The sequence below is a fragment of the Calypte anna genome, chromosome 1, assembly GCF_003957555.1.
Source record: "Calypte anna isolate BGI_N300 chromosome 1, bCalAnn1_v1.p, whole genome shotgun sequence".
In the NCBI taxonomy this organism is placed as follows: domain Eukaryota; kingdom Metazoa; phylum Chordata; class Aves; order Apodiformes; family Trochilidae; genus Calypte; species Calypte anna.
In genome coordinates, this window is record NC_044244.1 from 176,354,237 (window position 1) to 176,498,415 (window position 144,179).

General features: G+C 40.0%; 2 protein-coding genes across 4 annotated transcripts; one reads left to right on the top strand and one right to left on the bottom strand.

Annotated features, from left to right (window-relative positions):
• Positions 1 to 22,506: 22,506 nt before the first annotated feature.
• B3GLCT (beta 3-glucosyltransferase) lies at positions 22,507 to 72,692 on the bottom strand. Of its 2 annotated transcripts, none has more exons than XM_030452802.1 (15): positions 72,472 to 72,692; positions 67,071 to 67,132; positions 64,130 to 64,166; positions 55,672 to 55,781; positions 50,870 to 50,946; positions 49,701 to 49,812; positions 44,940 to 45,076; positions 43,545 to 43,608; positions 38,977 to 39,108; positions 37,968 to 38,037; positions 33,230 to 33,343; positions 31,184 to 31,283; positions 30,088 to 30,207; positions 27,686 to 27,830; positions 22,507 to 24,070 (listed from the first exon to the last, which is right to left on the bottom strand). In XM_030452802.1, exons 1-15 carry the CDS (start codon positions 72,557 to 72,559, stop codon positions 23,903 to 23,905), a joined length of 1,536 nt encoding a protein of 511 aa, XP_030308662.1. In that variant the 5' UTR covers positions 72,560 to 72,692; the 3' UTR covers positions 22,507 to 23,902. The 2 variants fall into 2 exon arrangements, with proteins under 2 accessions (XP_030308662.1, XP_030308653.1); XM_030452793.1 differs by having other exon boundaries at positions 64,130 to 64,169.
• A 14,125-nt stretch (positions 72,693 to 86,817) lies between these two features.
• On the top strand, positions 86,818 to 108,742 carry HSPH1 (heat shock protein family H (Hsp110) member 1). Of its 2 annotated transcripts, XM_030455453.1 has the most exons (18): positions 86,818 to 87,152; positions 87,976 to 88,033; positions 91,077 to 91,217; positions 92,596 to 92,718; positions 93,884 to 93,983; positions 96,215 to 96,348; positions 96,821 to 97,065; positions 97,885 to 98,113; positions 99,024 to 99,130; positions 100,465 to 100,598; positions 102,587 to 102,792; positions 103,598 to 103,729; positions 104,480 to 104,617; positions 105,027 to 105,152; positions 105,674 to 105,781; positions 105,870 to 105,989; positions 107,169 to 107,330; positions 107,872 to 108,742. In XM_030455453.1, the coding sequence occupies exons 1-18, from the start codon at positions 87,046 to 87,048 to the stop codon at positions 108,070 to 108,072; spliced, it is 2,571 nt and encodes an 856-aa protein (XP_030311313.1). In that variant the 5' UTR covers positions 86,818 to 87,045; the 3' UTR covers positions 108,073 to 108,742. The 2 variants fall into 2 exon arrangements, with proteins under 2 accessions (XP_030311313.1, XP_030311319.1); XM_030455459.1 differs by lacking the exon at positions 103,598 to 103,729 and having other exon boundaries at positions 86,876 to 87,152.
• Positions 108,743 to 144,179: the final 35,437 nt, after the last annotated feature.

The window sequence follows — 144,179 nt, forward strand, 5'->3', positions numbered from 1 at the left end:
TTGAAACATAGAGTCAGTGTTTTTAACAACCTTTACGTTATGTCTCACAATGAGACAGTGACAAAGGCCGCAGCCCATCTGTAGGGAGGGTAGGCAGAGGCTTGCCCACCCTTTAACATCTTTAGAAGATGTTAAAGGTCTTTAGAAGATCTTTAGAAGACCCATTTTAACATCTCTAGAAGTAGTGCCTGGGGAAGGTATTTTTGGGAGTTCTCTGTCCATTCCTCATCTAAATTTGTTATTGATTTTTTGCCAGTAACACAGCTACAACCACTAACACATTTGCAACCCAAGTCTTTAACACCAAGCATGCACAGCAGGTTTCTCTGAGAAGCATTTCCAGGGAAACCATGGATGCCTGGCATGAGCAACAAGTCACCAACAGGGACAAAACAACAAGTGATCTATGAGCAGGGTCCAAAAGCACTCTCAGTTTGCTAAAGTCACAAAACTGGGTGGTGAGGCAGACATGTCTGGAGTGAGAGCCATCTCACAGAGACCTGGAAGGGCTGGAAGAGTGGGCTAATGATGTGGACACATTGAAAATATGAAATAATACGAAATGGTCTCTTGATTCAGCAGAACCAAAGCTATTTCCAAATTAACAGACTTTCTCCCAACTCCGATGGTCCCAGCTAAACTGTAGCAAAGCTTATTTCCCTTGGCTACCCACCCTAGTTTTCTCTTTTGAAATGTATCAGTCAACAAGAACCCTGGCTCCCCTACTTCTGTTTACACTGTTTATTATGTATCATGACTGGCTCCTCGATCTCATCAGAACTAAGATTAAAAAAGTGCTAATCAGAAGGACTCCTCATAAGCTTCTAGACAGGTGATGCAAACTGGTATCAGATACAAGGACTAAAGAATTCCCGAATATCAAAAGCAAGTCACCAAATGGCAACCCTTTTGACAGTAATTAGAGGAAAGAAAGAAGCCTTTTACTGTATAAAAAGCCTGAGGGAAAAGGAGAAAATACCACAGCTGGAATCAGACTAATTTATGTAAAAACCTCTCCTCTTGCAAGCCTGTCTCCCTTTACAGATCTCTCTTTCAAAAGTGGTGTCATTTTTTCCCTGAAATAAAACATTGGTAATTTCCTTAAGCCTTAAAACCTGTTACTTTTGTGATTTGTGCAACGTATGTGAGTAGTGGCTCATGTATATCCTTGCAAACAAAATACAAAAGAAAAGTTAGGGGCCATAACAGTTAGCAAGATTAAGTATGAATTTTAACAAAGAGAGGTGCAAGGTCCTGCACCTTGAACAACATAAACAAAGATCCCAGTACAGGTTCTGATGTGTGTGGCTGGAAGGGATGTGAGGGTCCTGATGGACAACCTGAGTCAGGGGTCAGCTGCTGCTGCAGCAAAGGAGGAAAATCTCCTCCTGGGCTGCATCTGCAGGCCCATTGCTAGCAGAGATAGAGAAGTGGCCATCCCGCTGCACTCAGTACTTATCAGGCTGGGCCAGGAATATCATCTCCAGTTCTGGTCCCCACAATGCAAGAGCAACACAGACAGACTGGACAGAGTCCAAAAGAGGTCTGTGAGGATGATCAGAGGGCTGGAGAACCTGCCCTGAGAGGAAAGACTGAAGGGGAAGGCGCAGGGGGGACCACATCATGGCGTTCCTGTGCTAAAAAGGCAGATACAAAAGGGACAGAGTCTCTCTCTTCACAAGGAGACTGATGGAGAGGATAAGGGGCAACAGGGACAAGTTGCAGTGGAGGAGGTTTCCTCTCAACAGAAGAAGAGAAGTTTCTTCTCAACGGAAGAAAGAAATCTTTTACAGTGAGAAAAACCAATCACTGAAACAACTTCCCCAGGAATGTGGTAGAGTCCCCATCACTGGAGGTTTACAAGATGCAATGGGACAGGCTGCTAGTTAATCTCATCTAGGCTACTTTTCACCATGAAAGGCAGGACCAGATGATCATTCATGGTCCTCTGCCTCCTGGGCTGTTGTGTGAGTCTATGGTCTGTACATATCAGGTAGGGCTGTAATTCCTACAAAGAGGAACTGGAGCTATTGCCACCGAAATCGGGATGGGCAGTGAATCTGTTTGTGAACTGATTAATCTCAAGTGACAACAGTAAGAAATGAACAATGAAACCTTAAAATATAATTGGGATAAACTGTAAAGAATGGGCAAATGAAAGAATAAAAACCAGATAAGGAGAAAGTGAGAAGAAGTTTAATTATTATCTTAGGTTTTGTTAGTCAGCTAACCAGTATCCAAAACGAGTCAGAACCATAGAATCACAGAATGGTTTGGGTTGGAAGACACCTCAAAGATCATCCAGTTCCAACCCCCTGCAGGGTCACCTTTCACTACATCAGGTTGCTCAAAGCCCCATCCAGCATGGCCTTGAACACTTCCAGGGAGGGGGCAGCCGCAACTTCCCTGGGGAACCTGTGCCAGTGTCTCCCACCCTCACAGGAAGGAATTTGCCCCTAATAACTAACCTAAATCTTCCCTCTTTAAGTTTTAAACTGTTGCCCTCTGTTCTCTTGCACATTTGTGCAAACAGCCCTACCCCAGCTATCTTGTAGTCCCTCTTCAGATACTGAAAAGGTCACCTTGATATTGAAAAGGTCACCTTGGAGCCTTCTCTTCTCCAGGTTGAACAACCCCAGCTTCCTCATCCTGTCTTCACAGAGGAGAGTTATGGTTAACCACTAGAGAGTAGAGAAAGAAGAATCTGTAATTCTTTTATGAGATTTATGACAGGTGGGAGTATAATGCAAATTACAGTAATTCCTGAACACACAGTCTCCTAAGGAACAGTTTCAGCTGGTAAAGCAGAGATCAACATCAGTCAAGGATCATTTAATGTTTACTCTCCTGAGTGCAATGTCCATGCTGTTCACAGAAACAGCGAGACTAGCAAACAGTAACCAAAGAGAATAAAAATAATTCTCAATCAGATGATTAACTTCATCACATCGCATCTCCAGAGAGCCACTAATCCCATCACAGCAAAACTAATGTTACAAATTTATGGACTGAACTTCTTCACTGCAGAGGGAACTTCATTAACATGATGCCAGGTCCCACCTGAATGGGTATCAGTTATTTCCACTGCATGTGGTAGGCTGTGTAGATTGCCAGATGATTATTTCTGAAGGCAGATGTTGGAGCAAACCATGGGAGTCATTAGAACATAATAGAGAAGCATGGCTGGGAGAAAGCTTTCTAGTTATGAAATTCTTCCACTGAAGAATTTTTAATGCATTAAAGTCTCCACACATTTTGACAAAATATTATGATAATTAAAGCTGAGAAACAGAAGACATAAAGTGTACAGCTGAAGAAAACTGTATGCTTTGCTAAAAAGGCCAGTTTTAAAATTGATGGGGCCAAATAGTTATCCTCTGGGTTTTGGTAGGTTTTCCCATCTCTTCCTGAGTATGCCATACAATAACATGCTTTGTAATCCCAGATTGAATTACTACAGAGTATTATTTAAAGGCCATACAGCCTGCTTCAAATTGCATTGCAGATGAAAGTCTAATTTTAACAGAGGTAAACTCCATAATGGGAATGTCATACCTAAAAAGGAGGGGCAAAGCTATTTATTCTCAGAATTTTTATTGCAGAATATGTTTTGAAAATCTTAATTCTCCCTGAGTAAGACTGAACACCAGGTATTGGGATTAGCAGCCTCAGAAACTTAAATTTGGATTGCAGCTGAGGAGAGTGGAGGGCTTCTAGTCCTACAAATATCTCAAGCCAGTCCCTCCTGTTAGCAGCTGTTGCACCAAATTATCTTTTTAATACATAGCATTGGGGGACAGGAAAGTTTAAACTGTAGACTGCATGGGAAATCTTGTTTGCATCATTTTCTGCTTGCAGAGGTACCAATATTTTTTATTTTATGGTCAACAGTGTCTGAGGTTAGCTAAGGCAGATCCAGACTTTCCAAAATCAAATCTAAACTAAGTGGTTACTAAGAGTGTTTTCTTCATCTTCTCCATGTATTTTTTCTCTGTGCCTCCTTGATGGTGCTTCATAAAATTACTGCCTGCTCATATTCTTTATCTGAACATCAACTTTGACCATTTCTGGTAAATGCATGGGGACAGGGAAATAAAATGTCAATAAATAAGATACACACAAGATCTACCTACTTGTGTGAACAGAAGACTTGGGGCAGGTGGGGAAAGTAGGGAGTGGTGTCTGTGTTGTATTTTTTTGTTGGTTGGTTGTTGTTGGTTTGTTTTTTTTTAACACTGCCTCAATGTGCTATTTCCATCTTCTGACCTGTTCCACTCATTCTTCAACAGGGAAGGAAGAAAATGAACTGGAGAGGAAAGAGCATCAGCTCTGTTACCCTCAGAGTATCAACAGAACTTAAAAAAATAATAAATGCTTTCCTATGATAAACTCTCAAGTAGAGACAGTCTGCAGAAGACTCCAGTTATTGCAGATCTCGACTTCTTGCCTCCAGAGGCCAGTTTTCCAAGGTTAAAACTAAGACAGCAGGGGAGCATAAGGAATTTGTTCCCAAGTTAAGTCCATGGCTCTCTGGGGGCTCAGAACATTTTTTCAGTCTGTGTGGCACTACTTTTTCCAAAAGTGCACATGAAAGATGGTGCCTTTTTTTCCATAGGTTCCACAAAAATCCTTGGATGTATGTGATGACTTACAAAGGAAGACAGCATCCCATGGAAGAAACAACAAAGCAAGTTCATGCAGTTTATTAATGTACATGTACAGGTCATGTGAACTGAAGCCATTTTAAATACTGTGAGGCAGATATTTAATAATCTGATTTCAGGCTTGATGTTCACCCTGCTTTTATTAAATATACTTTAACAGAAAGAAGAGATTCTGTGTGCAATTTGAGAGGTTCTTTTCTTTCCTTGTTAGGCATATTACACTTTAGGCAGATGTTTATACATGGCCTAAACACAAGCCTGCAGACCAAGAAGCTTACAACACAAATTTAGAGAGTACTTAATTAAAATAAAAAGAAAGTCAAATCAGACTTCATCTGCCTTTTCTATATTTGTCCTTTCCTTCCTCAGACAAGCTAATAACAGAACCCAAGGGAGAAATAAAAACAAAGAAAGTTTTTCAGGGACTTTAAGGCTGAACACAGTCCACATTGCTGTGGGGTAGTCATATCTTCCCCAGAACTTATGGCTGATTATAGAATCATAGAAAGGTTTTGATTGGAAAGGACATTTAAAGGTCATCTGGTCCAACCCCAAGGAGGTTTATACCTATTATATATTGCTCATGAATTAAAGAGAAGGAAGTTCTAGAGCAATCAAGTAGCTATGAGAGTCCTTTTGTTACAGGCTGCAGATTTGACTGTGAAGTACAGACAATCATTTATAGCAGAAAAAGGATACTGAGCCATTCCCAACCCCCTCACTAAGAAAAGCCGTTCTCACCTACCACTCAACTTCTTCTCATCCTTGGATGGCCAGAAATCAGAAGGATTATTTGAATGCATCAGCTATATTAGGATTTGAATACCTGAACTTCTTTTTGAAAATATTATCAACAGAAAGCTGTATAAACAAGTTCTCCATCCCTATGCACAGCTGAGGCTGCCAGAAGTTGAGGTCAACATTGGCATTTTTACTACCAAGATTCAACAGTCCATGGCATCACTGGGCCATTTGAAATTTGGCTCCCTGTCTTGCTTATAACTGTGCTTCTTGAAGAGCCAAGATAAGCACTTCTCAAATGCTGCAGGCCTTCCAAGTTGGAGCAGGAACACAGAACCAGATTCCTTCTGTCCTCAAACCAATATAACACTCAGGTATGAGCCAATTCCTCATTGCTCAGACACTTTATGAACACAACCATCTGGACTAGCAGAAATATGGCACTCAAGAACTTTTTACACAGATGATTGCTTCTTCCTTTCAACTTCTTTCCCACATGTTGTCTTCTCAGAGCAGATGATCCTCAGGGCTAGGGACTCAGCCCTTTGTACAGCAAAGGAAGAAGAGCTCTGACCCCAGCTGGTGCTTCAGGACACTGTGACAGCACATGCCAAGGGGGGTTCTGCCATGGTAAGATACAGAATCACAGGACAGGTCTTCAATGCCCTCATGATTTGCTTCAATTCTTTTACTCCAGACACTGCTCACTCCTTTCCCCTTTGTATTTAACCACTGACACCAGGGTAGGGTAGGAGACCTTCACACATCAACTCAGACTGAGATCACTGCAGAAGTAGATGGGTTCCCAGGCCTCTCAACTGTGTCAGACTATTTACCTGCTTGTTGGACTCTGATCTGCCACCAACTAACATCACAGAAGTGGAATAGAGACAGAAGTATGGCTCTAGACCATTCTTATTCAGTATCACCCAATCTGTAATATCAGAGATCAGGGGAGTAGATTATGTATGCAATTTTAATTGGAAGAAACAAGTTTTTCAGTGTCATTAAACCACTTCAGGAGGTTCAAATGGTCACTTTAAATCAAACCTGTTTTACAAGTATCTTGAACAAGGTGGCCATGAAAATATATTCCTTTCCAATATGACAGCTCACACCCTACAAAACAGAATTAAATGTTATTTGAATGATAAATTTGAAAAGTGCATTTTAAATTGTCCTTTAGGTCAGCAGAACAATTGGGAAGGGAAAAATCCAAAAACCCAAACAAACCCCCCAAATAAATCAAGAACACATTAAATTAATTTAAAGTTAAAAACAAATAAACAAACAAACAATGGGTAGTCACAAGTATTGGTATTACATTCAAGAGCACAAAAGAAATCTGTGCTGTGGCTATCATCTAGACTGGCCAAGAGCCAGATATCTCAGAAGGCAAATCCACTGCTGCTTTCATCCTGGGTTCACAGCAAAGCAGTGGACACAGTGAACATATTTCTAGAACACCATTTTGGACAAGTCACCAACCAGACAGAGCAAAAGAACCACCCCATTAGAACAACCCATTGAAATTTTGGACCCTATTCCACTCCTGCTGGAGGAGAACAACAGAGGAGAAAGCCTGTGTGGGATAGAGGAGTGTTGTGAATTCCCTGGTTACTGCCTGACCCTGAAGAAGAACAGAAACCTGTATATAACTTAAGGAATTTGCCATCTGGACGATGTTATGTCCTGGTAGCAGGTGCCTCCAGTGGGAATAGTTAGATAAGGTTTTATGTTAGTAGAAAGATAACTTTGAGGTGCACATTGTAGATCAATCAATAGATATTGGGATATCTATTATATAGACAAGTGCAGCAAACCACACAATAAATGATTCTGATTGTACACAGCAACTGGGATTTGTGCTTTCATGTCTTCCATCACCCTACTAAATGATGTGCCTGTCCTCCACATCTTTCTTGCCATGCCAGGTCCTTCAAGGCTTCTTTTCCCTCTCAGGAGGTCAGAAAGGCAGCAGTCATCACAAGCTCTGGAAGAAAACCCTGGACAAAGCCATCAGAACTCTGCAAAATGTAGCATGCAGCAGTGAGGCTGGAAGAGGCTGGGAATTCCTTAGGGAAATTTGTATGCTCCAGGTACAGATGTGGGGAGAGTCTTCTCCAATTGATACAATACCTCTTTCTGCAGAATTTTGTCTTCTATTTTTAATAGAAATATCTATTGCTCATAAAAGCTTCTCACATGGTACTCAGAATCCAATGCAACAGGTTTAAGAAACTATTTCCTCATCATCCCCTCAAATGGGAATTCTGGAAGAGACTTATGACTGAAATACAAAACACTCCTCAGCAAGAGGCCAGGGACCAGGCTTGCAAAGTCAAGTTTCTTACAGTAAACCTTTTAAACTTTCTAGAAGCTGCTGTTAGCTGCTGGATGGAGTCAGAACTATGTTGTTCTGACTAGTTACCTTGAGGTCAAGAGGAAGGGTTCCCTTTGAGTCATTTCCCTTTCCTTTGTACCACCTCCTGCTTTGGGAAGGAAAGTCAGGGTATCTAGGGCTGCCATAGGCTCCAATTTCATTTACAAGATATAAATGTAACTTCTACTCACAGTATTTTAGCACTAACAATGTAGATTTATGTCAGGAATATGATCCCCTGTAGGCCCAATCACTGTCTAACTGAACACATGGAATAAATGTGAAATAATTTCTGCATGAACATCCTGACTATGTGGTATTAGAAGCCAAGCAGTAACATGAATCCCACTTCTTTATCTAAACCAAACTGCATTTACAAGCAGTAAGTTATGCCATAATAGTATGTACATTTAACATACTGTTTTTCCTCTGGTTTATAGGTCATGGTTCCAAAAGACAAATCACTTACAAGGCAAACCCAACTGCAAAAGACAAAAAACTCCGCTTCAGAAAAACCTCATAGGGAATAAAATGGGGAGTGAGGGGTCAGCTGTCTCTAGAGCAGAGCCTTTTACTGCCTCAGGGCTAAGGGCACTGACACCATTACTTGAAGAAATATTGTATTTACTATGTTCTTAACAAACAGTCCCATTAGTAGAATGAATTTAATTGACTGTTTTACTTAAAAAGAGTAATAGACATTAACTGCAAGTGTTAAATGCAGAGAGTTTATCTGGGGGCTTAAAGTAATTTCTAAGAGCCTGGTGCAGGTTTATGTTTGTTTTGATTTATGTGCATAAATGGGGAGTCTTGACACTGGCATATGTCACTGCAGCTGAGATGGCATCATCATACCCAAAGGTTGCACAGGATGTAAAAGAGAACAATTTCAACTCAAGACAAAGGCAATGCAAACAAAGGGCTTTACACACTTGTACAGGATCAGAAAAATTATTTGGATAAAGAAAGAAATTGGGCTAGCAGAATATGAGCAATCCCTTAGGAATGCTGTACTGCATATTTCCTGGATGTTTATATTATATACAGGAGATGCACCAAGGAGCAGGGCATGAGTCAGCTGCTTCTCCATGGAGTATGCCAGGGTGTAGGGGGCGGAAATTAATTTTGTTTCTGTGATGTGTTTTAAGATCATTACCAGAAAACACCGCTAAGAAGAGGTAGAAATTTCAAAAGGAAAGAGAGAGGTGAAAATGGAGAGAAGAAAAATAACCTAAATGCCCAAATATCCCAAATTGCAGTATGAGAGGTTTAAGAAAACAAGGTAAGAACCTGTTCTCCTTGTGATGAGGGACTGCACTGGTGGGATCCCAGGTTGAGAGGCTTCCTCAGGCTTTGGGGGATGGAAAATCACAACTCTGTGGGACACTTACAGACAAACCAGCATGAGTTTGATTAACAAGATCATTAGGAAACATTAAGGTGTGGTTTTTTTTCACGGAATGTTTGTTATTATTAACTTTATGTGAAATCAGCAACTGAGCTACTGGGAAAGAGTTTGGAGGCTTGAGCTGAGCTTTGTCTCATCCAAGAGTGAAAACAAATGGCAGTGGTTATCCTGCCCTGCTTTGTTTTATGCTCAGTAAAAAAAGGTGGGAAAAGGTGATAGTTTAACATCCTAAATATATAGCTGATTACATTTACCTGCAAGAATATTGTGATGTCCTAAAACAGGATTATCCAAGACTTCTCTTATGGGTTATGATTGTGTTGAATTCAGTTGGTCTCAGCTGTTAGAATAATTTTCACAATTTTCAGCAGTTCTCTAGCTGCTGACTTGTGAAATCCCTGTGCACAAAGTCCAGTGAGACTCTCCCATGTAATTTTACTCTACATATTTTACTGCTCCTCTGGGGAAGAGGGTTGGGAAATGTGGGCACAGAGGTACAGCAGCTGGACACTGAAGCCAGTCAATGAACACCAGGTAGGATCCTTTCCAAATCAGGTCTCACTTTGCAACAGGACCATGCAATGATGATCTGTCTCTTCTCAAACGACACCTTTGTATCTGATTTTTGTAGTGACCACCTCTAGCTGGCTCTATAGCCCACATGTCCTGGGCTATATATTTTGCTGCTGGGAGCCAGGCTGGCTCATGATATTTGGAACAGCTCTATTTTCTAGGTGCCTGAGAAAACTGCTAACATATTCACTGAGTCCCAGTCAGTAGACAAAGACAATTTTGAATATATTTGGACTAACTATGTACAAAATGCAGAATCAGCGATGACCTGAACTAAATAAACCTCCATCCCTAGAATACTGCCATATGTGATAATGATTCATTCAGCCACAGGGTTTCCTGCTGAGGATGTAATGTTAATGATGTCCCAGTGGCACATCGAAGTAATATACACAACAGACACCCTAAAAGTCATAAAACAGAAAAAAAAGCTCTGGAGAAAGCCCTGGAAGTACCACTTCCATGATCCTGATGAAAGCTTCAGCTTTTTGAATGCTGCTTTAAAAAAGGAAAGGCTCAACTCTGTAAAGTTTTCCATGCCCAAGGCAATGCAATTTGGGTAACTGCTCACTGAAAACCAGTGGCTATTTCTGTTCCATTTTCTGGATGAACACTGAGGCCAAACAGTGTCACTCAAGTTATCAGAAGTGTTCATTGCTGCAGAGATCTTGGGAGAGACAGTTCCTTGCTTGACCATGGTGCCTCTCTCCCCAGGCACAGACATTTATCACCCTGCCAGGTGCAGAGCATCATTAGCTCAGTTCTCACTATGAAACCACAGAAATTCTTTGATAATTGAGAGCTGAGAAAAGCTCAGTGACCTTTAGAGTTTGGATTTTCTCTGGTCTGCACTGCAAAGGTGAGAGAAGATGTTGCAGTGATGCTCTCCCATGGGCTGCTCTGATGAGCCAAGCCCAGCAAGCTGAGCTGAGCCCAGAAGATCCAGTCTGCAGCAAACACTGGCCTTAAACCTGTGGTTTTTATCTTACACCAGGGCAAAATTGGAGACATATCACTGTGATGGTAAAAAAAAATAAAAAAAAAAAAAAAAAGCCAAATCAATTCAGCATTTCCAGAGTCAGGATACTTTATTCTGACGCACTGAAATGATCTTATTACTAAGTTAATTTGGTGGTTTTTTGCACTGCTTCATAGGAAGTTCAGCTCAGGGCTGATGATTTCCTAATCAAGCTCAGTGAGAATTTGAAACAAATTCAGGGTTGTGTGACCTCCACAGCACACTGTGTGTCACATCCACAAGGAAGCATCTGTTGTCTAAAGTATGTTACCTGACATGCTGTTTTCTGAAGGATTGTGCCATGAGAGGAAAGGAAAGCAAAAAGAAGCCAGGCCTCCTGAAGCCTTGCAGACTTAAGACAATTCATGACAGTTCACAAAACACTGTGAATCACTTCAAATCTATGCAAAAAAGAAATTTTCCCCAGGAAAACACTGCTTTTTTTACCAGAACCAAACAAAACAACCAACCAACCCACATTTTTGTCCTAGATGCCCCTCTAATCAAAGTCTTCTGGTCAACTCCAATTTTGAATTTAAAAAGTCTGATCTTCCTAGGCTGACCAGCTGAGGCTTCTTAATAAGGCAGGAAATTTTTTCCTGGCAGTAAATTTAGCATCTCTTGCTCTTGTTCAGATTTATTGAAACAAAGAGAAAACCCAAGGAACTTTTTTGAGACCTACTTCTTTCCCATGAAAGACTATCCCAGGCTGAGCATCAGAAGAGGGACTGCATAAAAAACTGTAGATCTTGAATGTCATTCAGAGAAAAAAAGTGCTCCAAAACCACCAGGTCATTTGTGTGCTGCTCTCTATTACCTGATAAAAGGTTCCTTTCAAAATAACTCCAAGGAGTTTAAATAAAGCCAGCTCATGGAATTACCCACAGGCAGGAAGGAGGTTTCAGGAGGGCTTCCTCTAGAGGTTCTGGTCCTGCCCTTGTTCCTGGTACCTCACTAGGAGCTGGAGGTGGTTTTTCAAATCCTGTAGTCACATAAATTTCCCTGTGGGCAAAAGCTTATTTTGCACAGCCTGGAAGAGGTGGATCAGACAGACAGTCCCTCTCCTTTTGATCACAAATGTCAGCACTGTTTGTTTGAACTTCTGATGTTTGTGGTGGAACCTTACCCACCACATCCCCCAAGCAGAGCCAGGCTCTGAGTCTGCTTTTAGTATTTCATCAGCCCCAAGGCAGCCATAGTGCTCACTGTGGCAAACAGCCTTCCATGAATCATGTGAAATAAAACTCTTACACAGCCCTTCCTTCTACCCAAAGCTGATATTGCAATTTCCAGCCACCTTTTTACTTTGAAACCAGACAATTCACCTTGGCTTGGAATCTGGACTTTAAATCTTCTTTTTAATTTAGTTTATTTTAATTTATTCTTTTCCAAGAGCCTGGTATAGCTGATACACCACTAATGGGTTTCAATACATTAAGTTTTATGACTTGGTGGCTGACACTGTTTCTATGCCATAGGTTTTCATTTACATACATTGTTTGTCCCAGTTCCCAAACCTCAAATTTATTGTCAAAGAAAAGCTGGCAGAGCTGATGTAAGGAGCAATATTTAAAATATATCTGTCAGCCAAGATTAATCTGTGATATAAAGTGCTTCTCTGTGGGTTTCATAAAAAAGCCTTTTTGAAAAGCTTTTCTTGCAGTTGTGCAATTACCCTGCTCCTGTATATATACAGAAACATATACATGTACCAAACAACTACTGAGAACTTGTCTATCATGTATAATACACGGTTGGAGATAAAATTTACTATAACCATATAGTTTTCTAAAGCTACAGATTATTCCACTGGGTAGAAAACAGGAAAAATAAACCGAGACCCACATTTCACTAAAGTTTTTTTATTTCAGGTGTTGAGTTTTAGATATCTCTGGCTTTGTTTTCAATAGTGTTGCAATCTACAATTTCCCATGGACCTTCCTATACTGACTGGTGGTAGTGGTTGTCATCTGAAGCTCTTACAGTTCACCAGGCACAAAGTAACTTCCCTGAGGTCTCATAGGGTTTTGCAAAAAACCCAGAACTTTGTTTTCCTGTCCTGTTCTACCCACTTTAAACAGTATGTGACTGACATCCATTACCATGCTGATACACTGCTGCCACTTCAGCAACACCACTGCTCCAGCTTCTTCTGTGTGTACCCTTCTGATGCTGCCCTTGATGAAAGAAGGGCTCAGGAGCCAGCAAAGGGAGGTGACATTTCTAGCAGTCCCATAGAGGCTCCACACAGAAGTCATGGAGCCCAAAGTAACCCTCAGTGTTGATTTCTTTGCTCTCCATTTCTGTGGAGTTTCACCAGCTTTGCCATGATGGCAGCACAGAGCAGTGCTCTGGAAGGAGGAGCTGAAGCATCCCTGAGCATAGGTACAAGCAGAAAGAATTGTCACAGGTCCTGAAAATCAGCTGGGAAGGCATTCTGTGGGATGACCCAAAGTGAACAAGAAGATAAGGGATAGGAAATCTGCAAGTGGGAAGGAGAAAACTCTATGGCTGACCAATATTTATAAAACTTGACCACAGATAAATCATGCCTGGGGCCTGGTTTTGAATAAAATATTGCTTAGAGCCATAATTAACTCATCACAAAGGATGTCAGTGTAAACTGCCATGATAAAATCTAACAGAGATATCATCAGTCTTTGAATACTTGAGTTTATAAAAATTCCATATTTTGACTTTCTTTAAAATTAAATACATCAATGCCTTCACTGCTGTATTTTTAACATGTTAACCCTTAAGCACTTATTACCATAACAACAGAGCAGTTGGTCCCTCAGGTCAAGAGGGACAGGGAGATGCTTGAGGGAGTCCAGTGCAGAGCCACAAAGATGATGAAAGGAGTGGAACATCTCCCTTACGAGGAAAGGGTGAGGGAGCTGGGGCTCTTCAGCCTAGAGGAGAGTGAGGGGTGACCTCATTAATGTTTATAAATGTGTAAAGGGTGAGTGCCAGGAGGATGGACCCAGGCTCTTCTCAGTGATGTCTAATGAGAGGACAAAGGGCAGCAAGTGCAAGCTGGAGCATAGGTGTTTCCACATAAACATAAGGAATAACTTTTTCACTGTGAGAGTGACAGAGCACTGGCACAGGCTGCCCAGGGAGGTTGTGGAGTCTCCTTCTCTGGAGACATTCAAAACCCATCTGGACACATCCCTGTGTGACCTACACTGGGTAACCCTGCTCTAGCAGGGGGGTTGGACTTGATGATCTTTTGAGGTCCCTCCCAACCCCTAAGATTCTGTGGTTCCTGGGTCTTATATTATTTGCCTGAGTCTCCTTTCTTTTTTATCTCCTCACACCCATACCACATACATCAGCTCTGCTGCCTGCTCTCCTTGTCTGCCTAGCCCCCTGTGCCCCTCTGTGCCATTTGCACGATGCTGCCACACCACCCTCCAATGAGGTCCTGCCTTGCCCACCTCACACTTCCCCCAACATGTGTGCCCAGCCTCCAGTGGGGAACATGGCTTTTGTTCTGCATCCCATCAGACTGGAGAGTAACTAATCCATCCCAACCATTGTAATGTGGATACACTGAAAATAGAAAAAATTGCCTCTATAGCCTGTGGCTGAATAGAGTGATATCCACAGTGAGAAGGGAATTGGACCCAGTAATTTCAACTGTGTTTGAGTACCTGTGTTCCTTCTCAGGAGACCTGCTCTAGTAGCAGTGAGAAGGTCCCAAACACATCAGTTTACAGTGGGTACGTGTCCCATAGAAATCTGCAGCCTTACCTTTATGCCTTTATTGTTTAGGTAGCTAATTGCAAGTGAAGTAATGGAAATGAAATTCTTCCCATGGCCAAAATATGAATCTTCCCTCAGGGGAATTGTAGAGTTCCAGTTAAACTTGAAAGCACAAACACACAGAGCTTAAAAGCAAATTTGATGCAGAAAAGAAAATATCTCTGGAAAGGTCTATTGAACTATTTGCATTCAACAGCAAAGATGAAGCAGCCTTTTATCTCTTATTGTGGAGAAAGAGGCTATTGATGTCCAGGCAAATGGGCCCTCTGCCTGCTGGGATCCTGAGGCTGCTTTGGCATCACTTGCTGATGTGAAATTATGCAGAGCTACCACTACACTTAGTGCTTCAGCTGATCAGGACTGCCTTGATAAGCAGGACGTGAGGCTCATGAAGATTTTGTGAGTAATGAGTAATTTCATTTCATCTGTAGGTAGTGGTACACATGAGTGCAGGACTGGTCCCTGGAAGTTGTTTGTCTCAGCACCAGTGTGAGCTGCAGGGGTTGTTGTTTTGATGCAGTCCCTGAGGATGAAAAGAAGCAGCAACCAGAAAGCTTTTCTCATGGTGAACATCTCTAGGAAGCACTTTGAAGCTGTCTGAGTACTGCCTTAATATAACACTGCCTCTCACAAAGCACAGCTTGAAATCCCACTGTAATGTCTTCTAAGAGCTCCCTGACATGTTCAAGGACCACTTCCAGCTCTTTGCTGACCTACATGACAACTACTGAAGGTCATGGGGCTTCAACCACTGCAGCCAAGAACAGAGTGTAAAGCATAATGCTGGAAGGTAAATTTAGAAGTGACAAAATTAAGTTAAAAAAAAAGTCAATTAAAAAAAGGATGTCTAAAATCCCCCTGATGTTGCTTGGGGTGTGCAGTAACAGGGGAGATCTGAACTGGGGGTGTGAAATATCTGTCCATCAATGAATGGTCATACTTCAGACACATCATGGCTGGTGATGTCACTGTGAGCACAGGAGAGGGAGTGGGTGAAACCTGAATATTCTCCCAGAACTAGCTTTGTGGAGCTCAGGGGAAATAGGGATCCTGCAGCTGAATGTCCTATGGGCATACAGAGCCCCAGCTGTGTCTGTGTCCCACCTGCCCTGGAGCTTCTCTGCCTGGACTCTGCCCTGGCAGCTGCAGATGCTGGAGGCTGTTGGTGCCTGGTTTGCCCATGCAGGGCAGGCTGGGGAATCAAGGAAAAGATGGACAAGCCCCAGCTTTGTTACTGTTGTGCCCCAAAGCTGCTGCTGTGGGCACCAGGTAAAGCCAGGCTGGTGCCAGGCTTGAGCCTGAGCTGAATGACCATGGGGTTGTTCAGTCCTTTTGGCACTTCTGGGTTAGGACACTCACTTGGTGCAATTAGCTGGAGACTCTTAGACACAGCAGAAAGTAAAACAGACTGGCTTCCTGAGAAAAGGATGGGAAAAGGAATCCCACTGGCTATGGAGAATTTTCTTCCATTTTGTAGAAAAAGGATCCCACTGCAGTATTAACAGGTACTGGGTGCAGGGGAGTTGGTTAAAGACAAAACAATAACTGTGCATTGGTCCTTACAGGCTGCAAACCTCCCTGCTTTTCACGGTCTTTTTATAGCTCTGAGGTGTGCTCTCCTATAAAGCTAATTCTGCTTTGAGTGTGTTCCCCAGCTGTTCACAGTTCCTCCCTCACAGTAACACTTGAGCACAATCCTAAATGCATTCAGCATCTACACACAAGGACCTTGACATCAGGTAAGGGACTGCCTGCTAAACACACCGAATGCAGATCTGCAAAGGGGCTGAAAAGCATCTAGGGTGAGTGCTCTCAAGCAAGAAAATACCATGTTTTGGGTTTTTTTTTCCAGATTATTCCTTGCAGCAAGGACCAATGGAAGTGCTGACTCTCAGCGGACCTGGGGTGTTACTTTGCATCATCCCTGTCAGTTGATGGTACAATTGTCTCCTTCAGTGGAACATAAATGTATTAAAATTTGCTGGTGTGTGAGCACATAGAAAAGAGTGGCAATAAATGGCAACCAGGAGGAGCAAGAGAACAAATTTGGGATGCTCTAGGCATTTTCTGCTTCACAGGTAGCCTTGGTTTAAAAAAAGGTGGCTGTGCTGATGTCAAGGGCACAGGCCACACCAGCCTACCTGTGATGGGGGATGATGAGGTTCCTTCAGCCTCCTGGATAGATCTCTGTTAGGGTGGTAGGTTCACCAAGAAAAAAAAAAAAAAAGGATTTTTTTTTTGGGAAGAAGTGCATTGAGAATGAAAGAAAGAACTGGAGAAGGCTGCTTGGGCAGGGAAGTAAATTTAAGACTGCATGAAAAAGAGTTCCTAAGAGTCTTATATGCCATGGGATTTGTTAAACAATACCAGCTCTGAAACACAAGTGGTGTAAGAGTTTAAAGTGGTTTAGGGGGAACCGACAGACTTGCAATTATCCCAGCAGGACGGATGGAATGACTAGAGCCTTGCAGCACACCTGTGAAGATCCCCTACCAGTTTAATCCAGCTCTGTTGCTTTTGTAGAGCATTCCCATGCCTGTCAGACAGAGCTGACCTGCAACCTTTCACAAATAATTAGACAACTGAAAACTTAAGTTCTTCAGCCTGGGTGCAAATCTCCTTTTTTATCTTCCTTATTCATAAAGAGAACAATGAGAGACACTTGCCCAGCAAGGATGATAATGTTTGTTATTCAATAGCTTATTTTTTAAAATTGTGTCTTCCTGCTGCTAGGAAAAACAAACTCTCATAATTTTCTATTCAGTCACATCTTCTAGTAAGTTATTTAAACCTGAGCTTTACGCTGATGCCGTCTGAAGTCAGATCATGGTTTTAGAGCATCTGTGGATTAGATCTGCCTGGGAATGATGCTGCCACTGGAGATGGAGGCAGTAAAAGGTTTGCTCTGTAGAGAGGTGCTGTGGGCAGGGTGCTCCAAGGACTCCACAATGTCCTTGCTGTGACCATCACTGACCTCAGGGGACAGTTTATCCCCCAGAGAAGTCAAAAAACATGAGCTCTGCAAGGGCAGTGGTACAGTGTTGAATAATAAAGGATTCATGGACTATGGTGTGATTTTGTCTGGGGGCTCTACCTGCCCATGAGCACATAGCGTGTAGCAGCATGCTGAGTTACGCATGGAAGTTTTATACTGGCTTTGACCATTTTTGAAAATAATTAAAAGTTCAGAAAGGCATTTTAAGCTATTTTCCTCCTCCTTAATAAATTCTTAATCATGTTTGATAATTTCAGTAGGAAGAGAGCTTTTACACAACATTTGGATGTATATTTCTTGAATAATTAATTGTACCCTGGAGTAGATGACTCAAGTCAACTCAAACGTGATTTGTGTTTGTCCAGTGCAGGCTATTTCTGCTTCAGCAATAGTTATTACAAGAGATGCATTACAAAGAGCACATTCAAAAATAAATTCCAAAAAGACAGAATTAAGCAGCCTTGTAACATTACTCACAGTGCCTGAGGTAGGAGCCCAAAACCCACTAATGAACACTGCATTTATTTCTTTAACTTTGGTCTCACAATGAGTGCAACAGGGGATGTATATGAACCTCTGCTGCAGAGAAGTGTTCTGTGTCCACAGCAAGCCACCCAGAACTTTGCTAAACATTTCTGAGAACCTGGGCAACTGCAGCCTTGTCATCTGTGTGTGGGTCTCATGTATTTCTCTGTCTCAACAGATCCAGCAGCTACTCAACCACTGGAGAGGCAGACCTGGGATCTGTGTACTGCTCCTCTGGGTGTATAAGTGCTCTATGCAAAGTGGAACATCTTTGACAGAAACTTCCATCACTGCTGCTCCACGTAGTCCACTGGCTCCAGGTAGCACAGAAGGTTTCTGCTTGAAGCTTAGAGGGAGGCAGTCAGACTCTCAGATGACTTCACATCTTACAGATGATGCTGCCACCACCTCGTGCTTGGGTAATGCAAAGCTTTGTGTCTTGGCTGGGATAAGTATATCTTACCAGCACCAATAGATGCAGAAACATCTTGTCTGTAAACCTGAGGTTTTGTCTGAGCACTGCCACACCATCCTGACGGAGGATGTTCTGGCTGTTCTACCCCAAAGCAGAGGCACGTGGTTGTCTGAAGAGGTTTGACAGAAATAGCTGCAGTTGTGCCAGCTAAGCCTTGAACTTTAATGCCTCTTTGGGGCATTTCAGCCCAGGTGAAGAGGGAAATCACTTCAGAAAGGGATTTGTCCAACGAAGGCATTAGGAATACCTGAAAAATTATATAAGATAGTATAAATCTTTAACTGTATGTTCCCCTGTATTGTACTATTGTTTCACAGTTCCAGTGATAGAGAGATGTAAATACAGGATCTTCAGTGGTGGCTGTGTAAAACCAGGTCCTCAGGGCTACTGAGCACTGAAGTCTGATGGGATCATGGGTCTTTGAAATAGGTCATAAATGTACATGCTGCACAGATTGCTAATGATTTTTTTTTTCAATTTGTGGATGGGAGAGGAGAATATATCATGGTTATTCAGAAATCTGCATTTAGTAACTATTTTTCTACTGTCCAGTAGGACTTAATGGATAGGAAGACACTTCTTTTGAAGGCCAGAGCCACTACAGAAAACAATATTAATATCTCACAAGTTTAAGCAGCTTACAATTGGTTTCTCCAAGCTAACAGCCATAGGTCAGATCCCTGAGATCGGACTCAAAATCATGGTTAAATTGCCTCTTTAAGTGATGCCAGTGAAAAACTTTGCTCTGCTCAGTCCAGCCCTTGCATCCAGCTACCAGTAATTCCTCTGAAGAGGAATGACAACAGAGCCATGGGAAGCCAACACCAGTGAGGGCAGCAACTCAGAACTGTTTTGCTGGTCCCAGTGTTCTCTGCAGCTTGCAGTGGGGCTGCACTGAGCCAGTGGGCTGCTCCTGAACTGCCTGAGGTATGAACTGGTTCTTCAGTCCTGCTGGGGCAATTGATGAAGAAATATATTAATTTTTTTCTTGCCGTGAAACTGATTTCATGTTAACATTAATGGAGATATCTGCCTGCACCTTAGATGCTTTGAGTTCTCTGCTCAGCCTCAGCAGCAAATTCTTTTCTTACATTTTTGGCACCAGAAGAGAGGCTCTGCCATGGAAAAAACTGAGCTGCAAGTAGCCAAGACAATGAAACATACACTTTTATGAGCAGATCATCAGTGTGCTGGCAAGAACAGGCACTTGTGTTTCTGACTCATGTCAGGGAAGCCACAGAGCAAGTGGGGAGTTGGAGGGAATCCCCAATCCCTTCCCTGGCACCTCCAGAGTGACTGCCCAAGCAGTGCAACCCTGGGAAGGCTGCAATAAACCCCTTCCTTGTGCCAGACACTGGTAATGAGCCCTGTGAGGGAGCAAGGTGTTAATTGAAAATAGATTCTCCTTCACAAGTAAAAGATTTAAAACTCGCAGCTCACAGTGGTAACTGCCCAATTAATTTCCAGTGGGATGAGGGCAGCAGGAGGAACATGCTGCATAACTCTGGGGTCTGATGTACAGATCTGGAGAGAGAGGTATGATGGTGACTGAGTGCCTGGAGGCAAAACCAAGCAGACAGGGAAACAAGAGGAGAGCTGGGCTGAGCAGGGATGTGGGGTAATTGATGCAGGCAGCCTGAGCTGCTTCCTCCAGGGCTGTGAGCTGTGGATAACCTTTCCTGCAGAAAGGTGCCATGTGCAGGATGCTGGGGCATCCAGGAGCTCATGTGGGTCCTCAGCTCCCAGCACTGCCAGCAGCAGCCTTGCAAGGGAGGAGAAGTGGAGATCTGCTCTGCATAGCTGTGTTGGTGTGATGTACCCCAGAGCTGGGGATTGCAGAAGTTTCATGCTGCAGGAACTTTAAAAAAGCAATAGCATTTTGTACAGATGTTACATTTGAATTTATTTGATGTTCTCCCCCTGGTGCTAATTATTCCCAGCAGCTTGTCACCATGCAGCAAAGGCCCTGCCTCTGTGACAGTTATTAAAAACCTGTAAACAGGCTCTGGAGGAAAGTGCCTGAAGTCACCTTGCCAGGTTGAAGAAAACTTGTCATATAAGTAAAAATAAATTGGATCTGAACCCATAGTAGGCAGCTACAGTGAATTCTCAGAGGCAGAAGCTCAGGGAGGAATCTTATTCATAAGTATCTGAGGAGAGGGAATAGATGAGACAAAGCCAAAGTCTTCTCAGTGGTGTTCAGTGGCAGAAGAGGCAATGGACACACATAAAAACACAGGAAATGTGAGAAAACCCTTCTAATACTGAACAGATGATCAAACTCTGGCACAGGCTGTCCAGAGAGGTGGTGGGGTCTTCATCCTTGGAGGTACTGAGAAGGGCTGTGGACATGGTCCTGGGCAACCTGCTGCTGGTGGCCCTGCTTGAGTAAGGGGCCTGGACCAGATTCTGAGTGCAAATGTGCTATTATTTTGAGAAACAGCTCTGACAAGAAATCCCAGAGGGAAGCAAAATGCCAGGGACCTGCTCACCGAGGAACAGGCAGTATAGAATTGGCACTGATCCCCTCAGGGATTGGGTGTGATTAATACTGACTGAAGTCAATGTAATACTCATCTGGAGTGAGCATTTCAGCCCAGCTAGAGCTGGGCTCCATCTTCTTCCTCTTCTCAAGCCAGTAGAAATTGTAAGGCTCTGCTCACAGGTCCAGTCTTAACGGGGCTTTGCATGATGCACAAAGCCAGAGCTTCTGCCATGCACAAAAGAAAATCATAGAACCAAGAAGTGTCCCTGCTTGGAACTTCAGTTTTCAAGCAGCACATCCCTGAGAGCAGGGTTTGGACAGTGGAGGTAACTGCACTCGCTCAAGGCTGTGTCTCCACAAAGTTACTTCCCTCATCTCTCTGCTGCTTTGCTATGGTTTTGGGAATAAGTTACTAATAATTTAGAGCCAAGTTGCAGCAGGAATTGCAGAGTGTCAGAGAACACAACAAACCCTGGGGGAAGATATAATTTCTGTATTTCCAGTGTCTGAGTGATAATTTACATATACATTCAGGTCTCCTGGGCCTGTGTGCTGTCCAGAGCAGGAGCTGGTGGAAATACTGCTCCATGGGTAGTAGGTAGTATTGCTCCATCTGCAGTAGGGGCACAGGTCCCCTAACATCTTATTTGCCAGAGCTTTGCTGAGGTTGCTGTTTGCATATAGGTGTTCAAGAATATCTGGTCTTGACAGGATATGTAGCTTGAAAAAAAATCTCAAATTTATGGGCTTCATAATATTTTAATTTCTAATATTTTAAGAATAAAATGTCACTTCTGTCATGCTGCTGCAAGGGTTGAATATTATTAGTTATGTATCAAGAGTCAGAGTTCTGGGGATAGAATAGTTCAGTAAATTAGTACTTCACTGCTTTCAAAACTATCAAGTCAGGAACCAGAAGTCTAATACCTCCAGAATACCTGCAGTAAAACCCAGAGCTAGCAGCAAGAGAAAAGGCAGCTACTATTTCCAGAGGTGAAAGTCCAAGTAAGCAAGCAATGAATGAGTCCATGGCTCCCAACTTCTAAATAATACTGAAGCCAACAAGTGCAACACAGCCCAGACCCAAAGCTAATTGTCTTTGCTTATTCTTCCTCCATAGGGCTCAAGAAGCAGTGAAGTTTGAAGTTAGATGCAACTGGACTACATTGTAAGACCTTTGATACTGATATTTGATACTGATATCTGTTTTGTGATAGCAACAAGATTCCCAGTCACAAGATGCCCATTGCAAAAGTATTTTCTGTCTGCACAAAGCTAGACTTGAAAACTAATCTAACTGGGGAAGCATGTCAGGACAGAATATGGAAAAATATTTAAAAAAAAAAATATTTACGATGCCTTTCAGTACAAGTGACCATACAATACTATCCAGGTGATAAGATTATGACAAGTGCTTAAATAATCCTGGAGTCAGTTTGCAAAGAGGAAGAAGGCACAAAAGGTTAGAGAAGAATGTTTTTATTCAGCTCTCAGCTCTCACAGTTTCTAAACAGCAAACATAATTAACAATCCACCAACTGTACCAGAGAACTAGTCCTGGTATCAGTAAAATGTCTACTGTTTAAGGCACTGATAGTGAGAAGAAAAAAAGATGTAACATGGATTGCTCCCATTTAATCAGAATTTGAATCTATTATGAATATGTGCTTGCTATACAAGTGCTTAAAATTCCACAAGCTATATTCACAAACAAATATTTATACAACCTCAGTAATTACTGAAACAGCAATCAGTGGCTCCCCTACCTTGACTCAAGAGGAAATATTGCATTACCTTGTAGTGGAATCAGTTTTTAACCTACTAAAGGAAAACAAAATAAAAAATTACTGCAGCAGTATGGCTTTAAGACCCTGTATTTGGTTACAATCTAGCAAGCCAAGTCAAATAACAGCATACAATTGCCATATAGTGTCATCGTAAAAGGAGCCATTTTACAGTATAAAAATTAGTTTAAAACACACTAAAGCCAGTTTTTGTACAAACATTTTTACAAATCTGAATTACTCAAAGAAAAAAACATCAAGATCTTTTAAAATATGAATCTGCCTTTACATGTTGTATGCATAAAATCACTTATCTTGATGATATAAATTAGGAATACTACAGAATATTAAAGCTAGCATCCATATACTATTGAAATGCACACATCAGAAATACTGAAGTGTTAGTTCTGCAGAACACCTTAAGAGTCACGTTTATACTTGCCAAATAGATACACGGTGACTTAGGTTTCTAAAGGAGCCACAGTGACCTCCCGTGGCCACTAAGGAAATCCCTGTCCTTAACCTCCCATTTTGAGCACAACATTTCTCAAAAATGCTAAAAAATGTGAAGGTACAACAGTGGTTTATGCTTGGTCCATTTATCCCAGGAAACTACAATATTTCTGTCTGAAATGAGTGGAAATGCACATAGCCTCCACACCATTTTGCTCTCTGATTTATCAAGAACCTTTAGAGAATGTTTTTCTGTAGGTCAATGAGAGATGATTTTCAACAGCTGTTTGAAACATGCTCAATATTAGGTTCTCAAATAAATCACTTGAGTTTTAGAGAGAACAAAGGAAGGATGATTGAAGAGGTGTGACTCAAAGTCCAAACCAGAACACAGACCAAGTTACACAAGACATTTAAAATGTGTGTCAGATTCAATGGTACACAAAGCCCAAAAACTTTTTAGAAAGAAACCACGTGTAACAAAGAATCCAAAAGTCAATTAAGTGTCACCTTCCATTGCTCTGAAGGAACAAAAGATTGTCTTACATGTCATGAAAAGATGAACACAAAAATCACAGTAGTGACCGTCTCTCATCTGGAGTACATTAATCAACACTTCCATTCTTGTCTTTATAAATCCTCTCTGTTATATCCAACTTTCTTTCCTTTCAATGACTCTTCTGTGTTTGGTGCAAGCCACGTGAAATATACTTTCACTGGATCAATATTCCAATGCTTGTGAAATGACACTGGAATTTGGTGAGACAGGTAGTCCTTCGGGTAGTCCATCGGCCGTGCCTAAGATCAAGAATAAACCAAAATCAATAGTACTCAGTGATGAAGTAACTTTAGAACAAAATAACTTCAGAACAAAAAACTTCTGGTGTTCAATGGCCTCTGTATCATAACCAAGCAAGGTGGCATCAACAAAATATACAAGGTGGTAACAGGAGGTTTTAACATTGTTCTGTATGATCAACTGATAAGCATTAGTAGTCACCATGCAACCAAGTACAGTGACATTGAACACACCCCATTCCTGAGGATGAAATGGTCACCATCTGTGAAAGCAACTGCTGAACAGGGTGTTGGACCAGATGAACTTCAAGGTCCTTTCCAACTCCTAACTTCCTATGACTCTGTTTTGCATTTTCTTAAATACACCATTTCGATAAATGATTTTTTTGATAAATGAGAAGATTTCTGGGGGTACCTTATAGCTGCCTTCCAGTACCTGAAGGGAACCTACAGGAAGGCTGGAAAGGGACTTTTTGTAAGAGTGTCCAGAGACAGAACAAGGGGAAATGGATTTAAATGGAAGGAGAATAGGTTTAGATTGGAAATTAGGAAGAAATTCTTTAGCCTGTGGGTGGTGAGACTCTGGAATGGACTACCCAGGGAAGTCCCCTGAAGTGTTCAAAGCCAGGCTGGATGAGGCCTTCAGCAACCTTGTCTAGGTAAGAGGCACCCAAGGCCATGGCAGGGAGCTTGGAGTAGATGATAATGAAGGTCCCTTCCAACCTAAGCCATTCTATGACTTAAGTAATATTGTCCTGCTCCTCCTCTTAATGAGAATTACCAGCACTGACAGTGAGGTTGCAGGATTCCTTAATAAGGCTATAAGCAGCCAAAATATATGAAGCTTTATGATGGGGAAAAGTTATCAAGCACAGCAAATACTGTAGTGCCAGAAAGCCACATTGCCATTCTTTATCAGGTTACATCAAAAGAGACAGAATTATGATGCAGCCACATGATGCAGCTGCCTTCTTAATGCACCTAGCATCTTTCATTTCCTCTGACAGCTTAATGGCATGTAAGTGCATCATTATATAAAAAACCCCGACCTCTACTGTTCTCTGGTAAAATAACTAGCTTTTTGCCATTTTAAATAGGGTTTATGTAAAAGGAAATAAATTAAAGGGTCACATTTGCTTTTTTTTTCTAGATGTAAAATACAAGAAGAAAACTGAGTGACTTGGATACTGAATCACTGAGACTTGATACCTAAGCTAGTAACTGGTTTAATACTGAAGATGTCATCTACTTATGGCAGTAGCAATCAATTCTACATGCTGCAGTCTTCGTGCACTCCAGGCATGAAATTAGGCAACAGAATTTGACATTAAGAAGCCTGAACATAGATTTTTTTTTAAATTTGATATTTAAAAACCAGGATGCTTAGACTCAAAAATTCCATTGGACAAATCAAGAGGGAATCTCTCTCACTAAAGGCTTTTGAGAAAATGTTGATGGATATTTTCGTTCCAAAAACCTGAAGAATTTACTATAATTTACTTTAATTAGAGGCTATTTTTAGATAACTGAGATCAAAGTGTTTTGCTGTTTGAAAATCTATCAGCTTTTTATTGAACTGCAGAAAAAATGTTTCTGTTTTAATGATCCTGAAAGAATGAGATCTGCTCTAATAAGTGCCATATTTATTGCATTGCTCTCTGAGAACTGTTCTGCTTTATAGCAGGCTGACCTTAAGATATCAATTCCAGAATTTATTCTTCCTACTCTTTTGTGGAATCAATGATTATAACCTTTGAGTTTGGTGGGGTTTTTTAGCTAGGTGTTTTACAAAAGCAAAATATATTGCCGTAGTCCAGACTTTATATTTTTAAGACCACAATCCTGACTGCTACTCAATATGGGAAGATTCCCATTCTCTAAAAAGCCTGATCATGTCAGAAGCCTCTGGAATGTGCTAGGTGCCCACCTCAGAATGCAGCAAACAGAAAGCAATCAAGAAAGAGTAAGCACTGCTACCTTGTAGACACTCCAAAGATGAGGATATCCTTGTTTCTTTCTCATAATATATACTCAGTCCAATTTTTTATTCATGTACTTCAAGGAAGACTGTACATCATAATATTTCAGTCAAATCTTTAAAAAATAATTTTCTGGTTGACAGAAAATCCAACTTTGGTTTTCTTAAAACTATTTGTTGCATAATGTTGGAATTTGTAGAATAAGCACACTCAGTTTTTATTCAATACTCTTTCCCTCAGGATTAATTTCTGTTCAAGGTATGTTCAAGAATTTGGTATAAGTGACAGTACAGATGAATAACAATTCAAGTGTAATTTTCTATGTGAAAAATCAAACTGCTAGGATTTCACTTGATTCAGTAGCAAGTGCACAAGGGAGGGCTCTGTCTTCTTGTTGAAGGGCTATTCCTACAAATCTGTAAAATGTGTTCTGTTCTTCTTGACTCTCCTTTAATTAGGTGGGTTTTATTTTTAAAAAACACAGCAAGCACATATTAGTCAATAATTGTGTTGATTTTTAGAGATGCCTTACTTGCTTTTTTTTCTATACAGAAAGGAATAAATGATGAGAATAAAGCCAGGAAAATAAACACATGGGATTTTCTTATATTGACAAGGAATTAAAATATTGAATAGTGTATTCTCAATCCTCACATTCCTTTAAACAGTACATGTAACCCAGGAGAAAAATCTTAATACAGGAAAAACTGATACTATCAAACTTTCTCTCCACCCAAGACCTGCTTTAAATTACAGGGTAATTTACTAATTTTGAAATAGCTTATTATCTTCATCTCAGTTCCTATCAGCTACACAGGTCTTCCCACTTTTTAAAATAGATTAACACCTGAAAAACATCAAACACTTCACTAATTTAAATGCTGATTGTGGTGCACTGCTTGAGAAAAATCCTAAGTGCTTCTTCTCTTTAATACCAGAGGAAGAAGGTAAAGTGTTTATTTGGTTTACAAGGCAACAAATCTCTCTGGGACTCAATGCACTGTTTTTATCCCTGACACTATGGTTAGGTTGTTTAACATTCTGGAAGACAGAAACAAGATTCAATCTACTCCAACTCACTTCTCCCTTGTGCTAGCATAGGGCAATTTATCATATTTACCCCATTCTTCAGAATCCATCACAAAACCAACAGTTCTGGGAATAATTTTACATCTTACTAATGTTTCAGAATAGTAAACACTGCATCAATTGAAAACTTGGATAAACAGAGAAGACAAATTACTGAAAAATTTCACAGTTGGCTCACTATCACCTGAAAAAAAATGTTCTGTGGTATGTTTTGGGGTTTTTTTAGTTTTCTTAGAGATCATATGATCATACCACAAGTAATCAAAGCACGTGACTTCTAATTTTTTTTTTCAATGTTCCCACCTCTGATTGCATTTTTTATAAATGTATTTACAAGGTAACAGAACTATGAACTATTGAAACACTGTAGTAATTCAAAGTTTGATAATATTCTTATTTGCTTGGCCAAACTTGTTCTGGAGAGAAATAAGTCAGAATTATTGTTACTACACATTAACGGAGTTGGCAATATTTATGAGATCTGTTTTATGGGTATACTTAAAAGAATGAAATATATTTTAAATATAAGTAAAAATAACTCTCTGACCTGATGGAAAAGTGGACTATGTGTTATAGGGATTCCCAAGCCACTGAAACACATCCCAAGGACCATATCATCAGGTGCATCCATGCTGTAACACCGGCACTTACTAGTAAGTAGTTTCTGAACAGCTACTCTGCTGAAAACCATCCTGGATAAAAAAAAGCAAACAAAATCTGCAAGACAATATCTACTAGAGAACACAAATGACTGCAATTAATAAATACTGCTAAATGACATAAAACTGGAAGACAAAAAGTAGCTCTCCAGTGCAATATATCTGAAATTTCAAAACTTGAGAAGCCAGTACTGACAAGTAATGCAGGAGGCATTTTCTGAAATAGAATTATGTAATGAAAATTAATTATGCTATAACAACTGTTGTTATTCCAACCATTACTTAGCTAGCCATCATTTTTACTGAAGCTGGTAATTCCTACAGAATTTGGCCAGGACTTTAAAGAGATATCATCCTCTATCTCACACACATGTATTATCCAGTTATTATCATGTAGCAATTAAATAAAAAGAACTCTAAACCTGACCTGTCATTCCTTGAACCTTCAGTTATACAGAGTTCATTCCATTAGTGAAAAATGATCCTTGAGGCCATTGCAGGGCTTTTCTGTTCATCCTGACTTTCTTGCTCATCTAAATTTCAACCAGAGCTTGGAGCTGTTAGAGTTATCAGTAAAACAAGCCTTCAGTAGACCAGAAACACAATGATAGCTTAAATTCAACAGCTGAGAGAATACACTCTTGTGTAGCATTGTGTAGCTGCCTTTTCTTAAGTTACATCATCCACCCAGTCTGATTAGAATATAGGGTGCTCCAGCTACTCAATTTATACTAAAAAGATGGAATTGCTGCATGGCTTCATGAGTTCAGTTGCTATATGACAATCCTTGATGCTGGCACATGGCAAAACTTCTACAAAAAATGAATGCTAAGGCAAAGACTGACTTGAGAATATTGTCAGAATAAAGTTGTAGCACTACGGTTGCAACTTTGAAGACTGTATGTATCACAAAAAACAAAGAAAAAAAAAAGAGAGCACAATAGGAAACCTCGGATCAAAGAGAGACAGAGTAGTAAGCTACAGCCTTAAGAAAAAAAAAAAAAAGTTGGGACTTGTGATCAGCATGTGTTGCTACACAGAAGGTGTGATGGAAATTGCAGACATTTGGGGAATATACTTGCTAATCTGGACTGTGTCCCTTCAGTTATAAAGAACTCTTCACTTAAAATCAACATTCTCAAAATCAGAGTATGAATCAAGATCAATGATCTGTACTTCCATCTGCTCAAATGGCAGAAAAGAAGCCCCAGACTTTCACATCCAGATGACAGAATAGAAACTAAGAGATAAATGCTAAAAACTTATAGAAGTATGGGACTGGTAACCAACAAACTGGTAACAACCAGCACCAGTAGAAGGTTTGCCTCTTAACTCTGTAACTCTGGCATAAACCCTGCTTAAGTAAAACCTTATGCAATTGTGCAAAACAAAAAGAAGCCAGTCAATTGGTTTTTACTTACTTATGCATGGGTAAGTATCTAGGAATTTATTACAGCCACTACTTTTCACAAAGACCCTAATATTCTGATGTCCACACTATTTGCTTTATACACCCAAGATGGACAGATGAATCTTAAGAGTATTCTTATTGCAATATGAGCCAACCTGAAAGTCCATATGCATGTTAATTTAAGCCAATTTTTGCACATAATCAAAAGGACTTGCTTCTCATGCAAGAGATCAACCCACAATGATTTCTTTCCATGAGAAATCATTTTCCCAGACATCAACATGAAACTTTCTTCAGCCACTTCTCCATAAATCATCTCATGGAGTACAAAACCAGAAGGAGAATCACTCTCACTTTTCTCCACGCTTGGACAAAGAGAACAGGAATGAATATTCTCACTGAGGCATTCTGTAGGTGTGCTGCTTTTGGTTCTGCTGCAAATTCCACAACAGTTCAGATCAGAAGTGTATATTTTTAAGCAACAGTTATGATTGTCTCTACTTACTACACTTTGAATCACTTTTTAAGGTGGTGTCTGGGGCTGCAGAGTGAATTCTAGCAGATGAAACAAGGCTACATGATGTGCATCAGAACATGTGGTGCAGACAAACTGATGATAGTCACTCAGTTCCCAGGACCAGTCAAGCTGAAACAACCCCTCCTGAAACATGCATGGTTCCCAGCACCAACTGTTTCACTCTGCAAACCTGTTCCCAATGGGCAGCACAGCTCCTTATTAGTTAGGACATCTGGGCCTTTGAGCATCATTACATTTTAACTGAACTAGGAAGCATCACTGCTTCTGTTGCAACTGATTTGTGCTGTAATTCAGAATAGTAGATGTAGATGTAGATGTCAGTATGAGTTTAAATAAATTACCCTCCACCACCAGTGATGTAACTGTATCCTCCTGTTCCCAAGCCGTAGCCATAACGCTCTCCTAGAAACACTGGTTCCTGTGGGTCATAGCAGCTGAGCAGTTTTCGGAGCCTGGAGATACTGTAATATGAAAATCCAGTAAAAAACCACAAGCAAACAAATCATGTAGACATTTATTTTTAAACAGACATTGTTGGTCTAAACCACATTCTACTAAGTTGCACAAAAACAACAGGAGAAATTCAGAAATCCTACAAAAAACAGAAATACAAACTTTTAAACAGACATTTATGATGGGTTATTCACTATGAGATATGACTGCTGAATTTAGTCAAATGATGAATCAATTAGCTTAAAAATATTTTTCTGAAGAAGGAAGCAAAGTTTCTCAACAAACCCAAGTGCCACCTCAGAGAACACATTAAATTACAAATTATCTTTTCTTCCCAGGTATTGAAAAACAAAAAGGTAGACTTAGTTTTATGAATATTGCTTTATCTACAGTTATAGCATCTTTCAACTTCTTCTGTTACATCATTTAATATAAACTATTATCTTGAGGCCCTTACTCTCATGTTCATGACCATGTGATCCTGCTGGTTGATCACCTTGATCATTATACCTTGCTTATACCACAGTGTTTATTGTCATGTGAATGGCATCCAGTTTTCTAACAAAGGCAAGTCCCTGGACACCATTCTGGGTGGCTTTGACAGCTGACCCTGGCTTACAGAACCTTTCTTCTAGTACACTCATGTGAGAATGCATCTGAAGAAAGTGTATCAGCAAATGAGTAAAACCAATCAGCTCAGACGTGCCTACTCTGAAGGGTGACAACATGTAATAGTCTGTAAGGATACTTCTCTGATTGCATAACACTAACATGCACAGTTTTTATCAAGTTACAAGATTACCTTGTTTTTAATATCAGCCAAGGAATGCTGAAGAAAAGAGACCATTCTTTTTCCTTGAAGGAATATAAATCTACATTAATAAAATCGCTGTGTCTCTCAGACACAGAAGAAGAGACAAATATTGCAAATATTGTCCTATTGACATGAAAAATGTCAACTCCTGAAATAATTGCAGTGTATACCTTATCAGTGTGTCATCATCCACTATGACTAACCAAGGAGTTCTGGCAGAGCTATTATTCAAAAACCTTTCCAAAATGGCAAAAGTTTTCCCACAGTGACCTAAAGGAAGAAAAATAACAGAATGTGTAAATTTAAATAAAATGAGATTTTCATAATAAACAATTATTCATTAATTAAATAAATATTCTACAGCACTATGCAAAATGTTTTGGAAATGACTGGTAAAATATTTGAGATGCAGATTCCTCCACTGCATGAGCATTTGGTGTTTGTACAAGTTACTCCAACATGATTATTGCTTTCTATGCAGGAACTGACTTTTGAAGGATGTTCAAGTATAGAAATTCTTTGAATTAATGAAACCTGAAATATAGGATATATTCCAGCTATCCTATTAAGGTCTTGGACAATACCTGACAAACTGCTACTCTTAATATCTAATACTGTAAAAACGAGGTGACTATGACAGAAACATGTTCTGCAAAATACAAGATATCTTCACAGTATTTCATGATCCATCTGGCAGGCCTGTTGCTTGCCTGAAAATATTTAACTCTACATAAAGCTACGGTGCTTCAAAACCTGCAGCTTGGGTCCTGATGGCTTCCTCTAAGGAAAAGGTCTTAATACTTATCACAAGACTGTAAGTTGAGAATTGAAACTCCTATTACCAGGAGTTGAGAAGTGAAATGCCCTTGTTGAGGACAAGGAAAACAGGAACTTTCAGACTTGTAATGAATCTTTTAGATCCTAGAAAAATCCAACTGCAAACAGGCTTTATTCAACCAGATTACATTTGATTGTCTAAAGCAATTAGTGCTATTGTTATTAAAATTACTATAAAAGTATTAAAAAATAAGGGTGGAATACTGTATTTGAAGCTACTTTCAGTAAAAATATTCTTTTGAGAAAATACAGTAACTGTCAGCTTAAGAAATGAAGTTAAGTCCTGGCCTTGCTCATTTTGTGAAACCATTAAGTTTTGTGAACTTAATGCAGACTGATATATAAATATTTACAAAATTAAAACCAAGCTTTCTTTATCATATTCCACCACAAAAGATGTAAAAAAAAAAAAGTAGTATTAGAGTAAACTCAGCACAATGTGTTTAGATCAGAATGCCATTAGCTCAGAGGTCTTGCTGCCATCCCCAGCAATGCTCAAAGGCCAAGTGTGCAAGGACCCTTCCCCCTGGTGTGACCCCTGGGCTTGGCTTCTTCAGATGATCCACAGGTTCCCAGTTGCATCTCTGCAATGGAAATCCCTTCCCCTTCTCTCTCTGCCTCTAACAGACCTCGTGAATTTAAAAAAAGGGCAGCTGGAAATAAGCCAGAGATCAGAACAACTGACCTAGTGGGCCAGATAAGGCCACAGCTTGGACACCTAATTCAGAAGGTAGCAGAGCCTGTAGCAAAGACTACAAGCCTAAGAATAACAGATTGAATGAAAGAAAAAAGCCCTAAAACTAAAACTAATGGAAGACATCATATCCATACCCTTTTTTTTTATCCAACAGCAAACTAAATTACTTTAAACCCACATTATTTGTCATCGAAAGTCTTTCCAATCTTAACATTTAGATTTTATGCTTTAATCAAGACATACTAGGCACAAGTATATAATATTTCAGTACCATATGGCAAGTAGTTTAAGCCCAGTAAGGAGCTGGCACTGTCTGAGGTCTTTTGACATGAATCTATGACTTCTGCTTCAGTGATGATTTTTCTCAAGAAAGTCAGTAACTCAAGAGTTATTACTCTCACTCAGGTTCTTAAAAATTTTTAGTCTCTCATAGTATATGAGCATACCATGCTCACATAGTCCCAATATTTAGCTTTCTACTAAAAAGATTGCTCTACCTACATAGGTGAGCTGTGCTGCCCATTTCCTGGGTGGGAATAGCATTCTTCTAGTTTAGGCTGCACAAATGTGCTACGGAAATACAGGTTTTCTTAATTATAAGCTATGAAATGTACACATCATCCATAAAACTTACTTTAGACAGTTATTTGCACAAAACTGACACCACGGCTCAGTAGCTCACCTCTGTCAGTATTAGGTATGCCTAAATCTATAGTAGGAATGGAGATGTCTGCATAATCACTGTAGTATTCAATAAGGGCAGCTTCTTTTTCCCAAGTCTGCTTTACAACTGGTACTGCAAAACAATCATTGACATTGAAAAGTAAATAACCTGATTAAAATGAGCACTTGAGGAAAATATTTATGGCACCTTGTTAACTGACATATTTTTTGTCACACTCTAATGAAAATGCTGTTTCAAATACAGCATTATCCTTTTAAATATTCATTGTTTTTTCTTTCCTACAATATTTACAGAGAAGCCATTTTACATTTTTATCAAGGACAGCCAGGGCAGTTTAATTTATATAGTCATAAATTTTCTTTCATAAGATATGGCTATAGTTTCATTCATAGAATACTGAAAACTACAATGTTTACATTTTTGCTAATCCAAGTACAGGATTCATTACTTTTACACTTGCAGTGGTAGACTTCATAGCATACACCTGCATGAACACTATCAGAGATCAATCATTCTTTGTACACTGAAACTGTCACATTTTAAAAACAGCACATCCAACTGTACAGCAGGTAAAATATTCTGAATCAGAAACAGACCAAATATACCTTTGAAATATTACACTCGTGTATATAAATCATATCTGACACCAACACCATGTTAATGCTCAAAAGCACCTGTCTCTGGAGACATACTAACAGAAGCACATTTTAAAATATCATACAGCCAATTTCTATCCCATAGAGATTCTTTTCAAAGGACAACTGCTTCCTGCTTCTTTAGAAGAGCAAACCTTTTCTTATTAAATTTGCCATGTGTCATAAACATTTAAAACAGATCATATGAATTCTAATAATGATACTAAAAAGGTTTTAATTATGTCCAGAAGTGAATAAATCATGGATAACACAAACAAAGCCAAACACCTGCAGGGTGTTTGGAAGATAATGATCAGATTAAAATTAATGTTTGTTCTTCCATTTTAAAATTAAATGGTCAGGACTTGGATGAGCAGCTACTCTGAAACATTGTGCTTTCAGCTGTCATTGTTTGTCCACTTCATGTTCTTTGACATCACCTTGTATGTCTCTGGAGTAACTATTTATACAACTTCCCATTTTTGCTATACAACTCTGATACTTGAGGAAAACTCATTTTAGCTCCTTGCTGGACTAATCCACCACCTAATTTGATGCTTGCTGCCAACCAACTTGCTCACCTTCCTCTATTCTGATCACAGAGACTTGTACGATTTATTATTCTTGACTGACCAATAGTCAGTTTGATAAGACTAAAATGAAATTGAAATGTGACTGTTAGGATAAAGATAACTCAATACACTAATGAAAAGATTTTAATACTTGAAATAAATACAATTCCACTTCTGTAGGACAATACTGCTTTTTAAAGAAGTTTTAGACACTTCAAACTGCTCTCAAAATTTTGCATTTAAAAATACAGAGGGAGTTGTGTATAAAAAAGATACTTATAGAACATAACAGTGGAGTTTTGAAATGCAAAGCTAGGAATTTTATGATACATTAACTCTACCTCCTACGTTCTAAGAAGTCACAGTACATCATATAACATGTACATCTGCATAATCATGCATTAATAGATGGAGAATCCCATGTTAAGCTGGCCAATTAAAAAACAAAGTAGATAGGAAATAATTTTCTTACTTTGTGGAAATGTTCTATTTTAAAAGTGTTACCTGGAAAAAGAGAACCAGAAAGCTTCCAGAAAGGCCCCAATACAGAAAGGTCACAGATCTACAAAATGCTTCCATCTTTCACCTGGCAGAAGAGCAGCACCCATAAAGGCTATTTCACCTTTCTACATCCAAAGACCTCAATCTCTGTAGGGTGCTTTAACATACAAAACTATTTGCTATAACAGACTGAACCTCTTAAGTTACTTCAGTGGGGTATAAATGAACAAAATTCACCAAAGCAAGGACCCAGGTCTCACTTCAGTTAAGTGGTCTAACAAGGAGCCTCTCTCTCTTTTCCTTGCTTGTTTTGATGCAAGTGTCACTATCCAGACTGTCTGTTGTGAACTGAATCTCACCATACTTCATAATTTCTAACTACTCCTATGTTCCAAAGAAAAAACAGCTATTTAAAATTCCTTGGTAGTTCTTGATGCAAATATTTATCAGTAGTTATTAATACTTGTGATCACACTGAACTTTTAACAGTGCACTACAGAGATACTTACAGAAGGTCAGCTCTTTGCTCATAATATTTCATTTGTGCTACTTCTAGAACCTTCACGTTTGCAGTCCCAGAAAGTTTCTTAAACAACCATTCACAGTGTTTTTAAGGAGAGTAGTACCTGACATAAATTCTGAATTAAAATTTAGCTACTTTTGCACATAAAATTCCAAGCCTTAGGGTTGCACTAATGTAGTTTTTGGCATACAATAAAAAATGACTTACCAGGTAAAAGGAGCTCTCTGAAGCTGGCATCCATTAATCTTTCAAAATCTTGAGTAAGATTATCCTTTATTGCATTATACTGGAAGCTGTGAGGAAAGTTCAAGAATTTTCCTCAGTCTTCAACAGGTGTTTCTTGAGTGATGTTTATATGAGCTTTTTAAAGCCTTGTGTTCTTTTCTGACTTTCTGGGTTTGTTGGCTTTTTTTGTTTGGTTCGGTTTATTTTGATATAAGAAAATAAACATGGATCCAGAAAGGAGAACTCTTCAGTGAACTCCAGTTACAAGACAGTCAATTTTGTTTTGTCAAAAGCTACTTTAAAGAGAGCCTAATAATTACATGATTAAAATACTAGAAATGGGCCTTCAAGTACAGTAACATTGAAAAAAACCATAAATCTTATTTTGAAGACAAAACCCCAGCAACTGGTAGATTGTCTAAATGCACCGGTTACAGAATCTACAGGTTTTATGTATAAGCAAAGGGGAACTCAGTTAAAAAAGGAGATTTTATCTTCACCCTGTCCTCTAACAATAGGAGTGGCAAAACTGCCAAAATCTGGTACAACTACTACTCACTACTTAAGCTTCCATTTTTTTTTTTTTTTTTTGCCAGTAATAATCACTTTATATTAAGTTTATGAAAAAACTAGCCTAATTAGAGATGTGTAATGAATGGTGTTCCTCAAGGGTCAGTACTCAGATGGGTGCTGTTTAACATCTTTGATGGTGATATGGACAGTGGAATCAAGGGCACTCTCAGCAAGTTTGCTGACAACACCAACTGTGTGGTGAAGTCAACACACTGGAGGGAAGAGAAGCCATCAAGAGGGACCCTGACAGGGTCAAGAAGTGGCCTCAGGAAAACTACATGAACTTCAACAAGGTCAAGTGCAAAGTTCTGCATGTGCTCAAGGCAATCTCACTGAGGGCAGCCCTGAGGAGAAGGACTTGGGGGTAGTGGTTGACCAGAAGCTTATTGTGAGCTGCCAATGTGTGCTTGCAGCCCAGAAAGCCAAGGGGGTCATGAGCTGCATCCAAAGAACAGCCAGTCATGGGAGGTGATTCTCCACCTCTACTCTGCTCTTGTGAGACCCCACCTGGAGTACTGTCCAGTTCTGGAGTCCCCAGCATAAGAAGGACACAGAGCTCCTGGAAAGTGTCCAGAGGAGAGCCACAAAAATGCTCAGAGGGCTGGAGCACCTCCCCTATGCAGACAGGGTGAGGAAGTTGGGGTTGTTCAGCCTGGAGAAGAGGAGACTCCGAGGTGACCTTATAGCAACCTTCCAATATCTGAAGAGGACCTACAAGAAAGCTGGGGTAGGGCTTTTTACACGAATGTGCAGTGAGAGGACAAGGGGAAATTGGTTCAAACTTGGAGAGGGGAGATTTAGGTTAGGCATTAGAAAGTGATGAGACACTGGGACAGTGGCTGCCCCCTCCCTGGAAGTGTTCAGGGCCAGGTTGGATGGGGCCTTGAACAACCTGGTCTAGTGGAAAGTGTCCCTACCCATGCAGAGGGACTGGAACTAAATGACCTTTAAGGTCCCTTCCTACTCAAACCATTCTTTGACCTATGATCAATGGTGACAGTACTGCCTACCTGGAGTATTCACAGGCACTCAAAATTCAAGTAAATTCCTGGAAATAAGTCCATTCTTGAATTTCTTCAAAACACCTGTGCATGTCCAGTTGCACAGGGTGACACTAGACTGAAACACCATGACAGCATAAGCTGCCCTCTCTTCTGCTGGAGGAGAGGGCAAGAAAAAAGGATGGAGGAGGGGAGAAAGCTTTCAGCTTTTTTGCATTTCTATATCAGCCACCATACAGCTGCATGATTGCCACTGTTAGTACAAGGAATAAAATGGAACCAATTATCTGGGGAAAACACATGGAAGGATATTAATAGCTGCTGTATTAATTAATATTGCAAGAACTCAATTTTACAATATTATAAGCTAATGTTATGCATATTTTTAATTTAGATATTAAATTTCAAGTTTTTTGCTGACCAATCACTAATGATGAAAACATCAAATGGCCACAATTTTTTGTCTTAAATATTTCACACCACACCTAAAGAACTCTGAATAGCAAAAAATATTGTACCTAAAGAATAAGCTGTTTAAAATTCATAAGCTTTCATGTTTCCCAGTGGATTTTGCAAATATTTGGTCCTAAGAGCTCCAAAAATAGTATATACCAGCTTATATTTTAAATATATATAATATTATAGTATATAATATATATAAACTATAATGCATGGAACTACTACCTCAACTAAGAAACAACTTACTTCTGTCTCCATGAAATTTCTGACATGTTTTTACAGCAACAAAAACATCTTCCTTTTTCACTGGCTCTCCCTACATGAACAGAACAAAAATAAATTTTGTAATTGCAGGCTCAGCCTGTAACATTTTTTAGGATACATATGTCCAAACATATAAAAAACCCAGAAAATATCTGTTCATTTTGCAGCACATCAAGTACAATAGAGCAATGCAGTAGAAAATATGTTTTTTTCTCTTGAAAAAAGGCCACTAGTGGTTTGAAATTAATGAAATAACATTATTAAAATACTTTTTCTATTGATGTAGCATTCTAACATGAACTAAACCACATATCATTAGGAAACACGACTGAATAGTAGAACTTGTTGAGCTAAGAATGTTTCATCTGGAAAATAATGTTTTCTTAATTTCTCTGAAATTGGTCACTATGAGAACATGTTGAACTGTATCATACCTGGAAAAAGAAGCCTAAATACTACACACAAAAATTCTTCTCATTTTCTCAACTGTAACAACATCATTTAACCTGTTTTACTTGTCTTCTTTTTTGACACCTAGAATTTTGCTCTCCTGGAAGTATGGAACACTTTTTGGCCTCTAGACACAGTTAACCCATAATATCATAAACCTATTCTCCTAAAGGCAGAAGAAATGGGCTGTAGTTTAATGCACTAAAAACTGTATTACATTTTATCCTCAACAAACTTTAGATTCTGACCTGTGAAAAAAAATTACCTATGTTTCAGTATCTCACAGAAGTGTAAGAAGAAACACTTCCTAGATCACAAGCTGCTCAAACATTAAAGCATGTGCAATATTTGTTTGCCAGGAAATATCCTGTGCCATGGAAATCTGAAAGCATATCCAAAAATAGATAAATGCCAGAAAAAACTATTACTTATAAACTTATTTTAAAATATTTTTTTTAAGTTTGATATTTTTAAAGTCAAGTCTTACACATTTAGTATGAGTTTTGCCTTTATTAAGTGGTATTTAAAATATGGTACTTACACAAAGTGGCAAAAAATTACTGAATGTTGTTGCACAATGGTCAGCCCTCTGTGAGCTCACATCATCTGTGCAAAACTCAGGCACTGGAGTAAGATGTGGTCCTTCCCCTTTCTGCCAAATATAGAGGGCAATCTATCAAACCAAAAAACATTTGTATCAGTAATGATGTGGGATAAAAACTCTCAGGGTACACAAAGAAATCCCATTAAAGGACAAAAACTTAATAGGAAAACTGAATAATCTGGGATGCTGTAAAAGATTCATCTCTTAGTTCATTAACTAGTTGTCTCTCTTCTTGATCATGTTTGAAGACCCAACATCCCCATTTTTGCTTTTTTGATTGTTTTTTTCTTCTTTTGTTTCATATAATTAAAATTAGGTTCATATATTCCAGCACGTCAAAACAACTCATGTTTAACTTTTATATGAAATGCTAAAGTGAATATTTACACCTTCTTTTAAGTAAACAAAATCCTTATTGTGTCACTCTTTTTCTATTATTTTGATACTTTGGAATAGTTAGTCCTCTTCCATCCTATGTGGCAATTTTCAGGTTTTCAAAACAGACCCATTCTTTGGTGACAATTTAAAATGCTAGAAGCCAGTAATGAAAATCTGAAAAAACATAAACACATGAAAGACAATGAAAATGAAATGAAAATGAAAGACAATGTAATAGATATGCTATCAGCCATTCCAAATGCAAAAAAACAAACAGCGTAAAAAACCCAGAACAAAGAACACACACAAAAGAAAACCCAAAACCAACCAAAACAACAAAAATCCAAAACCAACCAACCAACCAAAAAAAGAAACCCAAAAAAGCCCAGCCAAAATTTGCAGGAAAAATAAGCAAACTAGTGATATCTGAAGAAGATAAAAAACCCCAGCACTTTGCATTTACTTTCAAGTTGTAATAAAAATAATAATATTTCAATCTGTACTTCATGAAACATCATGAAAATTTATACTTGCCTGACATTTTTATTGCAGTCATTCTAAACTTCTTACAACTTTGCTAGACTAAATATTCAGGGGAAGGGGAATGGGATGCCTTCAAGGGAGGAAATCAGTCTTGAGTTCTAGTTCCTGCTTCCCACATTATTTAAACATATACCCAATGACTCTTGCATTGAAAACAAGTTAAATGCTTCACTGGAAGATGTGACCAGACCCAGCACACACCAAGGGCAATGAAAAGTTTCCTTATCACTGTTTTATGCCTACTTAGAACTGCTAGCTTCAAACACCCCACCAGGCCAGAGTTCAGCTCCTCTTTTAGCAAATAATGTGATAATTAAGATATTATTAAGAGGACAAAGTATTTCCTCCTCTCAAGTGTTCAGGAATAACTGCACAAAGCAGGTTCATTAAGTATGGTCTGGGCAAACCCAAGTTACCAAACCAGTTACAGACCTCTAAATTACAGATGATTATTTTCCTGTCCATCTCATCCCGGCCCATCCCAACATACCTGGAAAATCCCAACTAGCTGCACATGGCCATTTATAGAATTTGGAGGGAACAAAATAAAATGGCCAGCTTGTTACAGGCCCTATTAAAGACTAGGGACAGGCCTGAGTATAAAATAATATTTTTGAAACTTAAGCTTCCACATTTGAAAGATTTTTGATCCCAAACAGCTGGGGTACAGTCGCATACTAGAAGACAATTAATTGATGATTTTTTGGCAAGTTGCTGATTACAATGAGCCTGTCATAATTCTACGTGCATTTTTACACCACCTCAACTGCAAAAGAAAAAACATTTACTTTACTTGCACTGAAAACTGTTTAAATTTCTGTATTTTTCCTTGTAATAGAGTGGATGCAGATGACTCAGAGCTGTGAGTACTGCTCATCTGACTTCAGTAAATCAGCTGTAGGTTCTTTTAAATGCAGCAAATTTTGTAGTTTGTAAGTTCCAATTTCTCTTAGCCTTACTACTATAAAGTGGTTTGTTTCTTCACTGTTTCAGCAATGCTTCTGAAAACACAGAGCACCTCAGCATTACAGACAAGTCCAACAAAGAACTAAAAGGAAAGGCCCCTCTATAGGGGAGAAGATGCATAATCATGACTGGCTGATAGGACAAATCCTGTTTACAGTGTTTGGAGTAGAAGATGAGTATGGAATTGACTTGTAACATACATGTTCATGGTAAGGAGCAGCCAATAAACACTTCTGCATCCCAAAGGTCATCTTTTTGCCTTGTCACAACATTCAGAATATGGGGTGTAAGTTGTTCTTGACCCTGTTTTGTAGATGGAAGACTACACAGGAGCAAGAAATAGGATTTCTAAAGAGCTTCCAGTACATTTGTTCAAAAATTCATTACATTTGTTCAAAATTCAGCTATTCAAAATTAATATCTATCACATGAACCAACAAAGAACCAATGCTCCTGCAGCATAAAGAATATTTAAAAATTGTAATTTAACATGAATTATTTATGAAAGTTCATAAAGCACTAAGATTTCTAAGTGAATAATGACATTTTCAATAGTCCGAGAATGGTGTGAAGCTATTGCATTTCAGAGATGAGGTTAGAGTGCCATTTTGGGTTATGGAACAGGACAGAATGTTCATGGAATAATGGAAATGGATTTACATTAAAAAGACAAAAAATATTCTTAGTTTAAGTCCTAGTTCAAAACTGATGTTAGATACACAAAAAATTCCATTATTCACTTCCAGTTTTCAATAAGCATTAGGGAATATGCTATATATTGTCAAGTTTAAAATTTTAAACAATCTGCAAATGAGCAGCATCATGACAAAATCCCTTTACCAGACCTGCTGCGTAGGCTTTCCAATTGGAAAGTGATACAAATGTTATAGGCACAGGAAACAGGAACTTGGAAAGTAATATGGTGAAAAAAAAACCCGATTCAGAGCACAATAAAATACCAAGGACTGGAGCCACATGTTATTAGACAAACTAAAAAATTTCCTAAAACTTTTATCATCCTTCATAAATTTAAACATCATAAATAATCATTAAAGATCCCACTGTATCCTTTGATTTGCTGTCCAACTTGATTCACGTAAGAAGGATGTAGAGATAAAAATGATTTAGGAAGGAGAAGATGGCAATTTATAATAATAAATGAGGGGGAATGGAACTGTCTCTCTAGAGAGACACAAGACTGTGCAGAAAGAATAACTACAGGGCTGAAGCAGGTTATCTGTGGCAATAAATCTGAAATGAAACACACGCAAAGAACTGCTAACAGAATAAGAAGTGGATGGAAATAATTGTGCCAGTGAAGTGACCAATTGTTTTTCATTAAGTAATATGTGGCTCATAAAAAAAAAAAAGCCTGCTAATGAATTTTTTTTTTTTTTATGATACTATGTGTAGAGCTTTTGCCAGCTCTGAGATAGACTGGAATACTGGGATTGTACAAAAGCCTTTGAGGTAATTTACAAAAAGAAGATTAACAGTGTGAAGCCCAAGGTCTTGCATTTAGAAAACTTATCAAAAGGAAAGAAACAGCTTGCTGGCTTGATTCATGAAGCAGAATGAAAGCTGAGAGGAGTCCAAGTGCTTTTCAGAAAAACATCAGTCAAGGAGGGGAAACCATATGAAAGAATAGTATTGGTACAAAAGCAAATTCATTTAAATATGGTTCCAGTTTATACTCTATTAATACATTGTAGATTTATGCTGGAAATGAGGAGGTTTACAAATGTTACAGAATTAAGATCTGGAAGAGCAGCAGCACTTTTAAGTAAGGTGGTTTTTTCTGGACTGAAATCTGAATTTATAGCTGACTTTCAGGACAGTTTTTAAAAGGAATTCAATATCACTCCAATTAAGGTCCAATTCAGTAAGTTTATTACAGAGTCATTCTCCCTTTCTCCGCTGATTCAGGAGCTCATTTTGGTGACAGTAGAAAACCTTGGGTTGCACAAATATTTTGAAGGAAGGAAAAAAACCAAAAGGCTTCACAGAAAAGGTACCACACATCATCTTTCAGATAGATCCCCTCAGATGTTCCTCTTCAGTCAACACACTTATTTCTCTGGAAGACCTAGTAGCTACCTTTTAAAACTGTTGCAAAAGAGAGGCAAAAAAAAAACATTTCCAGATTTCTATGCTACAAGTTGCAGAGTAGATTGTTCACACAATAGTTAGGTTCCTCACAATTTAATCTAACTCCAGATATTTATGATGCTATGATATTTAAATAAGCCTCTCAAGAGTCTGATTCAGAAAGTGAGTGAGGCTGGACGGTATCTGAGGTGCTATTCATGCCAGCCTATGCTTCATCATTTGGAAGGACCTCTCCTGGTTTATAGAGCAAGCCTTAGAAGATGTTGTATTGTATACAGCTATGTATGCATTCATATATGAATGCAATTTTATTCATTAATTCTTCTATGTTTGAAATACATTTTTAAAGTATTAAGTTATAATATCCTAAAGGAAGGGAAAGAAATTAAATATAACATTGTATTAAAACTTTTTAGTAACCTTTAAGAAAATCTGTTATTTCCATTATCATCACCATTCAGATGTATACAGTTCAACAACTATTTTTCTTTCATCACAGCACTGCTTACCTCATGCTTTAAATCTATGGTAAAGTCTGATTTGAGTGGTTCACTTTTCAACTTCTTTGCAAGCCTATATAATTAAAGATTAAGAAATTTACTAAAAAAAGCACAGTAAAAAATGAAATCAACTACTAGTTACACAGCAAAGTGTGTCTGGTATTCTTGATCATCTTATAAGGGGAAAAAAAACCATAATCACACATCTGTATTCATTGACCCAAGAAGCAACTTATTTTTCTTTTTCAAATGATGCTTTTTTTTCAGCTGAGCATAGTGTGATGATGTTAATATTAGCTTTCAGCACACCCATTTTAACATATTCTTTCTGCCCAAGGAGCAGACAGAGAGTCTGGCATACATTTTCAACAGGTTAAAAGCAGCAATGCATCTGACACTCAATATTGATCAGCACCTCAAACTTTAGACAGCACTTTGTTTTTCTGAAGCACAGTAGTTAGGCACGTTCAATTTCTGAAAACATCAATCCTGGCTATAGTGAGCTGCATTCAATTCTGAAATCCATGAACTTCTCAAATTCCATTTAAAAACTAAGCATGTAATGTGAAACAAATGCCTAGGTTGTCACTGTAGCACAGGAGAAATACTTCCAGAGGGCAATGCAGCCACTCTTCAGATACAAGAATAAAGCTGCTGTCTGGGAGACAATATGTTTTATATTTACAAAAGATGGTATTGAACTAGTTGAATGACTAGTACTGGAAACTGCTAACCAGCTAACACAACATTAACTTTCAGATAGGCTGAGTGAAGCAAAATAAACAGCATGCACAGATACAAAAATCTTTTTCTGTATCTTTGTCTACTAATGAATTCTAAAGTGTTTATTTAAAATAATTATGCCTGGAATGTGCAGAACAAAGAAGAACTGGAATTTTATCAAAGGAGTATTTTCTGGTTAAGTTTACAGTATCAACAGAAGTCTATGCAGGCACAGCCTGAACTAGTTGTACCTTACTGTGTGTGGCTGCATGTCTGGCTATGCCAGACCAGATCCTCAAACTAAAGCAGACTTATATGTACTGGCACGGATGCTGACCACAGAGGTGGCAGAAGCAAAAGCTCAGGGTAAGCTCCAAAGTCAAATCTGCCTGCACTGGTTGATTGCATCCCAAGCTGTTTGCCATAGCTAAACTGCAATCAGCAGCTTCCATTCAAAGGCAGCTTCCATTCAAGATTAAAACTTGACTTTTCATACGTACATCCAGTAAAACCTTCAACTGCACTGCAGGGACACCTTCATCTTTTATAGAAAATATTAATCCATGTAAAATCGTAACTCACTAAAGTTATATTTATTAGCATCTAGGAGAAATTTATAAATACAACACCCTTAATTACAATCAATAAACAATTAAGAAGTGATTAAAATTAAATTCTTACTTGTTAACAAGGGGAATGCTAAGTGCCCAACCAGCAGCAAAATCTGGAAATTTAAAGACTGTAGGATTTTCAGCAAAGGCATAATGGTGAATTATTGTAGATTCTTCATCATATAATGCTTTACCTAAAAACCACTCCTGTAAAGGAATATAGGAAACAGTTTTGTTCATCTACAGCATCCTTTTAGTGAAGATGACGACTGTATTCATGCTGAATAAAGCAAACCTGAAAACAAAAACAAGGGAAGCAAACTGTTGACAATAATCCAGAAAAAAGTTGTACTTGGTAAAAAATGAAACTAAAAGTATTTCTCTTGAGGTCAAATGCATGCTGTATTTTCAAACTCCAGCACATGCCCTGGATTCCACCTGTTCAAAGAGCACTGCATCCCAAAAGTGTTGAGGTAAGAAGAGGCCTCTTAGGATTCTGTAGTCCAAACCTCCTCCTTCTCAAGCAGGGTCAGCCAGAGCAGGTTGCCCAATAGCTTAAAAAGGAAATAGATTTTAAAAACCTTGATCTTCAAAACAGTTAAATGAAGAAGGTTCCAAGAATGTATTACTAAAGTAAAAAATTTACTAGTAGTATTATTAGCTTTTAATAAGTGTTTAAGAATTTACTACTGACTCTGCTGTAACTGAAAATACTTAATTGCTACTTCTAGTAGCTACTGCTACTTTCAGTTGCTCTAATCTTTCTATTTAAGATGGATATAGAAGTATACCTCCAAGTTTTGCAAATAAGGACTATAGCAAAGGGAAAAAAGGAATGTATCTCGTGTATATATAAATATTAATTATATATAAATCTAACCCAAAAATATAACTTGCTTTTCATTCCTACGAGTACAAAAAATTGAATCAGTTTTTAATCACCTTAGTGGTTATATTAAATGTTTAAAGAGTGGAGGTCTCTCATTATGACTGTAACTCGGGATTTTCTTTTCCCTGAAAACCTCCAGGTTCATAAATAAATTACATTCAAAGTTAGGGGGGCTGTTTTTCCACATGAGTCTTTCTTCATCCTCCCTGACATATCAGATTTCTCTCCTTTAAAGGTGCAGCTGTCAGCAACACTGAAAAATTCCTTCGAGGCATTAGCACAGTTCACACACTTGACACAAAGTAAATACATAATTTATACAAAATTCAGGACAAAAGGGGAAACACTCAAGCAAAACACTGTAGAAGCAACTGGCCAAATAAAGTCTGGTGTAGCCCCAGGACTAACTTGCTTCTCAGAAGCCATCTTTCTAACTCCAAGAGATGTTGCTATATCAACTGAACTAAGTTCTATAACTGCCCAGAGCAGATGTGGAGAAATGAGTGAGATTTGGCATGGGTGCAGCAGTCAACAAACAGTGAAAAGTTCTGCATGCACCAGGAGACACCTCCTGCCAAAACCAACTTTCTGAGCCTGACAGGAGTCTGCAAGAGTCTCTGCCCCAGAGGACACAGCACCTCTGGCATCCAGCCAGGACTCAACCTGGTTGCCCAGAAGGTAATGAAAGGAAAACCCCCAGGAGCTATAGGGGATGCTTCAAGAACCCCACCTCTGCAAGGCTGGCCAGGACCCCTGTAAGTAACCACAAGTCAAAGCCATGGGATGCTACCCCTGCCAAGAACAGACTCTCTGAGGGACTGATGCAAATGTCCCATTAATGACCTGTGGGAGTGTAGGTGTGTGAGCCACTGAGTGCATTCCCCATGGATTCTGAACATCACTGTTAACTGATGCTACCCAATATATGGAGAAAGTAAGGGTGGAGGGGTTTTCCACCATTTTTTTAACCACCTTCATAGGAGTTGCTATCTAGTGCCTACTTAGCTTTTCATTTATAAGTTCAATCACAAGGGACCCTGTTTTCTCCTTCTTTTATTGGAAGGATCAATAGTGTTCAGTGGAAGGGTTAAAAACCAAGCAAAATATTGAGAAGTAGAACAGGAAAACACACTTTTTTTTTTTTAATACACAAAGATAATTACCTATCAAACTAATTATTTAGCATCTTTTCTGCACACCATTTTTTAACTCTTTTACAGCTGTCAAGGCTTCAAAATACTCACAACATAAGCACACTATTCTGCTTCAAAAATAGTTATTAAGTAGTATCATTTTAATGTGACAGTACTAGTTTTTTTCTGGACCTCCACTTTGTTATGGTACAGAGTGAACAGAAGTTTTCCCTTATCCTAATTTTACATGCTAAATTTTACATCAAAGCTCTCTATGGATTAAAAAAAACATCTTACTTTCCTCGGTCTATAAAAACAGAAAATTAAACCCATAAATACACCTTCCTCAGGCTTTTATATATTACTTCTGGCAATATTAAGCCACAAACCACATCAAAGGCATTCCAGATAACAGCCAATACTCTCCAAGCTTATTTGATCATAACATTGTTTACTTAGTATACTGATAGGGAGGACAGGTTAACCCTTGCAGGCTGGCTTTATAAGATGAAATTAGTTACATGAGAAGGAACTTATAAAGAAACTTAAGGAACTATGGTAACCAAATTGAATATAAGTAAAGAATGTCAATTAAAGAGAAGAATCTGATTTATTGCATTATCGATAACTGCCATCCATAGGATCAGTGAATAAATTGTACTTCAAAAATAGCAAAAAATTACTTACCTTCACTAAAGGCACTGCAAAAACTTTAGAGCACTTTAGACTAATACCTGAATTTGATGCAAGAAAACTCAGTACCAGACCAACATGGAGGACAAAGATAACTTTACCTAACTTGCTTATAGAGTTTGTTCCACTCACCACACACCCACTTACCAATACCAAGACAGAGATGCCAAATCCATCTGTTAAGAACTTGTGTCTGACAGAGAGGACAGGAGATTTCAGCTGTCCTGTCTTCACTGTGTCTCAGTACAACTTCTTATGAGTTCTTATGAATTATAAAGATGCTATTCTTTAGACAGATCTTTTATATCCTTTAAGTATCAACAGCTACTAAGACCCTACCAGTTCAGTTTATTCATACTGGATATCTCTGTCTGCCATCCTGTTAGGAGTGACACAATAGATTTGGTTTGACCTTAATGCTGCCTTCCATTATGAAAGCACAAGCTGAACAAATCTGCTGTTGCAACACAGTCACAAAGGGGTTGAGGTTGGAAGGGACCTCTGAGGATTCTCTGGTTTAACTTTCCCTGCTCAAGCAAGGCCAGCTATGCAGTAGGTTGCCTAGGACTGTGTGCAGATGGCTTGTGGGCTACCACCAACGTTGGAGATTCTACAGCTTCTTTAGGGAACCTGTGCTAGTATTCAGTCACCCTAACAGTAAAAAAATGTTTCCTAGTGTTCAGATTTAATTCACCATCTGAAGGCTTGCCTTGAGGCCTTCATACATATCAGATGTTCCTCACTGTTCTTTAGTTTTACTGCAGTTAATAATGTGCTTATTTATCAATGCAGGTCATTCTCTTAATATTTCTCCAGTCTCTTATGATGCTTTCACACATCTATTTTGCCTCAATATTACATATCAGTCTCAGTAGTTCTGATGCTGTTTTCTACATATCCAGATTTAAAGGCTGCAGGTACATCAACTGTTCACATGCCCCCTGTAGACCATTTATTGTGATTAACATATACCAGCTTTTTATTATACAGACTGCAGACATTTGAAAATGAATAGTGAATGAGCTCATTCTGGTCTAACTCATCTTAAATTGTGACTGATGGATCAGTATGGTATATAAGGAATCAGCTCTGGACTGTTACACTAGGATGATTGCTATGTTCAAAAGCAAAACATTTTACTTTTCTTTTAATGCAAGTTGGAACATAACATATTATTGTAATAGAATTTACACATAACGCAAAGGAGAGATTGAAACTGTCATTGTGGCTACATCCAGGACAAAAAAAAATTGTTTCTATTCTGAGATCAGTTAGGAGTAGGTGTTTCTGAAGCAGAAACAAAATCAATATTATAAATGTCTGACTATATTCAGTCAGCCATTTTGAAGACAGAGTGTTTAAAAATGTAAGATCCCTGAATTATTACTATCATTTTAGAAAAAAACTGTGAAAAAAGATGACAAGGCCATGTGCCTGCAAAAGAAGTACATATGCTGAAGTGAGAACTGAAGCAGAATTCAGTACTCAGTTAAGGTAACAGTAAGGAGGCAAAATGTATTTCGCACAGGAGATTTTTGACTTCTTTTATTCCAGACAAAAGATGGACATCAAGCTGAATTTTTTTCTGAACACTGAGAATTCTGACCATTGAAAATTTAATTTCATTGCCAAATTTAACTTGCTCCTTGCTAACTGCATTTTTCTTTTCTTTTGCAAGTTTTTTGGGGTTGTTTTTCTTCCAGCAGGTAAAGAAAACTGTCTTAGCACAACAGAGCTCAGAAACAGATTGCAAATAAAATACTCTACTATATCAGATCAGAGACAGGTAGTCAAACATTACTCATTCTGTCTGATGATAACCAGACCTGACAGACAGGAAAATGGGGAGACTATATTAATCTTTTTCCTTGTGCTATGTCATTTTTCAGGCTATCCACAGAAGGCATCTTTTCTCCACACAATTTTAAGTTCCTCAACAGCTGAGCCATCCAGGTCATTTTATAAAGTTAAATTCTGAACCAGAGAAACTGTTCTATCACTAGGAATTCACAAATTTTAGATTTATAATTTTGTACTTAAAATGATTCCAGGTTTCATCTAAAACTCCACTTAAGCACATGCAAAATAAAGTTAAATATCTAAATTTGTATTTCACCTTAGAGCAGTCATATCTTCCAAGTGTTTCAAGGAGCTTTACAACTCGTATTCTCGTATCTTCTTCACAGAAGAAAATCCATGAGGAGTTCTTACCATAGGTAACAGAGAAGCTAGCAAAACAAAAGAAATGAACTTTTTAATAAGTTGGCTTATGAACAGAATGATATTCAACCTACATTCCCCAAATATAAGTACTCTTTAATCAATTATTAATTTATTATGAAACTGAAACTTTTACTGCAAAGAATTACATTTTAAAGGCCCACACTGAATGGATAAAGGTATTGCCTCTGCTGCTATATCATCACTCTGATACAAAAACCTCAAAAGAAAACAAAAACATCCTTCTGAGCAGCTGTAAAAAATAATATTCATGAAATTAATTCCCAAAAAGCTGCAGAGCTGTTGACAACAATTTCAAATGCAAGTTTTAGGGAAAGGATAGCCTTCAGCACCCACCAGAGAGCTTTAGGACTTTCTGAAATAAGAACCATTGCTTCCTGACAGTTTGCAACATACTACCCTGTAAATGCAGTTTGTCTTCCTTGGAGCCATCTGGATACATTAAGATGAAAAGATGTTTGAGATTACCTGTCTGCTCTGACCATGCCAAGATGAAAACTGGCCATGTAAGCTTCTAAAAAGATGCTGAAACCTACACCTTTTCACTGCAGAGGCATACCACCTCCTGAAAACACTGTGAGCAATAAAAGATAGAAACTCAAAACAAGTATTAATATCTATTTTTAAAGAACTATTTATTCATTTAATTCAGCTACGTAATAGGAAAGGTCAAAAGTTCTGAAATACCTTGCAAATTACACTGTGAGAAGTGGAGACCAAATAGGAAAATAGAGATTTGAAAATGGTATTGCTTTTGACTAACTTCCCTAATGATTTTAAAACCAACAATGAGTTAAAGAAGGCAGTTGTTCAGTTATAGTACATACTACTCTCTTTCTTTTACTTAAAATACCTTTCATTGATTTAATGCAGTTCAAAAGAAAGTTGATTGGGAAAACCAAAACAGGTGGAGTGAGAAAGTGAAAAGGTAAAGTTGCAAGTCTCACTCAGAAACTTTGATTCTGAAATAAGAGGCCTGAGTATTAAAATTTGTGTTCTTGGTTACGAAAAATTCTGAAAATAGCTGGCATTCATTATACTTACTCTCTCAATAATGGTAATATTGTCCATGCACCTTCATGCCTGTCCATCTGATGAATAAGCAGAACTACAGGCAATTCCTTTAAGAAAAATAAAAATATTCACATTCAACTATTCGCACTTCTTTTCCTAGACACCAATTAATCTCAGAGAAATTACTCTGGAATAACTAGTTAGTTCTCCGTTGTATTTTAGTGGCAAGCAGCCCTCTAGCCCTGGACAACTTCAGATGGTATGAAACAAGGTGATCTGCCTTTTCAGGAAAATGCTTCTTCCAATTCAAGGTTTCTTAATTCTCTTAGATATAAAGCTAATACACTTCAAGTTAAATGTTTTCTATAGGTCCCATATAATCAGTTAACCAATATATCATACTCATTTCTTGATGATATAATCAAATCCCATACTGTAAATAAAGACAGTGTAGGGTATTCTACAAAGGTTTCAATTTCACAATCATATGAAATAGACAGGAAAAAAAGCACGATAAGAGTTATCAATAAGTACTGGGTAATATGATACTTAAAACTTTTGGTCAAGGATTTCTGTAGTTTCAGGAGACCACTGGCAAAGGCTTTCTCCCTTTGTTTTGCTGCAGTTACCATGTTCCCTAATTACTCCAGTTTTGTGAGTCCACAAGAGAGGCCCTGCAGGAGAAAGTAAGAGTGCTGGATACTCCTGGTACTGCATCAGTGCATGTCTGCCCTCACCACAGAGAAATGCAGGACTTCAGAAAACACTAATTCACAGGGAAAAGGAATGCATGTCCCACTGGGAAATAAAGGGGGAAAAAAAAAAAAAGATGTAGTCTAGAATTCCCTGAAACCAGTCTGTCACAGATGGCCAAAACATGAGCAGGAACAATTTGCAGACAGATCATTTAAGATAGGAATACGGTGATGGCTTAACATATAGACATTAAAATTCAAGCAAACTAATTATACTTATTCCCCTCTCTCCAATATTTTAACCAAGAAATCTTGAAATCTATTGAAATAGTGCAGTGCTGCCATCAGTACAGGCTAGGCAATTAAAAATAACTGATTTTTAAAGCACATATGCCATGCTCAACAACAACTTGCACTTTGGCAACAGATATTGAGGCCATCACCCCAATGACATAAGGAAATAAATCTGACATAGGCACTGAGAGGCATTTAAACCTTACAGATGCAGCAGCTAGGATAAGGAGTTGGAGCCCATGTGCACTGGAAACAGAAAAGAGACCCTTCTGTCAACATGATCCTGTAAGACAAAGAGAGACTGAACTTCTGAGGCACAGGCCAGCTGGGTTTCTGGTCTTTTCTGCTGTACTTTAGGAAACAGGATTTTGCAAAATTGTTTTAAATAAACAAGGACTCAACTATAGGATGCTCCAAACATTTGTCACCTATTTCCACATTAGCCAAACTGGGAATTGGGAGATAGACAAACAAACAATTATGAAAAATTAATGAAGATAATAGCTAACCCAGTTATTTACTCAAGCAAAATAATATGGAGGTTTTCTATATAAATATATATATATTTTTGTATATACATATATACGACTTTTTCTTCTTTTAAACTGATTTTAATAATCATTAAAGTAATAATCGTTTAACTCAAAAATGAGCAATATTGTAAGGCTTGTAAGGATAGTTTAAACCTGAAAAAATTTCATTTCTATGAGATTATAAAAAATACAGGCTTTCACTCCAAACAAAGTAACCCTAATTGTAAAAATACTGCAAATTATAGTTACCATGCTTCTATGAAACACGGGTCATACTTCACATCACCTGTTATGTATATATGCTCATTTTCTAATATTCCTTGGAAGCAGTCTTAAAATCCTATTTCTATGTTCTTGATTTGGGGCTTTTTTGTGTTTAGTTTTGTTTTTTAAATCCATAATGAATATTACTCATTTGCTATATTTCTTCAGTTAATATACACAGGATATCATTTAATCTGGGCTTTACATCTGGGAACGTGTCCAGAGGAGAGCCACAAAAATGCTCAGAGGGCTGGAGCACCTCCCCTATGAGGACAGGGTGAGGAAGTTGGGGTTGTTCAGCCTGGAGGAGACCCCAAGGTGACCTTATAGCAACCTTCCAATATCTGAAGAGAGCTACAAGAAAGCTGGGGTAGGGCTTTGTACATGGGTGTGTAGTGAGAGGACAAGGGAAAATTATTTGAGACTTGAAGAGGAGAGATTTAGGTTAGACAGTAGGAAGAAAGTCTTTCCTGTGAGAGTGGAACTAAATAATCTATGAGGTCCCTTCCAACACAAATCATTTGATGATTCAAAACAATGCCATGGCCTCACTCAGGCAAATAGCATTAACTGCATCTAACCACTAGTTCAGACAGAATCAATCCTTTTCCTTTTTTAAAAAAAAAAAATTTACCTGTCTTCCAGTCTTAAATGTAATTGCCAAAAAAGTAATCCTGGTTTTCAATTTTTAAAGAAGACAGAAACAGAACAGTCCCAAATACTGTCATTTCATACTGTGATAGCTTTCTTATTCTTACCTGGTCTTTCTTAAACACAGAAATCTCAGAAATATAAGAAAATTGGTAAAAAAAAGTTTAAGGAATACGGCAAAAAGTTCAAGGAATTATCTTCATTACTATTCTAGACATTGTTTAATGTACTTAAAAGTTTTGCTTAGTAATTCAATATACAGACACAGAATATGCTTTTAAGCATGAACTGAATAATGACATCTCCTAGTGACCAGAATTACAGATTAGTTTCACACGAAAAAAAATGTTTTAGAACACACAGTGAAAGAAAATAAGTGCTCAAATTACTTGTAATGGTTACTGAAAAACAAATATGATTGTGAACAATTTAATCCATTTTAAAGCACCTTAGCAGCTGCTTTCCACTTCTCATTTTGAAACAGCAGAAAAGAAAAACTAATGAATCTTTGTGGACTAAATAGCTATTGTTGGGCCCTGTGACAACAGACAAGTGGACCTGATTATTAAGTTGATCAAGTCCTTTGTTTCTGTATAGCAGCTGTCCTTTAAAACACAAGGATGTAATTTCCTTGGTCTGAAAGTCATGATTTCACATGTATTCTTTTAATGAAAAACATGTACTTCAAATATTGATGTGCAGATTTTGAGATCTTCTGTCCCTTCTCCATGATCAGTATTAATGGGTCATGCCTCACAGTGGGCTACAGTGGAATTGTGAGTTGACAAAAAAAAAGCAAGACATGCCAAGTACATTCTGGCTATACTTATTTTTTTTCCTGTAAATTGATGGATTCCCCTTTTCCCAGGTTTGAGGTATGAGAATTTTGATCCAATGTATTTTCATTACGGGTTGTCTGAGATACCACAAATGCGACTTAACAGGTACCTCTTGATATTGGGAAAGCAGCGCCATTTCAGTATTTGCATAAAGAAATATCCTTAACTAGACAATAAAGCTTTTTAAATGCTAGTTCAATTTGCTCAAGGCAGAAGTACCCACAGGTGCAACTCCTTGATTAAAAAAAAAAAAAAGATTTACCTCACTCCCATAGAATATGCCTATATTCTTGCATCACTTAAAGTATTTATGATTCCACTTATTGATTGTTTCATCACTGGTATTCTGCAACATCAATTATTGAACTCAATCAAAATCCTTGTTTTTAACAGATGAAGGCACAATCCTCTCTGCACATTGTATCTCAACACGTGCCCCAGTCCCAAAGAGGACTCTGAAAGAGTTCTGCAGAACAAAGGCTGTTCACATGACTGACTTCATTAAGGGATTAAAAATTGCATTTAGAATGGATTTAGCTACAACAGTTTTGCTAAGTTTAGCCCAATGAAGCCTAAAACCTTCAAGGATTTAGGCACAAGTTACATACAACAATTTAAACAAGGTCTTACTTCTTTATAACAAAAACCTGGAACTGAAAAATGGGTCAAACAACCTCACAGCAAGATATTTCATATCATGATATATGCCTCTTACTTTGGTGGTGTTTTTTTGTTATTGTTGTTTTTTTTAATTAAAGACAACAAAATTGGGCATTATTTACATACACTTAATTTTCAATTTATGACTCTTAAAAACCTGTTCTCTCTAGGCTGAAGTAAAATCTCATGTTACAGTGTCAAGTCAAAACCAGACTTGTACAATGTGCATCTCCCAGGCCAGCCTGGTCCCCCAGCAAGTCCCCCAAAAGGTTGAGAGTGCTCAGGCTGCTGCAGAGTAGCAGAGGAACGAGGAGTAGTTACAGAAGGGACTGCACCAGGGAGGGAGCTTAGACCAGAGTGGGCAAGAGAGGTGTGGGAGACAACTGCTGTACAAAGCAGGGAATCTGTGTCAGGATTTTAAATGTCCACGTATGTTGCTGCTCTACTGCCACAATGTCACAGCTGTCCAGTAAAATTCTGATAAAATCTACATTATAGCATCTTCACTTGCTCAACTAAAAGTTAAAAAAGTACTCACCTAAAGTGATAAAGTACTCTGCTTAAATGATTATGCTTTCCACTTCATAAGGAAAGCATCTGACTTTTTGTTAGAGGCACACTACAAGTCTGTCTTGCTATCACTTTCACATCAAATGCCATCCAAACAAAAACAGGTATTAGACATAAAGGTATAGCTCAAATTAAAATAATGTGGTGATACATCACAGCCTACAGTCAATGAACATGCATTGAAATAGTTCTTTTATAAGCACACAGAAGACAATTAATAAAACCGATTTTTTTTATTTAAAAAAGGAACAATAGAAAATTGTATTTTTAGTAAAATGCAATAAAAACATATATAACAAGGTGCAAACCACATTATATAAATATACCTTTCCAAGATCTGCAGCCTGCTGTAAAATATCTCTCTTCAGATCTTCTGATCTCATGGAATGAAAAGAATTACTTTGACTCTGGATGATAAATACAATGTCTTTTAACTCTGTGAAACAGAAAATAAGATTTTAAAAAGGTTTTTTTTTGTTGTTGTTGTTCCTACATGCACATGGGTTCAGTAGCTTTGGAAATCTATTACATAGCAAGCTATTTCTTTAGTAATACAAACATTTCACAGTATAATAAAAGGCATAATTTTACAGACAAAAAATCCAAACTAGTCCTTTTAAGGTTTAACACATAAGAAGTATGACATGTCTAGGAGACCTGCAGCCACAAAGGAACTTATACCCACAGTTACCAGCAGTCATGGTCAGGAAGTTTCTTTTTCTCTAACACACCTTTTTTCTCTAGCACCCCTTATTCCCAGAGTTAAGAGGTGTTAGCCATAAGCCAGCATCTCCCCTCACCAGGCAATGGATGAACACAGAATGGAAAAGGTGCTTCCCCAATAAAGAGCTTCAAACCCTTCCCAGAAACAAACATCAGATGGAGGGAGACCCACATGATAACAAGAAGCTAATGCTTTTATCTGATAGGGCAGCATCAGCACCTTCAACATGTGCTCAGAGTGTTTAAAGGCACCACAGTTAGGAACTTCCAGTTAGGAGAGGAGATTGTGAGAAATTTAACAGAAAAAATGAAGTAACTTTGTAAGCATCTATGAGCAGGAAAAACCCAACTATTAAAAATTACAAGGTGATAAAGGTTGATACCATGGAAAAGCTGAAGATGGCAAAAATTTCTTGATGACTGTAGACAGAATAACCTCTCAGCACTTTGAAAGCTGAGCAAAACAAGCAGATGTGATCACGTTCAGAAGCAGAACACAGCAGAGGATGAAAGGGAGAGCACAGATGCCCTTTCTAAAATTCTTTAGAAGTTTGACCTATGTTGTACAACCCACTCAACAGCATAACTAAGTAGCAACATCTAAGAAAAGGAGACACTATACTGCACTTTCTGTTTGCTTTGCATGAAAAAGCTGAACTTTATAGATACTATGCAGAAAGTGCACAGACAAGGAAATTCAGGGTGTAACAACTTCAAAGTTACAAGTGACTGAGCAATTACTGCCTAAGGAACAAACCCCATTGTAATGACGTTCATTGTTCCAGGAGGTAAGGAGGCAGCTCATAGGGAGGGTGGGTGAGGGTGGAGAACAGCATTTAAATTCTGTTACCTCAAGGTGAAAGTCAGACCAGGCAAGAGATAACAGATTGTAGTTACTTCAGGGAGACAGCACTGAGAAGGCTCCTGGTTTAACATTTACTCACTCCAACACAAGAAAGTACCAAAAGGAAAAGATGAAAAATTAAGCCCCACGAGATCTGTATGGAATGACAAAGAATGTGGAAAAAGAATGAGGTGGTCACCATAAAAAACGTACAGGTAGCAAAAAAAAAGATGTAATAGACAAATTTTAGAAAAGCAAACTTCAAGACTGTTGTTACTAACAGCACTACTAAAGCTGGTAGATAAATTCAAGACATAGGAAAGTTTTCTGAGAATATAGAATCATGGAATCATAGAATTGGCTGGGTTGGAAGGGACCTCAGCGATCATCAAGTCCAGCCCTTGATCCACTACCGCTGCAGTTACCAGACCATGGCACTGAGTGTCACATCCAGTCTCTTTTTAAATATCTCCAGGGATGGAGAATCCACTACTTCCCTGGGCAGCCCATTCCAATGCTTGATCACTCTCTCGGTAAAGAAATTCTTTCTAATATCTAACCTAAACTTCCCCTGGCACAACTTAAGACCATGCCCTCTTGTCTTGTTGAAAGTCATCTGGGAAAAGAGACCAACCCCCCCCTGGCTACACCCTCCTTTCAGGGAGTTGTAGAGAGTGATGAGGTCTCCCCTGAGCCTCCTCTTCTCCAGGCTGAACACCCCCAGCTCCCTCAGCCTCTCCTCATAGGGTCTGTGATCAAGTCCTTTCACCAGCCTGGTTGCCCTCCTTTGGACCCGCTCCAGGACCTCGATATCCTTACTCAACTGAGGGGCCCAGAACTGGACATCACTGGCATTCCATTAAAACCAAACTTTTGATGGCATATAGGAGATGGCAAACAAAAGACAGTGCAGGATTTAAGTACAGTAGAGAAAATACTGAGTCATGGCTGACTGAAAGCTGCCTGATTTTACTATAACCAACATCTATGTGAAAACAAACATCCCAAGGTCAGAGCACCTTAGAGAAAGCATGTGAAGCTCCTTGTCAGACAGCAGAGTATTTCAGTGCTTTTGATCTGCAGTTTCACTGCAGTATAAATTCAAGTTTTACACATTTATTTACAAAATTCATTTTTACAATTTATATGCAAGTCAACCTGAAAGATTCTAGTTTCACATCAAGATCTTGACTTCTAGGTTAAAAATGCTAATTTGCCAAATAGAGTCAAATGAGTGAGCAAGAGTAGAACAAAGATGGAGAATTAATGTTTGAAGAAGGAAAGAAGTAGCCTTAAGGAAAAGTAAAACTGACCATATGAAGAAGCAGCAGCAACAAAAAGCATCAACAAAAGAGCAAAACCAGCAGCAACAAAAAGAGCATTAACATCAAGTATCTGCTAATATGAAAAGTTGCTATGTCCAAGACCTGACCATTAATTACCTTGCTTTGTTCCCCTGAACAGTTAATTTAGACCTATGACAGCTCAAAACTACAATTAAATGTTTTTCTACTTTACCCCAATATTTATTTCCCTTGTTTTATTAGCTTATTCATCAAGACAAACTCTGAAAATGTCGATTTGTGTGATTTTTCTAGTGATGAAGTTGTGGAGCCCTAACATAGGTATCAGTTCTCATTTCACATTTTTCCCCATGCTCTGCCTCACCCTGCCTGCTTAAAAAAAACTACACACAATAAAAACATCATCCAGCAAGAAAGTTGCTAGATTTTCTGTGGAAAAATTGAACATTGGTGCAAAAATTAAAATTACATTTCAGTGATTCTAGTGAGAGTCAAAGGGCTAAATCTACATACAGAAAACTGAACACATGCCCGGAGACAAAAAGCAAAAATTGTGCTGATTTATATAATTACAACTTTAGTATCAGTGCATTTATGATCTGCAAGCCTCTGAATTACACTCATTTTCACTTATGGTACATTTAACAACAGCTGCAATATCCCACACTAGAATACTTCCAAGGAGAAATCTAACACCTACTTTGGTGTTACTGCTTTAATCCAATGGAAATAGTTTCCTCTGATATAGACACTTTAAAATAGTTCATAAGAAAAAATATTCACTGTATTAAGATGTCAACAGAAAGTATGTGTAATTTTGAACACTTAAATTGCTTCTTTTTCCAGTTGAGAAGTGGGCAACCAAGCAAGACAAAGAATTGAGTCTTTCTGAAGAATAATATCCAAAAGAGCTGCAGATATATTGATATTTTATTTCTCTTGTTGCCTTCTTTCTCTTTTATTTTCCTAATACATGTCCACACCTGGAAAATATCTTCAGCAATCTCAAGTGCTCATTGATCAGAATACTGTAAATTCACAGAAAAAAATAATAATAACTGGGAAAATAGATAATGCTGAAACAGAATGCTGCAACTTCTTTATCCTTTTGTTTTCTTACCTCAGCTATGGCTCATTGATAAACAGAATGGAAACTTCTATTAAGAAACTTCCAACAAACAATCAACAGTAATGTGTATTTTAGCAAGTATAAATGAAAAACATATATCCTTAAAAATTACCACTAAGTAGGTCAAAAGATGGCAAATGGGAAACACTGCTATTTGGAATATAAGTCTAATAGAAGTATAGCACAATATAAGTTCAGGTTGGTTTTTTTGGTAAAGTTTATTCCCATGTCCTGGTTTGGGCCAGGATAAAGGTGGTTTTCTGTTTCTGTACTTTTGCTTTTAGCTAAGTCTCTTGTAAGTAGTTGCACTTGCTGAAATTAACAGCAAGTTTCTCAGACAGTGTGTGTGCTTTCAGGACTGATAACACTTGATGTTTATAGTTACTGCTAGAGACTGGTATGCAGAGCCAAGGACACAGAGGCCCCACCTGAACCCTCCTTTAGGGAGGAACGGACAAGATAGATGCCAGAATTGACCAAACAGAGTATTCCATCCCATATACGTCACACTCAGTATAAATTTGAGGCATCACGAGGGCCGAGCCAGATCTTTCCAGATCTTTTCCTGCTTCCCTTTCTTCACCCGGCATCCTGGAAGGATCCTGTCTGTTCATCTGCCTGTGGTCCTGATCCGTGCCAGCCCATATCTGTGTGTTCCTGCCTCCAGTTCCCGACTGCTGCCGACTCCAGGAGTCCAGCCTGGACTTTCCCAGGGCTGCCCTACAGCCTCGGTGGTGACGTGAGAGTTATTGGGGGAAAGGGGGGAGGAATGTGGTTTCCATTTTCCTGTATATTTGTATATATTCAGTAATTTTACCTATTTATCACTACTGTTTCATTAAAGTTGTGTAGTTTAGTTTCCAACCCATAAGTCTCTCTCCCTTATTCTCTCTCCTTTCTCTATCAAGGAGAGACAGATTAATAGAGAGCGTCTGTTATTCGGTTTAATTGCCGGGCCAGTGTTAAACCGTGACATCCCCACAATGGGCACTTCTTGTGCCAACTCAAAGCTACTGAAAAATTTAAAAAAACATTTCAGAGAAAAAAAAAACAAAACAACAAACCCCCCCCCACACACACACAAAACATACAAAGAGGAACAAAACTCCTAGAAGACCATAAGATGATGATGCTGTGTACTAGCCTTCCTCTGCTATCCAGGTTAAAGAATTCATTTAGGATGCAAGAAACACAAATTCTCATCTGTGAGACAGTCTCTGGGTCTAAATGTATCTTAATTTCCTGGATAAAATATGTTCTGAAGTGGGTTTTCCTCACTGTGTCCTAATGTTCTAGAAACAGAGAAGAGTTAAGGCTTCTGAGCTTTCTAATTACTTAACTAGAACCATGTCTCTGACTCACTGAAAGTTTAAACACATAATTAAAAAGGTAGAACAGGCATCAACAGAGAAGACTGGATTCCCATGATGATTCATATACTTCCCTGGAATATGTGTGCCATCATTCAAACCACCTTTGCAAAAATTACAGTTATAGCTATCACTTTAAAATAACCAGGATGGAGTTTAACCTCTGGCCTCTAGTAGGTAAAAGAATGGCAGTGGTATCTTTGCATGATATTTTTTTCTATATTTGACCTCTATCAATGATCAAAAGCTCATTTTTCTTTGTTTTTCATTCCTAAGTAATGCTGGAAATAAAATGTTTTAAGGCTGAATGGAATATTTGTACAGTAAAAACAAAGTGAAAAAGTACAAAAGATCTCATTACTAATTGAGACAAAAACTAAACTGCAGAAGCACTGGTGCTTTAACTCACAAACCACTGACTCTACCATATAGGTCAGAAAACTCAGCTTCCAATTCAAGTTCTAAAAAATTGAGCCACTTGCATATTGCAGACCTTCCTCTTCTTTTATGCCAACACTAAAATCAACCTGAAATTCCAAATCAGGATTTTTTTAGTCCTTATGTTTGGAGCAGATTATTGCAGCCTTCTTAAAAGCTTCCACAGTTAAAAGTAAAGGCAAGTCTTTTTTCATGCTGGGAACAATAATTTGTAAAGGTGGTACTATAAAATTATTGGGATTTCTCTGGATTAAAGGCAGTTTATGCATAGATAGATAGATAGATAGATAGATACAGAGACACACAAGCTTATCTGTGCGTGTGTGCTTATTTATCATGTATGCCATAAGCATTGTAATGACTGATTTATCCCTTTATGGCCTGTAGCATGAAAATTAAAGCCATCCTAGCTTTAAACAATATCTCTCGACAGTTTGAGGACTTCAAATATTTCTTTTTCTTGAATTTCACTAAGCTACTTGCCTTAGTAACCTCAAAAAAAAAAGCCTTTAAAATCAATTCCAAACACACTAGTGTTTAGTGCACCTGTTTACTTCTTGAAATAAGAGTAACAGTATCCAGTTGTTCTTCAGACCGTACATTCTTTCATAGTTTTGGAATATATAAAGTATTCTGCTTACCACTTCAGAACTCTTAACACATACTGAACAAAAGAAAGTTCATCACCTACACATGTGCTCTGATATTAAAGAAAAAAATTAGTTAAACCTTGCATATTGTTCTTGCCTTTCCACCCAAACTTCCCTCAATAATTCCTAGAGAGCTGAGATAAAATGCAAAAGTAAGCCAGGCACAATATTAAAAGGATGTAACTGCAGAAAATACTTCTGATCCTTTCAGAACACGCACGGACTTGCATATCAGACGTAACATCAACTATATTTGCAAGAATCAAATCAAAGAAGTGTCAAGAGTATTCTGTTCTTTTCTCATTAAATACACACTTTAAAAAAAACCAAACCAAACCAAAACTAAAACAAAAAAAACCCACACCAACGTCCCCCAAAACCCTAAATATCCTCTCACCCTAGAGCCAAAAGCTAGAAAATACTCTTGTAGTGAGAGAACGACTCAGCCTATGCTGGATCTCAGTCACCCTCTGGACCCTTTGGAACACATGTTCCCAAACTTGATGCTTCCCTGAGTTTCCAAAGAAGGTGAAATCATTGTACATCAGCCTGAAATAGCTCCTCACTTCAAGAAGATGTTTTATTTTCTTATTCAAATATTTTAAAACTTGAGATTCCTGTTGGTTGGCAATAGAGCCTACCATTTGGGGACAAACACACTCACTAATGGGGTATCTAGACATCCATGTGAAGAGCAAGAATGACCCAACATTGATAAGACCCATCACTGATCTTTTAGCTGGACTAAAACACATCCAGGGATGAAAATGTTTACACACCAACCCATCCAGAAATCTACATCACATTCTCAGTACATAAAGCAACCATGAGAAGATGAAGTTCAGTCTTCTCTGCATTCTACTCATCTTCCCAGTGCCTAGGATAGCACGATGTTGATGCCTGTCTACAAAGGCATGACTAAAGAGACTTAAAACAGATCTCTTAAAACTGAAAGGAAAACTGCAGATGGTAGCTTTGCTTTCCTAGTACAAAGGTACAGGTTATTTACAAAGGAGAAAGAACTTCCCTGTACAACAGTTTGAAAAAGAAGAATGAAAAAAATCAAAGAACCATCAAGAACTTCATTCTCCATTTCAAGTCCTTCCTTGATTTTTGCACACAAACGTGATAAAGGAGATATTTTTTTTAATTATTTTTTCTGAAGAAGAGGCAGAGTCTCATTTTAAGAAAAGACAGAGAACAAGAGAAATTATTATTACAGCAGACCAGTGGTCTATCTGGTCCTGTTTATTGCCTTTAGTAGCAGCAATAGCAAATTCTATTAGGGTTCACTTTCTCTCATATTCTAACAGCATCCACAGCTATTTTACTAGAAAATGCCAGAAGATACAGTGCTGCCTATTTATCTTACCTTACATTTACAGATTTACTAATTCTTGAAACTGTTTGTATGGCCTACTTCCACCACCTCCTGTGGCAGCAAGTTTTTACATTTTGCTGCTTGTTGCATGTTTGTCTGATTTAAAGTGATCTCCTATTGAACCAAACAATGGATCACAGATGGTAGTTCTATCAGTAATGCAACACTGCAATATTCCTAAATATATCTTTCCCAGGGGATGAGATTATCTTAAAATTTATGAGAACTGAGCACTGTCAAAAGCAAAACAAAAAATCTGTCACTGCCTCCCTGTGTGTTTTATGAAGTGAGATGAAGCACATCTGCTGGGAGTGACAAAAGCTAGGTTACAAGTCCTGTCTCAGAGGTCTGCAAACTTTTTGCTGAAAGGACATCAAAACTTGTTTTCAGAAAAGGCAGAAGCTTGAAGCATTTTTATTATCATAATTTCTCACATGTTGATAATTTATGTTACCACTCAGTATCTTATTAATGTTTGGCATGTTTCTTAAATGCTTGTTTCTAGAATTACAAAGTTATTGCAAGCTGTTACAAGTAATTTCTAATAACCCCAGTTATTAAAAATACCCAGAGAGCTTGGCAGAACTGTAAAATTCAGTTTCATGTTAAATTTTTACAGGAACTGCTATTAGGTAGCATAAAATGTGATTATAAAACAGCCTTCTACAAAAAGCAATCCATCAGTTTCATAGTGCAAGTGCACATTTTCAGGAAAACACTTCACTACAAGAATTGCAAATGCAAAGATAAGAAGCCTCTGTTTGATAAGACCAGGTAAGCAAAAAAAAAAAACCCCAAAACAAAGTATTTGGAAACAGGCAATCAACCAGCAATACTGCTGAGCACTTAGGACACTGTTTACACAAAAATTTTTGAAAGGACAACTCTATTTTATTTAAAAAGGCAGCAACAAGTGAAAACAAATACAAAGCACACAGTACTTACCTCTGCTTATTTTACTAATTTTTACACTTTTTTCAGACTTCTAGAAGAAAGGAGAAAAAGCAAAATAAAGATACAGGCAACAATTCAGATATTTCTATGTCACTGAGAATCAAAGAATTCATCAGATTGTAAATGCATATGTAGATGTTTTAACTCAAGAACTAAGAAAAAAATAAAGTAAAAAGTTTTTCAAAATTGAAACAGGTACTCTGCATATGTGAGGGCCCACTTATGGCTCATGGATAATTTACTGCCCACTAGGACCCCCAGATCCTTCACCTCCAACAGCATCACAGAATTATCAGAGTTGGATGGACCTCTAGAGATCACCTTATCCAGCTCTCTCACTAGAGCAAGATAACCCAGGGCACATTCCACAGGACTGGTGTTGGACCAGATGACCTTTAGAGGTCCCTTCCAAGCCACATTATTCTACTGTTCTATGTTTGTATACTATCACTTAAATAATACAGCAAAAGAGTAAAAGGGAAAAAAAAAAAAAGACAATGTTTTTTCATGACTCAGTTTGTACCAGAGCTCTTTAAATCAATGCTAACAATGTCTTCCTTTTGTCTTTTTTTTTTTTAATAGGTATCTCCTATGCCCAAAGTTTGGCATACTGAACTCTGTAATACAAATACACCTGTTCAGTGTGTAAAATCACCCCAACACACTCTTACTCATTTGATCTACTACCAAGCACCTATTGATCTACTGAGACACCCTTATTAAAGGAAAACAGAAAAGCAATTTATAGGGACACAAAGAAATACAAAAATGTTGTTGCATGAAACATGGCTTCACTGGGTTTAATGACTTACCACACACATTTGTGACAGAATTCTGACAGAATACAATAGTGAAGCCAACAGTGATATTGCATTTGCATCATTAACCAGGAAACCGAGATACACACACAAAAATATCTTAGGAGCATACTCAGTTGCTTCTAAATAACAGAGGCTGGGTAGAAAGGTGTTGTTTAGGAACTGCTGACTGGTAGATAGACAGGACTGGAGAAATAGCTCACCGCTTCCTACAAAAACTGTAGGAAGAAAAACAGAGCAGTGATACACTGCCCAACTTCATCCTGGTAACAGCACCTCAGTGCTCTGGTTTCTATACATGTAAAATCAAGATCACCTTTACTAATTTCATAAGGAGTAAATTTCACATTGCAGGATTTATCTTGGTTGAAATGTTTTGAGATCTGACAGAAATGCCATTCAAGGTACCTCTCAGTAATAAGCCTGTATGCAGTCTTCCTATTTATTAACTTACACACACACACACCTTTTTTAAAAACTCACATTTGCCTATCCTTTTTAGAACCACTTGCATCAGGTGATCTCTCTCTCTCTGTCTAGGTCAGACTTTTACACTGACATTCAGAAGCTCCAACTTCCTTGGTAGCATCTGTAAAACCTTTTCAAGAAAGACTGCATTGTATCCCTGCTCATGACCCCTTTCTGCTGACTGGGTCAATACAGTTTAAAAAAAAACCAACAAACTGTAAGACTAAGTTATTTTGATGACTATACACAAGACTGCCATCTTCCAGTGTATCATATGCCACATTCTACATTAACCTGTATCATAAACAATATCAGAAGATTAATTTTCTATGCAAGTAAAAAAAATTTCTGTGGTACACAGAGTGATGAACAAGCCATATTTTACAATTACATTATTTTATAATTACATCCACGCTTACATAAAATGGGGAAGGAAAAAAAAAGGAATTTGGCCCAAAGAGGAGGCACCTCCGTCTTCTAGAATCATAGGAAAACCTTCATGAATTATATCCTGTATAAGACTGCTAACATTAAACAGCTGGATTGAGACTAATAGAATTTGACACACAGCAATTCACAAGAAATGAAAACAGAATGACTTGGTTACCTAGTCTCTAGATATATTGCAGCAAATCAGCAGTCTGCCATAGGGATATTTTTCATTTATGAAAATTACTGTAGATACAGCAATCATCATCAGAACCAAAAATTATTTAGAAAAACATTATCTCTGACCATAATTCTACTGCATTTGATGCAAGATCACTAGATCTAAATGGCAGCTATAGATTCTAACTCTTGATTCATTCCAGTATTTTTATTTGATTTTCCTCCCTTAAATCTTTTATACAGCCACAAGTATCTGTTACAAATACAGACATATAAAAAAAATTGATAGGAGTCTATAAAGGACATATCTGCATAAATGCCTAACATCCATTATGCTGTTTAATGGTAGGGCTAGCTCTGACCATTAGAAGTTCTAATCTGTTAATTTGAAATTTAATACACAAGCTTTACTTCAGCCGTGACTTGGGTAGCAATATGGCATAAAGCTAATTTAGCAGAGAGGCAGCCATTTCCCTCTCCATGTATTATGTATTTAACACAATCAAGGAGAAAGGAAAACGTGTCTCTGGGCTAATAAAATCTATAGACTCAGAAACCATTCTTAGGAGAAATAATACTATCGACTTGCAGAAGTTATGCAAAATTGCCAAGTGTTTTTTTTTTACTCTCAATTTCTAATGCACTCTTTGGGTGATTGTGGAAAAAAGGAAAACAAACAAAAAATCCCCCAAAACCCCAAAACCCCTATTTTTCTTAATACAAATGTAAGCATAAGTCAGAAAAGCCAAAGAAAGGAAATAAAAGTACTAGACATAAGTTTATTCTAGTAATTCTAAGAATCCATAGGATAAATTAAGCTCTTAGTGATATCAGAATAGTGCTACATGCACCTTGTGTCCAGTTAAAGGTCTCTCATGCCCCACAGAACACAGAGACATCCCATGACATTCAGTACCACTGAAGTCAATGTTCAAAATAATCAATGCCACAGATGTTAGGCTTTCTGCTTTGGTGTCTTCTAGACAATTTTATAACATCTGTAAAATGTTACTGCTCTTGCAATTAAATTTTATTACCTGCAGCATTGGTGGCTCAGTCTCATCTTCTGCAGCTTCAGGAACTACACTTAGAGCAAAAGCTGAAAGAAAAAGCAGACTTTTTTCATATTATAATAGGCAATCATCTTCACACTTGACAAAGTTCTGCAGTAAAATAAAAAAAACATTTAGGTACAATTTCACATTAAATGGTACTATACCAGTAATAATCTTTATGAACAGATGACAGTCCATTATTGCAGAATTTATACATTTGCTGCCTGACAACTCTACTCTTGTACACTGCTGAAGAGATCACTCTTTCATGTGAAGCTAATTTATTTTAGCTTCAAGGAAAATAAATCCCATTTAAAAAAAAAAATAAAATTCTGTCCAGTTCAGTAGTTCACTTAACAACAAAATAATGTGATATCACATGGGAGACCTGCATTCCACTCCAGCTTTAGGTTAAAGTTTGGATTACCAAAGCTTCACTGGGAACAACAGAAACTGACAGCAGCTGATGGAAATTTGTATCAAACTTGAGGATGGCTGTCACATAATTTGAATGCCACCTCTGAACAACAAATTTCTTCATGTACAAGAAACCCAAAGTAAGGTTAACAAAAAGGAGACCCTAAGAACTAGTGTGCACAGACCTAGCATTATCTTAAAACTTGTGTACTGACAGCACCCTTTGCATACATTTCCCATTTGTGTTACAAAAATAATTATTAAGAAGGTTTCTGGTGAGGTTTTTTTCCTTGTTGATGTCTTCACCAATTTGTCTCAGCTTACTCATTTGTAAAATTACTACCATTGAACACAAAAGCTTTTCTAAGATATTTGGTAAGGAGTCTTAAAGGTACTAAGGATATGCAAATGAAAGTAAATTGCTATGATTTGGAAGGAACTCAAGATACTACTCATCATCATCAAACAAATGTTTTTCTGAAAAACTGGGTTGGAAAAAAAAAAATCATCAGATTCAACTGGACTGTCTCACTGCAATCTTAAACTTCTTATTGCTTGAAATTGATTTCAAAGTGAACTGCTAGCATCCATCATTTCCTTTAACTCACCAGAAACCTGGAGTGTAAGAAACCAAGAAGAGTGTCCAAAGTCTGTGGTGCTCATCTCTAATTATCTATATCCCCATTCTCATTCAGCAGGAGACCAAATTTCATCAAGTGTCTAGGAGTTGAGTTTCATAATGATATCTCAGGTCCTGATTGACTCACATCTGAAACCACACCACTAGGTGCAGACATCCCCAAACCACTCTAACACAATAGATTCATGTGTTAGCCATAGCCACATTTCAGCAAGGCATTTATCCAGGAAGAAAAAAAACCACTAAAGTAGGAGCGTCCTCCCCAGTGTTGTCCCCAGATAAATGTTTTGCACTTCATTTCACAAGAGCACAGAGAATTCATCAATCTGCCTATTATAGCTCTTGTTGACAGCATGTTCTGGCCATTTTCCTCCTTCTCTTTCAACATAACAGTACTTGAAGCTCCACATAGAAATATCTTCCCCTACGCAAACCAGATCCACATCTTACTTGACAAAACCTTAATTATAAGACCACGTTTATTTCAGGAAATGTATTAGTTTAGAGTATTAATCTGAAGAAGTATTGGCTCCTATACTAGGCTTATTTGCAAAACTGAATGCAAGCAGAATTTTCATGACCTTCAGTTTTTAATATGCTGCTGAGGAACAGTACACCAGACATGAAACAACAGATTATCAAGAGATGCTACTTCTCTCACCCTAATATTCAATAATGCACACCACGTTGCTTCTAACACTTATAAAATATTAATGCACATGATCCTTGAAACAAATCAAACGATACTCAAATAATCTGGGAAAAAGAGACCTATTTCATACCATGTCTTTGAGAGCACAAATAAAGCTCTTTGGGAAAATATTTTAACAACTTATTTAATCTTCGTATTACAGAATCACAGAGATACTGAGGTTGGAAAGGACCCCTGCAGACCATCTAATCAAACCCCCCCTAAAGCAGGATGCTCAGGATCTTGTCTAGTGAAATTTGCCAGTTTCTTAGGGCAGAGACTCCACAAATTCTCCGAGTAACCTCTTCCAGTGTTCAATCATTCTTACCCTAAATAAAAGTTATTTCCTATGTTTAAATGGAATGTCCTGTATTTCAGTTTGTGCCAACTACTTCATGTCCTGTTAGGCACTATAGGTTCTGTCTCCCGTAGTGATCCCCCACCAGGTATTTACACATTGGTAAGGTCCTCCCTGAACCTTGTCAACTCCAGTTACAGCTCCTTCAGCCTCTTCTCATATGTCAGGTGCTCCAATCTATTGCTAATCTTCATGGTCATTTGCTGGGATCACTCCAGTACATCCATGTCTCACTTATACTGGGGAGCCCAGACACAGCACCCTAGATGTGTCTTACCAGTACTGAGCAGACAGCTCACCTCATTGACCTGCTCTTCCTAATGCTTCCTCATGCTGCCCAGAGCTTGCTGACCATCTTTACCTTCACTGTCAGTTTATTGCCCACCAAGACCCTCAATGTGTACATTCAAGTTTATACATGTAGCTGTTCACATCTCTTGGCACAAGGGAACAGAAGGTGAACATGTCAACTCCCAGCCCGTCCTCCTTTTGCTACGTGCCAAGAAGTGAGGATAAGTAAGAGAAGAAAATTTAAAGTTCTTTGTTTTAACCAATCTTTAACTCTTGCAAAAACAGGAGTAAAATCCACTGAAAAAGCTAGACAACATTTCTGGATCCATTCAAAACCTGGAAATGTATTCACAGAATGTAATATAAACAGCTTCAATTCCTATTTATTTTTCTTAAGTGTTCCATGATTTCCATTAAAATCTTGGTGAGCACATGGACTTGCTTATAACACTGGAAAGTAAAACTCATTTATTTTCATTGTTCAGCAGCTGAACTGCAGGAGTATGTGCCAACAAACTGTTATGAAAATGAATGTAAATATTGTATTATTAAAATACAATATCCTGAATAAATATATATCATGACATAATACCACATTATAAATGTGGAAGTAATCCTTTCTTCAGTACTACCCTTTCAAGTGTAACAACTTGCAACAGTTTACCATTATCTGTCTTTTAAGTGCGAAGGATGTTAACTGAGAAGGTAATTCCTGGGCTTTCACAGACAAGATCCATTTGAGGCAGAAAGGTAACACTTCTTTTATCCTCCTCTTTTATGGCCTTATTCAATGCTGACCGACTCCAGTCAGTCCAATCACCTCACTGGGCTCTGGGTCAGTTTAAATGAGCTATGAAAAAGTTTACTATTCTATGATTTAAGTATGGACAAACCATGACAAATTATAAACAGTTCAACTAATTAAACCCATGGACTAAGTTGTACACAGTAGAAAAAACATTTAAAATAGATTTTCTTTATACTTCTAATTATAATTAAATGAAAGGCCTAATTTTGTTTTGGTTGGAGTTTGGTTGGGTTTCCTCCTCCTCCCAAGTTCTCAAAAAACATAAGATTCTATGGACTGACATGATTCCAGGGAAAATCTGCCCTGATGCTGTCAGTCAAAGAGACAGGATCTTCCATAATAAGACAGCCTGGGAGCACTAGCAAGCAAAATAAATTAGTTTCATGTATTTATATGCAAGTTTTTATAACACTTCTTCATTGTTCCTACATTGTCATTATCAAAGACCCTGGTCTAGCCAGGTAAGAATGAAGACATACAGGTCTATCAACCCAAAATGGGGAGGAGGGGGTGATGCAAGCTGATTTCCAGCATCCGAAGCTTCTCATGAAAGCAACTGTTTTTACTTCTTTACTAAATTTCTTTAAGCTAATGGCACATATGGGAAGAAGGCAGCTGAAATCACCACTTTGAACCACTGAAATGTCTAAATGAGTGCTGTGTACATCAGTATAAAAGGCAAGCAAAGAAAAACACTGTTAGAAAAAGCATCATAATTATCCCTTCTGATTGTCCGATTGTTAGACCAAACAAAATCATCTGAATACAACCCCATTCTGCAAGCTGCCACCTGCAAGCTGGAATTTATGAAATTATTTAACTACCAAAAGACAAGCTGTTTTCGTCTGTAAAATGCAATCCAAATAAATTCTATTTTCCAAGAACAAAGCTGATTGTTTTGCAAACTTGTTATCTTGGCCATCTCAAAAGCATACAGTATCTATGAAAGAAAGGACTTAAACATAAAATGGTATTTTAAAACTACAAGAAAGCCATGATACTGCAGTAAGCTTCAGGTGAACAATCTGCCCATGCAATACCAAGCCCTTCTAACAAAAGGTGACCGGGCAAGCAAAAACTCAAGTTTTTCCATCTCTGCCTTCTACCCATATGTATGTTTTTTATGATACATATACACACAGGGAAAACTGAAGCTGCTATTTTCTGGCTATCATAACCTCTTCGAGATTACCAGTGCTACAGCTGAAGCACTGGTGCAAAAGTACTCACATCCAGGAAAGAATGAAATACAGCTCTAGGAAAAGAAGTAGAGTATTGGGACTCCAAACCTCAAGCTGCATATGTCAAAGGAAAAGAGTTCTACAGGAGAAAAATCAAAATCAAGAATTCCCCTGCAGGATTTTCATCCACAAGCCATAGCAGTGGAAGAGAATCAAATCCAGAGGCTCAAATCAAAATGACAAGCCTATGCTGACAGAGATGGAAACAGTCAGGAACAGAAATACCGAGAAACAAAACAGATGTAAACATTTATTTCTGCTTCTTCCACTCACGGCAACAGCTCCAAACTCCAAGAGCCTGTAGCGACCCGACTGCGGGCATTCTACTAACCCTTCTCTTTTGACCTTCTCCCACCCGTCCCCACGCATTAAATTGAATAGAAATAAAGTAATTTTTGCTGACATTTTAACCTTGCCACCGTCCCCTCAGCAACACCCAGTCAGCAAGGCGCTCTTTCAAACACGGGTGGTTTCGTGGTGGGTTTTAGCAAGCTGATCTATGAAGGTTTTCACGACCCGAGCGATTTCCAGGACGAGGGCTTTCCCCTGCCCCGCACTGCCCCGGGGGAGAGTCCCGCTTCCTCTTCCTCACACACCGCCGAGGGACGGGAAACGTTCTCGGAGCTGGCCGGTACTGGTACCGGCTCCGGCCCCTCGGAGCCGAATCGCCGAGCGGAGCTGCGCTGCCCTGCCCGCTCTCCGTCCCAGCTCACTGACAAACTTCGGGGCGAGGGGCACCTCCTGCCTCCCCTCCCGCTGCCTTCTGCGGGGCGGGACAGAGCGGGAAGGAAGCGGCAGCGGCCCCGACGCGCCCCCGAAGCGCTCCCGCTCTGTCCCCTGCCCTCCTCCCCTCATCACCTCCGCGGGGGGGGGCGATCGTCCCGGGTCTCATCCCTTCACCTCGCCATGGCGTCCCGGCCCAGCCCCGGCCACTCACCCCGGGTTCGGAGCAGCAGCAGAAGGAAGAAGAGGTGGGCGCACGCAGTGAAAAGGAGCCAGGGGTTGCAGCCGAGCTTCCGAGACATCTTGGCAAAGGCTGCCGAGCTGCACGGAGGGCGGGGAGGAGGAGAGGGTATAGTGCGCCCGGCTGCCCTTTCCTGCCGCAGAAGCGCGGACGCCCGGCCTCCGGCTGGTGGCGGTGGCGGTGCCGCCAGCCACCCAGCCAGCCCAGCCCTCCCCTCCCCGCCCTCCGATCCCTCCTCTCCCCCTCCCGCCCTTCCCTTCCCCGCCGGGGCCCGGCAGGACCGGGCTGTGGGGCCGGGAAGAGGCGGAGGGGGAGGGGGAGGCGGAGCGGCCGCCGCGGCGCCCTCTGGCGGGCAGCAGCGGTAGAGGCGGCGGCCGCTCGGCCCCGCCAGCCCCGGGCTTCCGCGGGAGCTCTGCGGACCCGGAACACCCCGGCTGGCCCTCAGGTCCTCGGGCACCCGGAGCTCCTGCGGTTCTGTGTGTGGTTATGGAGTAAATACCCAACCCAGAAAATCCTCTTCAGATTAGCTCCCTGTAGCCACTGTTGATCATACAGCGTCTGTTACCAAAACCAAGTAATAGTATTCAAGTCTTAATGCTTAATTATTAACACTACAGGAAGTCCTGCAATTAGGTTTTTAGACTGACAAATTTATACAAAAGAGACTTTTCTTTTTGTTACTGGCTTCATCATCCTCTTCTCAGAAACAAATTTAAACAGCCAGCTGATACCCAGCACTCTAAGAGGAACCTGGTCCACGATAAGAAGCAAAGTAGTTCTTTAAAACAACCCCCAACCCATTACTCAAAAGAGCATACAAAACCTCCAGAGAGCCATTTCCCAATTACCCATGTAACTAGGAGTGAAGACACAGGGTGCAGCTCAGAGCACAAGCATGGGCCATGAGAGGGGCACAGCCCTGGCACCAGAACCAACAGCTACAGACAACAAACCTATAGTGGGCTTTAGAGAAATGCAGTCCTGCCTGGAGCTGCACAAAACTGTTTTTTTGTCTAACACAGGAACAAAGAAGTAGTACCTGGCATATGTAATTGTTTTTATATGGATAGTAAATTTTGATGTAAGGTAGTACAATAGGAAAAAGAAATTCTTAGCTTTACTTAGATATACAGCACGATTCCTTTTTGCCCTTGAGCGTAACATGTAGGTAGTGATTCCTCACACACTGAGTGTCCACTGATGTGCATTCCAGCCAGGTCTATATATGTACACATTATCCCATCAAATATTTACCACGCAGTCCCTCCCTGTTAGCCCATCCACACAGTACCACCCTCTAATCAGCCAGGAGACAGACGGTCCAACACCCAGTGTGCTTAATCCACTAAGGCCAACAGCATGGGGCCCAACTTGGACCCTTCCTCAAAACTGCAGCTATTAGATCTCCTGCCTTCTTTTCCTGACAGATCAAGTGGTTGCAATAAGGTACCTTAAGTGTGCCATAGAGGTGATTTGGAAGATGAAGGAAAATCTTTTCACAGAGAAAATCTTTTTTTTTCACATTGAATCTTTTCACATTTGCTCCCACTTCAAGCTCAGGCAAGCACATCCATATCACTGTAACCTGGTAGCAGACTTCACGCTCTCCTTTTAAACTGACTCAATAGAAATATATTAGCCAGACTTCCTTAGGCTATTAGATTTGCTCTGTGTATTTGCTACCCCCTTATATTGCAGGGGATGGAAGAGAGAAGGAAAATGGGACACAAGTGTGAGAACCACAGCTTGTTCATTCCCTCACAGGAGAAATGCTTATTGCTAGCATTCTGATTCTCTAAATAAATTACTGTCCTCAAGAATAATAATTCTGATAATAAATCTTCTTCTTGAATTCTACTCTACATTTATACTCAGACTGTGCGTGTTTGTTGTGCTTTCTACCCCACAGAGGCCTTCCATCTCAAGAAGGATGAAAATAATGAACTTTCTGGTAAGGAACACAGATGTTCAGAAAGCTTCCCTCCCTTGTAGCATGACATATATCTTACATTCATAAATAATACAAATGTAGCACTGTTTCTGTCCCACCTCTGAGATTAACCAGGAGGGCTACAAATACAAAGAAATTCTGTCAAATGTATATACATAAAGTTATACATATCAAATTTATTTTGTTCCGGTATATACAGAGATTAAATAATTAAACATTTTAAATTAATAATTCATCACAAGTGAGACTTTTTTTTAGAAGAACAAGGGCAAAAAATAAGCATTTTTCTTCCAGAATAGAAAGTAAACCTGGAGTTTCTGGAAAAACATTAATTGAAATAATAAAGTAAATTACTATGTTCTTTGGAATATTTATAATAGCATGTCTGTTGAAGCAATTTTGCATCCAAGTTACTACATTTTATTTAATAACATTTAGTATTAAATTATAAACTGGGAGATTATAAGGCCTGTAGAATTTCCAAGTCTGTTTTTTCTTACTGTTTTGTGGCAGCTTTGCTGCTTTACTTCAGTTTGGCTATTGGATGTGAGAGACAGAGATGTTTCATTGACTGAAAACTGTCAGTGATTCAAGTAAGGACAATTTTTACCTATTGTTTTGGTCCTGAGAACACTTTATATACATAATCAGTTAGAGAACAACAGGACCATTCATGTAGTAAATTTAAGTCCCTACACCTTTTCACTATTTTAACATTTTTCATTAATCAAATGGCTACAAGAAGAGAAATAATCCATCCCAGTGGAGAAATAAACTTGAAATTATGTCAGATGTTTGTATTTTACGAGGCATAAACTTCCACAGAACATACAAACTCTACTTGTATTCTAATCATACCATTTGGGATAACGTGTTATTCACCTATGCCTTTACATAAACCAAGGGACAGGCAACCTTTCTAGTCCAGAAGAAAATACTCAGATCACCATGTCAAAGAAAAAGGGATCAGTGGAACAAGTTCAGAGGCAGATGGCAACAGCATCCAGGTGAGACACTGGCCACGCTGGCATGTGCTTCAAGGGTGGTTTGCCCTTGTGTCCTGATAGCTCAGAAGTTGTTCTGGGTACTCAGATGGCTCTGTCATCTCTTCTACAGAAAGACTATAGTGTGGGAGAAGAAGGACAAAATTATGAACCAGACACAATGGCAAGCACTGAGCTAGAGAATTTGACTGGAACTGCTTTGTTACATTAGCCATCTAACAAATGTTGAACTAATCCAGGAATGACAGCGTATGGTGTCTTGCAATGGAGAGGGTATGAAGGCTTTACAGCAGAGACAGGTCCATAAATCACACAAGCTGAGTTTTGTTTCAGCTCTCCCTCAGGCTGCTGCAATTTCACCTCTCTGTCCTACTCGGCAAGTTACATCAGCAGGGGCATAGCTTGAAGCTACGAATAATCCTTGTGGAAGTCAGCAAAACCAGTCCAAATCACACAATTACTTTTTAATACACAACATGGATCTGGAAACTGGAGATTTTCAGCTTTCAGATACTCAAGACAATAATTCAATATTATAGACAATAATTCAATATATGGTTCCGTTCCATTAACATCACAATCACCAGTTAACATCCTGGGAGTATATCTACATTTGTCAAATGCAAAGCAGTGAGCCTGAGCTCTGATAGTCTGCATTGCTCAGCTCTTAACTACACTCCTGTGTCCCATTTGGACCACTTTAAATAGCTCTTCCCAAGAGAAACCTGCAGTAGCGGGGAAAGTCCTGAGCACTGTAGGTATGATTTGATCAGTGCCATTTCTCCTGGGACTTGTCCCATCTTGTTCAGATGAATTGATAAAGTTGCAGTATCAGAGCACACGGGTCCTGTCAGCCTGACAACCAAACCACTGAGGGAGCTCAGCATTCCAGCCAACCCCTGAGGTATCTATCCCACAGTGTAGTCTCTCTCCTTCCCAGGTTAATCCAGGGAACATTTTTAATTGAAATCTGAGAACTCCTTCTTATGGTAAATTCTTCTTAGGGCATTCAGTCAAAGCTTTATAGAAAATTGGTCTGGGGCTGTAGCAGAGTGCAGGGACCAAGGCTCAACCAAGTGATTTCTATGATTGAGACTGCTGTTACTAGGTGACACACTCCTTAGAAAAGACCAGGAAAAATGCTGAGCATAAAGTGATCAGTCACAGACTCTTAGAAGATTGTGAAAATGAATCAAAGACAATTCCTTTCCTATGGGGCAAGTAATGCTTAACAGCTCCTCTCTGTCATCTGGCACAGAAACACTTGAAAATACCTTATGTAGTGTACTTTCTGCAGCTTATGATAGGATTGTCTATGAGGCAGAGTATGTACACTTGAGGAAGGAAGCAGGTATTTCAGCATCTTTGAACCATTATAGACTAAGCCATGGATGAAAAACTGATCCATCAAACCGTGGAACTTCTCACAGATCCCCTGAGTGTCTTAAAACAGCCGCACAGATGTCAGTGCTTCAATCTCCTTTGCAGACCACACCTAGAAATTTCTGATTGAATCATTCTCATAAGCTAAAAATCTGTTACTTCCTGACTACCAGATTCCAGGCATGGCTTACCTTCTGAAATGCTTAATCTCAAAGAAACAACAGAAAGGAAAAAAAAATTGTTATTCCAGAAGCATAAAGAATATAACCTATAGCTGCAGTTTGTCAGGTTCATCTTTGGGAGAGATGCAGACTTGGAAGGTTAGCCTAGGAACTAAATTCCCTCCCTCCCCCTTACCCTTCCTGAAACCTTCTTTTCCACTTCTTTTCTCCACTTCACTCAGTAATTTAGCTATCCCTCCTTCCCAAAGGATCATAGCTTAGTTGCAGAATCTGATATTTCTTTCTTGCCATATTGGTTCAGACATTAAATCCTCAGTTGTTCTCTATTGTTCTTTATTTTCCCTGCAAAGTAATCCTGTTGGTTTTAGTCGTTCTGCACTCCTAAAATTCTACCTCCTCATTGGCTTTGTTCTAACTACAGTATATCTAATCTAAGAAACCTACTACAAGATCACTCCACCCAAAAACTACTGTACTAATCTATCATATCAGAGAATAAATTCAGACTGTTAAGAGTGCTGTGGAAAGGACCTTTTTATCATAGAAGCATAGGATGGTTTGGGTTGGAAGAGACCTTAAAGATCATCCAGTTCCAACCCCCCCTGCAAGGGGAGGGACACCTCCCACTAGATCAGGTTGCTCAAAGCCCCATCCAACCTGGCCTGGAACATTTCCAGGGAGGGGGCAGCCCCAACTTCCCTGGGCAACCTGTGCCAGTGTCTCACCACCCTCATAGGAAATAACTTCTTCCTAATGTATATCCTAAATCCCCCCTCTTCAAGTTTGAACCAATTTCCCCTTGTCCTCTCACTACACATTCATGTAAAAAGCCCTACCCCAGCTTTCTTGTAGGTCCCCATCAGATATTGCAAGGTTGCTATAAGGTCACTTTGGAGTCTCCTCCAGGCTGAACAACCCCAATTTCCTCACCCTCTCTTCATAGGGGAGGTGCTCCAGCCCAGTGAGCATTTTAGTGGCTCTCCTCTGGACACATTCCAGGAGCTCTGTGTCCTTCTTATGCTGGGGACTCCAGAACTGGGCACATTAAATCCCTATCCTATCCTATCCTATCCTATCCTATCCTATCCTATCCTATCCTATCCTATCTATCCCTAAATTGGTATTAATATTTTGTAACTTGTTCAATTACAAAGTTTTCCTTTTTATTTCTGGAAGCTCAGTGTTGTCCTCAAGTTTTGCTTTGAGCTTAGTTTTAAAATTAAATAATTTTATTAGAAATGTATCTAGGCTTAAAACAGACGGACTGAAATTATTGAATACTACATTATATTGAAGAGAAGATTAAGTCCTAAATTATTTTCAGTACATCATTCCTGAAAAGCTATAATACATGGTCTTTTCAGAATCAGAATATGCAGACAGATAGCTGTCAGGTTAAAGCCAGGAGGGAAATTAATTATTTTGATTTCTTGCAACTGCTGGGTGATGAGAAGAAGATTTACACTCCTGTCTTTGTACTGCACACAGTCAAGGAGAAACAAGGATAATAATTCTACAGGCAGATGTAGAGGATTTAAGCTTTTCAGGCTCAATTATTAGCCAAGGGCATCTTGCCCAATCCTTTGGACAAATGAACAGCTTGCCTAAAAGAACTGTCAGACTCAATACTCTTTCCTGTTTTGTCTCCTGCTGTTTCCATCTGACACAGAACTACCACTACCAAGCATATCTGAGCTCTTTGCATTTTCCCTGCTCAAGTGCAACTATTTGAAAATAAAAATAAATTAGACCTAAACTACTATGGTAGTGCTTTTTAATGAAAATTACCTGTCAACTACAAGTCAAAGTACAAATGAACAGCAAGGGATTTACTTGAGCAAAATCATACAGGAACAGAATGCTTCCATATATTTTAGTTTACTGGCTACTTTCCCCTGCTTCTATTCCTACGAGAAAAGAAATAGTGATATGAAGAATCACCTACCCTTCTCCACTAAGTAATAGTGGCAGGGAGGAAAGCAAGGTGAACTGCTCAATGAACACTGCAGTGTATGGACAGATAATTGCCTCTGACCTTGCCTTTAACTTTCCTGTTATTTCAATGGGCTGTAAATAAAGTGATCGCTCAGGCACTGAACAGCCTGCATCAGCTGTTAGGATTACTGCTTCAAGATGTCCCCATCTTGGCTTCCATATATTTTATCTCACTAGAGATGCACTGTAAACTATGACAGTTCAGGAATCAACTGAACAGTTGTTACGACTTCCCAATTTGTCTGAAAACAAAATTTAAAATATTTTAAAATCCTTAGAAGAGACAAGAAGTCACAGTAACCTATAGAGATGTTCAGTCAGGGTGCAACATCTGAGCTAGGTTTTAGACCCTGGAAAAATCCATCGCGTAAAATGGTGACACCAAAGACTTTGGGTTATCTCTGTCTTACAGCTTTAAATGCCAGTGATCCCAAGATGTGTGTGGGCTTCATACTTCGATAAGAAGGCTCTAAGCAATGGCAGAAACATGAGTTAGTTTCTTCAGCTGAAGCAGCTCTCTTGTGAACTAGCTTAAGTTCATGCCCCTGAGCAAGTAGAGCTCAAAAATCCTCACTAGTTGGTAGGCCTCTGCATTTTATTTTAATATAAGTAGATGATTACATATAGCTTTCTCATTTTGTCACCTGTGTCTCTGTAAATCTTTGTAGCTATGTTACATATCACAAATATTTTGTTCTTATATTAATGACACTTAAGAGAAATCTCACCTCTAGCTATTAGAAATGCCAGTGCTACAGGTGTAGCCTTCAAACATGGACACTCTCACAGCATTCCAGCACATAGGGGGTTAAAAAGCCAGTAAATTGCATGGATTGCCAGTATACTGAAGAATCATCTTCTCATGGTCATTATCAGCCAGGAACATTTTATGTTCTAGAGAAGGAAAAGAGGAGTGAGTCCAAACCTCACAGATACCTTCTGACAGTGTCATCATAATGTTACATTCTGCCTCAATATCTGAAGCTACTTGACACTGAGTGATAAACTACAGCAGTTGAACTTCACAGGCAGCAGTTGGCCTTTTTTATCACTGTCCCTAAAAAATCCTGGAGTGAACACCTTGCAGATGACACCAAGCTATTGGGCTGCCCTTGAAAAGGGCCCTGACAAGCCAAAAACCAAAATCAGTTAAGACTCTGGCCCAGTAGACTGCTTAACAGCAATAACAAACCTTTACATAACTTTACAGAAACCACCACCAATCCTCAGAAAATTGAGACACCCAGTGATCCTCAGTAACCAAAGCTTTGTGTAGATGATGTGGAGAACAACTAATATGCTGAATTTTCCCTAAGAAGCTGTAAAGACTCTGTGCTGGGTCTGGCCAGGATGGAGTTAACTTCCTTCACGGCAGCCCACATAGTGCTATCCTTTCTCCCAAGCTGAGCAAGAACATGGAATGGGACTTAGCTAGGACCCAAACTGGCCAAAGGCATATTCCATATCATATAAAGTTATGCTCAGCAACAAAAGCTGGGTTAGAAGAAGGCAGAGGGTTGGCTTCCTTGGTGGCTGTTTCTTAAAGACTGGCTGGACATTGCTCTGCTTTGGGAGGTGGTGAACAATTGCCTTGCCATCACGTGGGTCTTTCTTGATTTCTTTCCTTCAGTTATTAAACTGTTTTTATCTCAGCCCACATATTTTCTTGCTTTTCCTTTTTCCAGTGCCCTGCTGGGGGAGGGGAGGAAGCGGGCAAGCAGCTGTGTGGGTGCTCAGCTGTTGGCCAGGGTCAACCCTCAACAGTAACAATCTTCTCTAAATCAGTAATAATTTTGTCTTTTCATCACCATTATTAGGCAGTGAATTTACTGTAACAGATCAGGGATGTTGCTCTGAATAATAAGCTTGAAAGACAAATTATTGTTTCCAGCAGATTAATCTACCACAGCATGTACAATATTAAAATCAGGGAGTGGGATCAGACAGGACTTCGAAGAAACCTCAAAAGTTCATTTCAGTCATATCTGTTCACAGGACATGCTGCCTCTCAAAGGATGCAGACAACAGAACACAAAACCATCTTCCAGTTGTGCAAGGCATTGGCTCCCAGTTCCTGGTTGACATTGAGTTCCAAACCCTGTGGGAGCCAAAAGGCACAGTATGTGCTGAGTAGTTGCTACAGAAAGAAAATACAGTCCTGCACAGTGCTTCTTCAACCACAGTCTCTAGTCCTTCCCAGTCCCCTCACTCCCAGCTCCAGCCTGGAGGCACAATGAAGTGGGTCTAAACCATTTTGAAAATTGACTGAAATCCCTCTCATTAGAAGCTGTTATGCAAAATTACACCTCACTATTTACTGCTCACTATTAGAAAGCTTATTTCTGGTGGATGACTTAAATTTTTGTTTTAATTTTATGACATTACTTCTCATCATATTCTTTATGGGCCAAGAGAAAATCCTTACTTAGTTTTTCAGTACTTCAGAAATAGTATCACATTTCTTTTCAGTTTATTTTCTTAGTAAAAATAACTAAGAAGTAGAATTCTTCTAATGTTAGGTCACTGATCCTCACTAGTTCTCATAGCATACATTTCAAGCTTCTGTTCCCATTTTTCAGCTCTGAAACTGATTATGTGTTATTCCAAGTTTACTTGTGAAGCTCTAAATGAAGAATGAAGGATTTTGAATGTGGGGAGCTTCTCTGTGATCAGTTATAGAGCAGTATAAACAGAGCTGGTCAGATTATGCATTACAAAGAGATAATCCAACAAATGGATTTTAATTATCTATTCTTGCATTTTGTAATTGGTTCAAATTCTAGTGAACACATTCCTTACAAGGCTTAACAGTGCAAAATCCCACAGGTAGCAGGCTCATATGTGGTTTATACTACTGATACCTGTCAACAAGGATCTCAAGATCCAATTAAAAAGAGCTAAATACATCTTAAAAGTAAACTTAGAGACCTTGTACTTACAGAAACATATAATGGTACCAGATAAGTCAGCCATGTCACTGACATAAAAACAACTCTGAATTACAAAATCACTTTCACATTTAAGTTATATTAAAGAGTAATAAATCAAAAAGTAAACAACTCAGCTGCTATTCCTGCTTTTTATAGTAGTGCACAGTATCACCACAGCTGGCTGGGGCACAAGCACAAACATATATTGACTGTAAACAGAATCTTTTTATTCCAGCCAAGAGCTTCACAGAAGTTCTGTAGATCAGAACTTGAAATCAACCATTCCTCAAAATAAGCAACATCAGTTCTTGCTAAAAAAATCCATTACCATTGCAAGATGATTACTTAAAATCAATTTAAAAAAAGGCTACTAGTTCTGCCTTTTTACTTGCTTTATATAGTTATGCTAAAAGAAAAAAAAAAGAGCTCAGCTAACACTGTAAAACCTAAGTGAGAAGGCATTTATATGGTGGCTTACATGAGGCAATGGTGCCACCCAATGTCCACAAGTTATACATAAGCTTGTTTTGATCCAAGAGCAAGTAAAATAATAGTAATAATAATAATGATGATAAAATAAAAATATCAAAACCCAACAAACCAGTTTGTTAATTTGTATGTCATACTTATTAGTAATCATAGCTGTATGCCAAGGCTTGGTTCAGACATAAGTTTAACAGATGTGGTAAATTTCAAAACAGACTAATATTTCATATTTCTTTTGTTTCAGCTTGAATTATCTATAAAATGGGTATTAGCATAGCCCAGGTAAATCCAGACAAGCTGTCAAAATGCATTTACCAGCATCTTGCTAAGGTAATCATTATTTGAGTTTCTTACTTTTGGGGCACACTCAGTTCAACCTCTCATAGGCATCAATCTTCAGCATGTTCCAAGTAGTGCATGGACTCCACTGTGGCACTAATAAAATTAAATCACTTGCATGACAATCCAGTTTTCATCCACAGAGCCTTGAATCCAGACCATGTTCAAAGGACAGTAACTTTTCAGAAAGGCAACCATCCATAGCAATTCCAACATGATTATCATGCCAGAATAGTTTATCAGAAGATCATTTATGACAGTTACTTTTAAAAGCTTACATCTCATTTTTGTTTTGAATTTTGCTGCCATCCTTCTGTATAAAATAAAAAAAAAATGCTTGGGTAAGACATGTACCTCTTTCTTGTATAAGAAATTAAAATTTTTTAGAGTAAACCTAAGCAATGGATCATTTATACCACTTTGCAGAACATGGTTTGGTTTTTTTCCCTTGTTTTTTCTCTCTCTCTTTTTTTTTTTTTATTTTTAGAATATGCTACAAAGAATGCTGCCAGTTCATTGAACTATCCTCAGCTCTTCCAAATCATCTATAAATGTAAACTATGCACAGCAAGTCACACTTACTGTTAATAAGCAGCCACATCACAAGAGCTTTTTATTAAGATACACAACCCTGTAGTAGAATGTTGTTAGTTTTTCGAATATAAACATATACAACTTTATACAACTACAGGTTTGTCCCCATATTCATTACTGAATTTTATGGTCACCTAACAAATAAACATTCTCCCTTTGTAGGCCTTTAATTTTCAGAATGCACATAGGCTTTTTTTTTCAGGTATATTATTTTCTTAGTCAAGCATACTCATATGCTTTCATAGATTTGCATGTGCCACCTCCAAGAGATTTCTGGAAGAGAAGGGAACAATTAGTCCTGTTAGAATAATCACTCAGCCTGTCAATTTTAAACTTTCAGTATTTGATATTCTACCCAATAGATTTTTGTAGCTTTCATATGAAGACAGTTTGAAGTTTTAAATTCCCAGAATACATTATTAACAGAAAATCCATATATAACTATATAACTTATTTATTGTAAGTATAGCTATAGACATGCTATAAACACTCAAAGAAAGCATTTACAGTAGACTTCATTGGTGACAATTGTTGACTTTGTCACAATGCAAGCAGAGAAAAAACATACCTACATTTGTTTTTAGAAAAAAATACAAGTGTTGGTCTTGTGTATGCACAGACACAGTACCATGCACACAAACTTTAAAAAGATGTTTTCTTACACATTCTTTTAAAGCATGCTTACTGTAAGCTGCAGTGTACCTATAATATACATATATATATATATATATATATTGGCCATTAGTTATCTTTTCACACTATTCATGCCTAACTGCTTAGTCACAGTATTTTCAGTAAGTTCATGAAAAAAAGAAATTAATTTCTTATTGTCTGCACAGAAGATACTGATAGTATGTAAAACAACTAAACAAAACAAAGTAAGTCAAAATTTGAACAGTCTGAAGTGCTTGGGATACTTTTTAGCAAAAAAGTGGCTTGGATTACTGTCAGCAATTCGTAACAAGTACATGTCATACTAATACTGCAAGTGTTATTTTTAAAACATTCTGCAAATGTTGAAAGCAGAAGGAGTCTGCATAATCCATGCACATCTAACTAGCTGAGTCATATAAATGATACATAATGATTTGGCAGCATATTACCATATCATTTGCCTATCAGACCAAGTAGTAATAGCTTATGTTTCTCCATTCTCCCCTCCCCAATTTTTACTTATATGCATTTTAATTTCTCTACTTTAAAATAACATTCAATTATTTTGATTTTATATACACAAACTAGTCAAAACCTACTAATTTATTTTTTTTTTCAATCCAGAGCTCCACCTTGCTTTGCAATCTTTTGGGTTTTATAAGTGCATTTATTTTATTAATTGCACTTAGGCATCAGAGTTTAGGCAACCTAATTCCATATTTACTTAAAAAAAGGTTCAGCTCTTCACTGCTTCCAATCAGTGATGTGCAGCTAGTCACCTACATCAGATTTGTTTTGCACCATAATCCTGCTGTCTGGTTTTCTTATTCAAAACACTTCATGTCTAAGCAACGGGGAAAAAAAAAGATTATGAGGGAATAATAAACACAAATACATAACAACTTGATTTTAAGTATTTGAAATTAATGAATACTTAAGGTTTAGTATTATTTAAGTATTCCTGAACTCCATAATTTTCTATCTTAAAGCACGTGTGGTACATTTACCTTGTTGTACTAAGATTATTAAATGCAAAGTAAATTAAGTCTGTTAATTTCCCTAAAATTACATCTCCTTTTCAGCTCAGTGTGGGCACCTGGTAACATGACAGAAATCCTGCAAGTGCTCACTAGATTCTTATGATATGCTCTATGATGCCTGGCCTTGCACAGGGACATTAGCCAGTCCTCTCACGACCACACAGGTCATGTTTTATAGTTGTAATATTCCCTGAATAGAGACTAATGTCATTCTACCTCCACACCCCATGGCAGTGTACCAACACTAGAACTGGTTTAATGGAAGAGATAATTCCTGCTCCCATATGGAATTCAGTTTCTTAACAGCCTTAATTAATGCTCTGGTAGAGGCCACATACACCAAACAAATACCAGTACCAAAACCGAAACCAATTCTTTAAAGGCCTGACCAGGTAGCATTTAAAAGCATTGCTTGTACTGATGAAGGGCAGATTGCTCTTTTGTCCAAAGCAGATGTGGGTGTGTTTAAAGATGCCCTTAACTGGCACAGGCAGTAAGAGCTCCTGAAGAACTGAACTCCATGCACATGCTGAGGAAGGAAGGAAAATCCACAAGAGATACTTCGTGACCAAACTATCCCCATCATTTCCACAAGCTAAACATTTAAGTAGGTAGGTATCTGTGTGGCCTGAGCAAGACTGATCCTAACTGTGGAAGGCCATATGGAATGCAGGTTACAGCCTGTCCGTACCAGGGGATCAGGTCCTGAACAAACAGAGCAGAGCTTGCAACCAGAGGGGAACAGGACCTCTATATTACAATGGATCGTGACACGGGATACACTGATAAAAGTCCTCTTGACAAAGTGATCTGTAGTACTAATGTATTTTATCTGTTCTTTTTGTAGCCCTGAAAGCATCACAACAGCGCTGTGGGGAGGTAGCTGTAACATGAGTCGATACTGGTAGTTTCCCCATTTGTCAGGGTGAGGATATTGTCACCAATAGCTGCTCATCTTTCACTCTCCCACGCATTGCTCAGCAAAATTCCAAGTTCCCTGAGCAGCAGAGCTGAGCAGCACGCTCAGACCCCGCCGCACTTCACCTGCTCCCCGCATCTTCCCCACGTAGCCCCTGGCACCGCACTCGCCCCACGGCTGCCGGGCCCTGCGCTTCCCGAGCCGCTCCACCCCGGCCGCCATGGCTGGGGCCATTCCCCACGCCAGCCCCGGCTCGCTCCGTCCCGCCGCCGGCAAGAGCAGACGCCGCAGACGCCTATCGCCATCTGCAGCACTCCAAGGAGTCCTCAGCGATCAGTTAGCCCGCTCCCCTAATACTCTTCCTGTCAGAGAGCACCAGAAGCTCTCTTCACACTGTTCCCGCTGGCCGGCAGCCCGCGCCGACGCTCCCGGGTCGGTGGAAATCCCCACCGCCACCTCCGGAGCGCCACACGGAGGAGCGAAGGGGAGGCAGACAGCGAGGGGACCACAGGGACCTACGGAGGAGGCGGCACCAGACCCCCCGAAGACCTCTCCGCGCCCCGCGGAAAAGCCGCCCAACCGCCATCAACAGGCGGGCGGCAGACACCGCCCCAGCGGGCTGCCCGGCCCCGCCCCCGCCACCTCCCCTGCTCGGCCCCGCCCGTTCCCGCCCGGCCCCGCCCCGCCAGCTCTGGCACCGGCCGGCGCATCCCCGTCCCGCCCCTTCCCTGCCCGGAGTTGGCGGCGTCCGCCGTCGCCATGGCAACTGACTACATCACCGTGACCTGGGGCCGCTGATTGGTGGGAATTGTTCGAGAACGCCGCCGAAGGCGGAAGCGGAAGCCGCACGTGGAGCCGGTGAGTGGTTGCCGCAGTTTCTGGAAACTTCGTCTCATTGTCATATTTAAAGCGGCGGCGCCAGGCGCCTTTCCCTCCCCTCCGCCTGCGCACGGAGCAGCTGCGCGCGCGGTACCGGGGCCGGCAGCGGCGGCAACGCGGGAAGCGAACCAGGGCAGATCAGATCAGATTAGAGCAGGGCTGTGTGGGGGTCTCCCCCTGGCGGCGGGGCCATGGCCGTGGTGGGCTTTGACCTGGGCTACCAGAGCTGCTACATCGCTGTAGCGCGGGCCGGCGGCATCGAGACTGTCGCCAACGAGTTCAGCGACCGCTGCACGCCGTGAGTGAGCAGCGCGGGCTGGGGGCGGCGGGGTCTTATGGCCAGGAGGGGCTGGGAGGGAGAGGGGGCAGGCGGGTGGGGGACCCGCGCTGGAAGGTGCTGGAAACTTCCATGCGGGGGCTCAGGGGGTGTCCGCTGTGAGGGACCAGCGCGGCCCCCGACACTCGGCGTCTCCCGATGAGACCCCCGAGCGGCTGCGGCGGAGCCCTGAGCGGGCATGGGGCGCAGGTGCCCCGTATCAGGGAGGCGCGGGCGGCGGTCCGCTGCCTGATCGTGTCCCCTTCGAACCAGAACCGGGGCCGAAGCGTGTTCTGCGGGCAGCGGCCGCTGTCTGGGAATTGAAGATGGTCCCGTCCTACCTCGCGGTGCGGGGGGCTCCGCGGGTTGTGGTGCGGGGGGGATCCCCCTCGGGGCAGCCTGGGTTAAATGGTGCGGGGGCAAGGGACATGGAGTCACCCAGAGCCCTCGTTCTGCGGTCGGGGGGGGCTTTGGTACGTGCCCCTGGGCAGCTCTCCTGTGCTCTGAGGTCAGGAATAGCGAGGCTCAGGCTCCCAGCGGGAGTTAACTGTGAAGTTGTAGCCTGGGTGTGAGCTCTGAAGTGTGACCATCGCGTTCAGTTGTGCGGATAAAGCGTTGTCCTGGATTCAAGCCAGGTCTTTGCGCTAGATGAGAGCCTTGCCGTGGTGCTTTACTACGAGCTGGAAGAACGGCACTTCAACAGAAAGGCAGCGCTGTCTAATTTGCAATCCTAGAAAGTGTATCCAGCGTGTCTCAGTCTCGTTTATTGGCACTGCTGATTTAACCAGCCTGTTGTTCTTTTCAGATCGGTGGTTTCGTTTGGATCTAAAAACAGAGCTATTGGTGTCTCCGCTAAAAATCAGGTAGGTCGTTTCCTGGCATTTGCGCACAGAAATAAACGGGCCAACGCAAATTGTTCAAGTACCAGTGGCTGTAAAGAGTTTGCTTGCTGTGATTAAAACCAAACTTCGTTTTCCTTGTCAAACCTTTTATTTTAGAAATGCTGTGCTAGTTTTTCTAATGCTTGTATGTAGTATTTTGCTTGCACGTGAAGGAAAACATTTTAAATGCTGTGTATCATTAGATACAAAGGGGAAGTCTTGTCTCAGAATCTTAAAGTTATTTAGGTACTGTGCTACCTTTGGTTTCTCTGAAGGGTGGTAAACACTTGGTTTTTTTGAAGGTGTGAGTCCTTAGAGGTTTTTTTAAATGAGATGTTCTGAAAGATGAAATGTTTTCTTTATTAAAGCACTGTTCTTTGTTTAAAAGGCGAGCGTAATTCTGACAGCTAAATGTGGTGGTGAAATACATCCTCAGGTATAGTGCTGTGGGCTGTTACATAAATCCTGCCAGTGCAGCCTGCTCCTCTTCCTGTAGTGAGAGGACTGCAGTGGGTTTCCATGGAGAGAGCACTAAAAGAGACTTTTTTTCCCCCCACTGTAACAGCTCTCCTCTTAATTTTGAACAGCCATGGTGATACGAACAGCTTACATGTTCATAGCACACACACAACCTTTGAAGTAATGGAGTAAATGCCTATGCTTGTGCGTTTCTTCCATAAATCTAATTTTAATATTAGTCTTGGTTTTTTGACTGCTTCCATGGTTTCCAGCGTACAAGTAGGAAACTAGTATGATTCAATAGTGTGTAGAAATGAGTTGTTAATCAAAACAGCAAGGCATCAAAGTCCTCTGTACTATTGAGTGTTTCAGCGTTTTTTAGATTACGGTAAATGCTGTTGAATATGTAGTTAGCTGAAAGTGAAACAGACACTTTCAAACTGCATTTAAAACGTGTATTTATGGTGATGAATGCCTATGACTTCAGTTGCCTTCAGAGTGACCTTTATAAGATGTTACAATATTAAGACTCTCATGCTTGGTTGTCCTAACAGTTGAAACTAAATTCTTTTGCCAGAAGAGAAGAGTGTGATACTTCAAATGATTTTTAAAAAGTTCAGAACATGTATTTCTCTTTTTCTCTTCTCCCATTTGGCTTATCAGCTGAGATGTAAATCATGTTTCTTTTGTAAATGTAGAAGTTTATTGACATGGATAACTGAGAGTTGTATTTTCAGTGTCTCAGGGTGTAGCAGCTGCTTAAATTAAGGTGTAAAACGATCCCTTTCATTTGAAAGAGTTTCTTGGTTTAAAACAAACAAACAAAGAAAACTATTAAACAGACAAACAAAAAAAAAATCCCATAAAACATATAAAAAAAAGTCCAGTTTTTGACTGGTGACTTCAGCAATGTGATTGTATGTGAGAAAGCTTGTGTTGCTTCGTGGTGCTCTGTTGAACACTTCAGGAGTTGCTATTGGAGAGACATTTCAGAGAATTTGTTTCTTTTAGGTAAGTCTGGTAGCATTGGAGTAGTATGTTAGCTAACAGACCATAATTCTCAGCTTTCTTAAACGTGACTAAGCCAGAAGATACTAAAAGCATGCTACAGACCTAATGGCATACAATTATTCTAAAAATATCTTAAGATTCTTCCTCTTAGAAGAGGCTCTGAGCTTAATTCTAAATTGGGCTGTAAAAGCTACAGTAATACAGCTGTGAATTATGTAGCATTCAAGTACTCTGAAGTTATGGCTATACAAATAAATGAAACCATGCTGGGAGATGAGGGGATGATCTTGGACACAGAAACTCTAAATACTCTATTGCATTAAAGTACTGGAATAGTTCCTGGCATCATTTTTGGCCTCTATGAACTCGTGCTTGTATTATTAATTGCTCAGTGCTGTTGGGTGATTAGAATAAAGCAGGGATGATTCCTGGCAGGGAATTTGGGTGGGACATCTTTCTCTCTCCACATACAGCTTTCTGAAAGTTATTGTTTAATAGCGTGGCTATGGCTGCTTCTCTATCAGGAAGCTTTTCTGTCGGAGAACTGGCATAGTTGCAGTTTTCTAATGTAAGATGTAGCTCAAATTCTTCAATTTCATTATGGAATACTTGGCATGTGAATGGGTAGTGAATGCTAGAAATCGTCTTTGTGTTCATTATTTGAATTATTACCATGCAATCTGTTGCTTCCTGCCTAAGTCTATTCTAGAGTGAACTATGCATTTTTATAATAGAATAGGATTCATTCTACTCATAGATATTTGCAATATCTCTCTTAGGCCTGTCTAGTTGCCTAATTTCTGTTCTGCATTGCATTCCTGATAAAGAATGCATCTCTAGGTCTGTTGGTTCTTGTGAGGAGCTTGCACAGTACTTTAGCTTATACTTCACACTGATATTGTCTCCATAGAAAGAGTCTCATGTTTCTTGATGTTGTCTATGCTATGTGCCCTTTCTTTGGTCTGATGCAAGAATTTTGGTGGCTGCTAGGTAAATGTAAATGAGGGAATTGTGAGGTTTAAAAGTACCTTAAATTGGGGAAGGGTAATATCAACATGTATGGGCAGCTTGAAACTTAGTGAGTATGAAAACAATTGTTTGAACTTAATGCAATGAGGTTTAAAGGGAACAGATGGATGTGAGGTGACTGGTGTTGGAATGCCAGTTTGCAGGCATTGCAACTACTGATTCTGGCTCCTATGTTTAGTTATTTGAATTATATCTAAATTAGGTGGCTAAAGTAATAGCTAATAGAGTAACAGGTACTATATATAGATATTGCTCATCTGCTTGCTTCAAGGCTTTAGAGATACTTGTATAATCCTTATAATACTTTATAAATTATGATGTGTAAGTATCTATATCTCTGACTGACGTAATCTTCTGTAGTAATGAGCTGATACAAAGTACCAGATAGTAATTATAGGTATTATACAAAGAGATGTGACAGGAGTGAGTGGTAGTTTTAAAACTAGACTGATGCTTGGGGGTATGCAGAGAGCACTGAACATTGGTTGGTTGGGTGGATTTCTGAATATCTTGTATTTCTTTACAGCAAATTACTCATGCCCACAACACAGTATCTAACTTCAAGAGATTCCATGGCCGTGCATTTAATGATCCTTTTGTTCAGAAGGAAAAAGAAAGGCTGAGTTATGATTTGGTTCCCATGAAGAATGGTGGAGTTGGAGTAAAGGTAAATTTTCAGTGTATCTTTTTGGGTTTTGTAGCTAGAGTTTCAAGTTTACATTTCAGCACCTAGCCATGAAGATACTGATTTCATTTAATCACCCTAAAGGGTTTCTTTAACCTTTCACTTAAAGAGCTCTTGTATGATTAGACAGCTTCATCTTTAAGTACTTGATGTGAACTGTCAAATTAAGATTCATTTTCAAGTAATCTCTGAAATGTGAGCTTCCCTGCTGACAAATTGCACATCCAGCTCAAACATCCTGGCAGAAAAACTGCTATGATAATTATGAGGTCATAGGGTTTTACTTCAAAGTATTGACCTTTTTGTCACATTTGTGTGGAATGCATTGCAACAGAGTAATTGCATGGTTACAAAATAGTTATAAACTGGGAGGAAGTCTTCAGAGTAATAGTTCTGGCTGTGACATGTTTGTCTGTAGTGGACTGCCTGGTATAAGTAACTTGCAGCAGATGTTGAAAACCAGTTCATACCACATTGCAGGTCTGACTCTTGCTTCCATTTCAAGGAGTTTGCTGGTACAATGTCAACTTCTTCTAGAACAGCTGCAGTTAATAACATTATATTCATTTAGAGCAGTATAATCATATTGATAAGCTTTGCTGGAGTAACACATGATGTTGCTTTACTAATAAAGACCCTAGCTGTGTATTTAAAGACTGATATGTTAGAGAAAAATTTTTCCTAATAAAACTGAAATGCTTAATTTTTCCCCAAATTGGACTGTTGTAAATAAAAGGCAAATGCTGTTTTCAAGGATTAACTGAAACACGTTCCTTCACGTCATCATCTCCATATATTCTATTAGATGAAAAACATGATAATTCAAGAATAACCTCTTAGTAAGGGAGCAACAAAAACTTTTTGCTGAGTCTCATCTTAAGCTTTAAGTTGTTTTTTGTGCAGAGATGAATTGTTGTTGCTCAGTTTTTTCTTTCAGAGGTTTTCACTTACATGAGCAGAGACATAAAAATATCAGGGGAAAGTAGTCAGCAAGTAATTCTGGACTTCTTTGCAGTTGGCAGCAATTGGAAAATTGATTGCTATTTTTACATTTTTTGGCGTAATGCTTGGTGACCATATCCAGCTCTAGTCACATTTCAGAATTGTCACTTTTAAAATCACTTCCTAGCCATTTCCTGTATCTATAGATAAGCCTCTTGATGTTTTAAGTCTGAAAATGGAATTATTGCTTCTGTAGACATTCAACTGGGAAATTAAATTGTAAAGTGAAGGTCTATAAAAGCTAATTAAGCATGTCATGATTGATAGAGTGTTAGCAGTGTATCAAAACACACTAAATGTAAGCAATTTTTCTTCTGGTTGAAATAATGGCATTATTTTATCTATTTCTTCTCTCCAGGTCATGTACATGGATGAGGAGCATATTTTCAGTGTGGAACAGATTTCAGCTATGTTATTGACTAAATTAAAGGAGACTGCAGAGAGTAACCTGAAAAAGCCAGTAACAGACTGTGTTATTTCTGTAAGTAATTGTAGTGCACAGGAACACTCTGTCTTTTAACTTCAGCTATTGAGGCCATTTTGTTTCTATTCATGTAGAGTGAAAAAAAAAAAAACCAAAACCCACTGCATAAGCACCTACAAAGGGATTAATCCTAACTAGCTTTAGAGCTTTTTACTTAACAAAATCCCAGAACCACTTCTGTATTGCAAACTCTAACCTGCTTCATGCATTCATTCTCTTGGAAATGTCTGAACTTACAGACCCAGAGCATTTCTGGGATCCTGGTATATACCATTCTTCTGCAGCTTGTTTCAGTGATTAAGCACACTAATTATTCATTAAAGTCACCTTTGTTTATCAAAGTTTACCCTCTAATAGCTGATCATCTCAGTTTCTCTCATGTTCAGGTTCAGTTAGTCAGTGTTTTTTTTCAACTTATGACTGCACAGAAAATTACTTGAGATGAAGAATGGTCATTGCATTGCAACACCTGAATATAATTTAACATCTGCTTCTATGTTCTTGATGATTCTTTGAACAAGGCTGTCTCATGTTGCATCTAGGAATATTTAGGTCTGTCATTATTAGGACAGTTTGATCTCCAGTTGATACCTGGAAAGTTAGTGTCTTCTAGTAATACAGTTTCTGTACCTGGGAATGTTTGAGCTCACTGTCCAATCCCAGTGCTAGAGAATCTGTAGCAAATTTTTAACCAACATATTCCTTCAGACTCTCTTACCACTTCTTGCTCGAAGTCATTTTGGCCAAAACAGATTCATGATCCCATATTTCATTCCATCTCTCACACCCTGTAATACTGCTCTGTTTTCCCTTTTTACTTTCTTGGGCAGGAATACTCAGTTTTATATTCTGCACCACTAAATAGGATCACTCCCATTTTCATACAAATAACTCACTTGTTTTCTTGCTAGTGTGTGCTGGTGTTAACTAGCTGATGTTTGTCTATTTTTATCTTAGATTGACTGAAAAGAATACTTTAAATAGACTAGATAGAGGCTAACATCTCTATTTAATACAAGTTGCACATTACAACACTTAAAGTGAGCAAGTGTATTCCTTAAAGAGGAGGAATAGGTACAATTTTTAAATTAAGACTTTCAAGTAAATGATGTGGTGTTTCATTTTATGGAAATAACTTCCCATTCTCACCTGCTTTCTTCAGGTTCCATCATTTTTCACAGATGCTGAAAGGAGGTCCCTTCTGGATGCAGCTCAAATCGTTGGGTTAAATTGTCTTAGATTAATGAATGACATGACAGCAGGTAAGTAGGGTAAGGTAGCAGTTTCTGCAAATAAAGAGGATGATAGAAGGTGTATTCAGTAAGTCATTAATAGATTTGCAGGGTGGACTTGAAAAATCAGACAAACTTTCTAAAAGCTTCTTGCTCTACTCTTGATTTTCAGTCTTCCACTTTAATGTCTTCTGTGTGAAGGGACAGGAGAGGTGAAGCTTTAGTGATAGTTATCTCCATGAATAGTTATGTAGAAGTCATTGCATGACACCTGGATTACTTGTCCATTTAGTTTACTGCCCAGATTTCATGGAATCATAGAATGGTTTGGGTTGGAAGGGCCCTTAAAGATCATTGTTCCAACCCCCTGCATGGGCCGGGACACTTTGCACCAGACCAGGTTGCTTAAACCCCCAGTCCAAACTGTACTTGAGCACTACAAGATAACGCATCCACAACCTCCCTGGGCAACTTCTTTCAGTATCTTGCAGTGGAAAACTTCTTCCTAATGCTTAAGTCTTCCCTTTTCCAGTTTAAAAGTGTTATCCTTCATCCTATCACTCCATGCCCCTGTGAAAAGTCCTTCCCCAGTTTTTCTCTAGGCCCCCTTGAGGTACTGGGAGGTGTATGAGGTCTCCTCACAGCCTTCTCTTCTTTAGGCTGAACAACCCCCTCTGTCCTTGTAGAAGTGCTGCAGACATTTGACCATGTTTGTGGCCCTCCTCTATACTCAATTCAAAGTCAGGGAGGGATCTTTAGAAGCCTTGGTGTTTGGATGAGCAGTCCCCAGTAAAGCAGATAGCTCTTTCATCCCCTTATCAGCACCAGCAGCCTTTCTTTACTGTGTAGTGCATAGCATTTCTAATATTCTTTTTTTTTCCCCTTGAAAGGCTAATGAGTACTATCCAAGTTTTTCTAATATTTTAAATGTAAGAATCTTTGATTAAACCTTTGGGGGAGGGGTCCTGAGGTATAGTAGGGCAGAAAAGGAAAACTTTTTTTATTAAAAGGCGAATTCTTCTGTGATGTACAAATTTTTTAGCTTGGAAACGAGCAATTTGTTTGATCACTTCAAAAATACAAATGCTATGTGAATCAACAGACTTATACACCATTTCTACACATACATCCTAGATACTGAGATTATAAAAGATACATTTCATGAAATAGGATTTCTTTTATGGCTGTTTGTGGGAAGGATTAACAAGTGCTGCTATTGTGTTTTTTTTTTATAGACCCCAAAGCCACGCAGATGAGAATTTATGCACCAACTGTAGGGGAACTTTATTACACACCAGAATCCATAAATCTCAAGTCTCTGATCAGTGGGAGACTTGGCTGTCCTTGTTCCAGCTGGTCTGGAACTACTGATGTGAGAGAGGGAGTTGGTGTCCCTTTCTCCTCACGCAAGGGGATGTCATTGTGACTGTGAGACACAGTTCCTCAGAGCTTGCATTCCTGTCCTTCTTTATGTTTAATGCTTTGATTCTCTTGCCTGATAATCTTTCTAGTATCCCAGCTGTTATCTTGGGATTCTTTCATCATACACATATACATTCTTGCACATTCTATCTCATGCCAAAATCTCAGCCTTTCCTAGCAGCCAAGACATTCTCTCTAGGGTTTTATTTATCTTTAGTTACTGCATCAGCATCTTGGCTACTTTTGACAGTGATAACCACCCAGAATGAATGCTGCTGCAAAACTGTTCTGTCCTTTGACTTCATCCTATATGCCCCACTGGCTTCTGTTTTTACACTTTCAATGCACTTTTCAAGCTCTTCCTGACTACTATTCTGTATGGACTGAGATTATTCTTTTTTGCAGCTTCTGCTGACCATTTATACCTCTCTCGGGCAAAGCCATCATGCTTGGGAGATACTCCTGTAAATAAAAAGATGATTTTGGGTTTTGCTGTAAACATGTCCTGTGTTTTTTTGTTACTATGCAAGGCTAAAGTTTGAGTTGTTAATAATCAAATTAAAGTAGAAAAATCCCAAACAGGGTTGTTGCTGCATAGTACTGCATGCTTAAACACTTAGGGAGCAAGTACATGACTGGAAGGATGGTTTGCTTTTCAGATTCTACAACATACATTAATGGAATGATGCTTCAAAGTGGATAAGGCATATGCATAGGTGTATGTCTGGATTTGTCTTGCTGCTCTTGATTCTGTAGCTGGATATTCTCAGGGATGTGATGGAATGTAATTGAAGACTCACTAGAGAGTGCATTGGTAATATCTGACACTTGCTTTACAGTGGCTCTGAATTATGGAATTTATAAACAAGACCTGCCAGCTCCTGAAGAGAAGCCACGGATAGTTGTGTTTGTTGACATGGGGCATTCTGCATTTCAAGTATCAGCCTGTGCATTCAACAAGAGTAAACTAAAGGTAGTAATATAAAATTAAAAGGCTTTATGATGCATTAGAATCAAATAGCCTGTAAACCTGCCTTATTTTTAAAATTCTGAAGTAAGTTTAAGCATGGGAAGTGGCTTTCCAAGAGCTGAAAGGGGAAAGGTTTTTATTAGTGTCCCATTGTTTTATTAAAATGGTTTCAAATAGAGAATGAAATTCCTTGCAATATACCAGTGTAAGATATACAATTGCCATCTTTTAGGGTTTTTTTTTCTAACGGGATGTAGGTATGGATTAAAATTGTGCATGCTTAGATTTACTGATACTGTAATAGTAAAGAGCAATTTCTGGCTGATGTGGTTGATGGAAATACTTAAGCCTGTGTATTGGAAGCTAGGATAACTTTTCCTAAAACAATTTGAAGCAAAATCTTGTTAATACTGGGATACTTCTATTCCATTTGATGTCTACTGAGTGTGAGACTAATTGTGTTCTTTCAAACCAGGTACTTGGTACAGCATTTGACCCTTTCCTAGGGGGAAGAAGCTTTGATGGAAAGTTGGTAGATTACTTTTGTGCAGAAATAAAAGCAAAGTACAAACTGGATCCAAAATCAAAAGTTCGAGCTCTTCTTCGTCTGTATCAGGAATGTGAGAAGCTGAAGAAACTGATGAGTTCAAATAGTACAGACATTCCCCTAAATATTGAGTGTTTCATGAATGATACTGATGTATCTGGAAAGATGAACAGGTGAGTTCTATACAAGACAGGCAGTTGCTTTAGTGGCCATACTTCCAAAACAAGTGTTGCTTTCTGTGTTTCAAAAAAACTTATGGTGCTGAAATTAAATGCAAGCGCTGAGTAGCTATGGCATTTTTATAATGCTAGAATAACTAAGGCTGTGAAATGTAGTGCTCAGCTGCCTGAACAATTTTCATGTGCAATAATGTACATGGTAGGTGCTTGGATTCTTTCTGTAGAATGATACACTTAAGACTGGATCAGTGCATGTAAAGCAGACACTGGGAGGCTGGCTGTGTATTTAGGACTCCTGTGTGTTTTAGGTAACCTAAATTCCATTCTGCTTTTTAACAACTGAAACATTGTTCCTTTGTACTTACTGTACTGTGGATACTGGCCCAAAAAACGGAGGACAAAAATGGTGATTTGGAGAGATGACTTGATTATGGCCTGAGTGTAAAAGAAGTTCATGTCTTTCTGTCTCTTGCACACATTCAGGTGCCTAACTTAATGTATAGTCCCTGTTAGCGCTGTAACAGAGCGAGTGGTGGGAGTGGTTTTGGGTTTTTTGTTTGTTTTTTCCTCTCTCCAGTGTTGAGGTGTTTAGGCAACAGTTTTTCATTGTAAAGAAACTACCAGTGTTTTCAGTGTTGTCACTGATAACATCTGGTGAGAGGTACTACCTTGTCTGTGGTTGTCACTTCAGCCTACTCACAGCTTTAAGTCTCTTTGCAGTGTAGTTAATAAACCTCAGCATTGGCTGGAAACAAAAATACCAGGAAATCTTACTGGTGGGACAGGCATTCTTAATTCCATTTCTTTCCTTAGGTCACAATTTGAAGAATTATGTGCTGACCTGCTGCAAAGGATAGAGGTGCCACTGCTTTCATTAATGGAACAAACACAACTGAAAGTGGAAGATGTGACTGCTGTGGAGATTGTGGGAGGAGCAACTCGAATTCCTGCTGTCAAAGAGAGGATTGCTAAATTCTTTGGCAAAGATGTCAGTACTACACTGAATGCAGATGAAGCCATTGCTAGGGGCTGTGCTCTGCAGGTATAGTACTGACAACACTTGGTTTAACTTAAAAGTTATCAGAGCACTTCATTGAAGAATTAGCCAAGCAATTACAAGACACAGCAGAAGTGATCCACTTTAAACCATGCAAGGGAACATATGTGTTCACTGTCCTTTTTATGGAACTATGTTCTTTAAAAATACCAGAGTACTTCTCTGTGGTGCAGTACTTTACACAAAGTGCTGATACTGTGTGTATTCTGTAGGCAGTCCACTCTTGTCTTCAAAAAAACAAGACGTAGGAGTAAGGAATGAGAAAAAATTAGGATGCTGTCAGTCTGAGGCAGGAGGTATCTTTACTCAACAAAGTCTATGAAAAGTATCTCTTTGAAGAGCCCAGAAACATTGCAAGTTTGCATTATCTTGTATCTGTATATTCATGGATGTGAAACAGACTTTTAAATCTACCCCCTGTATTTCATTTTCCAACTTGGGAACTATATTTCACAAACAAACCACTCATACATTCTTCCTCTTCTCTTTTACTTATGTTCTTATTTAACCATCTCTGACTTCTTTATCCCATTTCACTATTGCTTTCCATCACTAACAATCGTCTTCAGAGAAAGAAACAGGACCTTTAAGATATACACCCCTTCTAATGGTTTAAACTAACCAATGCAGCACTTCCATTCTTTACAGTCCTGCTATTTGTTTAGACTGTTACTTTTTTTACTAAGTTGTGGTAAGAATAAGGCCAAGAGTCCTGCTAACCCAAAGGGTAAACTCTGTATGAGATTTTTCTTAACATGCTCCATTAAAATCAAGCAATTTGCCTGGCTTTGTTTTAATAAAGTCACAGTTCTTGTTCAATGATGCTTAGCTGTGTTGAGAACAGATAGAGCAGGGGCAGTTAACCAACTTTAATGCATGTCTGTTTTTTGTGTAGTGTGCAATTCTTTCTCCAGCTTTTAAAGTGAGAGAATTCTCTGTGACAGATGCTACACCATTCCCAATATCTCTGTTGTGGAACACAGAAGCAGAAGACGCTGAAGGGTAGGTAGCTCAGACTACAGTTCTGTTTATCCTTGAATAATGAAGGCCAAAAGTTTGTTTTCTTTGAAAATTAGGATTTTGTCATTCTCTTGCTAAAAACATGGTCCCGTGTGCCAGAGATGTCTGACAGTTGAGTTTTTTGTAAAGGCAGGCATTTATCTTTTAACCATAACTTTTCATACATTAAAATAAAGATTTAAAAAAACCTGTGAATGAGCTGCCAGTAACATCTTATCTTTCATTGCTCTTACTCTGTTGTCAGCTGTTGAAATAGGGTATTGTGGCAACTGCTGGATCGTGATCCCTCTTTCCATTGTGGCTGTATTTACTGAAGGTGTTTCTAACACTTGTCTGGATTCTTGGTTTAGTAGGAACATTATGCACTAAGTAAATATTGTGAGCTTACATGGATGCTATTTGTCTTGCTGAAAACAGAAACAAGGATTTAACTCCTAGGGTTTTGTAAGGTAGTTTCTTGCAATTGCAATGTTGTAAGACTGACCTCTGCTATGAACTGTCATGCCTGTGGCAAAACCAGGTGCTGTATAGGGTGTAAAGAGGTCTGAGTTAACTTTTGGGAAGTCTAAGAGCTCTAGAAGCACCTGTTCATATTTTTATTCTTTGTAATTCAGCCATTTCTTTTTTTTTTTGTCTGTCTTCTGTAGAGCTGCAGAACCTAGTTGTACTATCACATGCCTCTGAGAGCAATCCGTGGGTTTACATTCTAGATGATGCTCTTGTTTTCTCACATTTAGGATATTAGTTGAGATCCTGCCAAGAAAAATTAGTTGGATATTAGAATCAGGCTGGCATAATAGCAGACAGACCCTAGAAGAAGAACATAAAATAAAGCTGGTTGTCTTTCATATCAAGAAATAGATCAGATTTTGGTGTCAGAGTTCTCAGCTGAGCCACAGAAAGTAAATGAGTAAGGACTTAATAAGGCTATAATTAGCCTTTTGAGACATAGCTGAGGAAGGCTGCAAATTATTATTTAAATTATGCTGTTCCAGTCTCAGAATAGTTTGTGTCTTTGTGGGAAACCAGTTTGGGAGGTCTGCTGATAATCTGTCACTGAATTGCCACCTACTTCTAAACTTGCTTGGCTCTGGCACTCAGAATTAGTGGAATGGGGCAATGGCCCGTTACTGTACACAACAGTAATTTTTTTTTCTTACAGTAGAGTTATGTGATTGATCTAAGCAATCTTGGAATTGTTTAGAAGGGTAAATGTTTCAAAATATGGTGATATTTCACTGAAGTGTTTTGACCCTATATCGAAGCCTGCCAGATCAAATACTCTGCTCAAAGTGATGTTTTTGTCTTAACTATAGGGTTCATGAGGTCTTTAGCAGAAATCATGCAGCACCTTTCTCCAAGGTTCTTACGTTCTATAGGAAAGGTCCATTTGAGTTGGAAGCTTTTTATTCTGATCCTAATGGAGTCCCATATCCTGAGTCTAAAATTGGTAAGTAACTGTCCTGGAAATGTCTTGTGTTGTTTGGTATTTAAATCTGTTCTGTAACTGCGTTACAGTGAGATTATATGATGTATATATTTAGGCTTTTGTTTCTAGAGGACTCCAGTTCTCCTATTTTATAGGTAACTAAATTTAGATTTTTAAAATTTTTCTAGTTTTTAAGATCTCTTCAGTCCCATGAAAAAATGAGACCATAGCTGGATGGCCAGGACTGGAATCGGGCTATCACTGCAAAAGCTAACTTTTAAAATCCTCTCTTGTGTCCTTATTGCTAAAGCAAGCAAAGAAATCTTGAAAAATACCTCTTGCATATAAAGAACTTCAACCTATCTTGAGTAACTAGTTGTTTGTTCCAGTGCTTTCTGGGTTTGATGTTATGCTGAGTAACTTTTAATCATGGCAGCATGAACTAGTGGCAGCTACAAGACTATAGTATTGATTTGAGTTTTCTAGGTAACACAGAAGTAGCTCTTTCATTCTTTTTGATAAATCACATTGACATTATTGACACTTACAGAAAGTTTGCAATATGGTTAGTTAGAAAAAGATTCTGATGGGAAAACCAAGCTAATAATTTCTCTTGAAGTCTATTTTTTTTTTTTCCCAGACTGGTGGAAGAAAAGACAAATCTTGGTTAAGTATTTGATAATAGAGCTGTCCTGGTGGTTATCAATGTACTTAAGATACAGTATTCTAGAAAGTAATGTTAAGGATAAGCTTCATATTCTTAAAATGGGTGGGAGAATGAATATACAGGGCAACATCTCCATCTGATATGCCAGTATTTCAACTAATACCCAATGCACTACAAAGTTAGCAAAAGCTATTATCCTAACAAAAGACATCACAGAACTTTCAAATTATGTAGTTGTATCACTGAGAATAAAAAAAGTTCAAATACCACATCTTAGAAACCAGCACAAAATTTTGTAGTTCCCAAAACAGCAGGCTTCTTTTTAACTCTTACAGTGAAGACTGTGGGATTTATGAGTGTTCAATTTATATGGCTTTAAAAGCTGAGAATATCTTTAATTGCTGTTCTGCAAAATGGTAAGAACAGAAATGAAAATCAGGCTGGTTTCAGCTCACTTGCCAATAAACTCTTTGCTCAGAGTTGTTGGTAGTCCCAGGGGGTGAGTCACTAGTCGTGATGAAACTACCAAAAAAGAGTGACAGGTCACACCTGCAGTATTACTGGATTTACTTCTGTAGCCTGTAAAGGAAGCAGGTAAGAGTTTGCATATGGTGTAGATCTGTTGATGAAGGAATGGTGTGTGCTAGAATGTGTATGTACAGCTTGTGATGAAATCAGTGAATTTGTACTTCACAGCTATAAAAACATTCTCCAGGTCACTGTTAGACATACTGTAGACATATAACCAGGAATAATAGGTCTGCTCTTAATATCAGGTGACAGGATTCTTTATACATAGTTAAATGAGTTTTCTGTCTGTTTCTTAGTTTCACAATGCTTATTTCAAGTACTAAAGGAGTTACAAAACAATTACATTCTCTAGAGTAAAAGGTAATGGCAGACTTACACAGATTTCAGGTGCTGCAAAGAACACTTCTTGAAATAATGTGTCTTTGTTAGACAGTAAATTGTATTAAAAAGACGTAACAATGCTGGCATTAGTGTAGTTTTCTTTCATCCCATTGTAGCATTACAGCACAAATAAGGGGGGATGAGCTTTTACTTTTTAAATTGAGTTATTCTATATTACTAGTGGCAGGAGAGCCTGCCCTAGAGGAGGAAAGTAAACATTATCACTATTGATTTATAAGGTAAAGTTGGCTGAAAAGCATCATTCTGTTTTTGGTTTTGTAGTGCTCATTTCATTTTGGGAACCATGAGACTAGCATAGATGCTTCATGAAATAATTAGAAAAATGTGTCTTGTATGATAGAGTGTGTTCCTGTGGTGTAATATTGCCTCTATAATTCCACTGTACGAGTATTATTTCTTCTGGTTTTAGGTAGGTATGTTATCCAGAATGTGGCAGCCCAGAAAGATGGAGAGAAGTCTAAAGTCAAAGTGAAAGTCCGTGTCAATACTCATGGCATTTTCAGTGTGTCCACTGCATCTGTGGTAGAACCAGTCAAAAGTGAAGAGAATGAAGATGTCACTGTTGAGACTGAAGTGGAATCTCAGGACCAGAGGCCTGTTGAAAACTCAAGTGATGTAAGTTGGCCTTTCTTGACTGTGAATGGTCCTTACTAATGAAAGTATGTTCTGCTGTCCCACACTCTAGAAGAAAATTACCTTCATCTAAGGAAGCAAAATTACTTGAATTTTGAGATGTGCATAGATACCTGTTAAATACTATAAGGTTTTTTTAAGAACAGGAGAAAAATGAGTGCTATCTTGAAAGTGTGTGGACTTCAAAATCAATTTTGGGTGAAGTGCCAAATAGCAGCAGGTGGGTTGCTTGAAAGTTGGGTTGCTTTCAGCTGCCTTTGTTATCAGACTGTTCCAAATAGGAAAACTTGGTTTGCATTATTAGTCATCCATGCTCTGTGTTAAAATGAATGATGTGTTATCCTTCCATATTAGTAAGTGAAAACCTTCTCTGAAAGGAAAAGCTGGACTGTTCTCTGTAGCATTGGAGGGAAGGGGAACACTGGGGAATGATGCAGCATTGTGATGGTGTAGTTGATGCTTTAATAGTTTTCTGAGGGGGGAAAAACACTTAAAAACTACGACTCAATAAATTGAAAGCCACTTTTTGTGAGAGAAAGTGGTACCATGCACACACACGAGTCTTATGCTGCAAGTCTGGCACTGGTAGCATTTTCACTTGGTCCTTCTGAACTTGCACCTAATTTGTATCTCCTTTAGTTAAAGTGTGTATGTTTCTGCATGTGCACAGAATGCTTTGTAGGGCACTTTCTATAGGACGTGCGTCAGACATAAAGTGCCCTATAACTTTTATTAAAAGAAAGTGCACATGCCTTCTACATCCTTTGTGCCTGGGCTTTCATTTCAGAAAAATATCCAGCAAGAGAACAGTGAGGCTGGAACACAGTCCCAGGTACAAACTGATGGTCAGCAAACGTCACAGTCTCCCCCTTCATCAGAACCTCCCTCTGAAGAAAACAAAATACCAGATGTCAAGAAAGTGAGTGACCCTTTAACTCTGTTGAAAATGTTATGCTCTATAATGGTGGAGAAGAAAATGGTAACATATTCCATGAAGAAGTAAGGAACTTAGTGCTTAGAACCTTTTTAATTTTTATAAATTTTCTATTATGAAAAATAATGTGTTGTATCTCATCATGATTTTTATGAAGAGTTTGCAAAATAATTCCTCAAGAAGTCTTTCTCTACCACTTGCCTGTTTTTGTGCAGTGTTGTACAGCTAAGTCATTTGGGTTGCAGACATCTCAAATGGCTTAACAGCTGTTAAGAAGCCAGGGGTTTTTAGGCCTACTGAGAGAAGCTGGGATCAGGAATTCATAAGCCAAAGAGGAAATAATCTCTGTGGAAAACGTAGGCCTGCATGATACGGCTAGCAGTTTGCTCTTTCATCTGAGTAAGATGCAAAATGGTTTGGGTTAAAATCTTGCCTTGGTCAGCAACACTAGTGAAGAGCTAAGCTACAGCTGGGCACTTCTGGAAAACTTGCAAATAAACTGTGTGTCTGAGAAAAATCCTTCTTATACCTCACTCTTCATGTAATAGCCTGTAAGCAGACCAGGATGGGAGGTGGAATCCCTGAAGAGAAATTGCCTCACAGTGTATATTGAAGATTCTGAAAGAACATAGAAAATCTCTGCATGTTTTTCCTGTCAGTGTTTCTTTCCTCAATGTGCGACTTCATCAAAAGGAAGTCTGGAAATTTATCTTATTTTTCTTCTCTCCAACTCAGACAAATGAGAAGAAAGGTGATCAGCCTCCAGAAGCTAAAAAACCCAAGATAAAAGTGAAGAATGTGGAGCTACCTATTGAAGCTAACTTGGTTTGGCAGTTAGGAAAAGATCTCCTCAATATGTATATTGAAACAGAGGTGAGTGTGGCTTAGACTGCTTTCTTGGTTACAGTTATTAATCATTCCTCTGCCTTCTAAGGCAGCCTCTGATCTTTTACTATATAACCCTGGAGTGTGGACTCAAATTATTTACAGTGAGCTAATATAAAGTCTAACACATAATTGACAAATGTTAATCAGAGAGGTTGAAGTGTTGTTTATAGCTGTAGTGTCAGTGCACTGACAAAAGGAAGTGCATTAGAAATTGGTTCAAGCTGTTGTAAGCTAGAGAATGCATTCCATTTGTTCAGTTATGGCAATAACAATTCCAGCAGTTTCATGACCCAGCACCACAGTGATATTACTGAGCTTTACAGGAGCTGTGCTTTGTATCATGCTGTTTGAACATAGGTATTTTGATTTAAAAATATTTCCCATTGTTATACAGGGAAAGATGATTATGCAAGATAAACTGGAGAAAGAAAGAAATGATGCAAAGAACGCAGTAGAGGAATATGTGTATGAGTTCAGGGACAAGTTGTCTGGACCATATGAAAAATTTGTTTGTGAAAAGGTAGGTAATGGTTTCAGGAGCTTCTCTGAAAATGCTGATACCAAATACCTAATCTGTATTCTTTCATCAGATTTTCTCACAGCCACACTGGAGGAACTTGAAAACCTCACACCTCATTTGAATGATATCTGGGACGGATGCAGCACTACGTTCAGGCTTAGGAAATAGTACATATCCCTGAAAGTAAATTCTGTTGCAAATGAAGTCAAGTTTTGATTCCAAATAAAGTTGGTGACTAGAAGGAGAAGTTGTGTTGCTCCACTAAAAACGTGAATTTAAACTCCATCCTAAGCATGGACAAAAGGCTGTAAATGCTGTAGATGTGTCTCTCCCAGTTCAGAAGCTGATAGGATTTAATAGACTTGATTAGGCAAAAGCAACAGTTGAAATGTAGGAGGGAAATTTTTATGTAGGAGATGAGGAACGAATGTGTACATATACCACTGTTCTATTATGCAAGACACACAGTCATTTGGTGCACATTTTGATGTTTGACATGTTGAATTATACTTGATACACAGGATCTGCAGGGATTCTCTGCACTCCTAACAGAGACAGAAGGCTGGCTCTATGAAGAGGGTGAGGATGAAGCTAAGCAGGTGTATGTAGACAAATTAGAGGATTTAAAGGTAGGTCTGTTAGAATACCCAAATTGCAGAATTTCCAGAATGTCACACATAACAATGAATCACTTAACACAGGAACTGCTTTTTCTAGAAATTTGGAACTCCAATTGAGATGCGCTATCAGGAAGCAGAAGAACGACCAAAGCTGTTGGAGGAACTGGGACACAGGCTCCAGTATTATGCTACAATAGCTGGGGAATTCAGGAAAAAAGTAAGTGGCCTCAATACCTCTCTTTTACCACATAGTGTTTCACTGAGGCTCACCAGCTGGCAGAGGCTTCAAATTCACTTTCAGATGAGCTGCAATCTGCTGTTATATAGGTCACAAATGTATCACTGCAAACATTTCACAGTACTCAAAAAACCTCACCTAGTACATCATATCTTTTGTTGCTTGATACTTCTAGATGTTTCCATGCAAAAAGGCCATTATTTAAAAAGTGTGGGCTAGACTGTGATCTGGTTCTTGATCTTCTAAAAGTTAATCTGACATTTTTAGAAGTGTGCTGCTCTTCCAGTCCTTTTGGGAACAAGAATTGTGCCATAGTGAGGAGCTAGTGAAAAAGCTACTCGGGATAAAGTTAAAACACTCAGCTTTTCTTATTCTTTGTGGGTTTGGGGTTTGTTTCTTTTTGCCATTGATATTTAAATATCACTTTCTTTGTAACCATTCCTGCCTTCTGAAATTTTCTGCCTACTCATTTTACTTCAACTTACTGAGTTTTAACAGAGCAGCTCACAACTCTCAAGTTAATTCTGTGTAAGACTTGCAAAAAAAAAAATTGTCCTTATAGCTATAGATTACAAAATTGTTAATAATTAAGTCCTTCAATAGCATTACACAGTCTTGGAATAATGAGCATCATTGGAAGTGTGGTATATTTAAGACTTGAACCTGTAGTTAGAATTCTGAACTTTAATAAAAAGTCGTGTGTTGTGTAGCTGGTTAGTTCCTTTTCCAGCAACCAGCTAATTGTGTAACTATAGGCACATTACCTACAATGCCAAAGTTGAACAACTGAGCCCTTCCCTTGCAGTGTACAGCAGAATTGTGTTGTCTGAACTACCTTGGGCCCATGTAAGACCCTCCAGGAGGGACAAGGTGTTTTATTTTAGCAATCCTGTTAAATTTTTATTGCATGACCTGTTTTTGAACTCTCTATTCCTTCTGAACTAGGTTTCTTGTTCAATTACTGGACAAAAGAAGCTCTACTTTGACATCTGTCTGTATTGGTGTTTCTTGTTGTAACAGAACTGGCTTGTTGCCAAATATCTTTTGAAAATTAGTAAAGATTTTAAGTTGTGAATAACTGGGATTCTGTTGTTGGCATAAATTGATGACAGTAAACTTGACATTATTAACTAATACAAAACATTGGCATTTGGGCAGGATGAGAAATACATCCACATCGATGAAATGGAAATCATGAAAGTAGAGAAGTGTGTTAGTGAAGTGGCAGAATGGATGAATAATGCTGTAAGTGCACAGGCTAAGAAGACCTTAGATCAGGATCCAGCTGTCCATTCAAGTGAAATTAAGGCAAAGCTACAGGTAAGTACCACAACTAATTTTAGAGCTCGACTGATAGCTGCCCTTCTTCCAGATGGTGCTTTTAGCAGCACCTTAAGTTTTCTTAGGGGCTGGAGCAGTACCACTGTGTGTGGCTTCCCACAGTAGTTTCATCTAACTGGTCTGGTGTTCTTAAAGAATAGGTAGAAAGTATGTAGAGAAGGAGACTGAGTAGAAAGCAGAAGAGCTGTAGATAGTGTATACAATTCTATGGAGCTTATTAACATTTCATGTCCTTCAGTTGAAAGCTCAGGTTGTCTTTAAGTGTTACTGGTAAGCACAAAATAATCTTAAAAATGCCCCATCTGAAATCCAAAATAGCAAGTTGAAGAGGTTCGCCCATGGAATTTCAGAAGTGGACTAGTTAATTATTTCAGGGTAAAATAAGTACTTTTGGTTTGGACTTGGGAGACAAATAGAGAAGGAAGTTTCAAATAGTCTTTTGGGCAAAGGACTCTTGACCTTAGTGAAGTTCATTGGTCCTCAATATATATTCTGACCACAGCTTTTCCCTTTCTTTTAGGAGTTAAACAATGTCTGTGAGCCTGTTGTGACACAACCAAAACCAAAAGTTGATTCTCCTAAAGAGGAAAACCCATTGAATGAACAGAATGATTATAAAACAGAAGACATGGCAGAAGATGACAAAAATTCTGAAATGCCTCAGCAAAATGGCGACTGTCATCCAGGTGATCAAAACACCGTTAGCATGGACTTGGACTAAACCACTGCAGTTGCAGCAAGTTATTTCATCCTATGACAGAAGATATTTTTGCTGTCATATGTGATGGGGGTTGGGAATGCATTGTTTTGGGAACTATTTATAATTTTTTCTTAAGATTTGTCTAGGATATGTTGTGTTATGGGAGGAAGAATAGTAATAGTGTTGGTCATGACTATCCTAAAAGGAAAATTGCCTTGGTAACTTTCAGATTCCTGTGGAATTGTGAGTTCATACTAAGCTTCTGTGCAGTATTTAACCATTTGCATCACTGAAGATGAAAAGAAGCCCTCGTTCTAAAATAACTGCTCCTTCAAAAGGTTGTAATCCAAACCTTCGTAGGCATTTGTAGATGCCAAGGTAGTTTTCTTTTGTCTGGACATCTAATTGGGTATGTCAGTAAAAAGCCAGTGTCTGTCTTATTCATAAGAACTTTGCAGAATAAATACTTCTGTTCCAAGGTTTTTGATTATTGCAGTCCAAAGCACTTGCCAGATAATAAGGTGGTGAAATGTGTTAGTAGCATGCAGAAACGCTTACGTTTCATCTCTTGCTAAATAATACATATTTCATGTGGGAAAAGTAAAATGAAGGAAATGCTAATTCTGTTAGTGTTAATGTGAAGCTTTTTAATGAGCTTTGAAATAAAGGTCATTTTGCTGTTATTACCTGATCTGTTGGGTTAAGCTCTTTTTGATACTTCTGATGTTACCCTCTTCATGGGTTGTGACAGGTGTTTCTGTGCACAAGAGTCAAAAAGGCTTAAAACTCACACTTAAAACAGTTCTGCAGAGAGCTGAAAGTAACTGCTGCTTAATGAGTTATACATCATCTTTGCCCCAAGGGTTACACACACTTAAAAAACTGGGAATTTGATAGATGATGAGGCATAAGGCAAAATTTGTAACACACAGAACCCTATAGCTTTTAGACAGCAATTTGTAGTTCAGAATAAGGTGTAAAAACCTGATTGGGTACTTGGGTCAGGCTCTGGTGCCTTTTGTTACAGATTAGACTGAATGGTAAAATGAGATTTCAGTCAATTCTGTGTAGCAAGTGGTTCAAGTCAAACCTTAGTAAAGGTTTTAAAAATTTAAGGTTCTTAAGTAAATTTGTCTATTGAAGAAGCTTATTTTTAGGTACTTACAGCAGGGGAGAGTGCCAAAAGAGGGTTGGATCTTCTGCTGTAGACATGAAATTCCAGTAAGGAATCAGGCACCTGAAGTACTGAGGGAAGGATTCTTCTTGGAAGCGTATTCCAAAGGCTGTTACCTCTACCCATGCATTGGTGCACAGACCCTGTATATAAGTGTGTGACACCAGATGCTGCATGACCAGTGTCACTAAATGCAGAGGTCTTTATTTTTTTTAAAGAAGTGGTGTTTCCCTAGCAATATTTTATCTGCAACAACAAAATCAAAAGGAGTAAAGATAAATTAGTTTTGCTGGAGTACAGCTTAGAGGGCTGGTGACTTCTAGGGCCAACTAATCAGACTCATGGCAAGTGTTTTTCTTCCAGCTGGTGCTTTTAGCAGCACCCTAAGTTTTCTTAGGGGCTGGAGCAATACCACTGTATGTGGCTTCCCACAGCAATCCCCAGTTTTCTGCCTTGACTATAAGACAACTGGATTATCAAAATGCAAATCCCTGTTACTGGGCTTTGAGCTTTACCTCTGCTGATCCATTCAACAATTGCGTACGATAGGCAATATTAAATATATTTTGATAGTTCCCCATCCTTTCCCTAAAGCTAAAGAATAAGGAGTTAAGACCAGACTTCAAAACCATGTTTGGAGTGTGGGAAGAGAACTTGTGTTGGTACTGGTAAGATATCATCAAGGGTTAAGTTTTTATAACAGACTGGCACTTGCCTAGATTATTGCTGAAATGGAAATTACAGTTGTAGCACCATAAAAGCTATTAATTTACCCTGCAAAATCAGTGAGATGCTGTAGTAGGAAGCTTAGCCTGATCAAAGAAAATCTTCATAGAAACATTTAAAGTAGAATTGTCAGAACATCTAGTCCTGAATCTACAAAAAGAACCTTTGCTGCTCCTAGAGTGATGGATTTTTATGTGCTCAGTTACCTCTACAGAAGGTACTGCTTGAATTTTCCTCTAATGACCCTCAAAAGAGATTTGTACTGAAAAGATCTGGGTATTTTGAGTTTTTAAAATTTTAGATTTCTGGATCATTAACCATTTCATAGCAACTTTATGGTGTGAAGTGATTGTTCCTTCATGATTAACTTAAATTAGTGTTTGTACTTGAACCTGAGGGGGGTAGTGAAAGCAGAAATCAGTGATTACAACTTTTTCTCCTTTCCCCCATTGTATTAATTTCTTGTTTTCCAACTTACCTTTTACCAAACACATAAGAATTGTGTGTCTTTCCACTTTGTTCTCACCATCAGGCAGAGATAGATGAGGATTTTCAGAATGGCCTTTTCTTTTTCCCTCACACTGCAACAGCAGAACACTCAGCAGTGCAAGGCAGAGATCGCTGGATAGTTCAATCTTACTGGCAAGGGGATGTAGTGACCCTGTGGTGTTACAGACTAAATAGCAAATTTTTCTTTTCTTCCAAAAAGAGATTGATTGCTCTAAAAAAAAAAGCTTTGGGAATTCTTTTGATGGAGCACTTTGGATAGTGTGTGGTACGTCATCACGTTTACCTACAGTGAGCTTCTCAAGTCGTCAGTTTTACCCAGGTCTACAACTGCTTTGCTCCAGTGGTATTACAGAGAATATTATTTTTTATTTAAATTTAAAAATACCAGACACAATAAAACCTCTTAAGATTTGCATTTATAGATTTTTGAGGTGTCACAGAAGCTGACCTCTAGTTCTTCTGGATGAAGGAAGTAAGTTTTAATTGTCTTCCTCCTTGGAAAATGGGATGACTTTGAGTTTTTCTGTTACCTCATATGCTTGTGGAATGACCAGACCCCATCCTGTCACTCAGCTGTAGCCCCCAGTGATTTGAAATACAGATGCAGACTAAAGCAGAAGATGCAAGACAGAAAAATGTGGTCTGAGTCTATCCTTTAGCAGCTTGTCTACCCGTGGCTCCAGCATCAGGGTGGTTGGTAAAGGTTGTGTTGGCTTCCTGCAGGTATTTTTCCTGTGCTTCTGCTGTGTGCCATTTGTGAGCTTGGCTGTTGGGAATGCTTATCCATGTAAGGGCTCCAGCCAGGCTCCAGGCTCCATGGATGAGCTTTGCCATCTACAGACGGGGACAGCAGGACTCTGCCTTCCTCCATCACCTCTAATCCATCAAAGCAGAGGCTTAACAGCAAGTGTCTGTGTGTGTGTGTAGGATCCTAGCAGGAAACCTGGCCCAGCACTGCTGCTTCACCCTGCCTGCAGATAACCTCTACTGACAGCATGAGCAGGTAGCTTTGAAGACTGACTTCAACATAAGGATGCTCATCATTTTCGGGATCCCCCTTCAGAGCCTGGGGAGCAGAGAGATCCTTTAAAGAGAGATCTAGGAAGGGAAGGGAGAGATTGGACAGCTGAGAGGTTGGGGTTATCAGCCTTCTCTGACCGAGGAGCTCTTGTAAAGTACCTGTGCCCAGTACTAATGCTGTACCCCAGCAGCTTCTGGTGAGGCTCCCAAGAGGATCAGACACATGAAAATAATGCCCAAAATGGCACCGTGAATGGCACTTCAGGATTAGAGAAGTCATTACTACCCATGGCTTCTGGACCACACAGAGGGCAGAGCTGAGGTTTCTCATGCTGCCTGGGGGGATGGTAATTAATCTGATCACATTGCTATCAAAAAGCAGCTGTCTGTGGGCATCTGTGCTTTGTGGATATTTCCACAGCCTGAAATGAGCTACGAAAGACCATACTTGGAATGCAGCTGTGTTTATGTGCACTCACCAAGGATGAGTGCAAATAGAGAATGAGTCTGTACTATCCCCCACAATTCACATGAATAAGCAGATATAGGTCAACAGAGAAGAACAGGTCACTGAATGACATTGCAAAGGGGATGTGGATTGTACAGGCCAAAGTCTAATAACTGAAAACTGAACAGTGCCTCAGTAATGCTGTTTTAATTCCACAAAACATTAAAGCAGTTTTCAAGCAGAGCATGAAACAGATGCATGTGGGTAAATAGCTCCCACTATGCTGCAAGGATGTGTCTGTTGCAGGATGCTATACCAAAGCCCTTGCTGAGATTTTGCTCAGTCCTTACCTCCTACTGAACTCAAAGTAGGTTTGTCAGCGTTTAGCCAATGGGCCATTAAATTGTTTTACTTGAAGTGCTACACAGGAGCAAACTTAGCCATGCTGAAAACCAGCCACTGCAGTACCAAGGATGGATTTATGAAAAGGTACAAGGGAAGAAAAGAGATTAGTATGAGGGAGGAGAAGAGATTTGTTTGATTTGTGTTTTGTTTTGTTTTTAATGTAGCCTCAAATCATAGGCAGGGGCTGGCTCATTTAAATCCCTGTTTTCTCTTATCATGTTTGCTCAGAGGCACACACGTACATACAATCCTTCCAACAGTTTATCTCTGTAGGAATAATCTAAATCACATACATTGTGGTGTCTCCTGCTCTGGATTCCCAAGGGCATAATCCTTGGTGCTGTTGTTGCCCATCCCATGGGTGTGCTGGCTGGTGGGGAGCGATGGCTGAGCCAGGCACCCAGGCTGAACCTCTAATTTACAGGTTGAGGTATTAAAACACAGACTGCTTTCATGCCAAAAAACTATGCCATGCAGGGCCTGCAGCTCACCCAAAGAGGGGATGCATATTTGCAGCAGTTCACCAAAGAAACCGTGGTTTTCCTTCCCTCCTTTGACTCAGGGCTTGCCGAGCTGCATGAACTGTGCTGAGCTCCGCTCTGTGTGGAGTGGAAGTGCCAGCAGCAAAGCTTTACAGGTGTGAAGCTGAGCAGGTCCCAGGAGGAGAAAGAAACTGCAGAAAACCAAATTGTGGTAACAGAAAGATTTCTCAGTAACCATGGAATGTGAGCCTGCTGGGAGAGGAGCACACAGGGGATGAAATTAGACACAGAGATCCCAAACTTTCACCAATCCTCTTTTGCCTGCAAGGTTTTTATTCACCAGTTCTCTGTAATACACCAGCATTCTCAGTTTTATTATTCGCCTCAGGTATTCTCTGGGTATTTGCTTTCTGAGCAAATGATCACTTTCATTCAAAACTTTATAACATAAAGAAAGGGAGGGATCCATGAAGTATCCACATATTAGTGCCAATCCTGCTATCAGAGAAAAATCAGAGCTCTCCATAGATGATCACTGCATCATTCCAGGGCCAGAGGTCCTGCAGATTTTACTCCACAGGAGATGCATGTTGGGCTGTCACCAATTTGAGGGATTGCTTCAAGATGCTGAAAAATCAATAATCTGCATCTACATGCTTTGGAATTAAAAGCTGAGGGAAGATGAGTTGAGACTGCAAACTGAGAAACAATGTTTTTCCCAAAACACATAAGTCTTTTGAAAAAAAATAACAGCATTGTAGAGATCATTTAAAATCACACCACATACAGCACAGAGCTGTGACAAGTGCTGGGATGTGCACAACATCTCAGTATTAACTCCTGCCTTGAGGCCCACTGGAAATGAGAATTGCTGCTCCAGATCTCAGCCCAGCCAATGCCAGCCTGTAGAAATATTGCTTGGGTACTGCTGGTGGCTGCAGTTTGGGAAGCAAAAGGAAGAAAAACAGTTGCACATTCACTGTAAGACTGCTCTAATGCAAAAGAATTCAGGATTTGCTTAAATCACACAATTCAGAATTGTTTTTCTGTAATGCATGACCTTAAATTAATAAAATTCATCAGGCTGATACAGCCAGATGTCCCCCCCATTGCTGTGCTGTAATTACCGTAATAACCCACCACCTTTGCCTTTTTCTGAAGCAGCTCTAATGTTCTGATATTCTTTTATTAAAGCTGGCCCTTTCACAGCTGTGCCATTGGTATCAGATATCACCACCAATGGCTTTCAGTACAGCTGTCAAAGAAAGAGGGAAGCCTTTTACACTGGAAAACTTGAGTCTACTGAAACACAAAGGAGGCTGCTGAATGATGGCTTTTACTAAGCTTTCACTCTGGAGTGACACTTCTTTACTAAAGTCCAGCATGTCTCTAAGGAGGCTGTTTTGGCATTTTCATAACAAACCCAGGCTTTTTTTACTTTAGAAAAACACCCTAAATAATGTTTATAATCTGCAAGGTAAGTATTTGGCAGAAGTAACCCTATAAAAGTCAAAGCCAGGCATTTAAATCTATCTTAAATATTTTTTGATGTTCCTTTTGCAATGATTTTAGAAAGCTGGGCTGTACTCATTGCCACTACAGTTTTCCCAAGGAGCTTTTGCCTCTTGTGCTGTCACAGTTGGTGGGAAGCATCACATGAAGTTTGCAGAAGGCACAGCCAGACAGCATGCTCCAAACTACAGTGTTACCCCTGCAGCCTGTGAAAGCCAAGAGGGTTAATGGATGGTGGCTGTCACATGGGATATCTTCTTTGTGGTATTGGGGAAATATAGAATCAGATAATTTTTTTGGTTGGAAAAGACCTTTAAGCTCATCAAGTCTAACTATTAACCCAGCACTGCCAAGTTCACCACTGTACCATGACCCTAAGCACCACAGCTACACGTCTTTTAAATACCTTTTAAATGGTGACTCAACAACCTCCCTGGGCACCCTGTTTCAGTGCTTGACAACCCCTTTCAGTAAAGACATTTTCCCAATAATCAATCTAAACCTCACCTGGAATAACTTGAGGCCATTTCCTCTTGCTCCATCATTTGTAAATTAGAAGAAAACCCACCTCACCACAACCTCCTTTCCATAAAGTCATAGAGAATGAGAAGGTCACCCCTAAACCTCCTTTTCTCTGGACTAAACAACCCCAGTTTCCTTGACTAGTCTTGTGCTCCAAAGTCTTCACCAGCTTCATTGCCCTTCTTTGAACACACTCTAACACTGTAATGTCCATGTGAGGGGATGGATGGAAGCAGAGAAAGCCATCAAAGAAACAGTGGTCACCTCCCCTATCATTCAGATTTGTCCTCCTTGGCCCCAGACACATGGTCTCTGCTCGGGTGCCCTCCTCATGCTGGGTGGCCCTACCAGCAAAAGGAGCTGACTAGAAAATGGGAAATCCACTTCACATATGATAAAGAAGTTTCTGATTTTTCTTCTCCAATTTTGGGTAAAATGAACTACTTTTAATGAGAGCTAGAAAGAGGAATGACTCAGAATAGCCAGCAGCTAATTACAAGCTTGTATTCCCTTCACTCAGTCCTGTTCTCAACATTGCCCAACACCAAATGCATTGGTTTCAACAAATGATCATCTTATGATGAAAACCCCTTCTGTGGGAGGATGTCTGCTGGTGCCATCCTAGGGGCTCCAAAGGGAATCCTGAACCTTGCAAAGAAAGAGTAGGTCCTGTGGGTCAACAGGACTAAGAAACATATTTCCTCTCCTCATTTCAAATCCAGCCTTGGCCATTGCCACTACGATTTGGCCACCCCACAAAAGGCAGCTGGTTTCTTCTCTGATCACTGGCAAGTGCAGCTTTTGAATATGGTTAGTTTGAATATTTACCCATTGGCCTCCAAAAGTATTGAATGATTTTTCACTCTGAAATCACTATTCCTCTTAGGAACTACAAAACCTTTCATCCATCTCCTTGGTCCTAGGCTCTGATTTGTGCAGGATGCTGTATTACAAACAGCACCGGTGTGCTCTCTGTAGTGTTGAAGAGCAGCAGCACAGGTAATTTATTTTTTAGAGCACCATCTGACTTGCATAGGCTCTGTGGGTGTTCAGACCCAGCCACAGGCAGCCTGAGCCTGCTTGGCCAGGCTGGGCAGCTCCATCTGCTTGTGCTACAGCTCTTCTTGGGCTTACTTTTTGCTCTTTTCTTTCCAGAAACTGTACTACACAGTTCTGACTAATCCCTCAGGAATGTCTCAGGGGAGGAACTTCCCACAGAAAAGTATGGTTTCTTGCATCATAAACCCCCACTCAATGCATCTGGCCCCAGGACAAGGTTCCTGCAACGTTAAGGAAGACCTTACTTGCTCCTGTGCACCTTTGTATAGGCACAGTCACAGATCTCATGAGACCTTCCTTCTACAGGAAGAAAAAGCCCAATTCACCCCCATTAATGTCCTTCAAATGTTTTCCAGTCCTCCAGAAATAATCAAATTGCTCACCCCTTTTTCAGAGCATACAGACAGTGACTGTGGTTTGAACTCCCTATCTTCAGGCATCCATCTCTGCTTCCCAATAGCCAGACCAACACAAGACTCAAACACAGGCACTGGAAATAGTGCCTACAGAGATGTAACCACTATATATATTTAAAAAGTAGCTTCTTCCACTGTTATCTAAAGTCAAACAGGTGACTGCTGCCTCTTCACGAGCATTGGTGAAGTCAAATAACTGCTTTGCTGTTTCAAAGTTCCACACTTCATCTGTCTTTAAAGAAAAACAAAGAAACAGAAAAAAGGACTAAGGAATCATAGAATGGTTTGGGTTGGAAAGGACCTTAAAGATCATCTAGTTCCAACCCCTCTGCCATGGACAGGGACAAAAGTTTGAACTCCAAAAAGTAGCTCAAGCTTTCCACTTGAAAGGAAGAAAGCAGCTTTCCCTGCTAGTTAGTGTTGCTCGTGGCTTCTTTGTGCCCTGTCTCTGCCTGCTCTCACCCCCCCTGCAGATTCTGAGCCAGCTGGGCTCCTAGCATCCCATCTCTGAGCCGTACCCTGCAGATCTGCTGTAAGGTTTGCAAGAGCCTTGGAGGCATACAGGGATGTGGCAGAACCCTGCACAGAGCTGAAAGCCCTGCTCACCTATGAGGCATCTCTTTGGGCAGAAACCACTGTGGGATTGAAAGGTTAGGGATGAGGAACATTTCCAGCCAAGCTCCTGTTGAAAACAGTTTGCATTTCTGCAAAGCATTTATTTATAGAAGTGATTTTTCTCTGGGATTTGTATGAGCAAAAGGAGAGCAATCTTCAGTGCAAGGAGGCTGCAGGGCTGTGCTCTGGGATGTCTGAGCATACCCAAAGCAATGCAGCTGAGCTGTGGTCCTGAGCTCACAGTCAGCAATGACACCAGTGACTGCCATCCCACACCAGCAGCTGCTGGGAGCTGCTTGCCCTCCACACCCAGCTCTGTTGCAGCACAGCATGGCAAGGGCTCCCACAGCCCTTTGCCTGGGTAGGTTGGGGTTCCACGGCCAGACCCCCAGTCTCCTCCACCTGTCATAAGCAGGTTGTGCCTCTTTTACTCCCTTTTGAGCTCTGAACACCATCTGGTCCTCTCTGGCTCTTCATGGAGGAGCTCCCATGGCCAGCTGTACTCTCCTGCCTCTTGAAGCTTCCCCTGCCCCTTCCCCTGCCCCTTCCTCTCCTTCAGCTGCAGCACCAAAGATTCATCCTGCAAAACCAGGGAATCCTCCTCAGCACGGCTGGGCAGCTGCGGGGGGGAGGGTGAGAGGGGAGGCCAAACCCCTCCAGTACCAACCACCTTTCCAGAAAGCAGCATTGTGATCCCGAGTCTCTACATTTTCCTCCTTTATAATTTTAGAAGTAGTTAACTCCTCTCTTTTTAATCATCTTGATGGATTCCTCCTCCCATACCCATAAGATTTCCTAATCCTTGATGACAATAACTGAGTTTCCCATTAGCTGACACAGCACTCTTGCTCCTCCCTAACAGGTAACCACAACTACAACACCCTGGCAATTTTTTCACCTTTCTTTGAACTTCCACTTTGTTGGGAATTCTTTTCCCAAGGAGCAAGGCTGCAGTTTGGTCAGTGTTTCTGCACATGCTTCTTGTCCCATCACACAGGTACAAATGTGCCTTGGGCAGCTCTGGGCAAGGAGAGCAAATGAAAACATCAGAAGGACTGAGAGTTGCTAAGAAAAGTTAGAAATTAAAAGAAGAGCAAACAATTCCATCATCCATTCCAAAATCAGAATTGTTTTACTAATACAGAAGAAGAGGAGTAAGGAAAGCCCAGGGCATCTAGAAACCAGCACCACAGAGGGAGCTGAGGTTCTCTCTTCCCCTTCAATAGTCCACCTTCATTTCCATGCAACCTGGAAGCTGCACAGAGGTAGATTTGGTCTGGCTGCAATCTGCTGCTGCTGGAAGAGTCACAGAAAATGCTGCCACAGCATTCCAGAACAAAGTAATTACATATTCTTAACTTTATAATTTTGAATTAAGCACATTTTCTACTTACGGTCTACCCAGGGAAGCTGAACGTGAAGACTGAAATGCAATGAGTGTTTGTAGTCATATCATGAAGTAGAAGCATAGTTGTGGTTGTGCCAGTGTCAGCTCTTTGAGATAACTTCATGTCTGCCTGCTGTCTGGTGAAAGGGAATCACAGACAGTGTGATAACAGCCTTGTCTGCAGTTAGCACATTTAGGCTGGAAAAAAACAGTGACCTTCTTGACATTTATTGGATCTGCAATGTAGATGGGCCATTAACCTTGTGCACATTCTTCATACTACACTGATAATAATATTTGACTAATTCATGGTGTTGCTGTTAAGTAATGACTGTACTTTGCTTTGAGGTTACAGGAGGGAATGAGCTATTCTTGCATATTATTACAAGAAGTGATTTGAGGTAACAAAAGTTCCTATTTTTTTCTTTTTAAGTGCCTGGGGACAGAATGACAGAGGGGCCTGAGTTGGGAAGGGGAAGACTGAACTTCAGGGGTTTCAGATTTTCAATGTTCCTCATGAAAATAACAATTTTTAAGAGGTATTGTTCATGTGGTTAGGCAGCAAAGAGGATATCTGAGGAACTGAAACAAAAGCCTCATCATAACTGTTGTTCTGGATGACAATAAAGAATAACCTAAGGGGACAAAAAAAAGAAATATTGCCCCTGCAGTTAATTTGCTCTATTTCTAACAATTCAACTAAGCCTAGAGAAAACAAATATATGGGTTTAAAGATGGTTGCTATAGAAACCAGAAGAGATTTCATAGTTGCTTATGAGAGTAAAGGAGGTTCTGATTGATAAGACAATCACATTCAAATAGTCACTATGGAAACCCAAGGTGACCTGGAGGAGCTGTGACTCCTCTCCCTCTGCTCTGTGGGCAGATGAAGACAGCCTGGGTGGGGGAAGGTCTGGGCTGGGTGATGAAGGATGTTGTAGCAGAGCAGCACCACACTCACTGTGATGCTAGAGATGCTCAGCATTCCACATCTCAAAGCTCTGTGAGTGCTGACCTCTCTAGCAGTAAAACAGATTTATTTACTTACCCTTGAAAGAGGGTTTTTCTCCATAGGAGCTCTGCAGTTGAATGTTGTGGGAGCAAAGCAGATTTTAGAAACCTTCCTATGTCTACACTCCCTTAAAGCAAAGAAGTGCATTTCCACAGAGCCTGGTGTTCAGCAGTTCATTCTGAGCCTGCAGTTAACACACTGCTGCCCATGCTTTGCTGAAACGGGGCCATGGAACTGCTGAGGACTTTTTTGCTTTCACTAGCAAAGCCTCTCCTTGCACCCTGGTCCCAGAAATAGGACAGAAAGTAAATGAATATGCAAGCCTTTTCCTTGTAGGACCAAAGTAAGTCAGCCTGCATATGACCTAAGCTCAAAATTAAGTAGCTTAATAATACCTCAGTAATCATTTAGCATTTATTTTCAATATCTATTTTTTATGTTATTGATAGAAAGTTACATTAAAGGGCAGTTTCTCGGACACTGTTGAAAATTAAAAGTTATTCCATATCTTTACCTTTTAGCTTCTTATCTTGATTAATGCTGTTTATGTGTTAATGCTTTAAATGTGTTAATGCTGTAGATATAAGGTCCAGGTATTTGAAATATACAAATGCCTCAGTAAGGATTCAAACTGGGCCAGATTTTGCCTGGTTCCTCTGCCCAAGCCTAGACACTCTGTTCTCCCATATAATTTCAAAGAGCTTTGAGTCACACTGCCCACATACAATCAGATCATACAGATATTAATCATCAGAAATTTTTAGCTTGCATCATTTCCAGTGAGGTAAAAAGAACTAGCTTGTGGTCTCAGGAAAGCAGTGATGTTTCTGAGATGTCACTGAGTTTCCAGTGTAAACATGCAGATAGGAGGAAGCAGAAAAGTTGAGGATACAACTCCAGACTGCAGGAGTAGAGAACCAAGCAGTGTGGGTTCCTCACAACTCTTGCTCCTCTGGTTTATCTGCCAACACTGGTAAAAATGGCCAGCAAATTCATGCAGCCCAGCTGCAAAGCTCTTTGCTGCCTTTTCTAACCACCCTTGATGGGTTTAGAAATTACACTCCCATGCTGAAAACCCAGAGGTGCTTCTACAACAGACAATACATTAAAACAAAGCAAAACAAAACCAAAACCCAAATAAAAGAAGGACCCCAAAAGAGAATACTACTTCTGCTTTCATCACCAAAGAAAGAGTTTAAACTTCAGGCTATGGCTAGAAATGCAGGTAGCACTGACACTGTGGTGAGACTGGAAGCAGGGAGAACTGGTATGATAGACATTATTTTGAAAGAAATTCCTACTGGTTTGAAAGATAAGCAAAATTGTTACCTATTCCTAAAGTTGTCGACTCATGGCCAGGGATAGAAATCACTGCTTTAATGGAGCCATAATAATTCATCTACAAAGAATGAGAGAAAAAGAATAATACTGAATAAAGGATGTGCTCACAGGAAGGTGCAATCTGCCTGGTGGGTTCCTGTTCTGGTTTTGTGTCTGTGTAAAGGAAATACATAGGCAGATAAATAGGAACAAGTGAAACATTTTGCATGGGAGTGAATAGTGTAAATGTGTGGCCAAGCCTTCTGTCCTCAGCCCACTGCTGGTCACTCTCCACTACCAAATGACAGAGTATCTCTGATATCTTTTTTTATTATTATTTTTACTTTTTAAAATCCGTGTAACCCAGTCTCTGTAAGTTACACTGGGAAAGACAACAGCTGTAGCTGTTCTGGGAAAATATTCAAGGTGTAAAGGTCTCTCAAAGCACACATAGGAACCCAGCAGTTTTCTCTCCTCAGCTGGAATGGATAAAACTTCTTCACCAGTTCTGGGAATGGGTTGGGAAGACGCTTTTCTGAGAGCTTATCCAAGTATTTCTCTGGGCTGAAGCAGTCACAGAGCACCCCTCCTGGAAGCACATGGTACTCAGCATTCCCTGAAAATCATCCTGACTTGCACAGGCTCCTCCAAGCCTCAGCAGCCACATACCAGAGGCATAAGTTCTCTCTCACATGCTGCTTCTGCAAGTCCCACTTGAAAACCTGTCCAAGGAGATGGTACAATTCTGTCTCCTCTTCCCACCTTCCAATTTAAAGGAAAAAAAATTATGATGGCAGCAAAGCAGCATTTTGAGGAAACAGTCCATGAAAACAACTAAACTCGTGGAGGGTTGAAATCCTAAAGCTCTCAACACTGTGGGATGTGTTTTGCTTTCAGAGCCCAATCCTTCAGCTCCCTGGAAAGTGACAAGTAGCTGTGAGCCTCATAGCTGTTCCCTGGTAAATACCATAAATAAACTAGCAGATAGTGTAGGGTTTCTCAGAGAAGCATGTAAAGGCAGTAAGCACCATCTGCTGGCTTCAGCACGAAAAAGGAAAACAGGAATTTTTCATCTAGCTGCCCATCTCTTTGGCAGTTCTGCCTCCTGTTTTAGAACAAACTCAAAGAAACTGCTGCAACAACATCAAAATGGAGTGACCTGACAGGGGAATCCTGCCTGGGGAACATCAGCTATCCAGCATGCAGACCAAGATAATATGGGACAAAAAAGAAGAAAGCTAAACACATTGAAAATACACAGTAATTTCTGTCTGCATGCAAACTGAGCATCACCAAAGACCTTAATTTCTCCTAAAATCCTACTGGATTTTGTATCGCATTTGAAACATAAATGCTTACCCTAAAAATATTCCTGCATAGGACATGAACCAAATATTCACACAGCCTTAGAAAAAGAAACAGCCAAGAAAGGCTTCACAAGAAAATTGGAGGCATGGGGTTGTTTTCCCCTCTCAGTCCTTGATCTCAAATAATGATGTGGGGATTGGGCACGTAGAGCAGGGCAGCATTTTGCAGATGGCTAACTCATGTTGTAGATATTGGTTGCCAAAGAACCTGTGATTAAGCCAGAGAAAGCTGAAGGCACACATTGGCTTTGCAAAGTTGCCCAGCAATGTACAAAAACTGAACCCAGAGCACAAATAAAATATGTGAGAATTGCCAGTTCCCAAATAACCAGCAGAGGCAGCCCCAGCATTTTGCATTCAGAGTAAGACAGAAAATGCCACATTCACTGCTTATTCAGGGAAAGGCCTAATCTTGGGGTGCTGGGGCCCAAACCTTGGGCACATCCCCAGTGCTGGGTGTGTAGAGCCCCCAGCCCTTCTTTGGGTTGGCTCTCATAGCAGCAGAGCCTCCTACATCCAAGACACCTTGTCCCCCTTCTGCAGCATCTGCACAGGCTCCCCAGTCCAGGTTACAAGCACTCAGGGGAAATGAAGGCCATCTGTGGGCATCAGAGGGGCACCCTTTCGACTGCAAAAGAAATCCAAAAGGAGTCAGTGAAACCCTGCCCCTCCTCCGATCAAACAGTAGTTGCAGACCAGGTGGATGGGGGGGAATGGAAACAGGTACGCCATCGGAAAGGCAAAAGAATCTCCCCGCAACCTCCACCACCCCCCCAGGTGTCCTTAAAGAACACATATGAGGCCCTGGACTCAGAAAATGAGGCGGAGGCCAGACAAGAGGAAGATCTCTCTGGAAGGTCTCCTGCTTGCCCTCTCTCCACCAGACGGGTTACAACCACAGCCACGAAGAAAAGAAGAAGGGTAGTTGTAGTTGGTGACTCCCTTCTGAGAGGAACTGAGGGCCCTATATGTCGACCTGACCCATCCCACAGAGAGGTCTGCTGCCTTCCCGGTGCCCGGGTGAGGGATATTAGTAGGAGACTCCCTCAACTAATTCAGCCATCAGACTATTATCCACTGTTGGTAGTCCAGGCTGGCAGTGATGACATTGCTGGACGAAGTACAAAGGTGATTAAAAAAGACTTCAAGGCACTGGGCCGTTTAGTTGATGGGTCAGGAGCACAGGTGGTGTTTGCCTCGGTTCCAGCAATAGAAGATTTAAATGAGGAGAGAACTAGGAAAACTAATCTGATCAATAGGTGGCTGAGGGATTGGTGCCACCGGCGGAACTTTGGGTTTTTTGACCACGGGACAACTTCCGTACTACCTAGTGTACTCAAAACAGATGGACTTCACCTAACTAACAAGGGGAAAAGGACTCTAGCGTATAAGTTGGAGAGGCTCATAAGGAGGGCTTTAAACTAGGTTTGAAGGGGGATGGGGTTGAAACTGGGCTCTCCAGAAAGGAGCCTAAGGGTGGTCTGCCCAAGGTACGAGACAAACCAGCAGCCCAGCTAAAGTGCATGTACACCAATGCACGCAGCATGGGCAACAAACAAGAGGAGCTGGAAGCCATCATGCATCAGGAAAGCTATGATGTAATCGCTATCACGGAAACGTGGTGGGATGACTCCCATGACTGGAGTGCTACTATAGGTGGCTACAGGCTTTTCAGAAGGGACAGGCAGGGTAGGAGAGGCGGAGGGGTAGCCCTATATGTTAGGGAGTCCCTTGACGCTGTAGAAATTGAAGTCTGTAATAATAAGGTGGAGTGCCTGTGGATCAGAATCAAGGGGAAGGTCAACAAGGCTGATATTGTGATGGGAGTCTGTTACAGACCACCTAATCAAGATGATGAGGATGATGAAGTATTCTACAGGCAACTGGCGGATGTCTCCAAATCGTCATCCCTTGTTCTCGTGGGCGACTTTAACCTACCAGACATCTGCTGGGAACTCCACAGCACAGAGACGAAGCAGTCTAGAAGATTCCTGGACTGTATAGAGGATAATTTCCTGCTCCAGCTAGTAAATGAGCCCACCAGGAATGGAGCCTCGCTTGACCTTCTTTTCACAAACAGAGAGGAGCTGGTGGGAGATGTGGTGGTCGGTGGTCGCCTGGGACTTAGTGACCATGAAATAATAAAGTTTTCAATATTCAGGGATACAAGGAGGGTCGTCAATAAGACCTCTACGCTGGACTTCCGAAGGGCAGATTTTGACCTCTTCAGAAGACTTGTTCGGAGTATACCCTGGGAAACAGACCTTGAAAACAGAGGGGTACAGGAGGGTTGGTCGTACTTCAAGGAACAAGTTCTGAAAGCACAGGAGCAAGCTGTCCCAATATGCCGAAAAGCGAGCCGGCGGGGAAGACGACCGGCCTGGCTGAATTGGGAGACTCTGAAAGAAATTAGGGTTAAGAGGAGGGCCTACCAATTATGGAAAAAAGGGATAACTACTGAGGAGGAATTTAGGAATATTGTTAAGTCATGTCGAAAGAAAATCAGAGACACAAAAGCACAATGCGAACGGAATCTCGCCACCTCTGTGAAGGATAACAAAAAGTCCTTCTACAGATACATTAGCAGCAAAAGAAGGGGCAAGGAAAATATCCATTCTATACTAGACACGAGTGGGAATATAGTTGTTAAAGATGAAGAAAAGGCTGAGGTATTTAACACCTTCTTTACCTCAGTTTTCAGCGGAAAGACAGGTTACCCTGAAGACGGATGGCTTCTGGAGCTCATAGAAAGTGACATGAATCTAAACAGCCCCCCTGTAATCCTGAAGGACACAGTCTGTGACCTACTGCGATGCTTGGATCCCCACAAGTCTATGGGACCAGATGGGATCCACCCAAGGGTAATGAAGGAGCTGGCAGAAGAGCTCGCCAAGCCTCTCGCTATCATCTATCAACAGTCCTGGCTCACTGGGGACATCCCAGATGATTGGAAATTGGCGAATGTCACGCCAATCCACAAAAAGGGCCGGAAAGAGGACCCAGGAAACTACAGGCCCGTCAGCCTGACCTCAGTGCCTGGCAGGGTCATGGAACAGATCATCCTCTGTGCAATCACACAGCACCTGCAGGATGGGCAAGGGATCAGACCCAGCCAGCACGGTTTTAGGAAGGGCAGGTCATGCCTGACCAACCTGATCTCCTTTTATGATCAGGTGACCCGACTGGTGGATGAGGGGAAGGCTGTGGATGTGGTCTACCTAGACTTCAGCAAAGCCTTTGACACCGTCTCCCACAGCATCCTCCTGAAAAAACTGTCAGCCCGCAGCTTGGACAGGAGCACCCTGTGCTGGGTTAAGAACTGGCTGGAGGGCTGGGCCCAGAGAGTGGTGCTGAATGGGGCTGCATCCAGTTGGCGGCCGGTCACTAGTGGTGTCCCCCAGGGATCAGTGTTGGGCCCAGTTCTGTTCAACATCTTCATTGATGATTTAGATCAGGGGATTGAGTCCATCATCAGCAAATTCGCAGACGACACTAAGCTGGGGGGGAGTGTTGATCAACTCAAAGGCAGGAGGGCTCTGCAGAGGGACCTGGACAGACTGGAGAGTTGGGCTGATTCCAACGGGATGAGGTTTAACACGGCCAAGTGCCGGGTCCTGCACTTTGGCCACAACAACCCCATGCAGCGCTACAGGCTGGGGACAGAGTGGCTGGAGAGCAGCCAGGCAGAAAAGGACCTGGGAGTCTGGATCGACAAGAAGCTGAACATGAGCCAGCAGTGTGCCCAGGTGGCCAAGAAAGCCAATGGCATCCTGGCCTGTATCCGGAACAGCATTGCCAGCAGGTCCAAGGAAGTGATTCTGCCCCTGTACTCAGCCCTCGTGAGGCCACACCTTGAGTACTGTGTCCAGTTCTGGGCCCCCCAGTTCAGGAAGGATATCGAGGTCCTGGAGCAGGTCCAAAGGAGGGCAACCAGGCTGGTGAAGGGACTCGAGCATAGACCCTACGAGGAGAGGCTGAGAGAACTGGGGTTGTTCAGCCTAAAGAAGAGGCGGCTCAGGGGAGACCTCATCGCTCTCTACAACTACCTGAAAGGAGGGTGTAGCCAGGTGGGGGTTGGGCTCTTTTACCAAACGACTTTCAACAAGACAAGAGGGCATGGACTTAAGTTGTGCCAGGGGAAGTTTAGGTTAGATATTAGAAAGAATTTCTTTACGGAAAGAGTGATCCGTCATTGGAATGGGCTGCCCCGGGAAGTAGTGGATTCTCCGTCCCTGGAGATATTTAAAAAGAGACTGGATGTGGCACTCAGTGCCATGGTCTAGCAACCGCAACGGTGGTTCAAGGGTTGGACTCGATGATCTCTGAGGTCCCTTCCAACCCAGCCAATTCTATGATTCTATGATTCTATCTCCCATGTCATCCATCCCCAGGGAGCTGTGGGGTTTGTTCTCCAAAGAGCTTATGGAGGGATGTTTCCTCATGTGCTCCAGACCAGGCTTCCTCCTCCCTTGTTCAGCCTGAGTGCTCTAGATCCTGCTTGTTCTGCCAAGCAGGGATAAAAGGGGCAAGATACCCATTTGCTAAGCTCTAACCATGGAATAATTTTTCCTCAGAAGTTGCTTCGATAAGGAGTTGGAGCTGCCTCCTCAGGCTACATCTGCAACAGGAAAATATTGAGGTTTAACTGGTTTTAGTCTGCTCGTGCTTTTCTCATTGAAAGATGAAGCTGATGACAAAACTCTTCCTGACTAGGTTTGTCCTGCCAGACATTCATGGGAACTGATGGCAGTGGCTCTTCTACACTTGCACAGCAGAAACAAAGAGGAGCTGGCTCAGCACTCTGCATCGCTGTTGGCAAGGAGGTCAACTAAGAAGGCAACCTTGCCACTCTCTGGTTAGACCAGAATGAACCTCTAACATTACCTAATATTCACAACATCTGGCTAGTTGAGAACGAGATGAATAATAGCATGTGTTGGAGGCTTCACTTCAGTACAAATCCCTAAAACGTCTTCATTTAGCCTCTAACTTGTGAATTAGACAAATGCTGAATATATTCATATAGCCAGAACCCCTTACTCAGGTCATGAGGCATTATCCAATTGCTAACACCAGCACTCAGGTCATCTAATGCATCATTAATTACTGCTTAACGCTAACAGTATTTTTAAACATTATCTGTCAACAGAACTCAACTTCATTGAAGTCTTTGCTTAAACTCCCTCATTCTCCTATTCCTGTAGTCCCACAATGACATGTTCACACATTGCAAGGTTTATTCCTTCATCCTCCTGCTAACTCAACCCTTCATTTGGCAAAGGTCCTGTCCTTATATTTCTTTATAATTGCTTTTGTTTGCAATACTGAAGCCTTACATGGGCAGTTGTGTGTAGGTACTTATTATGTATCCTGATAATAAGCTGTGAAATATCACATGCAAAATTAACTGGAGCATGGTTTCTTAATTATAAAATGTGCCCTATAGTACATTTTTCATTTAACAAAATGATTAGTTATACATATTTTACTGCCACAGCAGTCTGGATAGTACACTACACAGCAGTTATCAGAGACATTTGGTCACATCAAGTCCAACCCTGCTTTTTGACTTGGAAGGGAGCAGGGTTAAAACTGTTCACCCAACACTTTCCTCAGGCAAACAGTCCATAAATCCTGCAGCAGAATGCAAAATGCCTTTCTGTGGGAGATGCAGTACTTTTTCTCGGTGTAAAGCAGGGAATGGCTCTGCTTGAGGAAGCTTGGGGGTCACTGGCTAAGCCCATGGTATTATCAGTCAGTGCCATTTCCCATTTCTACTGTGTATTTCTTCATGCCAAATAATTTAGAGGCAGGTCCTCGACAGATGTTTGCTTCATTTGATGTTCACTCATCTTCAATGGCAGGATGCACCCATATACCACCATTTATGTCTGACCTTAAGCCAAATAAACACCCAAGCACATAATGTGGGTAGAGCAATAAAATTAAGATTTCAGTGAAGAGAGACAAAGTGACCTATTTAATGACATAGTTTTGTACATCCAATAGAACACTGTGGAGAAACATCATGTAATATTCTGCTGTCAAAGCTTGAGGGATTCAACAGTGCAAGAAGGAACCACTCATGCTCTACCCAGGAGCAGTTTGTTGTACTGTGTCATGAAGCGAAATTCAACACCCACTTAGGCTTCTCCTTGATTAACATCTCCCAGAAAGCAACCAAGGACTTTGTGATCCCCACACTCTGTGAGAAGACAAGGTGCTGCTCTCAGGTCTGGGCTCTGTGCATGGCTGCTTTCTGAAACCTCTGAGAACCTCAGACACCTTGCAGTGGCTACAGAATCATAGAATCATTTCAGTTGGAAAAGATCCCTAAGGTCATCAGGTCCATCTGTTAACCCAGCACTACCAAGTCCACCACTAAACCATGTCCCTGAGCACCAAATCTACATGGCTTTTAAATACTTCCAGGGATGGTCGCTCCACCACTTCCCTGGACAGTCTGTTCCAGTTCCAGAAAATACTTTTAGTGAAGGAATTTTTCCTTTTAACCAATCTAAACTTCCTCTGGAATAACTTGAGGCCATTTCCTCTTGTCCTAGATTGAAAGGTGACCCCCAGCAGACTGAGCACTGTACATTGCATCTCCCATTAAACATAATGAAGAATGATAGAGCCATCAAGTTCCAACCAGGACGAGACCTTTGCTTGCCACCCATGACACTGGCAAATCAATTATTCTCCAGCACCCTCTTCCATAGGGAGGTCTGGCCCTTGCCTCTTGTCTTTAGAATGTGTGGTCACATTCTGGGGTGGCTTTTGGGAGGGTGTCCAGAACGTGCTTATTGCTGCTCAGAGAGAGGAGCAGAGACACTGGTATGGAAGGCACCTTTGGGCCAGTTTGAGGAGGATTAGGATAGCAGGATAATTTTCCTAACTTCTTGCTCAGTTTGTACAAAAGCTAAGAAGGAATCTTGGTCCCATACCAAGCGAAGTGATGTTTACATGAGAACAAACAAATGTATTTTACGGAAGAATTTTAATGTTTAAATTTGAATCTCATTTAACAGTTTCTCTCTTTAATACATTTTAAACCATGACTTAAATCCTGTTGGTGAATTTCAGAGGCTGCAGTTTTTATTCCTGGTTTTGGTTAAAAGATTTGTTCTTCAAGTGAGAAAACAAATTAAAAGACCCCAAAGCTCTCACCCTGCACACTCACCTTTGGAATTCTTCCTATTGCAACACAGACTTTTTAAATGAAGTTTTTCAACTTGCTCACGACTCTGAAAAGTACATATAATGCAACTTTAAGACAAACAAGTTATGTGAAGAGCAATTGAATTAGTATGTTTTCTTTTAAACACAGATTTTTACTCAGCTGGAGATAATAGGGTTTTGCAGTCTCAGTATTGGCTTCTGGACAAATATCAGAATTTCAGGAATAACATTTTTTCTGAACATGGATCATATTAATCTGACTATTAGTTCATTTCACATAAAAATGCCAAATCCATCATGAGTGAGCAAAAATTAAGGTGGCCCAAACATTGTTCATTTCTGTTTGTGGAGTCATCCTACACTTTATACTTATGGAAAACAATCCTCCCTCCTTTCTGTAACCATAAACAAGTAATGACTCTGGACACAGAGACAAACTACATGGCTAAAATATAGCTTTTCCATATTAAATAATTAAAATTTTTAATAATCTCGGTTTCAAAATATTCTGTGAAATTCAGTGATAGTCTGCATAATCAGGTCCACAGAACAGAGCTACACTTTCACAAAATGTGGTCTTGCTTTTAAGGCTTTTTAAAAATTGCAGTTCATGTTCTGTGCTATGTGGAGTCACATGCTTCTTTGTCACCTGCTTGAAACTCTATACATGTGTTGGTTTATAGCCCTCCTTTTCCAGCTGCTGGGACTGGAAGATAAAACATAATATTTCTGGGACAGATTATATACAGCGTGCTTAAAGGCCCTCCATTACCAAGTGAGTTAATGTAAGCCTGCATTTCTGGAAAATTTTGTATAGAAATGCAATAATTTACCAAAATCCAGACAGAAAGGGACCTGGGAGTCTGGATTGACAGGAAGCTGAACATGAGCCAGCAGTATGCCCCGGTGGCCAAGAAGGCCAATGGCATCCTGGCCTGTATCAGGAACAGCATGGCCAGTAGGTCCAGGGAAGTGATTCTACCTCTGTACTCAGCCCTGGTGAGGCCACACCTCGAGTACTGTGTCCAGTTCTGGGCCCCTCAGTTTAGGAAGGAGATTGAGGTCCTGGAGCGGGTCCAAAGGAGGGCAACCAGGCTGGTGAAGGGACTCGAGCACAGACCCTATGAGGTGAGGCTGAGGGAGCTGGGGCTGTTCAGCCTGGAAAAGAGGAGGCTCAGGGGAGACCTCATCGCTCTCTACAACTCCCTGAAAGGAGGGTGTAACCAAGTGGGGGTTGGGCTCTTTTCCCAGACGACTTTCAACAAGACAAGAGGGCATGGTCTTAAGTTGTGCAGGAGAAGTTTAGGTTAGATATTAGAAAGAATTTCTTTACAGAGAGGGTGATCAAGCATTGGAATGGGCTGCCCCGGGAAGTAGTGGATTCTCCGTCCCTGGAGATATTTAAAAAGAGACTGGATGTGGCACTCAGTGCCATGGTCTAGCAACCGCAACGGTGGTTCAAGGGTTGGACTCGATGATCTCTGAGGTCCTTTCCAACCCAGCCAATTCTATGACTTCTATGACTAGTAAAATTAAATATGGTTATGAAGAGGCAAAATATTTTCTGTACCTTTGCAGTCAATCCAAGGAAAATGCTTGCGTCTGTTTTTCTCCTCCCTTTCTTTGGATGAGGGAGACAGGGTATTTGCTGCCAGTGCTCCACGTGCTATGTTCATTCAGCAGACTGATAGGCAGCAATTTCAAATTTCCACAAGGCTGAGTTAATCAACAATTTACCACATAAAAGCCACTCTGTGAGCAGCAGTAATTAATGTGATCCTGAGATGGCAAGTGAGGGGACAGACTAACACTGCACTACCAGTGTACAAACTTCTGAAGGCACTGGCCAGGGATGGGTCCAGAGCCATCCTGCTGACACTGTGCAGACAGCTCACTAACCGCTGGCCTGGACACTGGGCAGATCCTACATGAGAGACAGTAGTGTGGGAGCAGCAAAAGGACTAGCCAGGAGCAGATGTGTTTGTATGAAGCACAGGAAAACTTTGGGGAGGGAGTCTGAGAGCAGAAGGCAAGAGGGGCAATACTGGAAGTGATGCAAGTCTGCTCAGCTCTCCATGTTCCAGTGGCAGTCCCAGCAAGGCTGTAGAGACATCTCTGAGTGTATGGCCCCAGCCTGGAAGCTCCAGCTGCAGCTTCTTTTAGGGGTCATGTCAAGCTGCATTCCCCAGAAGCCTGTCTTTTCTGTCCTCACTGCTGCATGGGAGGGGAGAGGAAGGGGGATGAGCACTGTATTCATTTTCCCAGAGCAAGAGGAGGGAGAGGAAACTTCCTGGCATTGGGAAACCTCAGCAAGATTTGACCTAACTCTTATTTTAACTTAATTTGTATCCATCACAGCTCCTTCTCCTCCTCTTGGTGATGTCCTCAGCTGGCTTCCTTACTGCTCTTTCTTGTATGCCCAGACCATGACAAAGCCAAAGGACAACCAGACAGACTCCCCATGCCAGCAGCAACAGTGCCTATTAATGCAACCACCATAATAAGGAAGTGCAATACTTAGCATTTATATTGAGAATATTGCCTCCTGAGAAGCAGACATAGATTAAAATTCTAATTCTGCTCTTGAATATAAATGTCTCCTGCTAGTCTCTCTTTCTCCCCCATCCTGCTTTCCTGAAAGTGAATAAACAATTGGCTGATGAGAGGAATGGTGTTTCTTTATTCAGAGTGATTGGCCTTGGCAAAATTCATGCCATGCAAACATAGGCCTGCACATGGCCTCAGCGTTGTCATTCCCTAAGGAGGAGTTCATGTCACTGTGTCCTCTCAGAGACTCAGAAGACGAATCCGCCAACATTCACAGGCATAAATCTTCTCTGCTTAACTGCTTATCCTACACCTGTCTATCTGCACCTGCTGCAAGAGGTTTTGCACCTCATTAGCTTTTCTTTCCTGCAGACAATCCTGTAGGCTCCAGCATTCCAATTTCTCATTCTCATTGTAGCCCCTTACCCACACATTCTTGTATTTTCTCCTCCATCACTTGAAGACTGAGCTCAGTCAGGAAAACAAGAGTTCTACCCCAACTCCACAGTTGGGGTACACTGTCTGTCAGACTGTGGTCTGACACCTTCAGGCAAGTGTCTGGGGTTGGCTTACCTGAGCAGTAAACTTCTGCTTGGGCAGCTCACACTGAAAAAATTGGATTTCTCTGCCAGATCAGAGCTGCTTGTTACAGAGCTAGTAGCTAGGCTAACTGAAGCTTGGTATGCATAGTCATGTGGATATTTTTTTGACTGGCTCATAGTCCTCCTTCCACCAAGCAGCTACACATGCAATTCAGCATGCCATAAACAGGGGTTTTCCACATTACTGGAAGATTAGGTTCTGCTGGTCTGTGTCTGGCTGCCTGGGTTCTCTTTGCCAAATCCTATTTACAGCAGAGACATTTAGAAGCTGAGCGATGCACAGTGTATGTGTTCATCCCACGTTTTCTTTCCAGAGGGTCTTTACAGGATAGAATGGATGCTGAGCACTTGCACTCTCTGATGCATTTACCATGAACCTGCAGGAGTTACCCTTGTGCTGACCCTTCTGTGCCTCCTTCACCAGCCCTTTGGGGAAGGGAGAGTCAAACCCCTGGGCTGCTTCACTCAAGCTCTTGGCAGGAGATGCAGCTTACAGCCCAAGGACTCCTAGACAAACCAAGGTACTCAAGGTAGAGGGAATCCTATGGACATGTTTTGTGGAACTCAATCAGCACCTTCCCAGAACCAGCTGCAGGAGAGCATGAGGGGCAGTGGGTGGCAAAAGTGGCTTGTTCCCTACTCTTTTCTTATTTAGCAGTAAAAAGATAATCTGAGAGAAGAGTCAGAAAATCTAAACCTTTGGGAAGAGGGTGATGCATTGAAGCTCTGGATGCCAGCAGAACCTTGCTGCAGTTATGGACAAGTCAGGTGGGAGGGACCTCTGGAGGTCTCTGGTCCAATTACCTGCTCAAAGCAGGGCTATTACCAAAGCTAAATCAGGCCAGCCTTGCATCATCTTTCAAAGCTCCAAGGATACATCTCTGGGTAACTGCTCCCATGTAACTTATCAGTTTCTGGATTTGTGGAGTCACTATCTCAGTGGAAACTTGCTCCAGTCAGGCTTCCATCTATGACAGTACCTACTGTTAATAGGAACATGCTTAATATTGAGAGCAACTGGTGCCCTGGTTGGTGCTTTCCAGCATGTACTCCATCTGAATCTATGAAAAACACAGACAAAAGTTAATTTAAAGGAGGAATAAAACTATGGTATGAAACACAGTCCTGGAAAACTTATTTTCAAGTGACAATGATGCTCATGCTGTGAGACTGTAGAAAAGAATCAGTTTTGCCAAAAGAGTCTGCAATTTGTAAAATGTTAGTAATCAAACACACTGTGTAACTGAGAACAGTATGCATGCAGCTTAGATCCCTGCAATCAGAAAATAGCTTGTTTCTTCCAGGCTACAGCATGCAGGAAAAAACCTCAAAACACTATCACTGATACACATTGGAGATGAGATGACAACAGGCAGAACACTAACAGTCCCAGCCTCCTGTACATCATGCCTGTGAGCATCCTCCAGAAATGGTGTGATGGAGCAGTTGTCCATATGGCAAGTGGTGTTCCAGGTGACATCATTCTGCAGCAGCATGGCTTGTCAGGACAGCTGAGCTTGAAACAGCGAGGGGGTACCTTGTTCATGCATTACTCAGATTTTTTTTTTTTTTTTTTGTTATCTTTTGCAGCCACAGAGAGAGAATTATTTCTCCTAACACACCAGCAGTGGGGGAGGAGGGGGGAGAGCTATACATGACTGCCACGTTGAGCTGTTACCATGAAATGCAGGGATAAAGCTAGAAGCATGCCAAAAATTCTTGAGTCCTTAGCTCTTTTTACATCAGACTGGCAATTGTGTCACGTCCACACAGAAACCAGTTATTAGAGACTGCTGAAACCATGACTGCCTGGTATCAGGTGTTTGTAGTTTAACAGTCTGTATTACTCCACGGCTTTAAGTGCTCCAGAGAACTGACAAGATAAAAACAAGGCAGGAAAATGTTCTGCTGTGGATAGGAAGGATTAAAAAAAAAAAAAAAAAAAAAAAAAAAAAACCCAGGGCAAATGTCTGCTGGCAGAAAACAAGGACGATGCAATCCAGCCACTGTGCCTCAGTAAGTTGCTCAAGCCTCAGAAATAGTTGGGAAAGGCCAAATTCATCTCCAGATTTGGACATCTTGGTTATGTTGATGTCCAATATGAGCTGGGTTTCTGACCTCTAGCACATAAACACAAGTGATGGAACAGGTATTTTTATTTTTCAGTAACTGCATATACCTTGAGTGGAGTTTCCCTTCTTTCATCAGCAGTATCACTTTATTTTTAAATTCTTTCACAGAATCACAGAATTATCTGGATTGGAAAGGACCTCTGAGATCATAAACCCCAACCCTTGATCCAGTACCACTGTGGTTACCAGACCATGACACTGAGTGCCACATTCAGTCTCTTCTTACAAACCTCCAGGGATGGAGAATCCACCACCTCCCTGGGCAGCCCATTCCAATGCCTGATTACCCTCTCTGCAAAGAATTTTTTCCTAATATTTAACCTAAACCTCCCCTGGCAGATCTTAAGTCCATGCCCTCTTGTCTTACTGGTAGCTGCCAGGAAGAAGAGACCAACCCCCTCCTGTCTACAGTCTCCTTTCAGGGAGTTGTAGAGAGTGATGAGGTCTCCCCTGAGCCTCCTCTTCTCCAGGCTGAACACCCCCAGCTCCCTCAGCCATTCCTTTCTTCAAGCTATCATCCTGAAATTCAAGCCTGGCTTAGTTCCTCCCTGATTGCTAGCTGTACTACTACATCTACCATACTTCATTTACCAGGAAAGAGCTAAGGGCTCCAGCAAGCCCCTGGACTGTGATATCTGAGAAGACTTCGTTGTTGGCTCAGAAACATCTCCTTTGGTCCATCGTTTGGCCCAGCTATCATACAGCTATTCCCAAACCAGATGGCTCCCAGAGGCTTTTCTTAACATGTCATTGCTGAGTATCTGCTGAAGGCAGGAGCAGCCCAGCAGGCTCTCTTAGTCCCATGGTCAGGGCACCCACACGTTTCCAAGGTCTCCTCACCCATGCTGTGTCATGGAGGATCTGGGAGAGCAGCTTACAAGGGCAGAGAGAAGAGCTTTTCAGGCAAGTTCACAGCCTTGAGACCATCCTTTCTGGAGACTCAGGGGCACCAGAATAAGACCAAGCTTTCAGAAGTGAAAATCTTTCTTTTTAATTTCGGCCTTTATAATGCAAGTAACACCTATTCAACTGCTCTTCAGTTGTTGTAACTTTGACTAAGAACAACTTCCATTGTCCAAACCCAAGCCTTCCCCCTGCCTGCAGGAGGGCACTTAGCTGCCTTAGAACATTCCAGCCATGTGAAACCCAAGTACAGTGCAGATGATTCCTTTATAATCCTTAATTATAACTTGTTTAATGTTCCACCAAACCAAGCACAGGATAATCTACCTTGCCAGATGTCTCAGAAAAAAAAATTACGAGCAGACAAACTTCTAAGCTCCCCAAAAGTCAGGTTAACTTGGTGCAGCTGATGAACAAACCTGCTTCTTAAATTCCTGCAGTTTTTATAGAGAGTTTTCGTCTTAGGACATGGTGCACACTATCTCCATATGCTCATTCATTGAATTTTTTGTAGGCTCAGACTCGAGCTTTTGCTTTCATCTGGAAGAAAACCAACTACTGACAGAGAAAAGTTACTGGAAAACAGATGGAAATGAGCTTCAAGATCAATTACGATTTAGGCAGTGCTTGTAAAGATGAGGCCAGCCTCAGACTGTTTGGAACTGGGTTTTAGGAGAAATCACCAAATGTTAATTCTTTGCTAAAATTCAAATTATATCAAAATCACATGAACTACTATAGCAGCATGTGGAAGAAGGAAAAAAAATTCACATTTCAGTACAATAAGACATTGCTTTGTATAGCAAAACAACTGCACAACACTGTATTTTCACCACTGTGAAAACAGTCCAAGTCCACCATCACAACCAAACACTAAAATATGTGTCTGAGGCAGGGTGAAACACTGCTCTCTGCCTCTAATGCTTTTACAGATGCTGCTCTTTCCCCCAAGTCCAGCAAGACCAGAGGCAGCTCCTCAGATGGGCACCAGGATGGAGGGAAAGCAGGGCTCAGCACTGCCTTGGGGCCAGGGAGCCTCTGAGCACCCTGAACACCCTTCAGGCAAGGGAACTGTGAAAACAAATCTTTGCACGTTTCTCAGTCCATCATAAAGAAACTCCTTCCCCTCTCCTGAAACTGCAATGCTGGCCTGAGGGAACTGAGTGGGAACTTGCTTCAGGAAATGGTAGGCAATAGAAAAATATTGAAGCAAGTGGTAACAAAGTTTTTTATTGCAATTTGTTCTTTGCTTTTTAAACTGGCATTCAAAGCTAAGATTGGTGATCTTAGCTGACTTCTGATTTCTGTTGCAAAGCATGTAATCAGATCTGCTGTTTAACTGTGATGGTAAGTGCTGAGGAACTTTCCTGATTCTTGCTGGACATAGCACCTGAACTCTGCAAAGCTGATTTTCTCCAATGCAAATATTGCCTTTTTAAGTATATCACGAATATTTACCTGCAGATCTGGAAGTCTGCTAAAATCCAACATACCTGCTAGTTGAATTTCAGTACTAAACTATCACTCTTCCTTCAGAATAGGTGGATTAAGTTCAAGAGCAAGAGTTGCAAAAGATTTGATCATTTCTTATTCTTACATTAAGAAATTATACCCCTGACCTCTGCACTGAAGTATCATCCCAGTTAAGTATCATCCCAGAGTTAATCTGTATGCATAAAGGAGTACACATGGAATTACTTCAAACTAATAACAAAGTAAGAGAGCGGAAAGTTGGTCTAATATTAAACTTCTTAATGTCATGAAGTTAACCAAATGGCATAAAACCCCAGAAGCATCTGCTATAAACTGTATTCATCATCTGTTTCTACAATGCTTCAGCAAAAGCAATGGCAGGGTGAGGAGAGTGCTCCCTTTCAGTAAAACACTCAAAAGCAATTTCTTCTCCTGCAGACATCAGAAGCCCTCACTTTGGGATTTTGAAGAGCAGAGCAGGCTGCTTCCCAAGTCTCTTCTACACAATTCCCTTCAGCCCATGTGCACCACTCTGCATTTCACAGCTCTTCAGTATGACCAGATGTGGCATTATGTTTCTATCCAAATAATTTACAAGCTAAAAGCACTCAAGAAATTAAAATAAATTAAAACAGTTGCAAAAAATACACATGCAGTGATGTTTTTTACTATGCCATTACAAGGTACATTTTTGTTTAATCTTATTTCAGCAGGAAATTGTCTCTAATAAGTATCTACTTCAAATATAGTAGAGTTTAGTGAAATATGAAAAGGTTTTTTTATGCTTTATTTGTCTCTCCAAATCTGAGCAACTTTTGCTTCGATCTTAAGAACATGGGAAAAATATCTGGCAAAAAATATATATAAAATAACTTCAGGTGAAGCAGTCAGCATTCTCAACAACTACCCCCAAGCAGCAAGAGCATTTGAAGGGAAGACATTGCTGAAACCCAAAGGAACAACACAACATACTCTGGGACAGTTAGCACTAACTGAGCTATTTATTTTTAATCAAAAGGGTATTCAATACAAGGAGAAAAAAGACAGAATAGAAAATACATACTGTTGAAGGAGACATTTTTTATTTTGACATTTAAAAAGAATAATGGTCTACTTAAGATGATTTCTCTGTAGTCTCCATACTCACCATGGGTGGTCAACATTAGAGCCCCACTAAACAAAGCATCATCAGTACTGCTATCAGCTATTACTTTGGAATGGAACATTTTTTCTGGTTTTGAGTGTGTTTTCTGAAACAAAGGGAGCATATTTTATGAAAAGGAATGTATAACAGAGTTTCTGGTACCCAAGACATCACTCAGCTAAAACAAAGAGGCTTCAGAAATCGTTTAAGGATACAGGACTATTCTTTCCAATTATCATTTACAAGAGCTAGGTAGCTGAATATAATGCATTTGATAAAACTTTATCCACCAGCCTTTGAAAGTATTAACAATACTGTTAATTTGCATTCCTAACTCTTGCTGTCTTATTAAGATGTATTGTAGAGTGAAAGAAAATTTGAAAAAACACTTCTTCTATTGGAAGAATAGAGTTCCTCATCCTTATGCTTTAAGCAGGATCCAGATTACTTAAGGACATAGATTTTCAGACTGAATGATTTGAAAGAAATTATTTTTGATCCAATATTATGATTTCTGGAAAATAATTTATGTTGTGGAACAGTTGGCACTATCAACACCGGATTTATTTTTAGCTAATCCCATCATTCTTTGCAAACAATATAATCAGCTGAAGTGGGTAAAGCATATGAAAACTTCCATTTTTCTTCTCCCAACAAACAAGATGCAAAAAGGAGTCAAGTAAGCAATGCTGTTACTGTAAAAGATAAATGGAGAAGAAAATGCTTGATAACTGAGGCAATTTAATATGATCCTATCGTATGTATTTTACTTGTAGCTTAAAGTCTGCTCTAAAAAAAGCTTATAACAATTTCTCTCAGCCTCAGTGAGTGCAGCCCGGTAATAAAACCAAATGGAACAAAACCACAGAAAAAGCTTGTAAAAAAATTCCAATTCTAAAATAATCTCCTGTGTGCTCTCCCTTTGCAGCAAACGATCTTGACAATTTCTTGTCCTGTATAATTTGTGCAACATTTTTCCAGCCATATAAAAAAATTCATCATAGCAGTGACTATTTTGATGGTATAGTCTATACAAAAGAGGAAAAACTAGGATTCTTGCCCATAAAGTACAGATGAGGTGCTACATTTACACCTTTAATTGACAAACCTGTAAAAGCGCAACAGAAAAACCACACATTTCCTATGCAGCTTTTTCAGACTGTCTCATTTTCAGTAATTCCTCATCATTTTTCTGCAAGACCAAATTTTCAGTACAAGAAAGTCTTCCATTGGAAAAATTAAACCTCAAAATATCTTTGATTCTTGGAAAAATCAGCTTTGCCTATTGATCTCATCTGAGGAATGACAGCCCTCTTAAAGAGAGACACTTTTTCTTTTTTTTTTTTTTTTTTTTTTTAATGATTTTAGAATGGTTGTGGCGTACTGGCTCTTCAGAAGCCAGTACTTGAGAAGAGGAGCATGTTAATGGGCATGGGGCTACTCAGCAGGGAAGCTGAACCTGTAGTAACTCCATTAATTATATGTCTCACTTTTTAGCTACCTTGCTGTGATTCTGTGTTTTTCTGGAATTAAAACATCATTTTAAACTGTTGCATTTGTATATGCAGCAGTGGGTTTCATGTTTAGACTTGCTGAATGGATGCTCTCAGCTGCAGGGATGCCCTGTAGGACCAGGTGTCCATTGCAGCTGCATCCTGGCTACAAGCTGAAGCAAGTTCCCATTGCCTCCCAAAAAGTCCTGCCCTAAGGCCCCATGGCACCTCACTGCAAATTCCTGATTTTGGTGATGGGATACCCAGACCTCAGACCACTCTTCCTCTCCATGGGATGACTTCAGGAAATTAAGTCCATTGAAAAGATGACTTACAACTTGTTGTAGGTCACAACCAAGGATGTGGTATCACTCTGTGTGTATGCTGAGCTAGTAATGACAAATTTAAAATACAACTTGACAGCTTCTCTCATTTACCACTACTAGCAGGAGTCATTTTGTGAAAAACAAAGGTACCACTGCAGGACATGGAACAGAGAGATAAAGATGAGATGGGTGGTGAAGCTCAGGTTGCACTAACATTTGCACAACTAGAAAATCTCTCTGACCACAATATTGGTCTCCAGCTGCCAAGGATATGATCCATCCCAGGGAAAGCAGGGAATTTTTTTCCTTTGAAAGCTTATGATCTTATTGCTTTCAAGGAACTGCTGCTGAATTTGTACCATGCAAGTTATAGATACATTACTGTTTTATCTAAACTTTTACACCACAGTCACATCCATGAAAAGGGCAGAGAGTCTGAAAATCAAAAGGAAAGGAAATCAAAAGGAAAAATACAAATTACAGATTGCATATAGAAGTGCTCAGTTATTTCTAAACAAACTGAGGAAAACAAATCAACCCACCCTCCCTAACAACTCTGTCCCTCTAGCCAGGATCCAAAGCCAAAACTAAGTGTCTCTTTAGGGGTCTGATTTTCAGAAGTGCTAAGAAGCCACTAATTCCATTAAGCCAGAGGTATGTAACAGCTTTGAAGATTAAGCTACTTGTATTTAAATGCTTTATTGGAGATTTAGCAACGAAACCTCATGAAATCAACTTTGAAGGTTTAATCTACAAGCCAAAGGGAAATGACATCCTGTTTTTTGGAAGAGACAAGCTGGAAAAGCAAGGTGTTGAAGGTATTGCTTGTCCCCTGAGCTGAGTGACCAGGGTAGCCCATGCTGGGCCCTGGTCTGCTCCCAGGCATGGGGATGCATGCATAGAAGTGTAAACTGGGGGGGTGAGAGGTGAACCAGGACACTCACTGAAAGAAGAGACAGGAGAAGAGCTCATCAGGAAGGAAAAAGGACCCTGAAGGTTCCAGTGCCAGCCCTGAATCTCTGAGCAGCTTGCAGCCAAGGTGCTCTGTTTCCCCCTGCTGGTAAAATTTCAAGGGTTTTTTTAAAAAAAATGTTTGTTTTCTGCTGGAGGTGTCCCAGGGCCAGAGTGCACAGGTCTTGGTCTATGCACTGGCCCCTGCCCTTCTTCCCAAATCTCCCACTCAGCTGAATCCTTCTTTGCTGAGCTGTCATACAACCATGCCTGTTCAATGCTGTTGACTTCAGCAGACCTGGGCAAGAACTTAAATCCTTAAGAAATATATCAAGGCTGTTTATGGGTATTTGGCGAGGTGTAATTGATTTTTCAGTGCAAAAGATATTTCTGCACAACACTGCAGCTATTCTAGACGCATTAATGAATTTAATGAATTGCTGCTATTTGATTGCATACAAAAGCCAGAACAGAGATTCTGTTGTTGGAAAGCCAAAAGATTAAGAGCTGGTAAGAAGATGTGGTAATTGTACACATTGCACTGAGTGCACTATCTAGGTATTTTAATTGCTCAGCTGGACCACATGGCCTGCAGCTGGCTCCAGTTAAGACTTCATGCACGATCCTCTACTCACCCTTGCCAGAGAAAACAGCCTCACATTAGTGGCCCCTGGAACTATGCAAAATTAATTTGAGAAGGAGCTTTCTGAGCTTTCCCAGAGAGCACCTTAAAGGGACATTTGTTTCCCAACTTACAAACTGAAAGTTATGGCTATCAGAGTAAACTAAAGTTTGCTCTGATACAGAAGTGTCAGTGATGTCCTTGAAAAATCCAAGTGCTCATGCTCAGGTGCTTTGATTTAATATGACTGACAGATCATGTAACCATCGAACGTGTCTTAGCACAAAGTATGTTTCAACCAACTTCAGAAGAGCCTTTGAAAAACTGGCAGGTGCCCTGAGTACAACTGTAACTAATTCCATAAAACCTGGTGGGTCTTACAGAGGAATTGAAATGAAATTGCAGTTAAAGAAAATTATGGGAGAAGGAGAGGAAATTGAGTGGTCTGGAGCAAATTAGTCTGCAAATGCCCAAATAGGCAATTGCAACTTTCTTGGTCACGTATGAACATGTTTCTGTTACAGCAACAGTTGGAATTCTTTAGAAATACCTTTATACTTTCTGTCTGCATGCTGAAATGTTGAAAATGCATCATAGGTTTTAGGTTCTGCTGTTCAAATTCTTTTTGTTTTCATATCAATTTGTAGTAGATTTAGTTTTCCTTTTTATTTTAATTGTAACTTATATTCTGGGAGTGCAAATTCTGATGGCTAGAGCTGTAGTTTCTGGACTTATTCATGGTTAGTTTTTATCTGATCAATGGCAGCTCATATGGACCATCTTTAAGCTGACTAGGTCTGTACTGATGAAATTAGATGCAGATTAATTTTGCTTGCATTCCCTCAGCACCCCACTTCTTGAATATTTGTGCACACTGCAAATGTAGCCAAGAAAACACGAAGCACTAAATCTAAATCCAGACTGTGCTGGAAAGTTGTTAATATAGTAGATTAGCTCTGCAAATTCAGTAAATGGTGGAGGAGGAACTTGGTGGAAAATAGCTGCTTAGTTCAGCCTAATCTCTAGGGCTGAAGATAATGGGATTCTAGTGACATTACTCTGAGATTAGCTGGAAGACCATGACTGCCTGCAATAACTGTGGGCATAATTTATTCTTCTTCTGCACAGTTGTTAATGTTCAAGAGAATGTGAGCTCAGATGGGTGAATTGATCTCTGCTGGATTTGCAGAATAGGCCATAAGAAGAAAAACTAATGATTTCATAGTAAACTGAGCACAATTAACAGGCATTTGGGGACCATAGACATTTTCCAGAGACACTTCTGAAACCAGAAAAGGACCACAATTTGAAAATCACATGATTGAGAAATTCTCCAGGGAGGACAGTCGGAGAAAGAATGGATCTTTTTGTTAACCCTCAGTAAATGATGAGAAAGTGGTCAATTTCAGATCTCATTGCAATTTGGAAATGAGAAAGCTGAGTGATGCTGGATTGTATGTCTCACTACTCACCATTTCTTAGTGTTCTAGAATATATTTTACTTGGCTGGCTGAGGCCTTCATTTTTGTGCTTTTTCTCCACTTCATGAACATGAATTTACGCATGGCAGAAGGAACGGTGTTTCTTGACTGAATTCCTCCACTTGGAGGTCAAACACTGACCACAGTGTGGTCAAACTTCATGTATTGGAAATGGAGACACCAAGGCTTTGCCACCTAATGTCATGTGAATCCCAAACATTTGTGAGTGAAGTGCCCAAAGCTGATGAGAAGTGCAAGATGGCAATGATACTTATATATGCAGTGGGTTAAAACTTCCCCTTTTTTCTTCATCATTTTTTCTTCATTGCTTCTGGGTTTTGGTGCCCAGAAATTTAATGTAGAATTATATTAGCTCAGCAAAAAGTTTAATTTGCAATTAAAATTTGTCACAGATCAGCAAGTCTCAGTGGGTGGATGTGTTGAGAATCATAAGGTAGCGTTGTCAGCTTTGCACTGATTTTGCAAGTCCTGTGTCTCTATTTCTGTCTGGAGAAAGGCCATATTAGCTGTCCGTGTCTGCAAAGTGCTCCATGATAATGAGGAGAAAAATGATAGGAGCAAGTATTTTCCATTTGTCAGTAACAGTAGAACTATAAAATTAATCCATTGAAGGAGCCTTATACCCAAGACTTGGAGGCCTCTTCCATTTATGAAGGGTTGAGCAAAACTCTTACTCTCTTTTATGGTTTGGCATTGGACTTCTAGTACTGAATGTCAAAATAGCCCCTTCTATTAAGAAGTAATTGAAGTAGGACTCAGCTATTGAAGAGGAAAAAATTAGGGATCTGTCTGTGAGACAGGAATCTCAGCTCTTATTACACTCAATGGCCACTACCTGGTACTGTCAGCACTGTATAAAGTGATTCAAGTGATCAAACAGAGGTTTCTGCTAGGGTCTTCTGGATGTATTCCCTGAACATAAGCATCCAGTCCTGTTTCAGATGCCCTGGGCACACCAGCTAGAGTCTAGCAGCTCCTGTAGAAGGATTTGAGTGCTGTGTAACCTCTGCCAACCCCACATATCTCACACACCCTATGAGCCCTATGTTCAGATGCCTGAACTGAGCCCAGGACCTCTGTTAGCAATGGCAACATGAGGCATCACTCCCTTGAAGGCAGTGGCAGCTTTAAGTGCCAGCTGATGCTAAACTCTCACCTGTGCTGCTGAGAGCAAAAAACAAACACAACCAGTGCTCACTGCTGAGAACAGAAGCACTGGGAGAAAACCAGTACTGAAGAGGTGAGGTACTGGAGTTGCCTGAGAGCAGGGGTGGTG

Excerpts from the sequence above, each read along its gene's own strand:
- HSPH1 (XM_030455453.1), top strand. The coding sequence starts at position 87,046 with ATGGCCGTGGTGGGCTTTGACCTGGGCTACCAGAGCTGCTACATCGCT. Across the intron at positions 100,599-102,586 it reads ATATCCTGAGTCTAAAATTG|GTAGGTATGTTATCCAGAAT; the intron begins GTAAGTAACTGT and ends TTCTGGTTTTAG. Across the intron at positions 104,618-105,026 it reads ATATGTATATTGAAACAGAG|GGAAAGATGATTATGCAAGA; the intron begins GTGAGTGTGGCT and ends ATTGTTATACAG.
- B3GLCT (XM_030452793.1), bottom strand. The coding sequence starts at position 72,559 with ATGTCTCGGAAGCTCGGCTGCAACCCCTGGCTCCTTTTCACTGCGTGC. Across the intron at positions 55,782-64,129 it reads AATTAGTAAAATAAGCAGAG|AGTTAAAAGACATTGTATTT; the intron begins GTAAGTACTGTG and ends TCTGTTTCACAG. Across the intron at positions 30,208-31,183 it reads GATGATGACACACTGATAAG|TATCTCCAGGCTCCGAAAAC; the intron begins GTATACACTGCA and ends TTCATATTACAG.